The 142,198-nt window shown below is 48.6% G+C and overlaps 2 protein-coding genes across 8 annotated transcripts; one reads left to right on the top strand and one right to left on the bottom strand.

The window, feature by feature from the left end:
• The first annotated feature begins 60,892 nt into the window (after window positions 1-60,892).
• Adgre5 (adhesion G protein-coupled receptor E5) lies at window positions 60,893-125,073 on the top strand. Of its 5 annotated transcripts, XM_036188260.1 has the most exons (24): window positions 60,893-61,092; window positions 63,315-63,406; window positions 73,128-73,455; window positions 103,058-103,166; window positions 104,508-104,650; window positions 112,385-112,441; window positions 112,643-112,762; window positions 113,145-113,300; window positions 115,185-115,322; window positions 116,975-117,121; window positions 117,764-117,910; window positions 117,992-118,038; window positions 118,472-118,549; window positions 119,274-119,451; window positions 119,529-119,645; window positions 119,794-120,017; window positions 121,795-121,962; window positions 122,556-122,747; window positions 122,927-123,153; window positions 123,243-123,312; window positions 123,400-123,491; window positions 123,601-123,769; window positions 123,880-123,984; window positions 124,065-125,071. In XM_036188260.1, the coding sequence occupies exons 5-24, from the start codon at window positions 104,623-104,625 to the stop codon at window positions 124,092-124,094; spliced, it is 2,490 nt and encodes an 829-aa protein (XP_036044153.1). In that variant the 5' UTR covers window positions 60,893-61,092; window positions 63,315-63,406; window positions 73,128-73,455; window positions 103,058-103,166; window positions 104,508-104,622; the 3' UTR covers window positions 124,095-125,071. The 5 variants fall into 5 exon arrangements, with proteins under 5 accessions (XP_036044153.1, XP_036044154.1, XP_036044156.1 ...); XM_036188261.1 differs by lacking the exon at window positions 63,315-63,406; XM_036188263.1 differs by lacking the exon at window positions 115,185-115,322 and having other exon boundaries at window positions 124,065-125,070.
• Window positions 124,714-134,893, bottom strand: Ddx39a (DExD-box helicase 39A). 3 transcript variants are annotated; one of them, XM_036188268.1, is made up of 12 exons: window positions 134,738-134,893; window positions 128,380-128,591; window positions 128,108-128,235; window positions 127,308-127,400; window positions 126,805-126,988; window positions 126,387-126,447; window positions 126,047-126,165; window positions 125,586-125,717; window positions 125,396-125,505; window positions 125,176-125,320; window positions 124,938-125,085; window positions 124,714-124,850 (listed from the first exon to the last, which is right to left on the bottom strand). In XM_036188268.1, exons 6-12 carry the CDS (start codon window positions 126,397-126,399, stop codon window positions 124,834-124,836), a joined length of 684 nt encoding a protein of 227 aa, XP_036044161.1. In that variant the 5' UTR covers window positions 126,400-126,447; window positions 126,805-126,988; window positions 127,308-127,400; window positions 128,108-128,235; window positions 128,380-128,591; window positions 134,738-134,893; the 3' UTR covers window positions 124,714-124,833. The 3 variants fall into 3 exon arrangements, with proteins under 3 accessions (XP_036044161.1, XP_036044160.1, XP_036044159.1); XM_036188267.1 differs by lacking the exon at window positions 126,387-126,447; XM_036188266.1 differs by lacking the exons at window positions 126,387-126,447; window positions 134,738-134,893 and adding an exon at window positions 134,116-134,437.
• Between the last annotated feature and the right edge of the window lie 7,305 nt (window positions 134,894-142,198).

Here is a 142,198-nt window from a genome sequence, read left to right as displayed (position 1 = left end):
GTCTTATCCAGAGAGCCCCTTCTTGTACCTGTGAGTTTGGGTGTACTCAGACTTCCTCCTCTACCAGTTTCAGGGTGAGAAGTCTTATGTTGCAGTTCTTGTGATCCATTGGGAGTTGAGTTTTGGGCAGAGTGAGAGATGAGGATCTAGCTTCATTCTTCTACACTTACCCAGTGTGGCCAGCACCATTTGTTAAAGATTCGGTCTTTTAACCAATGTGTATTTTTACCATCTTTGTAAAACATCAGGTAGCCAAAATGATGGCATTACTTCAGGGGCCTCATTTCTAGTCCATTGGTCTATGTGTCTGTTTTGTGCTGGTACCACACTGTTTTTATTCTATGACTCTGTAGTATAATTGAAATCAGATACAGTGATACCTCCAGCAATAGTTTGGGGGTTTTGTTTTGTTTTGTTCAGGATTGTTTTCCGTATCACCCCCCCCCCCCTTCTTGCTGGCCTGGAACTCGCTATAAATACTAGCCTGGCCTCAAACTCATAGAGATCCACCTGCCTCTGACTCCTGGGTGCTAGGATTAAAGTCATGCACTTCCATGCCCAGCTTGTTTTTTGGTCTTTTGTGCTGCCATATAAATTTTTCTTTCTTTCTTTCTTTCTTTCTTTCTTTCTTTCTTTCTTTCTTTCTTTCTTTCTTTCTTCCTTCCTTCCTTCCTTCCTTTCTCTCTCTCTTTCTTTCTTTCCTTCTCCTCCTCCTCCTCCTCCTCCTCCTCCTCTCCCTCCTCCTCCTCCTCCTTTTTCTCCTTCTCCTTCTTTTATTTTCTTTCCAAGACAGGGTTTCTCTGTTTAATAATAGTCATGGCTATCCTGGAACTTGATTTGTAGACCAGGCTGGCCTCGAACTCACCTGGCTCTGCCTCCCGAGTGCTGGGATTACAGGCGTGCACCACCGCCGCCCGGCACATTTCTTTTTCTATGTCTGTGAAGAATGGCCCTGGAATTTTGATGAGATTAAATGGAATCTATAGATTGCTTTGGTGTGGTGTGGTAGGATGATCATTTCATTTCTCAATGCTGGTTCTTTCAGTCCATGAGTATGAGAGGCTTCCCATCTTTCCCTGTACTCCTCCATTTCCTTCTTCAATATCTTAAGGTTTTCACTGTAGAAGTCTTTCCTGTGTGTGTGTGTAATGAAGTTGTTTTTGTGATTTTTTTTCAGTATTTTTGTCTTTGATATATAGGAAAGGTATTGATTTTTCTTTGTGTGAGTTAATTTTATATCCTACCCCTTTGCTGAAAGTGTTTTATCAGCTCTAAGATTTTTTTTTTTTGGCATTTTCTTTAGGGTCTCATAAGAATGCCATCTACATTTAGGGAAACTGACTTCCTTCTTTATAGCCTTCTCTTGCAATATTGCTCCAGCTAAGGCCTGAAGCACCATATTGAACAGGACTAAAGAGTGGACACCCTTCTCCACTTAGCATGATGTAGCTGTAGATTTGTGGTATATAACCTTTATCATATGGGCCTTTCACCTCCTGCCTCTCTCCATCACTTTTATCAAGAAGGGATGTAGGATTTTGTCAATTTTTTTCTTTTTTTTACTATTAAGATGATCATGAGCTTCTTTCTAGCCCATTTATTTGATGCATTATATTTATTGATTTATTTGATGTAATCTCAAATGAAGTTTGTGAATTTAAAATTTGTATGTGTGTTGTGTGTCTGTGGGTGTTTTGCCTGCATGTATGTCTGTGCAACAAACATGTGCCAGGTGCCTGTGGAGACCAGACGAGGGCATGGGATCAACTGGAACTGGAGTTGCAGATGGCTGTAAGCCAGGATGTGGGTGCTGGGACTCAAACCTGCATCCTCTGCAAGAGTAGCCGGTGCCCTTAACCACCGAGCTGTCTCTGCAGCCCCCAGTTTGTGAATGGTTTATTGAGCATTTGTAGCTGTGTCCTCTGTGTTTTCTTTGTTGGTGGTGGTGAATTTATCTGGTTTGGGGTCAGTGCAGGGCCATCTGGCTTCTTTAGAAGGGTTCGGTTCTCCCTTCCCCTCTTCTACTTCCTGGGATAGCTGAGAGCCACTGGTTTAGTTCTTTGAGGTTCTGGTTTCTCCCAGTACTTCATCTGTTCATCAGACTTTTCCAGCTGGGAGACTATTATACTCCTTCAATCTCAGTGCTGGCTGTAGGTCTATTTAAATGATTTATTTCAGGGCTGGAGAGAAGGCTATGTGGGCAAGACGGCTCGCTGATCTTCCAAACAAACCACGTTTAATCCACAGCTCCATACTGCATGAACCACGGCTGCCTATAATTCTAGTCCCAGAGTTCTGATGTCCTCTGTGGCCGCTAGTGGTACCTTCACTCGTGTGTGTGTGTGTGTGTGTGTGTGTGTGTGTGTGTGTGTGTGTGCGCGCACATATACACATATACAACTAGAAGTAAAACAAACCTTTAAAATACTTTTTTTTTTATCTTGGTTTAATATTGGTGTCATGTGCACTTAGAAATCATAAATTGTTTCTAACTTTTCCAATTTAGTGAAATATAGGTTTTTAAAGTGTGTCCTCATGATTTTCTGAGTGTGTCCATTGTAATATCTCCTTGCTCATTTCTCTAATTTCATTACACTGGATATTCTCTTTGTTTTGGTTAATTTGGCTTAGGGTTTGTCAAGCATTTCATTGATTCTTCATCATTTTCCTGTTTAGTGACTTTGACCTCAGCCTGACCTCCAGTCCACTGTTAATGGGTTTATATGCTTCTTTCTCCAAAGCCTTCAGGGACATCATTAAGTTTTTAATTTCTCAAATTAGAACAAAAATTACATTTATTTAGTGTGTGTGTGTGTGTGTGTGTGTGTGTGTGTGTGAGAGAGAGAGAGAGAGAGAGAGAGAGAGAGAGAGAGAGAGAGAAGGGCATGAGGAAGGGGAGAGGGAGAATCCATGTCTGAGGACATTTGCAGAGCCAATTCTCTCCTTTTACCATGTGGGTCCCGAGATCCAACTCAGGTCATCAAACTTGGTGGCAAGCGCCTTTACTCACTGAACCATCTTGCCCCCCACCTCCATCATGACAGTGTCTCACTCTGTAGCCTTGGTTGGTCTGGAATTCACTATATATGAGACTACTCTAGAACTCATGGTGTCCACCTGCCTCTGCTTCCCAAGTGCTGGAGCTAAAGGTGTTCACATTTTCTGTGTAGGTGCGTAATGCTATATGCTTTCCTCCTAGAATGATGTCATGCACACTGTTACACGCTGGGTCTTTACTTCCACTCAGTTCTAGGAATTGAAATTTTTCTTCCTGTATTCTTCAGTGACTCACAGTCATGTGACTTTCTGTTGCAATGCATTGTTTCCTGTAGTTCCTCTTATTGTTGCTATCTAGCTTTGCTCCATGTGACCAGAAAGATTACAGGATGATATTTCAGTTTTCTCATAGTTTTTGAGATGCACTTTGTGTGTTAACATGTGATCAATTTTGGAGGAAGCTCTATGGGCTGCTGAGAGGAATGTGTGTTTGTATTTGTCTCATGTGTGTACTTAGGAGTGATTGTCTGCACACGGCGGCCAGAAGAGGGGGCCAGATCCCGTGAACTGGACTTAGAGGCACTTGTGAGCCACCGAGAAGGAACTGGGAACTGAAACCAGGTCCTCTGCCAGAGGAGCAAGTACTCTTAGCTGTTCAGCCATCTCTCAATGCCTGAGCCATCACCGGCCCGCCCGAGAAACTGTTTCCTAATGCTCGGGTGGAGTGCTCTGTAGGTCCACTAGACCAATGACGTCATTTAACTCCAGTGTTTCTCTATTCTTTTGTCAGGGTGACCTGTGTGTTGGTGAGAGTGGAGTGTTTAAGTCACCGGCTGTCGCCGTAGTTGATGGGTTTACATCTAGCAGTGTTTGTTTTATGAAATTGGGAACACGTGTGTTGAGTGTATGTATCTATATAGAATTGTAGCCTCCTCTTGGAACATTGCTTCATTGATGAGTATGATGTGACCTTTGTTTCTTCTGATTGTTTTTGTTTAAAGTGTATTTTATCTAGTATTTAGAATAGCTATGCCTGCTATTTCCCAGGCCCATTTTTTTTTTTTTTTTTTTTTTTTTTTTTTTTGAGCTGAGGATCGAACCCAGGGCCTTGTACTTGCTAGGCAAGCGCTCTACTACTGAGCTAAATCCCCACCCTCTACCTTTTTTTTTTTTTTTTTTTTTTTTTTTGTAATATGCTTTCCCTAAGGTGGTATCTGTCTTTGGTGGTGAGTGCATTTCTTTTTTGTTTGTTTGTTTGTTTGTTTGTTTGTTTTCGAGACAGAGTTTCTCTGTGTAGCTTTGTGCCTTTCCTGGAACTTGCTTTGGAGAGCAGGCTGGCCTTGAACTCACAGAGATCCGCCTGCCTCTGCCTCCCTAGTGCTGGGATTAAAGGCATGCGACACCACCGCTCAGCAATGTTTAGATTATTATTGAAAGATGTGCATTGATTTCTGTTATTTTATTGATTTTGTGGTATTTTCTTTTACTTTTGGTTTTTTGAGACAGGGTTTATCTGTGCAGTTTTGGTGCCTGTCCTGGAGCTTGCGCTGTAGACCAGGCTGGCCTTGAACTCACAGAGATTCTCCTGGCTCTGCCTCCCGAGTGCTGGGATTAAAGGCTTGTGGCACCATGCCCAGCTGACTTTGTGGTATTTTCTTGGGCATCTTTTTAAGTTTTTTTATTTTATTTATTTCCTTTATATATGTGGGTGTTTATCTGCATGAATATCTGTGCATCATATGCATGCCTGGTACCCACAGTGTGGCTGCCAGTCGAGTCCCTGTAACTAGGCAGTTGTGAGCTGCCATGTGTGTGCTGGGAATGGAACCTGGGTCCTCTGTAAGAGCAGAAAGTGCTCTTTGTTGTGCCCAGGGTGTGAGACCCCTAGAGAGACCCCCAGAGACACGAACTCACTGAAATGCAAAAGCAAAGTTTATTGAAGCAGTTTAAGCTGCAGCAGGGACCTAGGAGGTCTGCTTGGCTGGCAGACACCTCCAGCTTCAGTCGCTGACTCCACTGCTCCAGACGACTGTGAGCTCTGGACTTGCTAAAAGCTGATGTGGACCAGCCCAGACAACGTGATTGTTCCCTGTCTCTATGGGGTCAGACAGCCACATGCTTCTGACAAATGCCCCATTGCCCAGTCTTTGACTAGCCTTCCAGCCTTTTGGGGGCCCTGACAATGGTACCCCAATGCCAGCTCAAAGCAGTTCCAGAAGAGAATACATTGTCCCATGTTCCCTGTCCAGAATAAGGCTGAAATGCTGGGTCAAAAGGAAACTCCCTGGCATAGAGACAAGATGGCCATTATTAACTACTTTAATTTCCACCCTAATAGGCCCATATATAGTCAGTCTTGCTTCTGGTACTAACCCTCAGGCCCTGTATCCTCAACTGGCTGCTCCAATATATGAGACAGAGGCTGGGTACGATTCAGCTCATGGTATATGCCCACAGAGACAAGGGACACCTACAACCTGGCCATTAGGAACCCATGACTGGGTTCCTTTAGGCACATGAGAAGAAGGAAATGAAGAACCAAAGCACTCCCATTTCAAGCATGCCCCTCGTCCTAGCTTGAAACAGGCCTGAGTTTCAAAATTCTCAGAGCTGCTGACATAGGTCCCAGGACAAAGTCAGGATGTTTGAAGAACCATCTGGTAGCAACTGATTAACCACAGAATGCTCCAATGCCAGAGGTAGTCTATAAAGTTTGACAAACAACCAGTTAAAACTACAAAGTAAGATAACACAGAAATTCTGAAAAGCCCCTGAAACTTGAGCCAATCAGAATTGTACCTGTACTGGCACCCCTAAATGATGTAACTTTATGCTTTTTGCCTTTAAAACCTGAGCTTGCAGAGGGGTGGGCACCTCCTCCAGCCTCTACTGTGTTGGATGGTTTGACCAGGTCCCTGCCGCAGCATGAACTGCTCCAATAAACCTTGCTTTTGCATTTCAGTGAGGTGAGTTTGGGTCTCTGGTGGTCTCTCACACAACACTCTTAACCACCGAGCCATCTCTAGCCCTCTGCTCTGAAAAGTTTAGAATATTTCCCATTGGCCCTGCCTCACATCCTGACTTTCTGTCCACAAGGTGTTCTGTTGGCTCCTGGAAGCTTTCAGTTGGCTGATGGGGTTCTGTGTGTCCAGCATTCTCTTACTTCCCTTCACCAGGTCTATCTCTTTATTGAATTCCGATGCCATACTTGGACTATGTCCTTCCTTATCTCGCTCTGCTCTTTGTTTTCGTTCTCTTGCTTTGCATGAAGGTTTTTGTGTTGTCTGAACATAGTTGCAATTATCCTTTTGAAGTCTTCATCTGGAAATTCTTGTAAATCCCTTTTATGGGATCACGGTTTGGGGAGACACAAACCACAGTTGTGGTTCTTGCTCATTAGCAGGTAGCTTGTTCCTTGAGTTTCTCTTTATTTTTACTGTTTACTCAAGTGTTGGGGGCACCTATGGAGCCAGGTGCTGTAAAGCTGGCCCCAAGGGAAGGTATAGAGGGTGGAACCCAAGTTGTTTACAAAAAATGTGATTGGAGTTTCAGGTCAAGAAAGATGATGTCAGTACATGATTCCCTTGTGGGCAACACTGTAAATACTGTAGGCTAGGCGCATGATTGGGTAACCTTCAAGCTGATTGGCCCAACAGAACATTTACACACACGCACCCCAACCTTGTTTTCTTTATGCTTTAAAAGAGCTTGCTGTTTTTAAATAAATGAGTCCTTGCCTGACTTGGCTCTCCGCTGCATCTGATTGTCCCTTGGGGAAAAAGGGAGGCTGGGGACAGGTGAGTGGCTCACTTACCTCCCCTCGGTTCCGGGTCTCCCTTCTTGGGGGCCCTAAGTTCCCGGTGGGGAAGGAGCCACACTCAAGTGTCTTTTCAGTGGCACACTCACCACGTTCAGGAGAGGACGGAGTCAGACTGAAGTATACTTTTCCTTGGTTGGATGGTTGTCTGTCCCCCTTCCTCTAAGGGTCTGGCACTGACCTGGGTCAGCTCAGGCTCCCCTGGGCCCACATTTCTGCTGCCACTTGTGGAACTCCTTGTGTGTCTGAGGCCTTTGTCCTGGTCAGATTCAGTGCCCATCCTAGGTCCACAGCTTTCACTGCTCCCAAACTGACATTGTTTTTGTTTTTTGTTGTTTTTGTTTTTGTTTTTGTTTTTTTTTTGAGACAGGGTTTCTCTGTAGCTTTGGAGCCTGTCCTGGAACTTGCTTTGTAGACCAGGCTGGCCTCGAACTCACGGAGATCCACCTGCCTCTGCCTCCCTTTAGAATGCTGGGATTACAGGCGTGTGCCGCCACCGCCCGGCTGTTTGTTGTTGTTGTTGGTGGTTTTCAAGACAGGGTTCTCTGTGTAGTTTTGTCCTGGAACTCGGTCTCCTTCTTCCAGTCTTCCTGTGTTTGTCTTCCTTTCCTTCTCCACACTGCCTGGCTTCTTTCTCCACACTGCCTGGCTTCTTACTACGCTTCCCCCATCTGTGAGAAGATTCTGCAGCAACTACAGTCTCCTCTGGTCTCATGTGACCTGAGATAAGACACTAGAAATCCAATTTGTAGCAGTTTGCTTCATTTGTGAGGTCTTTGGTGTCTTCCTTTCTCCCCACTGACACCCGCTTAGCAAACCGGGGAGGTGGGGGAGACAAGGGACTGGATGATGCTGCCCATTTAGTATTCAGAGCAGGTTGGTACAAAGTTCTAAAAGATACTGGCCCAGGCTGCTAGCTTTGGGGGCAGGTGCTGGCTGGAAGGTGGGCATGAACCCGAGTGGCAGAGGTGTCTGTGCTGGGGAGGGCAGGATGCAGAGCCTGGGGATGCACAGACAGACTCAGAGGAAGAAGCTGTGGAGCCAGGGTTCACCCAGAGGTTCAGGCTGCTACAGAACCTTAACTGCCTTTTCTGCACCCTCACCTTCTTCCTGGTGCCTCCCACTGGCTGAATCTAACCTCAAACTAGTGGGCCAGTGTGGGGCGTTTCCCCACCAACCCCACAGCTCCCCAGATTTTTCTTGAGTGTGAGCAGCAGGAAATATTAGAGAGAAGGATTTAGATTGTGGAGATGAACAGATAGAAAATAAAGGATAGCCTTGAGTAGGCCTGGAACCTTTTCCAACAGGCCCTGACTGTCTCTGCCCCAGGGTCTGTATAGAGATGCCAAGGGGTGGAGCAAAAGACCTCCCCCCAGCACAGGCAAGTGCAGACCATCTCAGACATCTGCACTCAGGCCCATGGCCCTAATCATCCTCTCTATGCAGACCTACTGGGAAAAGCCATGAGGAACCTGAAAACGGGCTCCCACAGGCCAGGGGCCAAATGTAGCCTGGAAGTCAGTGTCCCAGAACAGGACATCCAGTGAACCCGGGTGCAGGGGATAGTGTGACCAAGGTTCATCTTCCTTGCCCACCTTAGACTTCTAACCCCTAGACAGTTTGGGGACTGAGGGCATCACTTTCCCTAAACCAGGGTGCGTGTGTGCAATAGGTCAACATTTATTAAACACCTACTGGGTATCACACCAGGTACCTGCTGGGTGCTTTGTGTGTACTGCCTCATCACCCACAAGATCTGACAACGGAAGCTTCTCTCTTTTTATTTTCCTTCAAATTTTTTGAGATGAGAGTCCTACTGGCCTTAAACTTGAGAGTCTTCTAAGTCCCCCAAGTGCTGGGATTAGAGACTTACTTCACAGTGCCTGGTTTGGAAGTGCTTTTCTTTTGTGGGTGTATATGCAGCAAGGTCAGGATGTGTTCACAATACCCTCGCCCCATTCTGGCTGATACAACAAATGCCACCTAGAAGTGGCTTTAACATTTGTTTATTTACTTATGTATTATAGGATGGGGTGGAAGTGCCTGAGTCACTGTGTGTGTGTGGAGGTCAGAGGGCAACATTCTAGGGTCGTGTCTTGGTGAGGGTTTATTTTTTTGTTTTTTTTAAGAGATTTATTTTATTTATTATGTACACAGAAGAGGGTGCCAGATCTCATTACAGATGGTTGTGAGCCACCATGTGGGTGCTGGGAATTGAACTCAGGACCTCTAGAAGAGCAAGTCAGTGCTCTTAACCTCTGAGCCATCTCTCTGGCCCCCAAGATTTTATTTTTTTATTTTATTTGCATTGGTATTCTGCCTGTGTCTGTGTGAGGGTGTCAAATCCGATGGAACTGGAGTTACAGAGTTGTGAGCTGCTGTGTGGGTGCTGGGAATTGAACCCAGGTCCTCTGGAAGAGCAGCTCGTGCTCTTAACCACTGAGCCATCACTCCAGCCTTTAGTTGGGATTTCTATTGCTGTAATGAAACACCATGTCTAAAAAGCAAGCTAGGGGAGGAAAGGGTTTATTTGGCTTACGCTTTCATATCACTGTTCATCATTGAAGGACGTCAGGACAGGAACTCAAACAGGGCAGGAACCTGGAGGTAGGAGCTGATGCAGAGGCCATGGATGTGTGCTGCTTACTGGCTTGCTCCCTATGGCTTGCTCAGCCTGCTTTCTTATAGAACCCAGGGATGGCACCACTTACAATGGGCTTGGCTGGGCCCTCCCTCATCAATTACTAAGATAATGCCTTACAGCCAGATCTTATGGAGGCATTTTCTCAATGGAGGATCCCTCCTGTCAGGTTACTGTAGCTGTGTGCCCTGTTGACACAGACCAGCCAGCACAGGCTGCATGATCACGCCTGGTGAGCTGGAGGAGAGTGAGAGGGCTGATGTGTTGCAAAGTGTGATGGATCGAGAGGCTGGATGAAGGAATGAGCCCAGGAGAGCAGCTGCGGAGAGCATGCATGGCTCTGTGGCCAGGGTGGACCTTTGCTGCAGGTGAGGGGTTGCTGGTTCAGAAATGCTGCCCTGCCCCCCAAGGCTTTTTTCTTCTGTAGAAACCATAACCACCCTGAGCATTGAAGGCATGGGACACCAGATGGGGTTCCCAGTTTGAACTACACAGGTCCCCTGGGTAACACCAGGTCACACAAGTCCTTAATGGGAACAGCAGAAAGGTGAAGCCTGCTGAGAGCTGCAGAGGGAACCTTCCTTTCCTGCTTTGAAATTAGAGAAAGGACCGGGAACCAAGGAGTGATACAGCGTGCATACACACACACACACACACACACACACACACACACACACACACACACATATTATATGCCAGGCACAACCATCAATACACAAATCTGGACCACATTCTACATCCACAGGGGGCAGAATTCTCTCTCAGGCACCTGAAGAAATAGAGAAGGAATCTTCTGCTGAACTTTGAGGAAGGGTGTATCTTTTGCTTGTTGACCCCAGCCATGTGACACCTAACTGGAAATCTGACCTCCAGAACACTGCAATGATAGGTTGATAATGATTCAGCTCGACTCCATATGTCAAGTCTGTAAACTGGATGAAAAGCACAGCTTGTAATCCCAGCACTTAGGAGGCAGAGGCAGGTAGATCTCTGTGTTCAAGGACAGCCTGGTCCACATAGCAATTTCCAAGACAGCCAGGGCTACTTAGTGAGACTATCTTAAATGGGGAAGGGGGGCTGGAAAGATGGCCCAGTGGTTAAGAGAAGAAAACTGATTGCTTTTCTGGAGGACCTGGGTTCAATTCCAAGCATCCACATGACAGCTAACAACTGTCTGTAGCTACAGTTCCAGGGGATCTGATGTTTTCTTCTTGCCTCTGAGGACACTGCATGTAGTACACAGACATACATACAGACAAGATACCCATGCACATAAAAATAAATGAATAAATCTGTAAAAAGAAAGTTTAAAATAAGCTGCGTGTGCGATGGCAACAGGGACCTGGTGATGTTGCCAACAGGGGACCTGGGCAGGAGTGGGGTGGTTCTGAGCAGGAGGGCGTGGCCTGTGCCAGTGTTCATCAGCGCCCTCTGGCGCCAGTGGGAACACACTCCATGGCATGGATAGTGATGGAGACCAGGACACAGTACGGCATGGTCCAGGCGAACACAAAACAGAGCTGGGGAGTGAGAGGCGTGGGTACTGTGCCAGGCACACAGTCAGGTGGGTAAGATATGAACTTGAACTTTCAAGGATGTCACAAAGGACCGTAATGTAGCTCCGGTGCAGAGTCCTTGCCTAGTAATGGAGGCTCTGGGCTCCAAGCCAGCCCTGTGAATGTGGAAAAACAAAAAACAAAAACCAGACTTGTTTTTTATGCCAGCCTTGGAAACTTCTGTTTCCTCTGTTTTCTCCAGCTCATTCGAGAGTCCCCATAGCTGTCCTAGGGTGCCATTCATGCCCAGAGCCTGGCACAAAGTGGGCAAGAACTAGATCACTGAGCCACATGCTCGCACTGGAGCCTTGGTGGGTCCTGTACAACAATGTTACACTCCAACTCTTGGGCTGGTTCTTAGTTTTGGCTTTGGTAAGTGTGTGTGTGTGTGGGGGGGGGCGGAGGGGAGTGTCTGCACCCATACATGCAGAGGCCAGAGGAGGAGTTCAGGTGTTCTGATCTGGCAGTCTCCACTCTATTCCTCTGGGACAGGGTCTCTCAATGAGTCTGGAGCTGGGCTGACAGCCAGCAAACTCCATGACCCTCCCTTCTCCATCTCTGAGAAAGGCTGGGGTTATAGTATCATGATAAATTGGGGGCTATAAAAAACAAGAGCTCCAGTGGATTCCTAATGAGGTTTGAGGAGTCCACATTTCAGGGACAAGGCCTCAGTCTACATCTACCAAGGAAGCAGAGCAGGAGGATCCCTGCCGCCCAGGAGCTCAGGGGCAGCATCACCAACGTGGTGAGAGCCCATCTTATTTTTAAACGAGTCCCCTCTCCAATAACAGCACATTGTTAGTGTCCACAGTGCCCCATGGGCCTCACCTGCATTGAGTCTGTTCAAACACCATCACTTCCTCTACTGTATGTTTTAGTTAGGGTTCTGTTGCTGTGAATAGACACCATGACCACGACAACTCCTATAAAGGAAAACATTTCATTGGTGCTGGCCTACAGTTTATCGTGGTGGGAAGCATGGTGCACGTAGGCAGACACGGTGTTAGGGAAGGGTCAGGAGTTCTACATCTGGATCCTCAGGCTGCAGGAAGAGAGCGGCCTGCTTGAGCTTCTGAAACCCCAAGCCCACCCCCAGTGACACACCTCCTCCAGTGAGGACACACCTCCTCCAACAAGGCCACACCTCCTCCAACAAGGCCACACCTACTCCAACAAGGCCACACCTCCTCCAACAAGGCCACACCTACTCCAACAAGGCCACACCTACTCCAACAAGGCCACACCTCCTCCAGTGAGGACACACCTCCTCCAACAAGGACACACCTCCTCCAACAAGGCCACACCTCCTCCAACAAGGCCACACCTCCTCCAGTGAGGACACACCTCCTCCAACAAGGCCACACCTCCTCCAACAAGGCCACACCTACTCCCACAAGGCCACACCTACTCCCACAAGGCCACACCTACTCCCACAAGGCCACACCTACTCCCACAAGGCCACACCTCCTCATAGTGCCACTCCCAACGAGCCTAAGAGGGCCACTTTCGTTCAAAGTACCACACTCCACATGGGTTTGGGGGGCTGTTTGTCAGTCTGCCCTCTGGAGTGCCAACCCAGGACAGGGTTTACTCACTGCCCATCACAACTCCTGTGATATTAAGATTCAGGAAATATTTGTGGAGTGAGTAAGGGGTTGGATTCCACCTGATCCCTCCCTCTCGGATCCTGTAATGGGGAGTGTGGCACAGGGCAAGAGCAGACACCTACCTAGTCCAGTTGTGTGTATGTGTAAGAGTTCACACAACAGGAAACGGATTGCCATAAAGTGTGGAGCAGATGTGGTGTTGCACAGCGGGCCACTGAGACAAAAAGGTCACCCCAGCCACAGCGATCCCCAAATCAATTTTGTGTACGGCTGGCCTATGTGAGCCACACCCACTGTGGAGCACAGAGGACAGCCTCAGGCATGAGTCCTGTTGGGGCGGGCTCTTGTTCACTGCTGCGCATGCCAGGCTGGCTGGAGTCTCTGCACTGCGCCCACCACCTGGTCTCAGGAGCCCTGGGGCTTCAGACACACACACTGACTGCCACGTCTGGCTTCCGGCGGATGGAGATGGGAACTCAGGTCCTCTCACTTGTGCAGCAAGCACTTCACCCACAAAGCCATCTCCCCAGCTCATCCAATAATAATAGTAAGAATAATAATAAAGAACGAAGCCTGCAGTGGCCGGGGAGACGACCCAGTGAGGAAGGAGCTGCTGGGCAAGCATGAAGGCCTGGGCTCAGATCTTGAGCACCTCCAGGAAGAGCTCCAGGCAGGGTGTGCCTGTAATCCCAGCTCTGGGGAGCAAACAGGAGGGTCTCTAGGGCTCACTGGTCAGCCAGTCCTAGCCATGTAGTGAGCTCTAGATCCAGTGAGAAACTCTGCCCTTTTAAAAGATGAAAAAATAGGGTTGGGGATTTAGCTCAGTGGTAGAGCACTTGCCTAGCAAGCACAAGGCCCTGGGTTCGATCCTCAGCTCAAAAAAAAAAAAAAAAAGATGAAAAAATAAATTAAACAGTGATAGAGGAAGACACCTGTCATGTGACACTGTTCCTGGGAAGTTGTGAAGATGTGAACAGTAGATGGGGAGCAGAAAATGACAGACCGAAGCACAATGTCACCCAAGTTGAACTTGGTGACCCAACGTCTTTTACTGGGGCTATTTACGGGAGCAGGGATGACTCACAGACACATCACCCAGGCAGACCCAGTACGGGACAGCTCATGGGAGCTCTAGTTATCTCAGAAGGTTGGAGGACCTTTTCCAGCTGCTCTGAGCCCCTCTGGGCAGCTCAGCGTGTCTGCGGGGCTCTCTGCAGTTCTTACACTTTGTGCATGCTTGCGGGAGGGATACCCTAGTGGATCCGGGCAGTTTGGGAGACTTCCTGAAGGTGGTACCCTTGCTGAGCTTAAGGAGCTTCCCTGCAGGATGGGATATCTCACCTCTTCTAACATCCTACATCTTGGGGAGCTGGAGAGATGGCTGTGTTAAGAGCACTTGCTATTATAATTGCAGAATGTGGTGATATTTTGTTTGTACTCTAACAAATAAAATTTGCCTGAAGACCAGAGGACAGAGCCAACCACTAGATTAAACATAGAGGCCAGACAGTGCTGGCACACATCTTTAATCCCAGCACTAGGAAGGTTGAGACAGGAAGTGCTGTGGCTGGGCAGAGAAAGGAACATGAGGCAGGAGAAGACAGGAGTTTGTCACCCTTTCAGCCAATGGCTCAGGGGCATTCAGTCTGAGGATTCATGGAGACAGGATCACCTCTTTCAGGCTGAGGAGTTGGTGAGGTGAGAAGTGGCTGTGGTTTGTCTCTCTGATCTTTCAGCATTTATCCCAATATCTGGCTCCGGGTTTTTATTATAAGACCTTTAGGATTTGTGCTAGAGCAGAGGACCTGGGTTCTGTTCCCAGCACCTATATGGTGGCTAAGAAATGTCTGTAACTCGTTTCTGGGGGATCTTATGCCCTCTTCTGGCCTCTGAGGGAACTCCATGAATATGATGCATGCATAGGATGCATAGAATAAAAATAAATGAAACTTTCTAACAAAAAGAAATGCCCTGTGTCTCAATGATCTTCCTGAAAGATAGAATGCTTTCCCTCAGAGGAAAGTGCTATGCAGCAAACACAGTGTCAGCCTCTGGCCTGCACACGTGCACACACTCACACGCTACATTTTTTAATGTGTTAGCACAACCTGGGGGTTGGTTCATTCCATCCACCATGTGTGGATTACTGGAATCAAACTCAGGTCATCCGTCTTGGCCACACACACCCTGACCTACTGAGCCACCTCACCAGTGTACACAAACATAACAATAAGATAAAATAAATGGAGATCCGTTGGGGGCACCGAGGACATCCACCATGCTGTAATGATGGCCTCTGTCTAATCTGGAGCTTGTTCCTCTTCCTGGAAGGAGCCCTATCTATCTGTAGCCCTTCCTTATCTCTTAGCAGGGGTCCCCTGTGTTGCACCTCATTTTTGTCTCTGCAGGTTGCCTGATCCTTGCATCCCATGCACCATGGGATCATGCCCTGTGCCCTTTGGCCTTGGCTGCTGAAGGTTCATCCCTGTCATGGATTGGGAATGCTTCATCCCATTTCGTGGCTGAATAATATTCCCTTGTTTGCCGGTCACTTCAGTGTACCTGTCCTCTGATGGTGGCCTCACCTTTTCTGTATAGATCTGTAAAAGACGTCCCTTGCTCTGGGCAGACACTGGGTGTGGCCGGGGAACAGATGAAATCACTGTTTGCACAGAAGTGCTGTGAGCTGTCCGCATGACTGTCCTTGGCAGTCTGTCTTAGGGAGCCGTCGCCTAAGTTCAGGGTGCTGGAAATTTGCAAAGACCAACTCCAATGGGAATATATGTCCCCTGGCTCATGCTCCCCAGCCAAGGAGTGAGCCCCTTCCTTCTACCCCTCAGAGCCTCCTGGGCCCCTTTGCATGTCCCCACCATGGGGAACCATCTCCCAGCCCTCCTCCTCTCTCTGGCACAGTAACTGTTTTTATTTCTCCTTCTTATTAAATCTCCACTTTCGCAAACAGCAACCCTGCCATCCCTCCCCCTTCGGAGCAGCTCGGATCTGCTTGTGCTTTATGAACAGATTTTTACAAAGAAGAACGAAAAGCAGAACCCTCCGCTGCCCCCACCGCACATGTTCCCACCTTCTTCAGTGCTCTAGGCTGAAGATGCACACTAGGCCTTTAACTCTGCCCTTGGCACAGGTTGGTGCGTTGAGCCTGGCATTCAATCAGAGAAGCTCTGGGGAACTGGAGAACAAGACTGGGCCTCCAGGGGCCAGGGACCCGGCAGGAACAGACCCGGGCCATACCCCAGCAAGGAACTGGTTCTGAAGCAGAATTGGAAGGTTAAGAAGGAGGAGAAAGATGGAGGATGTGGTCAGGATGGTAGACTGCTGATCAGGCATTCCCCAAGTCCTAGGTGTGATCTCCAGCACGGAAAAAGCTGGGGATGTTGGCGCAAGCCTTAATCACAACACTGGTGAGGCTGGACGATCAGGAGTTCAAGGTCATTCTTGGCTGCGTAATAAGTTCAAGATCAGCCTGGGTTACTTGAGAGTTTATCTCAAAAAACCGAAGAAGTGATATGAGTCATTGAGATGGCTTATGTATAAGGGCACTCATGACCAAGCCCGACAGACTCATAGGATGAAAGGAGAAAACTGTATCTGTGAATTGTTCTCTGGCTTGCATATGGATGCTATGACATAGGCTGGCAAGCATGCATACATGCGCGCGTGCGCACACACACACACACACACACACACACACACACACACACTAAACAAACAAATAAATATTAAAATTAAAAAAAAAAAAAAGCCGGGCGGTGGTGGTGCACGCCTTTAATCCCAGTACTCAGGAGGCAGAGCTAGGAGGATCTCTGTGAGTTCAAGGCCAGTCGAGATCCAGGACAGGCACCAAAACTACACAGAGAAACCCTGTCTTGAAAAACAAAACAAAACAAAAAAAGTAAAAACTTTTAAAGGTAAGTGATGGTTGGAGGTCCTGCAACATGCCCTCCCCAACTACACTTGGCACAGAGGCTTGGAGCAGATTGAACCTCCATAGTGGGCTTGTATGTGGGACTCCCACCTCACCCTGGGCCTGCTGGGCCTCTTTCCCTTCTGCATGGCTGACAGGCTCATGAAAAGGCTCCTGGACTCTACCTCTTTTAGGTCAACCAGGAGACTGGAGTTCCAGGAGTGCCCCAGAGAGTGGAGAGCAGGATGTTGGGCACCTCCTCCCCAAATTTGCAGTCACCATAGCAACAAAGGTCCCAGATGCACTTTATTTCCTAGGGATACAGGATGAAGGGGACAACCTCCTTCACTGGTGTGCTCAGGTCACCTTTAACCCACAGAAGGCCTGGCTGCCCATCTGGGTAGTACATTAGGATGTATGTTTACCCTCGTGGGACAAAGGCAGGAAGTACCTAGCTTTGGGTTTTGCTTTTATAAGCACCTGACTAACAGAATTTGCAGCCATTCTCTGGGAGTCCCAGGTATGGACCTGGCCAGTGTCCATTGTCCTGGCCGGCATTTAATAAAGCTGGCTTCAAATTTGGCTCAAAAACTGTGGTAGTGGTCTCATTCTTGCCCATGGGATTAGCAGATGACCATTGGGCAGGGCCTCCTACATCAGTCACTAATTAAGATAATGCCCTACAGACTTGCCTGCAGTCTGACCTTATGGAGGCATTTTCTCAGTTAGGTTCCCTTCTCTCGATGACGCTAGCCTGCGTCAAGCTCACATTAAATTAGCCATCACAGTGCCTGCAGAGGTCAGTGGGTGTGGCTCCGTCCACATTTACCTGGGTCCTGGGTCTCAGGGTTTTGGGAATTGAACTTGGTTTGACAGATTTGTTGGGCAAGTTAAAGTGCTTCCACTGGCTGAGCCAACTTGCTGGCCCAGCAAGTGACAGCCTGGATGGGAACCTCAAGCCACGCTGCCTATTTGTTCTCAGGAGCTGGGTCTTTGTCACGTGACCAAGCCCACACTAACCTACGGGAATGAAGGACATGGAGCAGAACGCTGCCTAGGCTACCCCACAGCCACCAGAGTCCCACATGTGAGAAAGAGTCTGGCAGAGGGAGAGGGAGTCTCCCACGTTCACACTACACACCAAGAGCCGTAGACTTTGGAGCATAATTAATGCTAATTATCCGGAGCCACTGGAAGTCCATGTTGCTTGTCAGGCTGTAGATAATTGATCTCTGCAGGGATGGGTAGCTTTGCAGCTTCCAGGGCAGGTCTGGGTGCTTTCTCAAACTTCGCCCCATTTCTCTGCCCTCAGTATGTCTCTCCTACATGGCTCCGCCGCCGCCGCCGCCTCCCTCCTGAAGCCAAACCAGCTCCCTGGCTGGTGTACATTTTTCAGGCTCCATCCTACTCCAGGGCCTTTGCACCTGCAAGTCTGAGCTCTAAAGTGAGATCTTAAAAAAACAAAACAAAACAGAATCAAAACCCAAAGGCCCATCTTCAATGGATCCTGTCACTATTTGTGGAGACACCTGTTTGTCTTTATCAGTTGGATTTGGGGTCCCAAGAACATGACCACACAATCCAAAGTATTTTGGCAAGGCAAACATTTTTACTTCTGCAGAAGGGTACATAGCCAAATCAAGCAGGCAAGCCTACCCAGGGGTCCTGCTGGGTTTTTCTTCCTAACACAAAGGGGTCCTGACCTGTGTGGCCGGAGTGTGGCCTCACACCTTTTCACAGGTGGCTCACAATGCTGCAGCTGATAAGCACAGTACAATTTTTGAGAACAGGACTCATCCTTGAGCACATGTTCCGATTTCAAGAAGAACTAACTGGAGGAGTCTGGAGTTCTCTCAAGCGGCTTCTTTGCAATTAAAAAATTTGTTTATGTGTATGCCTGGCATGTATGTATGTGTGCCACAGATGTGCCGGCTTCTTGGAGGCCAGAAGAAGCATTGGATTCTCCTGGCACTGGGGTTACAGGCCACTGTGAGCTGCCATGTGGGAGCTGGGAATTGATTCTAAGTCCTCTGGAAAGAGCAGCCAGTGTTCTTAATCATGGAATCATCTCATCAACTCCTGCAATTTCTTTAAAACAGAGTTTTGTCTTATTTAACCATTTGATAGAAAAGACATTTTGTCAACATTTCCCACAGTGGGAAACGCTACAGCCTTCCTCTGTAGAGCTGTTGGGTACCCCAAATATCACTAAACACATCTGAACTCAGGAGATAGAGCCCAGTGGAAACAGACAGACTGACAGACAGAGACAGACAGATAGACAAGCATTGTTCAGGGCAAAGAAATTTTCCTGAGATGAGAAGTGCCCATACTGTCTCTGATGCTCTGGTGGAGAGCCCCGATGGTGTGTTCCCAATTCACTGTCCATCTTCACCCCCTGGCCCTCCATGGACAGAACAGGGGGTGTGGCAGAAACAGACATCAACTGTTTAAGGGGCTGGCACCACTTTCCTTTGAAAGAATGTTCAAATTCAGGCGTTTCTCTTATTATCTTCTGCTGAAGGAAAAAATTAATAACACAGCACAGTATAAAATACTAAATTAAAGGCATTTTGGAACCAGCAATTATTTCATAAGCTTCTCCTTTATTGCCACGCTAATGTGCCTAATTGCTGTCTTAATGAGGACATTAATTTCTGGCTAATGTGATGTTATTATAGAAATTGCAGTCAATCTCTTAAAAGGGGGGAAAGTGCTAGAAAGCTGTCCCGAGGGGCAAGGGATCTGGTCACCCCAAGGCTGAGGTGCAAAAGAGAGAGGCAGAGATGGCGTGGGAACCCAGGCACAATGGAGCTGCTGGGGCAATGGGAACAGAAGAGGGGGTCTGTGCTGGGAGTAGGCAGCCCAGGAACACCACTGAGAGCCAGCTGCTGCCATGCTGGGGACCCAGAAACACAAAACTGAACAGAAGAAAGTGTGAGAGCAGCTGTGACGCCTGAGCGTGGCGCCCACTGCTTCCGGGGCGTGACTGTAGCACTGGTAATCATGATGTTTGCATTGTTTGCACATTCTAGGTGGAGAAACAGAGGCACAGAGAGGTTAAATAACTTACCCCAAATCACGTGGGAAATGTATGGTGAAGATGGGATTAGAGCCGCCCATCAGGTGTAACTACAGAGCTCACTGGCGGACCATATGTGGAATTCCGAGTTCCATTCCCAGAATGAATGAATGGATGGATGATTGGATGAATAAACAAACAAACAAACAAATAAATAAATAAAGTCCAAAACACAAAGATGTCTGAAACACAGCCTGAGGTACTTCTCCGTGCTAGCCCCTCACACAGGATGCCAAACGGCTTTATCTTGGGAGGAGAAAGAAGTGAAGTCACAGATGTGCACTCCCTGACCTGAAAGGGAGGATCAAAGACATCTTTAGGTTTGAGCTAGAGATGGACTGCACCCCTGTCTGAATAGGAATCCACTGCAGGCCACATACCATAGAGGCCATCAACGGGAGGTGACTGGGGTCACAGCAGTCCCAGAGGGGGATTCTAGGCAGGAGCTCTGTCACTGAGCCATGCCCTAGCCCTTCATGGGAGACTCTAGGCAAGGGCTCTACTAGTGAGCCACACCGCAGCCCCTCACTGGTGGTGGAGATGGAAGGCACAGCTAGGTAGTGACAGTGGGCTTGTTATAGTTTCTCAGCTGCTATGATAAAACATTGACCAAAACCAACTCACGGCTGGACAGTGGTGCATGCCTTTAATCCCAGCACTCGAGAGGCAGAGCCAGGCGGATCTCCGTGAGTTCAAGGCCAGCCTGGTCTACAGAGCAAGCTCCAGGACAGGCACCAAAACTACACAGAGAAACCCTGTCTCGTCTTTGCTGTTTCTCTGTCTGCTCTCTGGTCACCATGAGAGAAACAGCTTCTCACCATCCATTTCCACTGTCCACGCCGTTCCACTTTACCTCAGGCCTAGAGCACAGAACTGTGTCGCCAGCCTCAGGTGAGTCATGAGCTCATATAGCGCCTTCCCACTTTAACTCACTTCTGTCCGTGTCCTGTAACAGTGAGAGATGGCTAACGCAGGTATCATGGGTGGGGTGCCTGGCACCTGACAGTCTTGCTGACAGAAACTGCCAAGGGTGGATGTTATTCCCTGCTCTCTGATGGATAAAGCCTCTCTGTAGCTCAAAGGGAGACATTTCAGGATGTAACTGTGTGCCAGGGTGAAAACCACTGGGGACTCCAAAGACCCTGAGCAGCCGTGCCTCTGGGGGACCTCAGTGTTCCCAGCTATAGAAAGCAGGCACAATGGGTCATAGAGTGTGCCAATCTGAAAATTCTGCTCCACAGAACTGGGTTTTCCATAAAGACAGAGCTAGGACAAGCATACCTGTTTTCAACTGGCAATCAGATTATATGCATATAATACTCGTGGCAAACAAAATAGAAATGGAAAGGGTCTTTTACCTTTCCTTTGCTTGAGACAGGGTCTGATGCCCAGGCTGTACTCAAACCCATATATAGCTGAGGATGACTGTTGACTCTCCTCCCTTCGTCTCCTAAGTGCTGGGGTCATAGGCATGTGCCACTCTGTCTAGTTTGTGTGGTGTTGGGAATGCAATCCAGGACTTCTGGCACACTAGGTGTACCAGCTAGTTGTTGTGTTAGCTTGACATAGGCTAGGCTCATTTGGGGAGAGGGAACCTCAATTGAGAAAATGCATCCATCAGGATTGGACAAGCCTGGAGTGTTTTCTCTTTATTAATGATTGATGTGAGAAGGCCCAGCCCAAGGGTGGCTCCGGGTATATAAGAAAGCAAACAGAGGGAGTCCCTGGGAACAAGCCAGGAAGCAGTGTTCCTCCATGGTCTTTGATTCAGTTCCTGTCTCCAGGTTCCTGCCTTGATTCCTGCCCTGACTCCCCTTCATGATGGACCTGGATCAGGATGTGTAAGCCAAGTGAGCCTTTCCTCCTTATCCTCCCCAAGTTCCTTTGCGTTTTTGTTTTGGTTTTTCCAGACAGGGTTTCTCTGTGTAGCTTTGCGCCTTTCCTGGAACTCACTCTGTAGACCAGGCTGGCCTCGAACTCACAGAGATCCACCTGCCTCTGCCTCCCAAGTGCCGGGATTAAAGGCGTGCGCCACTACCACCTGGCCCCAAGTTGCTTTTGATAAAGATGTTTTATCACAGCAATAGAAAGCCGACTCAGAGACTGGAGTGAGAGAGGTACACTGCTCTACAGACCTGACCATGCTGTTTTGGGGAGGATTGTGGAAGGACTTTGGAACTTTGGGCTAAAAAAGCCATTGAGTGCTCAGAGCCTAACAGGCTGTTGTGGGGGCTTTGAAGTCGCTGCTGAGAGCAGGTGAGGCGAAGTATGGCTGTGAAGTTACACAGAAGCAGAGATTCCATCAGGGCTGTTCGGGTGCTACTGAGTGGTAATTAAGAAGAGATCATTTACCTCAGCATCAATGAGGTAAAAATCTCTGGGAGGTGTTTCCTGGTGGTCAGCACATAACCTGTGGCCCAGAGTGGGGCCAAGACTGTATGTATCTCATGCTGGCAACTGACACTGGTAATGTGAAAAGTCTCTCATGTAGTACTGTGTTTGAAGACATGAGGGGTCACAGACAGCAGCTGATGCTTGGTTCCGTGAGAGGCAATTGGTTAGAGGCAGCCTCAGTAGCAGTGGAACTCCAGGACTGAAGGGGTCATGGAGAGAGACCAAGGCTGAGCACCATGTGGCAGACTCAGAGTCTCTGAAAAGAGCCCAGGAGAGACCACTGTTGAAGGTGCAGCCCAGGTGCAGTAGAGACACCAGCATTTTGGAGATGCCAGGACCATAGGACAACCTCTAAGTACAGGTGCAGGTGTAGAGTGTATGTGGCCTGAGCTTATGAGCTGTATGTGCTGTGGATGGTAGAACCAGGAGAGTGCCATTGCCAAGGCCTTTTGGATCTCAGAAGACTGGGAATGGGTCCCAGACGCCAAGTATCGAGCTCTATACAGTGCTAGATTTTTGCTTTGCTTTGCTTTGAATGTGACTGTACCCTGATTTCCCCCTCTAAGCATAAAGTATTTAATACTTTTTTTTTTTATTTTACAGGAACCTACAGTTATAAGACCTTGAATATTTTAGAGAAACTTTGAACTTTTTAAGAGACTCTGAACTTTTCAAGAGTCTGAAGAGGGGCTTTGAATTTGCAAGAGACTTTGGATGTTTTAGAGAGACTGAACTTTTAAAGTGTTTGAATTTTTAAAGAGTGGGATTTTTTTTTTTTTTTTTGAGACAGGGTTTCTTCATGTAGTTTTGGTGCCTGTCCTGGATCTTGCTGTGTAGACCAGGCTGGCCTCAAACTCACAGAGATCTGCCTGGCTCTGCCTCCTGAGTGCAGGAATTAAAGGTGTGCACCACTGCCGCCCGTCAAGAGTGGGGATTTTGAAAGTTGGGATGTTTTATGCTGTGATACTGATATTAATACAAGATATTGGAGATAAACAAAAAAGGAAAGGTTATGGTTAACAGTAATGTGTCAACTTGACAGAGGCTAGAGTCATTTGGGAAGACAGGACCGTAACTGAGAAAATGCCCCACCAGATTGGCCTGTGGGAAAACTTAAGGAATATTTTCCTGATTCATGATTGGCATAGGTGGGTCTATCTCACTAGGAGCAGGTGCCACTTCTGGGCTGGTGGTCCTGGGTTGTATAAAGAAGCAGGCTGAGCACGCCATGGAGAATGCCCTTCTATGGCCTCTGAATCTGTTCCTGCCTTGAGTTCTTGTCCTGACTTCCTTAGATGATGAACTAAAAGCTATAAAATGAAATAAACCCTTTCCTTCCCAAGTTGCTTTTGGCCATGGTAAATACTCTATCAGCCAAACTACAAGCCCATCATCAACTTAACCACATCCCTACACCTGCATTTTATCTTGAGACACAGGGTCATTCTGTACCCTAGGCTAGTCTTAAACTCAAGTTTTTGCCTTAGCTTCCTCCATGCTGGGATGACAGGTGTAACCACTGCATCTGACCGCCCCCCAAAATGCACTTCATATACTAAAACCATGAAAGTCCAAGTTGAGCCCAGCCTAACTTACCACTGATCAACATGCCTCTATTAGCCCATAGCTGGGCATAAACACCTCATGCTGTTAGTAACTTCTCAGTTGCCGTGATAAAACAAAATGACCAAGGCAACTTATAAAAGAAAGTGTTTAATTTGGGGGCTCACAGTTCCAGAGGGTTAGGGTCCATGACCATCATGGTGGGGAGCGTGGCAGCAGGCAGGCGTGGTGCTGGAGCAGTAGCTGAGGGCTTACATTTTGAGTCACAGCTACAAGGCAGAGAGAGCTGAGTGGAAATATGGGTTTCTGAAACCTCAAAATCCACATTCAGGGACTCACCTCCTCCAACAAGCCCACATCTCCTAATCCTTCCTGAACAGTTCCAACTGGGGACCAAGTATTTGAACATATGATACTATAGGAGCCTTTCCCACTTAAACATCCAGACACAAAGTCTCTTCATGCTGAAATGCTGAGTACCTCACGTTGTGCAGTGAGCGTGAGAAACTCGACAGCTGGTTAAGTTCGTTCTCGTACCACAGTCAGGTTGAAGTAGCATCACTGTAAGGTGGGAACCATCTGCTTTGGATATTGTAGGGAATGGGCCACACAATGCTGGAGGCTTGATAAAGTGCTCTGCAGAGTTGACCCAAGGAGCAGTGGTTGCAGCTCGTCTTCAGAGGTGGTTAGGCAGCCCTTCCTGCAGGGGGATCCATCTTGTTCTGTTAAGATCTCAACCAACTGGGTGGATTTCATCTGCTTCATTCACAGTGCTTAATTTCAGGGCCCAGGAAAGGGCTCAGTGGGTGGGCTGCTCACTGTGTAAGCATGAGTAAGGGAGGTGGGGACAGGACAATCCAGAGAAACCCTTGGGCCAGCTAGCCTAGCCTTAACGACAAAGACATCCTGTCTGAAACAAGGCAGAAGGCAAAACCAACAAGTGAGATTTTCCTCTGACCTCCAAAAGAATGCCATGACATGTGCATGCCTACACTCAGAGACACAAAGGCATACACACACACGCACGCACACACGCACGCACACGCACACGCACACACACACACACACACACACACAGACAGACAGACAGACAGATAGACAGACAGACAGATAGAGCACCAGTTCCCAATTCCAACATTAATCTTACCCATTAAAAAGAGCTCTACAGAAACATCCTGGGAGATGTTTCACCAAGAATCTAGACACAAGGTCCAACAAAGTGGACACATCAGCTGTTTTGTGTGCATGTGTAGACAGATGTGTGTATGGGGGCTTCTGCCTGAGTGCATGATCATGGGGCTGTGTACATGCCTGTGTGTGGTCGCACATACACATGGAGACCAGAGATCAATGCTGGGGTTTTCTCTTCTCATTCCCCAGCTTGTTCTTTGAGACAGGGTCTCTCGCTGAACCTTGAACTTGTTGAGTGACTTGACTGACTGCCCAAGAGCTCCAGGGGTCCTCCTGCCTCTCTCTGTCTACCCAGTGCTAGGATCACAGAGCTTGGTTTTTATGTGAGTGCTGGGGATTTGAACTCAAGCAATCATGTTGGTTTAATGAGCACAATACCCACTGAGCCATCTCCTCAGACCTTAACCTTCCTTGGCTCAGCCCCAAACTCCATTTTCCATTCCCTGTGACCTTTGGTCTGGTGCTCTGCATAGGAATCCTGGGCCCACCTCTGGGGTCCTCCACACTTCTGGGTCTCCCCACTTTGAGGCTGTGCTTTTTCTTAAGGCAGAGGCTTGCCATGTAGTACAGCTGACCCTCAAACCCACTGTCACCCTGCTTCAACTCCCTGAATGCTTGACTCACAGCACCACCATTCTTGGTCTTAATGCAGGACATTAAGGCCGAGAGTTTTGAGTTGACACTTACTGGAAAGGTCATGTTAGCATTTTTGGGGGTCAGTACCCCAGTGCTCACCATCAGAACTACAGTTTGCTCAAGGAGTCTGCTGGATGGATACTACCCCTGCCTCCCCGTCCCTCCTCAGCCTGGACTTCTGCAGTCACCTGACAAAGTAGTTATATGCTTCTTGCATGTAACTTGCTCCTCTCCTTGGGTCTGCTGTCGGGGGAGCCCATGTTCTAAAGGATCCCCTTTGAACCTGTCAATCCCACCAGGCGAGAATAAGACCACTACCATAGTGTTTGAGCCAAATTTGAAGCAAGCTTTATAAACACCAGCCAAGACAATGGACACTGACCAGGTTCATACCCAGGACTCCCAGAGAATGGCCACAAATTACATCAGCCCAGTGCTTATAAAGGCAAATCCTCAAGGCTACATACTTCCTGCCTATGTCCAAAGGGGGTAGGCATACATCCTGATGTACTCACTGTCTGTTTACACACCTGCTGCCTATGTGTGATCAGTCACATCCTGTGCAGTTGGAGCAACCAATCATGTTTACTGAAGTGAAAACATGTGGCTTGTTTACATGAACAACAGCCCCCACATTCCGGGAAGTCATCTGTTCTTGGGTAAGTGGGGCTTACAGATCAGAGGCATTTTTGTTTTATAGCTCTCTTAAGTGTAGTAATTAAAACTTAAAACATAACTTTAGCCCGTGCAGAACTCCCTGCCCCCGCTTCTACAGCAGCCAGGTAGGAGAGGGTGGGAATCCCTGCTTAGAGGGCAAGAGACGTTCATGATAAAACGCAGAAAATTTGACCCTCACGGGGCAAGACTAGTTCACAGCGTCAGTCTTCACTCCTCCCTCACCATACAGCCCTGCAGAGCCGGAGCCAACAGCACTCACCCTGCACACTGACATCTGTGGAAAGTCTTGGTTCTTCCTTTCACAAGCAGAACAGCTGCACACAAGTCCACGCTTGCTGCTTTCTAGTTAATTATATCCTCCAACACTGCACAGACCCCCACATCCAGGCCTACCCACTCTAACTCAGGGAGTCAGGACATGGAAAGTGAGCCTTAGTGGGCAGAAGTTGCCCACAACCCACTCTGGGTTGGTGAGATGTCACCCCACTACAGTCCCTGGCTTTTCTTTAGCTTAGGAACCAGATGGACCTTAAATGACCAGCTCTGTTTAACAAGGACAGATAGAGCATGGTGGCTCGGATCTGTTATTCTGGCTCTTGGAGGGCTGAAGCAAATGGATTTTGAGTTTTAAGTCACCTTGGGCTACATAGTGAGACCCTGTCATGTGTGTGTGGTGGGAGGGAGTTGTCTGTGTGTGCGTTGATTGTGTATCTGTGTTGTATGTATATGTATGTGTTGTATGTGTCTGGGAAGACATGGGATGTGCATATGTATGTGAGTGCATGTGGAATGTGGAGGCTAGAAGTGGACACCCAGTACCTTTTTCTATTATTTTCCACCTTATGTTTTGAGACAATGTCTCTCATTTGTCCTGCTAGCTGGCCAATGAGCTTTGGGGATCCTCCATCTCAGCCTCCTGATTCCAGGGTCACTGACCTGTGTTACCATTCCCAGCTTTTATGTGGGTACTGAGGAACCAAACTCAGGTCCCTATGATATGCTACCTTATGACAAACTACCACCCACTGAGCCATCTCCCCATTTCAATGACAAACTGAAGTTCCACTTCACTGAAGTTCACCCCAGGGGGCCTGAAGAGTTTAAGGGATTACTTACAGGGCATGGCTGAGGGGTTCTGTGTGGGAGTCTGTGGAGAACAGCTCCGACCTGCTCCCACCTTTCAAAGGGTTCTTGGGTGGAGAAGAGTGGGGAAATGATAGACAGATAGAAGGAGACAATAAGAAAGAGAAAGACACAGGATAGCTTTGGGATGGCCTTGGGTTTATACCCAGTCACTGCTAGGTGTTTATTGGAAAGGGCTTTTTATACAAATGCCAAGGGAGAGGCAAAAGACCTCCTCCTTGCAAGATCAAAGCACACTGCACAGCCAAGTGTAGACGCTTCAAAATACCTGGTAACCACACCTGTGGTCATATCATTATCATTAGGCAGCCCTGCTGGGTAAAGCAAGTCCAGATTCTCTGACCCTGAGTAAGTTCTCACTAAAAAGCCTCTGCGAGTCTCCACAGCTCCCGCTTCTTAATAACATAAAGGGCCCCCTCAGACCCCTTAGACAGACTGTGCATATCTTAGGTTGCCTTCTTCCACCAGACAGTCTTACCTGTCTTTGAGATGCACTTTCCACCAAGTGTACTCTGTCTAAGATTGACAGCTAGCAAGAAGGACATACCCATCTCTGACTACCAGCCTCTGGCAGGGGAGGGTGCAGAGCTTAACTCTATGCATCTCTGAAGCTCCTTTTCCACTAAGAGCTTGCAAATAGCTGGGATAATTATAGCAATACTCCTGCTCCTTATGGCTGCTATGCCCCCTAGTAAAGGAGTAGAGGATGATAAGGATGGAGTGGCTTTTTTGAATGGGTCTAAGATGAGTACAGCAGTCTTAGCTGCACCAAGCCCATTTTTAAATCAGTAAACCGATGCAACCACCTCAAATCTAAGGACTCCTTAGCATCACCATTAACAATAACAGGTTAACATTATAATTCTAGCATGAACTATACTATACACAAACAATTACAATTCTCACAAACTTACATCCAAAATCAAACTCTTAATAGAACTATTTACATTTCATAAACTTTAGCAAACATCAAAAAGACATTTCTTAATAGAACTTTCTGCATTTCTTACTAACAAAACACAGAGTACATTAATACAGGCTAACATCCATTCAAGAAAATATATATTTTTTAATTAAAGAGATTGAGTGTGGGGGACCTACCCATTTCTTTGTGGGAGGCTCACTCTCACTCTTCTCCCAGGGCACTCTGGAGGAGGGAGGAGGGAGGAATATTTAGATAGAAAGGTAGAGGAAAGAAAAACAGATAGAAACGTGGTATAGCCTCAGGAGGGCCTGGATCATTATCCACTGGCCCCTTCTGTCTCTTCTAAAGGGCTTTTTATACACATGCCAAGGGGTGGAGCAAAAGACCTCCCCCTAGCACAGCCAAGTGCAGACCTTTTCCAATCACCTGGTAACCACACACATGGTCAAGCAATCCTCTAATGCGGCCCTGCTGGGCAAACCAAACTCAGATCTCACCAGGAAACTTTTGTGGGCCTCCACAACTGAGGAAGACTAACTCCCCCTTTTCGTTATATTTTTTAAAGCTGCATTTTGATCCTGGATAGAAAAACCTAAACTTCTCCATTTCTACACACAACAGTTCCACAAACAGTTCTTGAGTTACCAGTTAATAAAGTTGTAGGTGAAGTCAAAATTGTCCTGTTGCATTTGAACCACTCCTGTCCATCCCATTTCTGCAGTCTGAAAAGTTCAAAAAGTCAGTTCTTATACCAGTCTTAAAGTTCCACTGAAAGCTTTATGATACCAGTCTTAAAGTTCCAAATATGAAGAAACCCACAACCAAAAACTTATTGCAGTTCCCTTGCATGCAACAACTCAGTCCAAACAAGAGTCTCTGAAACTTCACCCAGTTGCAGCAGCATTTTATAGTAGCCTTCCCCTACGCAATTTTGCCCCAGAGCAAAGGAGGCTGTCACAGCAACTGAGCAGCTGCAGAGCTCTTTGAAAATGACAGCCAGCAAACAGACTCTGTCCATTCAGCTTTTACTGTCCCAGTTCTTAAATACCAAGTAGCAGGAAAACCCTTGTCCTAAACTCCTCCTCAGCAGTCTGTCTGTGCCTTCCCTGTCGCTGGCCCATCCATGTAGGACCCCTGAGTCCTGAGGCCCCAAGGACTCTCTCATACCTTGAACTATTCAGCTCAGGTTGCTGCCCAGCTTCTGTGAGCTACGGCTCTCAGTCAGCACCTCAGGTCTGGGAGGAAACCCAGCCTCGGCCAGTCATGGCCACTGCACCTCAGCTCTGTTACCTGCTTTGCCAGTGACCTTGCATCCTCTGTGTGCTGCCTTCCTTGCATGGCTGAATGCCACCCCTAGGGCAGCTCCATGGCTCTGGCCACACCTTGTTGCTGGGAGCCCAGGCTGGCCTGGGTTCCAGAGTGTCCCACCCAGGCATTCTGTCAGCCAGTGGTTTCCCCTAGGTCCACAGCACCACCTCCACTGCTGTTCCTCCCTGGAGGGATGCTGCCCCATCTCTACAGGGACCCTGGTGTCCCCAGAATACACTCAAACTCAGGGGCACCTGATCCTTGGCCCTCCTGGTGTATGCCCCATGGACATTTTTCTCTGGAGGCTTTGTCCCTTATGCAGTCCACAAAGCCCTGCATGCTCGCCCTCCAGTTACCCACTGACAGACCCGCTGCAGTCGCTGGGGTCCAAGCCCTCTGCTGCACTGTCCCAGCCACGGCTGCTGCCTGCCGTTAGCCCCTCCCTTGGCATCTCTGCTCTGCTCCTCACTGCGGCTTCTTCTCAGCAGAAAACTCACAGACCCTCGCTGTTTGCACTGTCTCTCAGCATCTGCCACCTGCGACACGACCAAGCCCCATGGGTCTCAGCCGCCGATACCCGGCTGGGGCAGCTGCCGCTGCTGCTGCTTTCTGAAGCTGGCAGTCTCTGAAGCATCTACTCTTTCTCAGACTGCTAAGTCTGCAGTGGCTGCTTTGTGTGTCCCAGGTCCCACTCAGGAAAACCTAACTCTTCTCTAAGTGAAGTCTTCGCCATAGGCCTATACCTAAAGCCTGTCTTTCTCAAACTTCACCAAAACTTTTTACAACTTTAAACCTAACTTAGTAGATAGATAGATGTAGAGAAACAGGGACACAGAGAGAGACTTGCTGCGGCCTCACTTAAACTACTTGTTTCACATTTATAATTTTACTCCCAAATAATAGAATATCACTGCACTCCACTTAGTTCTGAGCATGCCCCCTTATCCTGTGGTGTTCCTTCTCTTTTATCCTCTGTACTTAAGCCCCACATTCTGGTGCCATATGTGGGAGTCTGTGGGAGTCCAGCTCTGACCTGCTCCCACCTTTTGAGGGGTTCTTGGGTGGAGGAGAAAGAAATGAAAAAACAATAGACAAATAGAAGGAGATGATAAGAAAGACAGAGATACAGGATAGTTTCGGGAGGTTTGTATTCTTGGGTTTATATCCAGCTGCTGCTAGCCATTTATTCAAAAGGGTTTTTATAAAAATGCCAAAGGAGAGGCAAAAGACTTCCCCCTTGCAAGATCAAAGCACTCCATACAGTGTGGTTGATATATTGTGCACCCTAATAAACTTACCTGGGGTCAGAGAACAGAACAGCCACTATATTAAACATAGAGTTTAGGCAGTGGTAGCACATGCCTTTAATCCTAGCATTTGGGAGGCAGAGATGCATCTGGATCTCTGTGAGTTCAAGGCCACACTAGAAACAGAGCCAGGCATGGTGGCACACACCTTTAATCCTAGCACTTGAGATCTCACGTCTTTGCTTGGGAAAGACACATGCCTTTAATCCCAGGCAGTAATTTTATGGCAGGACACAGAAAGGTGTATAAGGTGTAAGGAAACAGGAACTTGGGCTGACAATTTCCTAGAAGGCTTTTAGCAACAGTTCAGCTGAGATCCATTCAGATGAGGACTCAGAAACTTTCAGTCTGAGGATTTGTGGAAACAGGATCAGATGAGGAGTTGGTGAGGTGAGGTAGCTGTGGCTTGCTCTGCTTCTCTGATCTTTCAGAATTCACCCCATATCTGGCTCTATTTTTTTTTTAATTTTTATTAATAAGACCATTTAGAAATTCGTGTTGCAGTACAGCCAAGTGTAGACCCTTCAAGACCTGTGGTCAAATCATCCCCTTATGCAGCTCTGCTGGGTAAAGCAAGCCCAGATTCTCTGACCCTGAGTAAGTTCTCACTAGGAAGGTTCTGTGGGTCTCCACAATTCTGACAGGAGTGTGGTGACCTGAAGCCACACTGGAAAGTCTTCCCTCAGTATGGACAGTGGCTTCCCCACAGTGCCACCCGCTCTCTCCAGTCTTCCCGCCTTTATGTTTTAGCTCCTCCCCAAGACCTCAAGGCCAAGTGTCAGGAGGGCAGAACCACACACAGCCGGCTGGGAGGAGGGTCTGGGTACTCAGCGAGGGTCCAGTGACCCTGCCCACACCCTCCTCTTATGAAGAAACATCAGTAGTTAACAGGTCCAGCTGTGATGATCTTTTTAAATTTTAGATTTATTTATTTTGTTTGTGTAAAGTTCTTTGCCTGTATGTATGCATGCATGTATGTGCAACAAAAGTATGTCTGGGCCCTAAGGAGGTCAGAAGAGGACACCAGATTCCCTGGAACTGAAGTTCCAGATGGTTGTGAGTTGCTATGTGCGTGCTGGGAACCGAACCTGGGACCTCTTCGAGAACAACTGTTGAGCCATCCCTCCAGCCCCTGTGACGGTCCTTCTAAAACAGAAAGGATTAATCATGTGAAGAGAGCCGTTCTTTGGCTTAGAGGACAGTGCTTAATAACCTTAGTAACAGAAGCTGAAGCCAGCTCTACACATTGGCTAATGTAACCAGGGTGTGTGCTGTTCAGCTGTAAGGCTTTGCATGTTCCAAGGTTACAGAGAACACAAGATAGTCTGTGCAGTCCAGAGAATGAGATACTACAGTCATGCCTCTGTGACATCCAGGAGAACTCAGCCAAGGACACCCTGCTAAGAAAGACTTTGAGCACTTCCATGGGCCACTCATTGTCTATATGGCATAGGACCCCTCTTTCAGAAACCTGTAAGGAGGAGCCACACTGCCTCACAAGGCTGCCATGTTGTCTTTCTTCGATGTTAAGAACTCACCTAGTTGTGGTAATCAACAGCCTGGGACACATCCGCCCTGGTGTGGGGGAGGACTAATAAATGTAGATGTTTTTGAAGATTTATTGTAAGTATGTGTATCTGTATTATGTATGTGCACACAAGTGCAGGTGCCCTCAGAGGTCGGAAGCATATGCTGAAGCTGGAGTTGTAGGCAGTTGTGAGCCTCCAGGCATGGTGCTGGGAGCTGAACCTCAGAACTTCTGCAAGAGCTGTTTGTTCTCTTGATCACTGAGCCGTCTCTCCGGTCCTTCTAGCAAATATATTCCAAAGGACAGTTTCCTCATTTTCTCTCTTGAACCCTAAATCTGGTACTTTATGAAATGAAGGAAGGGAGGCAGGGAGGGAGGAAGGGAGGGAGGGAATTCCAAGAAGAATCCTTAATTCTCCCCAACTAGCTTGTCCATGTCTCCATTCAGGTTTGCTGAGGATGTTGAGCTTACCACACTGATGTGTCGTGGGGACCTGGCTGGCTCATGGTGCTTTTATGTGGCAGCTTAGAGTGGCAATTGTGTCCTGTGTCCTTAAGGAGCTGTGACACTTCTACTCAGTTTACAAGCTGGTATCTGTGGTGAATGCAAAGGCTGGGACCCTCTGTGTGGTCCCCAGGATCCCCTGTGTGTTCTCTCTGGGCATCTCACAGGGGGATCAGGCCTCTGAATCTGGTAAAAGGTGATCAGCTCTGAGTGTGGCAGGCTGGAGATCCTGAGGGTGAGCCCACCTGCCCTGAGGGATCTGGGTAAGAGACCCAGCTGGCTCACAGACTACGGGCTCATGGCAAGGCACCGCCTCCTCCTTGTTCTCCTCTGGCATTTTCTGGAGTTACTTCCACAGTAAACTCTTTATCCTGGACTCTGTGATATGGCCATGATCTGAGAAGTTCCCCAAAACTCACATATTTCAGGCTTGGTTCTCCAGATAGTCACACTCAGAGCCTGACATTACAAAGGGGACAAGATCACAGGACTCTGCCCTAACCTGGGGACTCATCTGCTGACAGAGTCACCATTCCCTGGGTTCATCAGAAGTGGGGACTTACGAAGTAGGGCTGGTCACAGCCACTGTGACACCCTGCTTTGCTTTAGGCTCCAAGCAAAGGGACCAGGTGATCACGGACCAAATCTCTGGAGACTGAGCCACAAACGAGCCTCTGTTCCTCCTCAGTTGTTTCTTCTGGCATTTTGTCTCAGGCTGATACTGAGGGATGAGATTAAGAAGTGTGGTGGAGCCAGGCGGTGGTGGCACACGCCTGTAATCCCAGCACTCGGGAGGCAGAGGCAGGTGGATCTCTGTGAGTTCAAGGCCAGCCTGGGCTACCAAGTGAGTTCTAGGAAAGGCGCAAAGCTACACAGAGAAACCCTGTCTCGAAAAACCAAAAAAAAAAAAAAAAAAAAAAAAGAAAGAAAGAAAGAAGAAGCAGCTTAGAACAAGGAATTTGCTCTACACTGGGGATAAGAGGACATAGTTCTTGCTCTCAGAGACCTTGCATCCTTGCATGCAGGGAGCAGACATCATAAATAAAGAAACAAACCTGGTGCACACTCGCTCCTCCATTGATGAGATATTTGTCCCCGTCTAACGTGGAACGAAAATTGCCATCGTACTATTTTGTTGGAGTGCTAGGATGGAACCCTGGCCTGTGAGCATGCCAGGCCAGGATCCTGCCTCCAGCCCCCCACTGGAGGCTCTGGGCAGCGGCTCTAGCACTGAGCCATGTCTCGGCCCTTTACTGGAGGACTCTAGGTGAGTGGTGCTCCCCTGAACTGATTCTTAATCCACAGCTCTGGGCAGTGCAGAGATGGTCTGTGAGAATCAACCTGTGGCCACAGCCAGCATGGGCATGGGGGAAGCCCCTAATTCTCCCAGTTCTGAGAGCACCTTGGCTGTAAAAACAGGATTCCTGTGAGATTACAACTGACCTGCCTTGGAAAAGACTGTTGTTCCAGCCTGTCTCATCTTGGGTGAACAATTTCAGTAGGAAGAGACAATAGGTCTACAGGAAGCCCCTACGGCTGCAACAACATCCTCATTCCAAAGCTCCTCACCCCGCCCCTCTGAAGGGTCCTGGCCAGCTTTCCTCTTGCAGACCTCTCCATTTCTCTTGGGAGAGAGGCTGCCCCTCGCTGTGTTAATAAAGTGTGTTAACAAACAGTCTAGTCTGTTGAAGGTCAGGCTCTGGTCCCTCTTGGCCTTCTGTCTTTCAATGTTGTCTCAGAAATATAACCTCTCTCCAAGGGCAAGCAGCTTCTCTCTCCAGCACAGGTGCTCCCCACACCCTGCAGCTTCTCTCCCCTGTGTGTGTGTGTTGTGTGTGTGTGTGTGTGTGTGTGTGTGTGTGTGTGTGTGTGTAGTAAGAGACACAGATAAATGTGAAGATGCAGATTGATGGAAGTGATACCTGATCCTTAGGCTCAAGGTGAAGGGCATAGAAGCCAGGAACAGAAAAGGCTGACTCAGCTGACAGCAGGCAGGCTACTGTGTCCTCTGGGAGAGTGACAGGCAGTGAGGACAAGACTTTGAGGGTCAAAGAGAAAGTCAGTGTCCACCCAGGTCCCCTGGAGCCCACCCAAGAGGGGTCAGGACACAACTATCAGTGAGCTAGTTCCTGGGGTGTTCCATGTTAGTAACAAATGACCATATGCAGGGTGGAGAGGTAGCCCAGCAGTTAAGAGCACTGGCTGCTCTTCCAGAAGATCCGAGTTGAGTTCCAAGAACTCACATGGTGGCTCACAACCTTCTGGAACTCCAGTTCCAGGGGATCTGATGCTCTCTCTGGCCTCCAAGGGCACCAGGCATGCATGTACTGCACAAACATACATATAGGCAAAACACTCATACTCACCAAAATTAAAATAAAATAAAATAAAAAAACACTTTTCAAAAGAGACCACATGCATGGTGCCTTAAAGTGACAGGAATACATTCTCTCTGTTCCAGAAGACAGGGATTTGAAAATAAGTGCCAATCCTCTCCCCACTGCCGGTGTCCTCAAGTAGTCCTTGGCTGGTGCTCACATCACTCCAATGGCTGCATCTTAGTCAGGTTTCTATTGCTTTGGCAAAACACCATGACCAAAAGCAACCAGGTCAGAGTCCATCATGAGGGAAGTCAGGCAGGGACTTGGATTCAGGGGCTGATGGTGCAGGAGCCATGGAGGAACACTGTTCCTGGCTTGCTCACCATGGTCTGCTTGCCTGCCTTCTTTTACCATGCAGGCCCAGCAGCCCACGGGTGGCACCACATCACAACAGGCTGGGTCCTCCCCCATCAACCATTAATCAAGAAAATGCCCCACAGGCTCACCTACAGAGGCGTTTTTCTCAATTCATGTTTCCTCTTCCCAGACATGTCTAGATTTGACAAAAACCAACCAGTCTGTGTTCTAATGTCTGTGTTAGGTAGTGGAAGCTGGTCCTGAACTTCAAAAATCCTCCTGTCTCAGCCTCCTGAGAGCCAGGATCACAGGTATCACGTCTCACTTCTTCTTTACCTTATAAAAGCACCAGTCATCAGAGTCTTCTGGGAATGAGGTGTAAACACATTCACACACACACCCCAATTCTCACTTTAAAGGGAATAAGGGATAGTTTATTCTGGAGCAATTCTGAGTAACCATGGCTGAGGAACACAGATTTAGGTCACCCCAAATTCCATGTTCCATGTGGAAACAGTTTCCTGAAGTTTTACAGAGAGCAAGTCATACATCAAGGTTTAAAACACACTAGTGGTGTAGGCAGGAGAGATGCTCAGTGATTAAGAGCACTGGCTGCTCTTCCAGAGGTCCCAGGTTGAAGTTTCAGTACCCACATGGTTACTCACAGCTGTAACTCCAATTCACAGGATCTGGCACACTCTTCTCAACTCCACAGACACCAGGCAGACATACATGGTGCACAGATAAACATGCAGGCAAACACTTATACACAGAAGATAATAACTTCTAAAATAGAATACATTGATGGATACATCAGAAAGGTAGATACATCAAGATGGGGGAAGCCTTTCTATAGGCCCAAGATGCTATCTGAGGCCATTCTTAGATTTGGGTTGGTGGAAGATAAGGATCTGCTAAGTTAATAGGTTTGAAAAGGTTTCCGTTAGTCACAGATGTTAGTTCCCATACAGGGATGGGCAGGACTTGTTCCTGGGCTAACGCTAGCCCAAGATAAGGTAATTGGTCTCTGGGCTGCAGCATCCTGACTCTCCACATCACTTTCGATCAATCAGTCCCTGCAGACACAGCTTTCCAGGAATTCTCATGGAAGGACGGGTTGAGACAGGGTCTCACTCTGCCGCCAGCTGTCTGGAACTATGTAGGACAGATTGCCTTGAATTTGTGGCAATCCTCCAGCCTCAGGCGTGAAAGTATTGGTAATTACAGTGGTTTTATAATTCAAGGAAAACTTGAATTTCTGATTTCTCTGCCTCTGCCTCCTTAGAGCTAGGTCTGCAGGTGTGTACCACCACACCTGGTGCTGTGGTGTTTTATTTCTTTAAATATTTTGCTTTAAGAATCTTTATTTCTGAGGCTAAAAAGATGGCTCAGTAGTTAGGAGCACTCATTGCTCTAACAGAGGACCTGATTCAATTCCCAGTCCCTACCTGGGGGCCTCACAACAGCCTGTCACTCCAGATCCCACATGGTGCATATGTGTGTGTGTGTATACATATGTGTGTGTATGTGTGTATACCTATGTGTGTATACATATATTCAAGCACTCACACATGCATATAAAATTAAAATAATAAATTTTTCTTAAAAGATTTTTTGTTGAAGTGTGTGTATCTGTGTGTATGAACAGCACATGTGTAGAAGTTAGAGACAACTTGGGGAATTGGTATGGTCACCATGCTTGGTGACAATTGTCTTTACCTGCTGAGTCACCTGCTCTGTCTCTTTTAGTGGGGGGGGGGGGTTGAAGACAGGATTTCTCTGTGTAGCTCTGGCTGTCCTGGAACTCGATTTGTAGACCAGTCTGGCCTCAAACTCAGAGGTCCTCCTGCCTCTGCCTCCTGAGTGCTGGGATTAAAGGTGTGCACCACCACCACCCAGTTTTGTTCTGTCTTTTTAAAAAATAACTTATTAATAGGTTTTTAAAAACTTTTTTATTATTTTATGTGTATGAGTGTTTTGCTCACATGTATGTCTGTGAACCACCTGTGTGCCTGGTGCCCATCAAGGTCAGGAAGGGACATTAGACCCCCTGGGACTGTAGCTACACTAGTTGTGAGCACCATGTGGGTGCTGGAAATCAAACCCAGGTCCTCTGCAAGAGCAACAAGTGCTCTGAACCACTGAGCCATCCCACCAGCCCCTCCACTTTCTAATGTACTTGTAGTTTCACTATGTACTCTGGGCTGGCCCCAGACTTCTGCCTCAGCGCCCTGGTAACTGGAGCTCAGGGGCTCTCAAGGACTGCCCTTTATGGACGGACCTCCATCTTACAGGGGGTTCAATTCAAGCCACCCCACTTAGTTCCCAACAGCAGATCTGGGTTCCTTCTGGGAACTTTATCTCCACGTTGTGGGTCCCACTTTTTAAAAAAGATTTATTTATTTATTTATTTATTTGTTTGTTTGTTTATTATGCATACAGTGTTCTGTCTGCACATATCCCTGTAGGCCAGAAGAGGGCACCAGATCTCATTACAGATGGTTGTGAGCCACCATATGGTTGCCGGGAATTGAACTCAGGACCCTTAGAAGAACAAGCAGTGCTCTTAACTGCTGAGCCATCTCTCCAGCCTGTGGGTCCCACTTCTAAAGCACAAGATTCAGCCATAGCCAGCCAGGAAACCCCAGCCCTCAAGTACTCCCTTCAGCCTGAGTCACCCTCGGTCATACAGTGTACCCACTAGGGAGGACCAGGGGTCCAACACCCTTGCCACCCCAGGGAGGCTCCTGGAAAATAGCTAATTACTCCTCACACCCAGAGCCAGGCCATAGCCAGATCAGACTGGCGGTCCTGGTGCAGCTTGGGCGCCATCACACACCAATGCCAATAGAGCTTTAATCCCACGGCTATGTTTTGATTAGAGAGCTGATGTCTTGTGTGTGACCTCAGAGACCTCATTATTTTCCAAACTCAAATAAATACTGTGTTTAGAGAGATGGAGGGGTAGTGGGGTGGGTGGAGAGAAGGAGACCAGCAACTTTGTCTACAGAAAGAATCCAGACCACGATGAGATTTTCAGTAAGACCCAGCACCTTCCACCCATGCCCACTTCAGCCCACTTTACCCTACCCCATCCAGCCACAGCCCACCGGTGCCCACCCCAGCCCAATAGTACTAGCTCTACCCAAACCCACCCCACCCACACCAGGCCAGCCCTAGCCCAGCCTACAAGCAGATGTTCAGGCTTGAAGGAGAGTTAGGGTGGGAAGGTGGAGGCAGGATCCATGAGGGGGCTGATCCTGGATTTACTCAAGAATCTTGATGTCTGGAAGCTTTGGGGAAAGTGTACTCAGTCAGGTGCAGGACTGTGGCCCTAGCTGATTTCAGGGAGACTTTGAGAAAAATCTAGAATGTCTTTTTACTTTTTTTTTTTTTTCTCTACATAGCCCTGGAATTCTCTCTGTAGACCAGGCTGGCCTTGAACTCCGCATGCCCTACCACTGCCTGGCTTTTTTCGTTTTTTTGTTTGTTTGTTTTAAATACAGCTGCTAGTTTATTTATTTGTGTTGGTGAGTAGCCCATACACACCATAACACACATGTGGAGGTCAAAAGGCAATTTGCAGAAGTTAAACCTCTGCCTCCATCCTGTGGGTTTGGGGATTAAACTCAGGCTATTGGTTGGCCTTGGCAGCAGGAACTTTTACCCAATGAGCCATCTTGTTTCCCCAAGATCTAGAATTTCTTTCTTGTTTGTTTGCTTGTTTGCTTGTTTTCTGAGACAGGGTTTCTCTGTGTAGCCTTGGCTGTCCTGGAACTCACTTTGTAGACCAGGCTGGCCTAGAACTCACAGAGATCTACCTGCCCCTGCCTCTAGAGCTGGGATTAAAGGCATGTGGAATTTCTTTCTTTCTTTCTTTCTTTCTTTCTTTCTTTCTTTCTTTCTTTCTTTCTTTCTTTCTTTCTTTCTTTCTTTCTTTCTTTCTTTCTTTCAAGCTGAGGATAGAACCCATGGCCTTGCACTTGCTAGACAAGCGCTCTACCACTGAGCTAAATCCCCAACCCTCTTTCTTTCTTTCTTTCTTTCTTTCTTTCTTTCTATAATATATTTATTTTTATTTTATGTGCATTGATGTTTTTCCTGCATGCGTATCTGTGTGAGGGTGTCAGATCCTGGAGTTACAGACAGTGGTGAGCTGCCATGTGGTTGCTGGGAATTGAACCTAGATCCTCTAGAAGAGCAGCTGGTGCTCTTATCGGCTGAGCCATCACTACAAGCAAATATCTGTTCACCACAGGTAGGAAACCAAGGACAGACAAAAGAAAAGATTCCATCCCAGTTTAACTCTGTGAACCAGTGTTTATCTGGGTTGCTTCCAAGAGCTTGGACAGATCAAAGGGAACTGCATCATCAAAGTGCTGCAGCCCTGGAGTTCTCTGCGTGAGTGGCCATGCTACAGCCTGCATATCTGGAAATTCTCCTCTAGTGTCTCCTGTAAAGAAGGTTCAGATGAGCAGATGGGGAAACTGAGGCACACTGTGCCAGTCTAGACTGGGGGATATTGCTGCTTTTCCTGTCAACGTGAACTTGGTACCATTTACCTGTGGAGGTGTTTGTGGGGTTCTTGAATGGTCCAGGCTAAAAAGCCCTTTGAGTGGCCTAGGCTCTGGAGTTAGGGTTTATGGATCAGAGCATACATTCAGGGTTCCTGAGAGGGTGGGGATCCTTGAGCTGTTGCTCCCAAGTATCACTAGAACAGGATCAAACACTCTCCAAAGCAGACAGAGTCCACTCTAGACTGTATTGAGTTAGCAGGGGAGAAATGAGTGTGATGTCGAGAAGATTCTGGAAAGAAAGAAAGAAAGAAAGAAAAAGAAAAGAAAGAAAGAAAGAAAGAAAGAAAGGCCTGGAAATGGGGGCTGGGAAGATTGCTCAGCCTCTCAGGTGCTCGCTAGGCAGCGATGAAGACCTGAACTTCGACCCTCAAAACCCAAGTAAAACAGGCCGAATGTGTGGTGTGCACATGTAATCCCAGGGCTGGAGAGGCAGAGACAGATGGTCCCTGGGGCTCCATGTTTGGCCTCTCTTAGCTGGTGAGGCCTGGGAGAGACCCTGACTCAAAAACCAAGGTAGGGAACTGCCACATGAACAGACATTTGCATGCCCACCTGCACACATACAGGTGCACTTCACATACATGTATAAAATAATTGTTCAAGAGCCAGACACTGTGGTCCACAAAAACTCATACAAAATTCAGTGAGTGGAACAGACACAGGGCAGGGCCAGGGCCTCAGAGAGCTGGGAAAATAGAGAGAGCAAGCAAAAAGAATGTAGTGTCTGGTAGGGGAGGAGCAGGAAATGGGAACTGGGGAAGGGTTACATGTGACCGACCAGGCTTTCACAGCCCCTCTGTCTAAAACGCTATTCCACCTCCCTCCACCCTGCCATCATGTGATTTTTGATTTGAGGTTTGTTTAAGGCAGGGTCTCCTATAGCCCTGGCTGACCTTAAACTTGCTATGTAGCTGATGATAACCTTGAACTCCTGATCTCCCCGTCTCTACCTCCAGAGTGCTGGGATTATGGGTGTGTGCCCCATACTCAACCCCTCCCCACAGACAAGGTTTCTCTGTGTAGCCCAAGTTGTCCTGGAACTCACTCTGTAGACCAAGCTGGCCTCTAACTCACAGAGATTTGCCTGCCTCTGCTTCTCCAGTGCTGGGATTAAAGGCGTATGCCACCACCGCCCGGCTGTACCACCATACGCTTTAAAAAAAAAAAAAAACAACTTTTATTGATTCTTTGTGGATTCCACATTGTGCATCCAGATCCCACCCGTCTCCTGGTCCCTTCACATTGGACTTATGCTCTTGCAACCTCCTCCCCCAAACATAACCAAATCTAAAGGATAAACCATAGTTAGTTCTGTTATTTCTCTGTTTAGTTTCTGTCCAAATAAAATAAGATTCTACACATGAAAAAGATAATTTTTTTTTCCAGATCTGAGGACTGAACCCAGGGCCTTGCACTTGCTAGACAAGTGCTCTACCACTGAGCTAAACCCCCAACCCTGAAAGAGATAATATTGAAAAAATAAAAAATAAACCAAAAGCCAAACCAAGCAAAACAGAAACAAAAACAAAAACAGAGAGAGAAGAATCTTGTCATGGAGGCTGTGGCAAGGCCCATTGAGTCACACAGCTTACCCTCTAGTCCATTCACCTTTACTTGCAAATTCATCTGGCTCAAAGCCTCTAGTTTCTGCTACACCACACACCGATAATGGGCTCTCGTTAGGGCTCCTCATAGATATCCTGCTGTTGTCCCGTGTTGTGGAGATCCTGCCATTTTGTATCTGTAGGTTCCTCCCCTTTGCCTGCTCCAACAGTTCCTAGATGGGGTGGGCCAACTCATAGCCCTGGTTCTGGGCCTGGGTGGTAGCTGGGTTAGTCAGCCTGCCAGCTTTTCCTCATCGTCAAATCACCTGGGGAGCACACTAGAGCTGACCCTGTTGTGTCGGGGGGGGGGGGGGTGACCACAGGTGAGCCAGGAGAGCTGACCCTCCCTCACTCCCTCCTACAGCAGTGGGGTGTAGTGGATAGCCATCCCAGCATTGGCCTGGAAATTCCAACCCCCATTGAGGCTTCGGTAATGGTCACGCCCACAAGGCGGGGCTGAGGGAGGAAGCTGAAGACCCAGGATCGAGAGGAGGTCTCTCTCTCTTGGTTCCGGGACCCTGGACGCTGGAGGTAGACTGAGCAGAGTTCTCCAGAGAACACCGCTGGACTGCGCCATACCTTTGCCAGACCCTACAACCTATCCCTTCATTTGTAAGTTACCCCACAAAATAAACCTCCCTTTTAACTACGTGGAGTGGCCTTAATAATTTCACCAATAGTGGGGAGCAAGGGAGAAGATGGCCCTGCACCTCACCTGAGCCAAACTTTAGAGCTGGCTCTGGCGGTGTGAGTGTGGATGACCTGAGCCTGAGGTCCTGGGAAGGAGAACTGGCCTTGCCCCATGTTGCAGGCTGCAGTGGGTGAGCTGGCCAAGACAGCGCTGGAGAGTCCTTACTCACTGCCAGTACGAACTCCCAGTTAGGAAAAGACATGCACAGGAGATCCACAGTCGTGCCTCCAGCATGCCACTGATGCAGCCTTGAACCATCCCAAACTCAGGGCCTTGATGGAATAAATAGGAGCAAGGGGGCACCCAGAAGGCACAGACCTTCCCTATATTTGGGGAGATTTCTCCCCAAACTCACAAACACACTCTAAGGTGCAAATCACAGACTTTTCCCAGGTGCTTCTCAGTCCAGTCAAGTTGACAACCGAGATTAACCATCAATCACATTTCTTTCAAAGTGGATTGTCTTGGGTATTTTGTTACAACAACAGAAAGCTGAGGGTCATGACACTTCTGCTACTTGGAACTGGGTCATCCTTTGCTCCGGAGTCTTGTCCCAAGCATTGTCCGGTCTTACAGAAGCACCCTTTGCCCTTTGGAAGCTGTTTGTTTATTTTTGATGTTTTGAAACTAGGTCTCATGTCCTTGAACTCCTGACTCTGCTGCTTCCACCTCTCAGTGCTGAGATCACAGATGTCACTAGTTTCTGTGAATCTACATATAAAGTCACCTGTGGGCTGGAGAGCTAGATCTGAGGTTGGAAACACTGAATGCTCTTTCAGAGGACCCAGGTTCAATGTTAAGAACCCATGTATTTCCCAACACATACCATCTGTAATGACACTTTTCTGGCCTCTGTGGATGACATGGTACTCAAGCACATGTCCAGGCAAATCATACACATGAAATAAAATCAATAAAAATAAATATTTTAGCTGAGTGGTGGCGCATGCCTTTAATCTGAGGACTCAGGAGGCAGAGGCAAGAGGATCTGAGTTCGAGGCCAGCCTGGTCTGCAGAGTTCCAGGACAGCCAGTGCTACACAGAGAAACTCTGTCTGAAAAAAAAAAACAAAAAACATCACCTAAGGAATTAACACACTTGCCCCCAAAGTTTCTGAGAGGAGGCAGAGTCGTCCCTTTGAAACAGTTCTAGCTGAGTCTGCCCAAGGTTCAGCTCAGAGTAAGAACAGTGATGATGTGTGCGGATTCTCTGGAGAAACAGAACCAGTGTGCGTGCCTGCGTGTGCATGAGTGTGTGTTGTGTGTGCACTTGTGTCTGTGTGCGTGCGTGCGCGTGCACGTGTGTGCGTGTGAGTGCACTGTGGTGTGTGTGCTTGTGTCTGTGTGTGTGTGTGTGTATGTGTGTGTGTGTGCACATGGGGGTGGCAGAGACAGAGCACAATCATGAAGAATTGCCTTGACTGATCATGAGGCGCAAACACCCCGCTGTCGAATCCTCTGGAAGCCGTGAGACCCACGTGGGTTTTCCTTGGGACCCACGAGACACGATGTGGTGACGGGATCCCAGTGTGAGGTCTGGAGGTGTGAGATGGGGCCTCTGCTTGCATGGCTCTGACACCTGTCGCGCACACACGTGAGGAAGACCCAGCCCAGCAGCACCACAAAAACGGGGGTGGTACAGCCTGCCAGAGGGGAAGCCTAGTTAGAGGAAGTGAGCTCCAGACATTGCCATGTTTAAAATTTCCTGTGACCTTTATCTGTACGTTGCGGGTTTGCACGCGCGGCATGTATGGCCTGTGTATGCCACAGAACACAACCGTCAGAGGTCAGGCTCGGCTTCTATCACATGGGTCCTGGGATTTAACACAGTTATTAGGATTAGAGCGAAAACCGTGAACCACCGAGCCACACTGCTGGCCCAGGTGCAGGGTTGTAACCGTGACACACTGCACCACCATAGACTCAATCATGATACGTGCACTGCACCACCATAGACTCTAAATGTGATACACTGCACCACCCAGGGACCATCATGATACATGCACTGCACCGTCCTAGACACCCACTGTGATACGCGCACTGCACCACCATAGGTTCCAACCATGAAACAGTGCACCATCATAGGCTTGAGTAACAAGGCCAAATGACCTTGAACGTAACCAGCACAATCCTTCCTCTGCCCTTCGTACAGCTCAGGTTCTCAAGAGGTCATGCTGTGTCCATCCAGATAACAATGTGTGTTGACTTTCTATGACATCTGTGAGACCTTCTGAACCTTCCCTGTCAAAGGCTAATCACATCTGGAAACACCATGCCAGAAACTCTGGAAATAGGGGTGGGGCTGTAGCTTAGTGGAATGCTTGTCGGATACTCAAGAAGCTTTGGGTTCCATTCAGAGATAAACTTGGTGTGGTATAGCACTTGTGCATGCACATACACACACACACACACACACACACACACACACACACACACACTCACTCAGGGAGGTGGAGGCCAGAGGATTCAAAAGCCAGGCCCAGAAAATGAAAACAAATGAACAAAACCTCACACGAAAAGCCAGATCAGTGGTGCACATCTGCAATAGCAACATCCCTAGGGCAAGATGAGACGTGGAGACCAGAGACTCACCTGGAAGGAAACTCCTGGCCTGCTGGCCTGGAGTGCACAGCAGAGCAGCAGAACAGGACACTGCTTAACAAGGAGGGAGGTGGAAAACAGCTTCTGAGGACGGTCTCCTGACCACACAGGACATGGCGTGCATACACCTGCACACACACATACACCTCACGTACATGAACGTCTTTGAACCTGGTCTTAAAACAACAGACATGAGTTCTTTTATAGTCCTGAACATCAAAAGTCTAAAACCACAGTGTCCCTAGCCCCCCATGAAGATCTGGGGATTGTCGTTCAAGCTTTTTCCAGATTCCAGCTCTTTGACTTGAGGCGGCCTTCAAGGCCTTCCCCTGTGTCCAGGTTTTTCTTCTTTCTGCCTTCTGTGAGAGGACATTTGTCATTTTATTTAGGGCTATAGAGTTAATCCAGAATGACCTCATCCTGAGATCTCTGCTGAAATTACATCTGCAAAGATCTTTCTACGAATAATATTCCATTCGCAGGCTACAGGGTTGGGCTTGGTTATATATTTATTGATTTTAATTTTTTGCACAAGATCGCATGTATCCCAGGCTGACCTCAACTGTACTATGTAGCCACTGAACTTCTAACCTTTTGCCTGCTTTGCTCTGCTAGGATGACAGGCATGTGCCTCCCCAATCTGTTTATGTGGTGCTGGGGATAGACCCCATGCATACTGGGCAAGAAGCCTACCACCCAGTCATGTCCTCAGCCCTAGACATGCATACCTTCCTAACTCACTGACTAGACCTTGTTCCAGATGCCACCACACCTCTGTGCCTCTTGGGACAGCACATGGTAAATCTTCAGTAACTGGAAACTACTGTTTCCTTCCCCTGGAGATTTTCTAGCAAGCAGGTTTGCAAGGCTCAGACACAATGTCTGAGTCCCTGTATAAGAGCTCAGGGTCCTGGTTGGTATCACAGAACTGCCATCAGAAAGAGCAAAGGTGACCAGGTGTGGTGACACTGCCTTTTTTTTTCTTCTTTTGTTTTTGCTTTTTCGAGACAGGGTTTTCCTGTGTAGCTTTGTGCCTTTCCTGGATCTCACCCTGTAGACCAGGCTGGCCTCAAACTCACAGAGATCCAACTGGCTCTGCCTCCGGAGTGCTGGGATTAAAGGCGTGTGCCACCACCGCCTGGTGACACTTGCCTTTTAATCTCAGCACTTGGGAGGCAGAAGCAGGAAGATCTCTGTGGGTTCAAGGCCAGGTTGGTCTACAGAGTGAACTCCAGGACAGCTAGGGCTAAACAGTGAGACCCTGTCTGGAAAAAAGAAAGAAAGAAAGAAAGAAAGAAAGAAAGAAAGAAAGAAAGAAAGAAAGAAAGAAAGAAAGAAAGAAAGAAAGAAAGAAAGAAAAAGAAAGAGAAAAAAAGATGCTTATTGGGGTGTGGCAGAGTCTGCCTCCCACATGCTGGCATTGAATATGTATACCCCAAGATCGGCAGAATCCTTCCCTAAGGTCTGTGCTGTGGAGGAAGCTGTGTTGTTATTGTTTTGAAAGAGGGTCTTCTGTGTAGCCCAGGCTGGCCTTGAACTCACAGAGAACTCACTCCCCTGCTTCTGCCTCCCAAGCACTGAGCTAGCATGTATGTGCCCCACACCTAGCTGCTAGTGTAGACTTTGTTTGTAGTGTTGGGGTAGACCCCAGGCCCTTACACACCAGGAAAGCCCTCCACCAGAACCACACCCCTGCCTTAAGACTGAGCTTTTGGACACCCTTCAGTTTGGCACACAAGTTTAGCCTCCCTGAGAGGCCTTACTTGTCCCCAAATTGTCTTATATATTTACTTGTGCACAAGAGCATACACAGGTTCATATGTGCACCTTGTAACCCAGTAGCAGGGAGTAGATGAAGACTGGATCTGAAGTCTCTTTGCCACTGTCTCCTCCCTTAACAAACATTTGTTAGGTTAATGAAATACTACCTTTTACTTGTACGAGTATGTATGTGCACTTCCTATGTGCCTGGAGCTCTCAGGGGCCTCAGATGCCCTGGAATTGGAGTTATGGATGTTTGTCAGCTACCACGTGACTGCTTAGAATCAAATCCAGGTCCCCTGAAAGAGCAGCAAGAGCGCTCAACTGCTGAGCCCTCTCTACCTTTTCTTTTCTTTTTTTTTCTTTTTTTTTTTTTTTTGGTTTTTCGAGACAGGGTTTCTCTCTGTAGTTTGGAGCCTGTCCTAGAACTCGCTTTGTAGACCAGGCTGGCCTCGAACTCACAGAGATCCACCTGTCTCTGCCTCCCGAGTGCTGGGATTACAGGCATGTGCCACCACCGCCTGGCTCTCTACCTTTTCTTGACCACTGTCTAGACCAGCAGTTCTCAACCTATGGCTTTATATGCCTTTGGGGGTTGGAGGTCACATATCATATATCCTGCATATAGATATTTACATTAGGGAAATATCATACTGGGGGCTGGAGAGATGGCTCAGTGGTTAAGAGCACTGTCTGCTGATATTAAGGAAACTGGGCTGGGAGAGGTGAGAAGGAAGAGGTCTCCATCTGACTCCCCAGAACCTTCTGGTGTATGTCTGCCTCAGTCTATTTTTCTCAGTCCCATCCTAATAGATGTCTACTTGGACCATGGTTTCTGCATGCCTCAATGTCCTCATGTGTACAATGGGCATGCTTTCAAGGGATCATGTAGGTAGCTTGCTATAAAGAGGATGCACACATGCCCAGCACACAGTACGGACTCCGTAGACTGTGGCTGGGTTAGCACTGGGTGAGAGGAAGAGAAGGCCCAGGAGCCTATGGGACCAGCCCGGGGGCAGGCTTTGCTCTACCACAGCTCTGGTGTTCCCTGGAAAGACCTTTGGGAGAAACAGAGGTGCTGACACTGTCCCCCTCCACAGACCCTGTCCTCCCCACCCCATCCACTCAAACTGCAGCCCACCCAAGAGCAGGAAGGTGCCCCGCAGGAAAGCAGCACCAAAGGGACAGCCTGCCAGGCAGGACTCCACTTCCGTCCTCATTAAACCACACCTTCTTTCTAATTTGAGTTCTGCAGCCTCTAAGCAGTCAGGGCCATTACTCCCGAGCTGCACTTCCAGCGGGCCACCTTCTTCCCACCCAGCCACGACAGGAACGCCACGCTGCTCTCCTGCTCGCTCCTCCGGGCAACCAGAGAGTCGCAACCAAACATGTATAAGTAGCCTACTAAAGGTCACTCGATGCTCCTGCTGCACGTGTCCTGCTGAGGTTTCCCCTTTCAGCAGGCTCCGTGGGCTGCTCTCCCAAACACCAGGAGCGACACTTGATCCCACAGCTTCCCACATCCAGCTCCAAGGACTGGTGCTGGCTGCTAAGATGGGCAGAAAGTTCCAGAAAGTGAATGCTCCTGCTACAAAGGTGGATCAGTTAATAGAGTGCTTGCCTGGCATATACAAAGCCCTGGATTTAATTTTCATCATTGAGTAGACTAGGGGCTAGTGATACAGTGGTACAGATCTGTAAACCCACCACCTTCAAGGTACAGCAAGAGGTCAGGAGTTCAAAGCCAGCCCCCAGCTATACAGTTTAAGACTAGCCTGGGTTACATGAGACCCTTTCTCAAAGGAAAAAAAAAAAAGAGCCACTCCTTGGCTCCATCCACCTTCCTGCACGCAGTATTACCACATGCCAGGCTGAACCACAAGACGCACAGTGGTAGCTGGAGACTCACCTTCTGGCTGTCTCCATTCCTTTCTCACTGCCTGTTAATGCACGGGTATGGCAGCAATGGCGAACCTCGGTTGTCCGTTTGAAAATCCGGGGACGGGAAACAGCAAGCGAGGAACCGTGAAGTAGTTTGAATCTAATTGGCCCCCATAACCCTATAACCCCATAATCCCATAATCTCACAGGGAGTGGCACTATTAGGAGATGTGGCTTTGTTAGAATGGGTGTGGTCTTGTTGGAGGAAGTGTGTCGCTGTGGGGGCGGGCTTTGAGGTTTCAAATACCCAATTGTGTGACAATTAACTTCCTGTTATCTGCAAGATGTAGGACACTCGGCTATTTCTCCAGCACCATGCCTGCCTGCATGCCACCCTACTCCCTGCCATGATGGACTGCACCTCTGAACTGTAAGTGAGCCCCCACAATTAAACGTTTCCTTTATGAGAGTTGCCATGGCCATGGTGTCTCTTCACAGCAATAAGAAACCCTAAGACAAACTGTGTTCATCAGATTGGCCTGTGGCCATGTCTGTGGGGCATTTTCTTGATTACTAATTGACACAGGGAGGCCCAGCCTACTGGGAGTGGTACCATACCTGGGCAGGTGGACCTGGGCTGTATAAGAAACACGTGCCATGGGCTGGAGAGATGGCTCAGAGGTTAAGAGCACTGACTGCTCTTCCAGAGGTCCTGAGTTCAATTCCCAGCAACCACATGGTGGCTCATAACCATCTATAATGAAATCTGATGCTCTCTTCTAGCATGCAGATAGAATATTGTATACATAATAAATAAATCTTTCAAACAAACAAACAAAACACGTGCCTGAGAGCACGTCAGTGAGCATCTTTCTAGTGGTTTTGCTTTAGATTTCTTTTTTGGGTTCCTGCCCTGGCTCCCCTCAGCCATGGGCTGTAATCCGTGGTCTGTAAAATGAAGTAAAGCTTTCCCCAATTGCTTTTTGGTCATGGTGTCTATCACAACCACAGAAAACCACCAAGGACAGAAATTGGTACCGTGTGTGGTGGTGTTAGCTGAGGCTGAGACAGACCTGGATGTGTTGTTCTGGGGAGAACTGTGGAAGTTTAGGGAACTTTTTTTCTGGAAAAGCCATTGGGTGCTGAGAACTTAATGAACTGTTCTGTGGGAGACTGGAAGATAAGAATTTTCAGAGAAATTCAGATGACAAAGGCCTGGCTCATAATTTCAGGGAGAGTTTGAGAGTTTCTGGAAAACTCTGAAGTCCATAGTGTGAATCATTTGAATTAAAATATGTGGAAGAAAAATCTGTGCTTTTTAGGACTATCCATGCTAGTCAGTTGTAGGGAAAATCCATCTGTTGTAAATAAAAGTCCAGCATCATAGTGTGTAAGAGTCCTGCATGGTACTGACTTAAAGACATGAAGGAGTCATGGGGAGCAGCTGAGGCTTGGCATTGTGGGTAGGTTTGGGGTCCCTATAGAGAGACCCTAGGAGGTCATTGGTGAAGGTGCAGCCTTAGTCACGGTGGTGACCACAGAAGAGTAGGATTTTAGGACCATGGGATGTCCACCAAGAACAGTGGCAGTGTGCGCTGGAGCCAGCCGGAGCCTATGAGACAAGCTGTGTGTGCTGTGGATAGCAGAGTCAGAGAAAAGGAGGGTCCAACCCCTTTGGAGTCCAGATTATTAGTGAGTCCCAGATATCCAACATTGAGTTTGTGGGGTTTCTTTCTTTCTTTCTTTCTTCCTTCCTTCCTTCCTTCCTTCCTTCCTTCCTTCCTTCCTTCCTTCCTTCCTTCCTTTCTTTTGTTGTGGTTGGTTGGTTTGGTTTGGTTTTTTGAGACAGGGTTTCTCTGTATAGTTTTGGAGCCTGTCCTGGCGCTTGCTCTGTAGACCAGGCTGGCCTCTAACTCACAGAGATCCGCCTGGCTCTGCCTCCCCAGTGCTGGGATTAAAGGTGTGCGCCACCACTGCCTGGTTACCAGCAGTGCTCTGAACGCTGAGCCATCTATCTCTCCAGCCCCAGATACTGAGTTTTTACATTATTGGATTTAGTTTTTGCTTTTATATGATAGTAACTGTGACCTGATTCTTCCTTCTTGAAATAAAGAAGCATATCACTTATTTTTTATTTTATAAGAGCCTACAGTTAAGACACTTTTTAAAGAGATACTAAACTTTTTGTTTGTTTGTTTAAATATTTATTTGTTATGTATACAGTGTTCTGCCTGCGTGTATGCCTGCAGGCCAGAAGAGGGCGCCAGATCTCATTACAGATGATTGTGAGCCACCATGTGGTTGCTGGGAATTGAACTCAGGACCTCTGGAAGAATAGCCAGTGCTCTTAACCACTGAGCCATCTCTCCAGCTCTTGTTTGTTTTTTAAGACAGGGTTTTTCTGTCCTGGATCTTACTTGTAGACCAAGCTGCTCTTAAACTCAGAGATCTGCCTGCCTCTGCCTCTCTAGCACTGGGATTAAAGGTGTGCACCTAGCTTTTTATTTTATCTATCTATCTATTTGTTGTTTTTCAAGACAGGGTTTCTCTGTGTAGCCCAGATTCTCCTGGAACTCCCTCTACAGACTGGCCTTGAACTCACAGACGATCCACTTGCCTCTGCCTCCTGAGTGTTGGGCTTAAAGGCATGCACCACCACCGCCCATCTGAGACATTAAACTTTTAAAATGTTGGAATAATTTAAGTCTGTGAGACTTTAAAGTTGAACTGTATTTTACATGTGATGTTAGCATGAGGCCTTAGGGACAGGAGAGGTTAGGATTTAACGAGGTGTTTGTGTTGACAAACACAAATTGACAAGGGTAGACTTGTGATGGCTGGTCTTGGCTACCAATTTGACAGTCCTGGAGAGAGAGAAGCCCCTCTGGGAATTGCGTCTTCCAGATTAGCCTGTGGGCATGTCTGGGGGCATTTTCTTGATTGTTCATTGATATAGGAGCCCAACCCATTGAGAATGGTGCATCCCTCAGAAGGTGCTCTGAGCTGTGTAAGAATAGCTGGATGTGAGCCTGGGGGGAAGCTAGTGAGCTGTTCCTTGTAGTTAGAGTTTTCTTGCCTGGCCCAGAGTCAAGACAAATCTCTCTCACCCGCCAGGCCCATAGACGCTCAGACCCAACCAAGTAAACACACAGAAACTTATATTGTTTACAAACTGTATGGCTGTGGCAGGCTTCTTGTTATCTACTTCTTCTATCTTAAATTAACCCATTTCTATTAATCTATAAATTGCCACATGGCTCGTGGCTTACCGGTGCCTTACATCTTCCTTCTCATGGCGGCTGGCAGTTTCTCCCTCTGTCTTCGCCTTCCACTTCCCAGAATTCTCTTCTCTGCTTGTCCCACCTATCTTCCTGCCTGGCTACTGGCCAACCAGTGTTTTATTTTAACCAATCAGAGCAACACATTTGACATACTTGAACATCCCACAGCAGTTCCTCATGGTTCCTGCTTTGCGTTTCTAACCTTGAATTCTTTCTGTGATGTGGGCTGTAACAAAACTAAACAAACCCTTTTCTCCCCAAGTTGCTTTAGATCATGGTGTTTATCACAGCAACAGAGAGCAAATGAGAAGAAGCAAGAAAGTAGGAACTGGACAGAGAACTATCAGGGTTAATTATGAGGGACTCGAGGGCTCTAGAGTGCCCAAGACAGACTTGACGCTGCTTCTCAAAACCCACATGAAAGTTACACAGGAGAACTGACCCCACAAAGCTATCTCTGACCTCCACACATGCACTGTGGCAGGTGCAATGTTCCTGATACACACACATCATAAACAAACCATGCATGTAATAATTGTGGTTGGGATGTATTGTATGAGAGAAGAATCTATTTTCAATTAAAAAATTTTAAGCACGTAAGGGGCTGGAGAGAGGACTCAGCAATTAAGAATACTGGCTGCATAGTCATGAGTTGAAGTTCAGATCCCAGCACCCACATGACAAGCCAGGTGCCCCGTGCATGCCTGTAATTCCAGTTCTAAGGAGACAGAGTCAAGGGGCTGGAGACATGGCTCAGTGGTTAGGAGCACAGACTGCTCTTGCAGAGGTCCTACTCCCAGAACCCGTATCAGGCAGTTCACAGCTGCCTGTAAGTCCAGCTCCAGGGGATCTGATGTCCGTCTGTCCTCCTCATATGTAGACATATACATATACACATAAATAAATAATAATAATAAACATGCTTTAAGAAAGACAGCATTGGAGGAATCACAGGCCTGCTAGCTGCCATTAGGGTCCAGCAGATGAAGGACATTCACAAGCTAGCCTGTGGTCATTGCCCCAGGATTGGAGGAGGAGTCCTAGGCCAGTGCCTTGCAGTGCCAGGGTGCCAAGGGCCATTATGGTGAGCCAATATATGGTGGGGTATGGGAGAGAGCAAGAGAGCTGCAGATCCAAAGAGGTAAGGGCAGTAAGAAACAAGATGATGTGAGAGGCCTTCTTGCCCCCTGGGGCCATGTTGATGTCTGGGCCTGGGCTGCTGCCAAGGGCCATGTCTGGGTCCTGTCTCAGCAGAGATCTTTGTCAATGTCTGTGGCTCCTGTTATCACCGAGTCATGGGGATCTGGGATCTGGGCCATGGTGACATTCTGGCCTCGGCTGCTACTCGGGACTATGTTTAGACCCATGATCTCTTCACAGCCAGGGTCAGAATTGATGTCCGTGGCTCCTGTTACCACCAAAGTCCATGCAGATGTCAGGAGTCTGGGCTGAAACCTGAGGGCATGTTGGTGCCTGAGGTTCGGTCAGGCTGCTGCCAGGGCCATACAGATTGGATTAGCCTGTGTTGCCACCCAAGGCCATGGTATTGTCTGGGCCTGACCCCACTGTCGAGGGCCATGTCTGGGTCTATGGATCTGCCTCAGTCAGGGTCTGTACCATGTCCATGACTCCAGCTGTCATCAAAGGCCGTGCAGATGCCAGGGGTCTGGGCTGACCCCTGAGGCCATGTTGGTGCCTGAGGGTCAGTGTGCTACTAGGGCCATATAGATTAGGGTGACCTGCACTACCACCCAGGGCCATACTGATGTCCAAGCCCAAGTCATGGGTGGGGCTGTGGCCCTACTGCAGCTAGGCTCTGTGTTGATGCTTGTGTTCCTGTTACCACCAAAGGCCCTGAGGTTACGCAGGGTCTGGGCTGCCACCAGGGGTCACGTTAGAGTCCAGGGACCACACTACTGCTGGGCCCATCCCAATGTGAGAGCCCTGCACTGCCAGGTCTCTAGTCCAGATGCAGCTGGGGTTTGTGCTGATGCCCGTTGCCCGTGTTACCACAGGGGCTCATGTGAACCATGTGTTGAACCTTGCATTAAAGTACAAAGGCCGTGCTGAGCTGGTCCCACACCTTGCTGGCATGGGGAGAGCTGACCCTGTCCCCCACTGGTCCTGCCCCTCATAGGGAAGCTGCCCTCCCCCATCACACTTGGGAACATTGGCCCCACCCCTCACCATGGACATAGGAGAGCTGGCTTCACCTCTTGACTGAGGCGCAGATCCAGGGCTTTGAGTGGGCACTCCCCAACATCTGTCCCACCTGTGACCTGCTGGGGGCACATAAAGCACTGGTCTTCTGGAGCCATAGCTGCAGGATCTCCATGACTCAACTACAGGATTTTGGAGGGGAGATTCAGTGAGGGTTCAGCATTGACGGCATACCAGAAGCCAGAGGCCTTGAAACTGACCAACAACACATTACACAATGAACTGTGTGGACGAAAGGGTGTATATTGCATGACACACAGCAGCTCCCAGCACCACCAAGACAGCTGGAGAGGCAGGAAAGATGGAGGAGTAAAGTGGGCTTTTTCTTGTTCGGTTTATTTATTTTTGGAGGGGTTGTTTGTTTTTAATTTTCTTATTTTTATTTATTTCTTTTTAAGTTTTCCTTGGGAGGAGGGACACTACAAGAGAGAAGGACAGATACAGAGGGACTGGGAAATGAGTGGGATTGGGGTGCTTGGTGTGAAATTCCCAAAGAATCAATATAAAAATATTGAAACAAAAAAAGATAAAAATCTGGCCTCCAACCGAGCTTAGAAAACAAAAGTCCCAGATCCAAGGAGAGACTTGGCCTCAAAGAAATAGGTGAAGAGTGGCAGATGAGGAGGACCCTCACCTGGGGTCTTCTAGTCTCCTTTATGGTAGACACACACATTTGTGTACTCTCACATAGACACATATATGCACACACACAAAAAGGGTTTTGGGTTTTTTTTGGGGGGGTGTTTTTTTCAAGATAGGGTTTTTCTGTGTAGCCTTAGCTGTCCTGGAACTCACTCTGTAGACCAGGCTGGCCTCGAACTCACAGAGATCTGCCTGGCTCTGCCTCCCGAGTGCTGGGATCAAAGGTGTGCACCACCACTGCCGGCAGAAATAAGTTTTTTAATTTATTGCACAAAATAGGCCAGTTGGCAGAGAGAGACTGGAAACTCTTCCTCACTTGGGCTTCATGTAACAAATAGCCAAGCTCAGGAAAATCCCTCTCTATACAGCGTGAGAGAGATGAGCGTCTGTAGGTGACCTCATGAGGTTTTGAACGCTGAAGCTGCTCCAGGCCAACTGGGTTACGTCATGAGATCCTGAAAACCTTTATCAGATAAAACATTCTCGCCGGGTGGTGGTGGCGGTGGTGGCGGCGGCGCACACCTCTAATCCCAGCATTTGGGAGGCAGAGCCAGTTGATCTTTTTGAGTTCGAGGCCAACCTGGTCTACAAAGCGAGATCCAGGACAGGCACCAAAACACCAGAGGAACCCTGTCTTGAAAAAACGAAAACAAACAAACAAAAACATTCTCTTGCCATGAACCCCACTCCTCCAAAATTTTGTGTTTGCATGTGCCAATACAGGCACATATGTGGAGAGGTCAGAGGTCGAGGTGTTGGTCCTCACCTCCCACCTTGTTTGAGACAAGTTTTTCTTCTGTTTGCCACTGGCTCACCCGGCTGCCTGTTGTTGGGTGGCTGTCCGGTAGCCAGCTGTTGAGACTGAGGATTCTCGGCCTCTGCCTGTGATGCCTGGTAGGAGCCCTGAGATTGCAGATATACAACGCCTGCCTTTGTGTGGGTACTGCGGATCTGAGCTCAGGTCCCCACACTTCATGACAAATGTATCCACTGGAGCCCCCTCCTAGCCCCCCCCACATTTGCAGCTCAATTCTAGTCCCCGCCAGCGGGTGCATGTGAACACACACACACACACACACACACACACACACACACACGTTTACACCAATATTCACTGCACTCAGCCATTCACTTGTCGGAGTTTAGGGACGTACTTTATTTCATCTTTTTCTTAAAACATTTTATTTAGCTGGGCAGTGGTGGCACATGCCTTTAATCCTAGCACTCGGGATTAAATCTCAGCAGAGCCAGGTGGATCTCTGTGAGTTCAAGGTCAGCCTGGGCTACCAAGTGAGTTCCAGGAAAGGCTCAAAACTACAGAGAGAAACCCTGTCTCGAAAAAAAAACAAAAACCAAAACCAAAAACCAAAAACCATTTTATTTATTGCTATTTTGTGTTTAGTGTTTTGCCTGTGTGTGTTTAAGCACCTGTATGCAGTGCTCATGGAGGCCAGAAGAGGGAACTGGATGCCCTGGACCTAGAATTGCCAACAGCTGTGAGATGCCACGTGGGTGCTGGGAATCGAACCTGGGTCCTATAGAAGAGCAGCCAGTGACCAGCTTCTGAGCTGTTTTTCCAGGCCCGTTTTAGCAATTCCATGAAGTCTGTTCTAGACAAAGGAAACTTTACAGATTAGGAAACTCTAGCCAGTTCCGCTGAGTTCCTGCCTCAGATCCCAGGGCTGGTAACTGACGGAACCCACTGTAACTGCTCGGCTCTCAGCCCCAGTGCCAACTTTCTTTGTCAATGTGTAACATGAAACTTCCATGATCATTTACCTTTCCCAATGACTCTACAAGGAAAGTATGAACCTCATGTAATAGATGGGGAAACTAGGCAGGGAATGAAGAATTTAGGTAAGAATTTAGGTAAGAATTTACCTAAAAGTTTGATTCTCTGTGGAGTATCAGTGACCTTTCTGGTAGGGCCTCAGGTTACATCTCTTGGCAGGCAGAAGAACGTGAAGACAAGGTCTGAACCCAGGCTTCTGAGCGTGAGTGGATCTTAAAGCTTACCCTGAGGAGTTGCCACCCAAGGGCCCTGCCTTGGCCCCAGCAGGGACCTCAGGCCCCGGAATGTCACATCCTAGGGATTCATGTCAACCTCAAGGTTCTTCAGAGCTTGGGGATCTGTCACTGGCACAGTGCTGATCCCACAGGGATTATTAATTAATGCTGATCCCACAAGGATTATTAATTAATGCTAATTGATACATTTATTCACAGATCCAACCAGCCCTTTTGGGCCTTGACTATCCACAGGAGTAAAGTACAAGAAACTTGGCATTCTGCCAAGGGCTCAGCCTCTTCACATGCCCAGGATCCTCTGCTGGGACTCACAAATGATAACGGGGCAGAGGCACGGAGAAGCCTGCCGCTGTGCAACCTCAAGAGTGGTACCAGGCTGGCTGTGGTCGTGTGTGCCTAGAATCCTGGCCCTGGGAAAGCTGAGGACTGCCAAGAGATTGAGACCAGTCTGGAGGATAAGTAGTTCAAGACCAGCCTTGAGGCTAACCTAGGCTACATGAGACCTTGTCTTTAAAAAAAGTGCAGTTCTCATTTGAAGAGAGCAAAGACATGGAAGACACAGGGCTGTGAGGACCGAGCTACCAAAGGTGCTGTGCATCCCACCCCCAGCCCCTTTCCTCTGTCATAAATAGGAACAAGAGTGCCTTGTATGTAGCAGGTTATGGGGACACCCCAGACAACATCTGGAGCACTTGTAAAATACTTGAGGGCTCAGTGGTTTAGAGCTTAACACTGCTCTTGCAGAAGACTGGAGTTCATTTCCCAGCACCCATGGGCTCACAAACCCTGTAACTCCGGTTCCAGGGGATAAGATGCCATCTCCTAGCCTCTCTGGGCACCTGCACTGATGTGCACAAACCATTGTGGTCACACACACACACACACACACAGTTTTAAAGAGCAGATTACAATTTTAAAATATTTTATTTATTTTCACTTTGTGTGTGTGAATGCACACTTGGTGCCTGCAGAAACTCTCAGATGCCCTTGAACTGACAGCTGTGAATCTTCATGTGGGGACCAGGAACCAAACCCGGGTCCTCTGCAAGGGCAGCCTGTGCTCTTAACTACTGAGCTATCTCGCAGGCCCTAAGTCTTTGTTTTTATTTGAAGGCAGCTGCGGTGGTTCAGGTCTATGATTAGCACATGGAGGGCTGAGAAAGGAGGTGGACCACAGGTACAGCCATATTGGGCTGCACGGTCAGTCCCAGGCCATCCCAGGCAACAGGGTGAGACCTGTCTCAGAACAAAATAAAATGCATTTTTTAATTGCTTTTTCATTTTTGAGACAGGCTCTTACTCTGTATCCTGGGCCAGCCTAGAATTCACTATCCTTCGATGGCTGGTCTTGGTTGTCAACCTGATTAGATCTAGAATTAACTAAAATCCAAGCAGCTGGATACCCTGGGAGGGATTTTCCTTGATTGGATCTACCCTAAATCTGGGCTGCACCCTCTGCTGGCAGCCTATATAAATGGCCTGGAAGAAGGAAGCGCTTGTTCTTTGCCTGGCCTCACCTCCCTGGCGATTTCATTCCTTCACTGACATCAGAGCTACTGCAGGAGCCTGGCACGTACTGAAGAGCAGCCGAGACATCCAGCCTTGCGGACCGAACAACTGTTGGGTATTGGACTCTCTGATGGGAGACAGCTATTGTTGCACTAGCCGGACCGCATTGGGTAAGCCATTCTAATAACCCCTTTTATATATCTATAGATTTAGTCTATCAGTTTTTTCCCCCTTAGAACAGTGGTTCTCAGCCTTCCTAATGCCATGAATACAGTTCCTTCTGTTGTGGTCATCCCTCCATCATAATTATTTCATTGCTGCTTAATAGCTGTAATGTTGTTACTGTTAAGGATCTCTTTACTTTTTTTGGTTTTTTGAGATAGGGTTTCTCTTTGTAGTTTGGTTCCCTCCCTGGATCTCACTCTGTAGACCAGGCTAGCCTCAAACTCACAGAGATCCACCTGGCTCTGCCTCCCGAGTGCTGGGATGAAAGGCGTGTGCCACCACCACCCGGCCTCTGTTATGAATCTTAATGGAAATATCTGTAATATAGGATATCTGATATATGATCCTGTGAGGGGGTTGTTTGACCCCAGTGAGGTCGCAACCTATAGTTTGAGAGCCACTGCTCTGGAGAACCCTGACTAATATACATTCTGCTCGGCGGCGACGGGGTGACAGGTGTTTGTTACTGCACCTGACTTGTGAAGTGTTTATGCAAATAGAATATTCTGCATGCGACTGGTTTATAGAAGACATTCCCTGTTTCTGGCCACTCTCTCACCACCTCTCAGAAACCTTGTACCTCTGTTCCTTTCCCGAGCACAGAAGGAGCGGGTCCAGCAGCTTCTCCCTCTGAATGGGTTTCAGGCAGGACTGCTTGACTCTAACCTGGGGAATTTACTTCTAGTCTGTCTTACCCAGCACGTGTAGAGTTGAGATATTTCTCTGGCCCTCACTGAAAACAGAAGTTTCCTCCGCATTCATGAAGACAGAGCATAAGGAGAAACAAAGACACATACTCGGGCCAAAAAAATCCGACGTAAACACTTCACAGCAGACAGACACACAGCCGGCTGCAGCCGCCCAGGTGGGCTGGGGTAGCCAGCTCACTGTGCCCAAAGAGATCTTCTGGAAGACCACAGCAAAGGGTGGGGATGCCCCTGAGCAGATACTTTTGGCATGACCTCATCTGGACATTCAAGCATTTGAGTGCACCCAACCCCAAGCTAGAAGTTCAAGAATAAACGCCCAGGGCAGATCTCTGGGGAGGCTAGTGGGTAAGCACACAGCCCAGCACTGTCCCACAGCAGGTACTTGGCCTGGACTCCAGGCAGCTTCCCAGGTGTCTCTAGTCATAAGCTTCTCTCCAAAAGCCTTCTGGGATCTCTTGCCAAATCAGGTACTTGGCTCCCATTCTTGAATCCGGGTCTGATCTTGAACCTGGTAAAGGTACAGTCCAGTTCAAAAGGTCCTGGTGTGTCTGCCCAATAGATGTTTTCTCCTTTTCCCTGGCTGTTCTTCCCCTAAGGCCTCCTTGTGCCTCAGTTCCCCCTCTGTACCCTATGGGGATGGGGTTTCAGTCTGACCTTCTGGACTCTGACCTTGGGGAAAGCGGAGCGGGGCAGCTTTGGTTCAGCAGTGGGTGAGGGGCCGTTGGATACTTTGGGAGCCAGCTGTGGTGACCAGGGATCTACTCCACGTCCTCCGAAGCGTGGGGTGAGCTCCCTCAGCAAACAGTAGCCAATGTCAAGAGGCAGGGACTCAGGAGCCTCAGAGACTGGACGCAACAGCTGGGCCAGACACCACGAGCACCGAGCCACTGCGACACCTGCACTAGAGATAATGGAACATTCGAGGCTCCTGTGTCTCCCACCAGAGTGTATCCCACCTGGAAGAGGCCGCTTATAACCTAGGTGCCACTCCCGTGCCAGGCTTTGCAAGACTTTTTGAGGGGGGAGGCCTGGGATTGAACCCAGGACCTTATTCTGCATACTCAGGAAGTGCTCTACCACTGGACCACACCCCCAGCCAGGACATGTGCTAGGTCTTCCATTCTGGTTTATGAACCTGAGCAAGTCATGTGGTTTTCCTGAGCCTCAGTTTCTCTGTACAATAGAGATTCATTCATCCCTACTGTGAATGTGCACCTTCCCTCCCCCTGTGCCAGCCGTGGCCTGTGTAAGTTTAATAGGACATCCACCTAATGAGCTTGTCCCCTCGTATTTGTATATATTTATATAATAAGCTAGGGGTTACTTAGCTAGTGTGGGGCCCGGCTAGCAGATGGGTAGAGGGCATCCTCATCTCCACCTCACACACGCTCAAAAAGCTTCCCAACCAGGTGTTGGACTCTGAAACAGGACTTAGCATCCCAACCCGTGGCTAAGAGCTCTTCCTAGGACAGCGAAGTCTGGAGGCCTCGCCCCACAAAGCACACACACCACTCACTAGTGGCTGCTACTGCTGCCGCAGCGCGGGGAGCGAGCGCCACCTGGCGGCCGCCGCGGGGAGATGCGAGCGCCGCCTGCGAAAGTGGGTCACTGCCACCTTCCTCCCCGCCCAGGGCACCCTCCCCCATCCCCCGGAGTAGTTTTAGAAACAGCTCACGTTTATGAAATTCTCCTGCAAAGGACGCTTTTCCCAGCCAGAATTTGCCCACGTATTCATGCAACAGACATTTGCTGAGCGCCACTGGGCTTGTCCTGGTCTGGGGTCACAGGCAGGGGCCGGTTAAACTGGCCAGAGCTTCCGCTGGCCTGAGGATTCAGGTTGGGGCAGGAGGACAGCTACGACCGGCCAAGGCGATTGCTGGCCCGCAGTAAGTGTCCTGAGGAGAAGGTGGGAAGGGGGATGAAGTCATGGCTCACAACTGAAGGGCCAGACCATGAATCCCAGAGGGTTCCAAGGAGGTGTGACTTGTGTGGAGGCCTGAGGAGCACAAAGCTTCCAGACACCCCATAAGGGCGTGGCTCAGTGGTCCAGCACTTACCTAGCATATGTGAAGCTCCAGGACACCACACACACACACACACTCACACACTCTCACACACACACACACTCTCACACGGATTGGTTTAAGGTTTTCCAGTTGGGTGTGGCCAGTGCAAAGGCCCTGAGGCAGAAGCACTCCCCCTCTTTTGCGCACCTCGTTTCCCTGCACCTGTGTCTGCACACCACATGCCTAGTGCCCTCAGAGGTCAGAAGATGGCGTCAGATCCCCTGGAACTGGAATTACAGGTGGTTGTGAACCACTGGGTGGGTACTGAGAACTGAACCCAGGTCCCCTGCAAGAACAATGCAAATACACACTCTTAACCACAGAGCCAACATGTAGAGTTCAGAGGACAATCTGCAGAAGTGATTCTCTCTTTCTACCATGCAGGTTCTGGGGAGAAAACTCAAGTTATCATGCTTGGCACCCAGGGCTTTGCCCACTGAGTGATCTCATGGGCAGTTTATGAATTCTTTTTTTTTTTTTTTTTTTGCTTTTTTGTTTTTTGTTTTAGCTGAGGATCAAACCCAGGCCCTTGCGCTTGCTAGGCAAGCGCTCTACCACTCAGCTAACCCCCCAACACTTTTGTTTGTTTGTTTGTTTTTGTTTTTCGAGACAGGGTTTCTCTGTGTAGCTTTGCACCTTTTCCTGGAGCTCACTTGGTAGCCCAGGCTGGCCTCGATCTCACAGAGATCCGCCTGCCTCTGCCTCCCTAGTGCTGGGATTAAAGACGTGCACCGCCACCACCGCCTAGCTAGATGTGAACTCCCTTTCTTTTTTTTTTTTTTTCTTTCTTTTTTAAAAATTTGAGCTGAGGATGGAACCCAGGGCCTTGCGCTTGCTAGGCAAATGCTCTACCACTGAGCTAAATCCCCAACCCCTCAGCTGAGGAATTCTTATAAGAGAGATCGGGGTAAGCTGGGCTATGGTGGCACAGGCCTTTAACCCCAGCACTCGGGAGGCAGAGGCAGGTGGATTTCTGAGTTCAAAGCCAGCCTGGTCTACAGAGCGGGTTCCAGGACAGCCAGGGCTGCTGCACAGAGAAACCCTAGGAGGGAGGGAACAGGAGTAGCCAGAGCTGAGAGAAAGAAGTACGGTGGCATCAAGATCTGCTTTGGACAGAAATTTGACCTTGGGAAGAATAAGCCTCACATTGAGCCAAAATCTGTGCCATGACCCAGCTTTCTACTGCCATGTCGCCTACAGAAAGGCACCCTTGGCTCACATGCATGCTGAATTCTCACTTCCTTTGGCCTTTGTCTGTAACCACAAATTTTTAAAAATGTATTAAGCTAGGTGAGGTTATGGAGGCAGGAGAACCAGTTCTGAGCCATCCTTAGCTACATAGTGAACTCTGGACTATTCTGGGTTATATGAGACCCTGTCTTTAAAAGAGGGTGGGTAGGAGCCAGGCAGTGCACACCTTTAATCCCAGCAGAGGCAGGCAGATCTCTGAATTCGAGGCCAACTTGGTCCACAGAGTGAATTCCACACAGCCAGGGATACACAAAGAAACCCTGTCTCAAAGCTAAAACAAAACAAAACAAATAAAAATAAATAAAGGGCGGCGTGCTGCCAGACAGAGTGACTCACACCAAGGCGGAGGATACTGTGGGCTCTGGGACAGCCAGGACTACATAATAAGACCCTGCCTTTAAAAAAAGGAAGGAAGGAAGGAGGGAAGGAAGGAAGGAAAAAAGAAAACACGTGGTGGGGCACACAACTCCGTTTCTAGTCCTCACATCAGGAAGCATCTTACCCCAGTCCTCAGTAACCTTGCTTGCCCTTCAAAAGATGAAAGTATTTCTTTATTATATGCTACTGCTGATTGAACCTACAGCTTCCTGTGTGTGAGGTGATCACCTTGCTGAGACCCTCAGTAGATTGCCCAGTTTGGCCTTGAACTTACTCTGTAGCTCAGGCAGACCTTGAACTGTGGTATCCCTGCTTCAGCCTCCTGAGCAGCTGTGGTGGGTGACAGGCATGTGCAATACCCTGGCTTATGTGATCTGTTAACCCCGATGAGTCAACTGTGATCTGTTGGACAGGCCTGGCTGAGTCCCCTCCTTCCTGTGAGACCCCGGCTCTGCAGCCACCTTGGTTCTAGGACCAATACCTGGCCTTCTTTCTGACACTGAGGGTGAGTACAGGCCCAAGCGTGTCCCACTTCAGACAGCCTGAGCTGCTGGGGAGGTGTCTAGTGTCCTTTATTCCCCAGCCCGAGCCTGTTACCACCCTATCTTCCCTGAGGGAGCTGGTGGATCCCCACCTTCTTTACCTCAGTGTGGGTCTGGGGTATGAAACTGCTCAGCCAGATGAAAATGTCCTCAAACCAGATGTGGTGGCACACGCCTGTATCCTCTTCACAGGAAGTGGAGGCAGGAGAATCTTGAATTCACAGTGAGACCCTGTCTAAACAACAAACAAACAAAAAAGTACCCTCCAAGTCCCTCGTGGCAGACCCCACCCGCTTAATGCCCCCCAACAATATTGTGCACCCTCAAAAGGGACCATGAGGGAAAAAAATGACTTGATTCCAGGGACACTGCTTCTTTCCACGCTCGAGGGGCTCCTGGCCAGACCGATGGCTGTACCAGCCTCCTAGGAAAGCCAGGGCTGTCCACATGCCTGCTGGTGCGCTTAGGGAGGGGCGGAGCCTCTGGGGCTTCTAATTATGGCTTCAGCAGCACAGACTTAATTACTGCCTTGCGAAGGGTTAATTACTCCTAATCGGTTGGGAATCAGGCAATTTCCTCGCCTCTTGAGAACCAAAATATTTTCCCTTCTCAAAGCCACCCCCACCCCCCCCACCACCACTTTGGTAAAAAGCAGATTCAGGGACACAGGTTCTGGTCTGGAGCAAATCTTTGAGAGGTGACCAAGAGCTGTGTAGGTGACTCCAGTTCCTTGGGCTCTGGGAGACTCCTGTCCCACCCCAGGCGACTGTGGGGCTGGCGAGGCTGAAGCTGATGACTCTAAGCCTGGGGGTCCCCAGGCCTCAGTTTCCCCATCTGTAGAAGTGCTGACAGCTGCCTGGGTGGCCTTGTAGGTGAGGGTGAGTAAGTTGACACCCTCCCTTGGTGTGGGCTGGACTAAGGACCACGGAGTGGAGAGGAGGGGGCAGATGGGATGAAGCCCACAGACGGTTAGGAAGACTGGGGAGGGGAAGGAGAGTTAGCTCAGGGTGGGAAAACGGCTGCATGGCCCTTCAGGAGGGAACGGACACACATCTGATTGAGTCCTGAGCCCAAGGGGCTGGAGAGAAGTTGGTCTCAGAACTAGGGTGGGGCACTGTTTGCTAGAGAAATTAAATGTAGTTCCCTGTCACCTGTGTGGAAGAAGGTTCTTTCTAAGATGTGGGGAAGACTGGAGGAGAGAGGGACTTGGATAATAACTAACGGCAGCCTAGAATTGGCCGTCACCTTCCTCAGGCTGGTCTGTCTCCCACCGTCTTTCAGTCTGTGCCTGGAGTGTTTCTGAGGTTTCCACTGTTACTTTTTGCAGTGACCTGTGGGGAGCTGCCCCGGCAGGTGCCTGAGCCTGCTCCACCCAGCCTGGCTCACCTGAGTGGGGCCTCCTTGTGGTACTGATGACTCTGCTCTCCACACTGTGGAGCTGGGCTGCGAAGGGGAAGCTGGGGCATCAGGCCCGACCTCTGAGGCTCTGAGTAGGCCTTGCTGACAGCTGGCTTGTTGCAGCCAAAGCAGCAGGCAGGCTGTATGGGAGAGGCAGGGGTGCCACTGATGGGTGGGCGGATAAGGACCCTCTAGGCTGGATCCCAGCCCTGAAGGGGTTGGCCAACTTCCTGTTTACAGAGATGCCAGTGGCCAAGTATTCGCTGTTCCTCCCTGCTCTGGCCCTGTGAGAAAGTGCTGGCCAGATCAGTGGTGGGAGCCAAGAGAGCTTTAGAGCTGGGTACTGCTTGCTGTTCTCAGGACCCAAACTGAGCCAGACAGTCTGGCTTCCACCCCCAGGACTGTGTGTGTGTGTGTGTGTGTGTGTGTGTGTGTGTGTGTGTGTGTGCATGCACATGTGCTGGTGTGACTGCATGTGTGAGTGTGTGTGTGAGTGTGGAGGTCATAGGTTAATTTCAGGTGTCATGCCTCAGGAGCCATCACCTTGTCTTTTGAGACAGGTTCACTCACTGCCAGCAAGCCCCAGGGTTCCTCCTGGCTCACCCTCAGCCCTGGGGTTACAACAAACACATGCACATCCTGCACTTTACTTGGTGGGGATTGAACTCAGATCCTCACGCTTGCAAGACAAACACCTTGTCCTACTGGGCCATCTTCTCTGGCCCAATACTATTAACATTTTAGCACTTTGATTTATCTTTTTTGAGACGGAGCCTCGCTCTGTTGGTCTCCCTCCGGCCTCGGGCTCTCAAGTGCTGGCATGTGTGAAACTGGTTTTTGTTTGGTTTTGGGTCAAAGGCAGTCAAAAGCCTGCGGTCCTACCACCTTCCCCTTTGTGCTGATTGGCCGCTTAACATCAAACTCTGAAGTCTAGCTTCCTCCAATGGGAAGAGACACAATCACCACCTATGTGAGGGCTGGAAGACAGAAGCAATTGTGCTCAGTGTGTTTGCCGGCCCATTTTGAGTCTGGTGTGCGCCAAATGACCCTCATTGTTGGTGTGTTGGTTCGTGGGACACCAAGATTAATATTTTTCCCAGTAATTTGGGTGTTCTCCAGGATTCATATTCACCCAGGATAGTGTTATGACCCCCTCCACTGGGGAGACAGGCCCCACCACTCCCCAGAATGACACTCTTTTGGATCAATAAGGATCCCAGGGCAAACAATTCTCAGCAGCTTGAAGAGGGCCCAAGGAAATGTCACTCAGGCAGGTGACTCCTGTGTACAAGGCCAGTGCAGATGTGCTGGTCACGATTCTGTCAACTTGATGTAAGCCTGGGAAGAGGGAACCTTATTTGAGACTATGCCTCCATCAGATTGGCCTGGAGGCTAGTCTGGGGGCATTTTCTTCATTAATGTGGGAAGGCCACAGTGTGGAGAGAAGAGACCACAGCACCACCAGTGGACTTTGGACACCCTTCCCCATTCCGATCCTGCTCCTTTTGTGAGTTACAGTGTGTATGCAGGAGCTGAGGAGGTGAAATGGGATTCAGATAATGCCATTTGACATTCACAGTTACTATGTGTAACCCCTTTTCTTGGGGCTGAGACCATGAATTCTGCCTGTTTCTTTGCTTTGCTTTTTTGCGGGTGGGGTGGAGTGAGGGGTTTACCTGCCCTAGGCCATGTGTACAGTCTCCTCATGGACCCATGCTAACCTAACTCAATGCTTTTTTTTCTGTTACCATGAGCCCTGATTGGATCAGCAGATACCCTAGAACTTTCCGCACCATGGCCATCCAGTCACACGTTCCAATCTTCTCCTCCCGGTTTCTTCCTCCCTCCCTCCCTCCTTTCTTTCTTTCTTTCTTTCTTTCTTTCTTTCTTTCTTTCTTTCTTTCTTTTTTTCTTTCCTTCTTTATATTTTGATCTTCACCCTCCTGATGCCTAATGGGAGCAAAGAAATGAGACCCAGAGAAGAACACAGCGTAGGCTTTATTGCCAAGGGGTGAAGTCAGTGTGTGCATTTTCAGACCAGACTGAGGAGGCAACTCCAGTCCTCTGTGACATCCTCTTATTTTCAGTTTTTTGTTTTGTTTTGACACATTGTTACATGACGTATTTACTGGTTTCTAGAGGGGTTTGAGAGCTTTTCCAGCCGTGTGTCTCCAACACTAAAAGCATCAAAAGGAGCAGACACTGAGACGTCTAGACTTGGGAAGCTCACATGATTTGCAGCATCCCAGGGAGAACTTGGGAAAGCACAGATCCCAACTGGGCCCAGAGAAGAGCCGTCCAGGTGTGGGCAAGCTGCTGCCAGTGGGTGCCTACCCCGGCTGGAGACACCGGCCATGCCGGGTCTTCATGCCTGCTCTAGCTGTCCATTGTCTCTAAGCCTGCTTTCCTCTAACCAACACAGAGCATCCTTTCCCTTCTCCAGACTCCTTCACTCCATGCTTGTCTGCTTCTGTTTGTACTCCACGGAGCCCTGGGCACCAGAGCTTTTACATTCCAGTTACTCTTCTGTGGACAGACTAGGGAAAAGAGCAGGACCACCACCTGCCCTTAGCTGAGTCCTTCAGGATCCTGTAAACACCGTATGTGTGGGGTTTTGTGGTGATTTGCTGCTTCTGTCTGCTTCTCACATGCCTTCCAAACCGTAAGTGCCGCTATGGCAGATCCCTCTGTGTACTCTCTGAAGACTCTGAAGACTGTGTTCTCTACAAGGTCTGCTTGGGAACTTGAAAGCCCTATAGTTTAACAGCATGCACACCATTATTATATTAGCCTGTGCATGTAGTTTGGACTCAGCTTGCTTCTATTAAAGTGGTGCTGCACAGCACTGTCTTGATCCAAACAGCTGCCATTGGCACGGCTTCTTTGCCTGCTTACAAGAGGTCTTCACAGCTGGACCTGTTGGTTACTGATGCTCCTTCATAGAAGCAGGGCGTGGGCAGGGTCACTGGACCCTCACTGAGCACCCAGCCCCTCCTCCCAGCCGGCTGTGTGAGGTTCTGCCCTGCTGGCACTTGGCCTCAAGGTCTCATGGGGGAGCTGGAGTATAAGAGAGGGAGAATATTAGGGTGAGTGGCCGTCATCCACTCTGGGTGCAGACTTCCCAGTAGGGCTGCTTTGGGGACACCACGGTCCTGTCAGTAACCCCTCAGCCATGCTTTCTTAGTAAGCTCTCTGGTTTTCGAAGGGCGAACTTCCGTGAAATCAAACTTTTGTTTGTCGCTGGGACTTTATGAAGAGGGTAGATGTTGCTTACTCTGTCCCTTGGGGGGTGGGGAGTCTCACAACACCCGGTGAGTTTGTTATTATGCCTCATGATACTAAAAGACAACCCCCCCCCCCCAAACTAAAAAGCTTCTGTAGCTATGAAGGTAAGTGAAGGCAGGTCAAAGATGAGGCTTAGAGTTGATGATATCGAATTCTCTTAAGTCGCCGGCGGGTGGTGGTGGCGCACGCCTTTAATCCCAGCACTCAGAGCCAGGCGGATCTCTATGAGTTCGAGGCTACACAGAGAAACCCTGTCTCGGAAAAAAAAAAAAAAAAAAAAAAAATCGAATTTTCTTAAGTCAAAGCTCAATACGTTGATGTTAAACCTCTGCTTACATCGATGGAACTTAAAAGGCTTCAGGTTTTCACTCAAGTTTTACCTAAATATTACACAGTAGTCAAAAGGACCACTGGGTGGCTGACTCTGGGTGTTCTGTATCCCATGCTTGGAGGCTATATTAATGTGATCAGACGGATTAAAGGGGAGAATATGTTCAACTAGACCCCAGGGAATTGTGAGGCGTCCCAAAATGTCCTGTAACTGTTGGGCGTCAGCTGTTCTCTTGTTCAGGGAGGCCTCGGAGACTCACCCAGCAGACTCTAAACCCTGTCCTGTCTATAAAGAAGAGAGTCTGTACAGCGGGAAACTTTCCTGCACACCTCGAGTAAAGCCAGAGCCAAGCAAGGCCTTTGACAAACCCTCACACAGACGGAACAACTGGAAAGGATAAAGGGCCAGGGGCTCCTCTCAAGCCCAGGAGACCCCTGAGGGTCAGAGACTCAAGTGGCCTTGATAGTTAGAAGAGAAAAGGTTCATTTTGCTCATGCATGCAGTCTTAACTCCCAGCAGGAAAATATAGCCAAAGACCAATGATTGGTGTTTCCTCAACAATCCAAGGGGTTGTGCTTGCCATATGTTAGACTTAACTCCACATAGGGTGTGGTTTAGACAACTATTTCTCACTAATGATTTTCTTCCTGGTGAGAAAAATGCTGCCCAGATTTAAGACCTCAGACCTTGGCTCACTTCAGAACCTGTCTGCAGCCAAGAGAAACAGAGCCACTATTATTTTAACCTAAAACACAAATGATAGCGAAATATCTCTTCTCTCTATCCAGAAGCTGTATGGGAGGGACCCCACATTGATTCTAGCCACTGGAATGGCTGTCAAAAGAGCAGCTTTAGAGCCAAACACAGACAAGGAGCTGCAGTGGATGGAGGCCTTGGGAGCCCACCAGGAGACCTAATGGACTTGGATTTTGACATCTCAAAAGGCCTCTGTTCTGACTCCGGGTGCCTTGTCCTGCTAATCACCTTGTCTTCACTTCCCCAGTCAAAGGTCTCCTTTCCTTCGACACCTGGCAGTTACACAAAGGAAACTACCGTGCATTCGGGGGTCTTTTTTATAGACCTACTAGAGGGGAGCCCTGACTGCTGTGCCTCATGACCCCATTCAGCTGGAGGAAGCCAGATCAGTGTTGGCCCCTTCTTCGGCTTGCAGCTATCTCTTCAGAAAGCCGGAGAGGACACAAACCGTAGGAGGAGATGAGGGCAGTCAGCCTATGTTCTCTCAAGCCTTGCCTCTCCTTTGTGCTGAGGAGTCAATCCTGTCAGATTGTCGAGTTCAGCTCCCACTAATGGGATGAGGCACAGTCACCACCTTCATTAGGAAGGCAGGTGCCATTTTGCTGAGTGTGTGGCCCAGCCTAGCTTCAGATTGTGGTGCAACTTTTTGTAAAAAGATAGCCTGCCAAATTGAATACAGATTGATCATGTGTTCCTTTGTGTGATACCTGAATTATTTTTTCCTAACATGGGGTTCCAGGCATAGGTTACTATGTCCAGATTGTCTTCCTTCCTTCCTTCCTTCCTTCCTTCCTTCCTTCCTTCCTTCCTTCCTTCCTTCCTCCTCCTCTTTTTTGTTTTGTTTTGTTTTTGGTTTTTTTTGAGCTGAGGATCCAACCCAGGGCCTTGCGCTTGCTAGGCAAGCGCTCTACCACTGAGCTAAATCCCCAACCTTTTTTTTTTTTTTTTGAGAGGTTTCTCTGTGTAACAGCCCTGGCTGTCCCTACTCACTCTGTAGACCAGGCTGGCCTCCTATTCACAGAGATCCACCTGCCTCTGCCTCCCAAGTGCTGGGATCAAAGACGTGCACCAGCACAGGGCTTCAGTTTGTTTTCTTATTGCACTAATGATGGAGCCCTGTCCCTTGTGTGCATGCTAAGCAAGTGCTCCATTGTGCACCCTCAGCCCTTTAACTGTAGGCTTCTACTGGGCAAATTACATGGTACATTAATTGTGCCTCAACAAAGCAATTAAAGTGTCGCCATAGGAAAACCACAGGGCTGGCCCTTCAGCTCATTGAGCTAACAAATACCCAGAGACTCTGTTCTAAAGGGGCTTGGGGACACACTGGGGACAAGACAGATACAATCCCACTCTCTATGTGGCCAGATGGCATCTATACTTGTCACCCCAGCACCAGATAGGTAGAGGCAGGATGAGTCAGTTGGAGGCCAGCCTGGGCTACATGGCCAAACCCTATCTCAAAACAACATAAAGGGAGGCTGGGGGATGGCCAGTTGCTGAAATGCTTGCTCTGCAAGCATGAATTCCTGAGTTTGGTCCCAGAACCGTGTAGATCACCTGTGGTCTCAGCGCTGGGGTGTGTGTCAGGGTCGGGGCTGGGGTGGAGACCTGAGGGTCCTGGAGGCTCACTCAACAGCTAAGTTCTTGGTCCCATAAAAGACTGTCTCAAAATAAGTAAGACAGAGAGCTGTTGAGGAAGACACTTGACATGGACCTGTGGGCTCTACACACACATCTCACACACACACACACACACACACACACACACATACACAAAGCTGGGAGTGTTGGTTCTTGCCTCTAATGACTGCAGAGTAAGAACCTACCTTAAAAAAAAAAAAAGAAAGAAAAAAGAAACCCCCTTCCACAAGCAACAGGAAACAAGATTAAGAAAGGCGATAATGACAGTCATGTTAAGAAAGAGGAAACAGGGAAGGGTGGAGTTCTGTGTTTGTTTTTCCATTTGAGATAGGGTCTCTGGTATCCCAGGCTGGCCTCAAACCAGATGTACAGCCGAGGCTGGCCTGGAGTGAACTCACACTCCTCCCTCCACCTCTTGAGTGCTGACTCTCCAGGACTTCAGAGCAGTTTTAAGCAGGGGTATGTGGGGCAGGCCAGTGAGCCTCCAGGACCCTCAGGTCTCCACCCTAGCCCCGACCCTGACACACACCCTAGCGCTGAGACCACAGGTGAGCCACGCAGCGTTTTACACGGTTCTGGGACCAAACTCAGGAACTCATGCAGAGCAAGCATTTCAGCAACTGGCCATCCCCCAGCCTCCCTTTATGTTGTTGTTTTGAGATAGGGTTTGGCCATGTAGCCCAGGCTGGCCTCCAACTGACTCATCCTGCCTCTACCTATCTGGTACTGGGGTGACAAGTATAGATGTCATCTGGCCACATAGAGAGTGGGATTGTATCTGTCTTGTCCCCAGTGTGTCCCCAGGCCTCTTTAGAACAGGGTCTCTGGAGGGGATGCCAGGCAAAGGGATATACAGAAGTATGCAGGGGACAGAAAGAAGCCAGAGGGGCTGGAGGAAGAGGGAACTCAGAGGTGATGGGACACACTCTGACTTGGCACTGAGTAGGAGCCATGGAGGATTCTGGAGCTGGAGAGGGATCTGGCCAGAAAGAACAGTTAAGCAGAAGGGAGAAGCCTGCCGAATGCAGAGCTTTCAGGGCACAGAATGGGGCTGGACCAGGTGGAGGAGATGGGAGCAGGTAGGTTGTGGGCAGACTTTGAAATTGAGACCTCCAGCTTTCCTGGTGTGCTGCAGAGGGACCCAGAGAACTCCAAGCACTTGAACGTGAGGTTCTGAACCAAATGAGGTTCGGGGAGAGAGGTGTCCCCATGTTGTGGTGGGCAGCGGGTATGCGGCCCCAGAGAAGCTGCTCAGATGGTCATCTTTCCCACCTCTCTGTCCACAGCAGCTCCCCTGGGATCCAGTCCAGGGGCTTCTAATCCTTTTGTCCTGAACTCAAAGGGCACAAGCTCCCCCTCACCCACACAGCCAGGGCCAGCCAAGCCTTATGTGGAAATGTTTGGATGCCAAGGAAGGAAGGAGGTGGGGCTTTCCCCGGGCTTGTGAACTGCCGCCTGGCCCCAGCAGCTCAGCTCCCCCAGCTCTCCCTCACACTTCCTCTCCAGTCTAGATTTATAGAGTTCCAGCTCCTCTCCATCTCTGCCCCTGCTCCTCTGATCCTCCCTATGACCACATAGGGGTGGTTCTCATAGCCCTACACAGCTTTGGTATGACTGTGTGTGGCTCGCACCCTATGAGGTGTTATGTTCTCCCAGGCTCTCACATCCTCAAGCCTTTAAGCTTCTTCTTCTTTCCCATCTAAACATCCTCCATCCCTCCTCCCTCCAGAAAAGACTCATCCATTGTCTTATTTTTTTCCTGAGCACAGCCCTAAGGCTACTAAAAAAAAAAATAAATAAATAAAAATAAAAAATAAAAAAATAAAAAAAAAATAAAAAAAAATTTAAAAACCTGGAAGATAAATTTTGTAAAGACCTTACCAGGTAAAGATAAAACCAGCTGTGATTGCCCCTCAAATCTGGAAAAAGCAAGTGTTCCCATTTTGCAGATTGGAAGATTGAGTCACAGAGTGTGTTGCTCACCAAGGCCACACAGCTACAAACCAGTAGACAAGGACCAACCCCAGCCACACAGTTCCACCACCTCAAAGGAAAGACAGCTGAGGCCTCCAGAGCCCCCAGCAGGAGAGACAGGAAATGGGAAGTGACTAAAAAGGCCCAGGAAGGGGTTGGAGAGATGGTTTAGTTGTTAAGAGCACTGGCTGCTCTTCCAGAGAACCTGAGTTCAATTCCCAGCATGCACATGGCAGCTCACAACCACCTGTAACTCCAGTTCCAGGGGTCTTAATGCCTTCTTCTCGCCTTCAAAGGTACTTGGCTGAATGTGATACCCAGACATACACACGGACACATAAAATAAAACAAGACAATATTTTTGTTGGAGGAAGAAGAGGGAAAAGGAGAGCGAACTCAGCAGCCACGCACACAGCAGCAGTGGCACAGCAGCCCCGAGAATCACCGCTGCACGGCAGAGGGGCCCTGCCCATGGAGCATCTGCCACTCCAGCACCGAGTTCAGTCTCCAGAACGTGTAGAAAGCCGTGTGCAGTGGTGCACACCTGTAACAGCACTGCTGGGGAGGTGCAGGAGAACTCCGGGAACCCTCAAGCCAGCCCGCCTAGCAAATCTCAAGCTCCAGGTTCCGTGAGAAACCCTGCCTCAAAAAATAATGTGGGGACAGGGTGGTGTGGGCGGCGGTGGCGGCGCATGCCTTTAATCCCAGCACTGGGAGGCAGAGGCAGGCGGATCTCTGTGAGTTCGAGGCCAGCCTGGTCCCCAAAGCGAGTTCCAGGGAAGGTGCAAAGCTACAGAGAAACCCTGCCTCGGAAAAACCAATACTACTACTACTAATGATGATGTGGGTAGGCACAGTGCCATACAACCCTAATCCCAGCACTCAGAAGGCAAAAGGGGGTGGATCTCTATGAGTGCCAGGCTGGTCTACATAAGTGAGACTCTGCCTCAAAAACTAATTAGTTCAGGGGATCTGTGACCTCCACAGTCAAGAAAGTAAAGGTCTGTCTGAAGGGAGCAAGAAGCAGTTCAGTTCAACACGACTAAGTTACAGATGTTAGTTCAAACTTCGGGAGTCTGACCCCTAGCTTTTTATTTTAAGCATATGTAAGCACAGCATAATCTGGTGAAGATTTCCTGGTGATAATTAACTCAACCCCATGTGCACAATAAAGCTTAAGATGTGACTACATGGGAACTCTTTGTAGCCAGGTGGTGGTGATGCACAGCTTTAATCCCAGCACTCAGGAGGCAGAGGCAGGTGGATTTCTGTGAGTTCAAGGCTAGCCTGGTCGACAGAGTGAGTTCCAGGACAGCCAGGGCTACACAGAGAAACCCTGTCTTGAAAAACCAAAATCAAAATTCAAACTCTTTGCAAAGTACATGTGCCATTTTCCATAAAGATGGGGTCTGTAGATTGACTACATGTGACACCTTCCTTAGAGATAGGTTCTTATAGATGGACAAACTCACGATAAGGGGCTGGGAAGCATCCAGTATAGCCACACAGATAATGCAGAGATCACCAGGCTAGTAATCATGTCCGTCCCTTTGAAGAGACAAATCCGTTTATCATTCTTAGTTCCTCTGGTGCCCATCTGTGAGCACTTATCTGAGGGCCTCCGGGCCTTGATGTTTAGCTGGGTACAGCTGTGTACAGTGGCGCACGCCTTTAGTCCCAGCACTTGGGGGTGCATAGTGACATGGAAAGACTCATCTCAAAATAAATAAATAAAATAAAATGTGGGTAGTGATGGAGGAATACACCTCTGGCCTTCACACGCATGTGTACATGCACACCACTACACATACACACACACACACACACACACACACACACACACACACAGAGAGAGAGAGAGAGAGAGAGAGAACTCAGACAAGGTGCTGTACCCATCCTTACAATGTATGTTGAAGTTGAACAGGAAGGAATTTAGTGTCTGTCTAAAGGGACCTTCAGATGCAGCTTTGTCCTCCACTAACACCTACATTGCAGACTAGTGTGAGGTGTACATCTGGGAACAGATAACAAGTGCAAAGGCCTTGAGGTACGACTGAGCATCCCAGAGAAAAGCAAGGTCAAGGGAACCAGCCAGGGTAAGGGGAGGAGGGAAGCTCAGTAGCTAAAGCCACATTAGAGGCCTTCGGGACCAGGTGACAGAGGAGTCCACAAGGCACGCCCACACACCCCCACACACTCACAATCCCCCCACACACACACACACACTTGAGGCCTGGAGATCTGGGCTGCTGGTGGAGCTGTGCACCAGGAAGAGACGATGAAGGCGATGGCAGAGGCGGCCAGGCTCCTGCCTGTGCTGGCTTAGGTGTCTCCGTTCTCATGGGCATCTGTAGCAGAGGTTTGGTCCTTCGGGAGCGGGCGCTGAAGTAATAAGAACTTTAAAAGATGTAAATTGGTGGGGCTGGGGAAATGGTGCCTGCTTGAGGACCAGAGTTCAATCCGAGGCACCTACATAAAAAGCTGGACAGGTGGGGCTGTAGTGGTGGCTCAGAGGTTAAACATGTGCTGCTGTGGCAGAGGACCTAGGTTCTGTTCCCAGCACCTACTCGGCAGCTCACGACCATGCTTGACTCTGGTTCCCAAGGGTCCAATGCCCTATTCTGACCTCCAAGGGCACCAGGTACACACATAGTTTACATATATACATGCAGGCAAAGCATCCATACACATAAATAAGTCTTTAAAAGGAAGGTTGGGCATCTGGGGAGATGGCTCAGAGAAGAGCTGTGTGCTGTTCCAGACGACCATGCTCTGCATGGCTTCAGGGACTGACCTGAAAGGGCAACAAGGGAACAAAGGACAGTCACACAGACACACAGACCTGTGCCGAGGAAAGCTGTGATTGGCGGTCTGTGTTTGTTCTGAAGGAGGATGCTAACCACTCAGCAACACAATCCAGAAACTCACCGTGTTTGCTCTGTATATCTGAGTTGGGGAGGCAGGTTTAGCCTCTGCAGCTGGAAGAGGTGGGCTGGCTATCTCAGTAGGAGGTCTCTGTAAAGGAGCAGCACCTGGCAGCAGTCCTCTGGAGGAAGCTGTGGTTGACAGTGTTTATACACTGTGGGAATCACTCCTAAACACTGTGCTTGGACCAGAGGAAGGCTTTGCCTTCACCCGGTACAGGCTCTGCCGCTCCCATGAGTCTGAGGCACTGGGGCCCTAGACATGTCCACACCCATGTCAACAACCCATATTCATTCAGGATTTTATCTGCTGCTTACACATTGACTCAGGGTTTCCTCTGCTTCCCACAGTTCCCAGCACCCATGTGAGTTGGCACACAGCTGACTGCCACTCCAGCTAGAGGGGAGCCCATGTCCTCTGGCCTCTTGGGGACCTGTATTCATTTGCACATACCACGTACAGGAACATGCACATCCACGTAATGTAAAATGATTTTTAAAAATCTTTAAAATATAAATTAAGGAGCTGGGCATGGAGTTCATGTTTGCAACCCTAGCTAGCTCTGGTACAGTGGACACGACAGGACCCCCGGGGCTCGCTTGCAGCTCAGTGAGCTTCAGGACAATGAGAAATCTGTCTCAAGCAACAAGGTGAACCACTCTGGAGGAATAACAGCTAAGATTGACCTCTCATGCACGGGTGTGCAAACGTTTATGTGCACTCACAGCCGTATCCACATTAATACATATAGACACACATCAAGAGAGAGTGAGGGAGATAATTTGTTGGCGGATATTTTAGGTCATCTAAACCCTGGCAAGAGCTGCAGGACCCAGTCTCCCTCTGGCATCTTGCCCTGTTTCAGCACATAAGGTACTCGTCAGATCTGACCCAGGTCTAGCACCATGCCTCGGCCCTGAATCCTCAGCTGTGTGTTACAGCTCTGGCTGTTCTGGAACTTGCTCTGTAGACCAGGCTGGCCATGAACTCAGAGATCCATCTGCCTCTGCCTCCCTCTGGAACTACAGGCGTGTGCCACTACTGCCCAGCAAATACCCTCTTCTTTATAAAAACTCTAAGTGTCAGACATTTAGTAATAATAAAAAGCATGGATGACTATAATTCCCTCCGACTCCCACATCCTAGCATGTACCACTGTGATTCCCTCTCCTGGGGTTAGATTGAACTTGGTGACTTGTCTGTGTGTTGGGGTGAGTGCATGCATGTTTGTGTGGGAGTTACACATATGTATATAAGTGTGGAAAGGCCAGAGGGCAGCCTGACTTGTCATTCCTTAGGGCCATCCACCTTGTTTTCTGAGACAGAATTTGTCACTGAACCTGGAGCTGGCTAAGCAGGTTAGGCTGACTCACCTGGAAGCATAGGGAACCTGCTTCCCTCCACGCCACGGCACCGGGATTACAAGTGTACCCCACCATACCTGCCCTTTTCATGGGTTCTGGGGCAGAACACAGGTACTTGTACTTGAACCACAAGCTGGTTAGCAGCTGTGCCATCTTCCCAGCCTGCAATTCGACTCTGACAATGAAATGTGACCCTGATGAGTCTGGCTATAAAAGGTTGACATTTCTTCTTGTTTTCTTTCTTTTCTTTTCTTTTCTTTTTTTTTTTCCTTTTTTAAAGATTTATTTATTTATTATGTACACAACATTCTGCCTCCATGTATGGCTGCACACCAGGAGAGGGCATCAGGTGTCATTACAGATGGTTGTGAGCCACCATGTGGTTGCTGGGAATTGAACTCAGGACCTCCTGAAGAACAGCCAGTGCCTTTAACATCTGAGCCATCTCTCCAGCCCCCCCTTTTTTTTCTAATTTGTATAGGGTAGGAAGTAGTGCAGTAGCAGAGTGTTTATCTAGCATTTGGGAGGCCTGGGGCTCAATCCCCAGCACCTCCACCACAACATACATTGTAAAAACAAATAAAAACTAAGGAATTGTGTATGAGTATACATACCTGTAGGGACATGTGCACACACATCCAACACACACACACACACACACACACACACACACACACACACACACAGACACAGAGAATGCCTAAAAATTAAAATTAAAAAAATAATTAAAAATAATAAAAACAAAAAATAAATAAGAAAATAAACAAAATCATTTTTAAGCTAAGAAAAGGAGCTGCTGAGGCTGGAGATGGCTTGGCAGTGAAGAATGTCTGCAGCTGTTACAAAGAGCGAAGCTGGGTACCTAACACCCACATCAGGTGACTCATAACCACCTGTTAACTCCACGTCCAGAGATCTGATGCCCTCTTCTGGTCTCCAAGGGCACGTACACTCACAGACACCTACACACACACACACACACACACACACACACACACACACACACACAGACTTAAAAAGAAAAATATATTTTGAAAGAAAAAGAGAGCTGGGTGGTGGTGCACGCCTTTAATCCCAGCACTTGGGAGGCAGAGGCAAGCAGATCTCTGTGAGTTCGAGGCCAGCCTGGGCTACAGAGTGAGTTCCAGAATAGGCTCCAAAGCTACACAGAGAAACCCTGTCTCAAAAAAACTGAAAAAAGAAAAAAGAAAAAGAGAGGGGCTGGGCATGTGTCTCAGCTGGTAGAGTTCCTGCCTAGTATGAACTAGACTATGGGTTCCATCACCATAGCTATGGTAGCATCTGCTTGTAATCTAACCACTCAGGAGGTGGAAGCAGGATTGGGAGTACAGGGTCATCCTCGGCTACACAGCCAGTGTGAGGTGAGTCTGACACACATGAGATCCTGTGGCTTAAAAATAAAAATAAAAAAAATAAAAAGATGGGTTTGGAAGCCAAGTGGCAGTGGTTGCACATGCCTTTAATCCCAGCACTCAGGAGGCAGAGGCAGAGGGATCTCTGTGAGTTGGAGGGCAGCCTGGGCTACAGAGTGAGTTCCAGGTCAGCCAGGGCTACCCAGAGAATCCTGTCTTGAAAGACCAAAAAAAAAAAAAAAAAAAAAAAAGTCATTATCTGGAGTGATAGTCTGTGGTTTGGTGACACCCCTCCATATTGACTTTTTCTTTATTTTGCCAAAGCCTGAATATGCTACAATCACTGAATTATCTGAGCCCCTCACTGAGGGGTCTAGGCAGAGGTTCTACCCCTGAGCCACACTCCACCCTCCAATTGAAATCTAATCTTGATTACTAGTAAGGACAGGACCAGGTGGGTCCTACAATCTAGTTGTGCAGGTTGTCACAGATCTTTGTGAGATCCTGTGACTCTGGTTAGGTCTCCTGCAGGTTCCTATCTCTCATGTGATGAGCTACACTGTCTCAGGACTCTGCCACCCAAGGTGGCTCCCCTGACCTTGGACTCTAACCATGACCTAATAAAAACTTTCTTTAGAACTCATGAAGTCTGTGGTGTTGTGTTATCAGCACAGAAAACACACCATGGCAGAGCAGCATCATATGCTGCTATGGGCCTCTGGGCTGACTGAAGTAGCTTCCCAGAGAACACAGAGGCCTTCATCCTGAGGCAAGGGGCTGGCTCTTCATCACTGCTGGGATTGTTGTGTGACACTACACCTGATTCTCAGGCCTGGTAGTTCCCTGCTAGCTCTGGTTAGCAGCCTCCTAAGTGGAATACATAAGCCTTGTGTTGGGGAGAGACCAGAAGGAAGCAATGTAAAGACCTAATCTTGCCATTGGTCTCAGGCTCTCACGTGACTCCACACAGCCCCATTGTTGAGCCTGACTTTATTTCAAATAGTGAAAGTTTAATTATCTTTTTTTTCATTAATTTTGAGTTTTATGAAATATGGCTCATCCAGTAAAGGTGTTTCCAAATCAGCAATGACCTGAGTTCAATCCCTGGACCTGTATGCTGGAGGGGGAGCCATTCCTACCTCAGCCATGCCCTCCCCCCAATAATGAATATAATTTAATAGTTTTAAATGCCGTTAAGATAGCGATCCTCGGACTTGCCTGTGCTTCTCTCTGTGTGTGCGTCATCAGCTATGGAGATCAGCAGGCAACTGGGGTGTTGTTCCTCAGATGCTGTCCACCTTAGGGTTTTTTGATTTTGTTTTCCTCTTTTCCTTCTCTCTCTTTCTCTCTCTCTCTCTCTCTCTCTCTCTCTCTCTCTCTCTCCCTCTCTCTTCCTCTCTCTCTCCCTTCTTAAGGATTTATTTATTGGGCTTGATAGCTCATATTTTTTTTTAAGCTGAGGATCGAACCCAGGGCCTTGTGCTTGATAGGCAAGCGCTCTACCACTGAGCTAAATCCCCAGCCCTAATAGCTTATATCTTTAATCCCAGCACCTGTAAAGCACTGGCAAGCAGAGCTCTGTGAGTTGTAGGTCAGCCAGGCCTACAGTCAGAGACTATCTCCAAACAAGATTGTATTTTTATGCTATGTGTATGTGTGAGTACCTGCATGTATGTCTGTGACCACTTGTATGCCTGGTTTCTGTGAAGGCCAGAAGAGGGTATTGGATTCCCTGAACCTGGAGTTACAGGCAGCTGTGAGCTGCCAGGTAGATGCTGGGAACTGCCCAGGTCCTCCAGAACAGCAGCCTGTGCTCTTGACCATTGAGCTGCCTCTTCAGCTCCACCTTGTTCTTTGAGAAGGGGTCTTAAATTTGGCAGCTGGACAGACCAGGGAGCCCCAGGGACTTGGCTGTTCTGCCCCTGCAGTGACAGTCAGCCTTTCTTTTACAACCCAAAAGGGGAGTGGTAAAGGAGGAGGTCAACTGAGAGCCAAAATCAGAAGAAGGGAATTTATTGCTCAAACTACATTCCTAGAGGTGGTTAGGTAACTGCTAGGAGTCTATAATGTTAGTATAAATACCACTAAGGCTGGATAAAAAAGGAGGGTCTGAGCTTAATTTATTTTAATTCAGGAGACCATTTGTCCATGGGTACTTGATAGGTATTTTTAGGTACCGTTTATGTTATGAGTTCTTGGAAGCATATATAGCATACAAGAAAATCATTGCAGGAATTGGCTAATATATATACAAAAGCTAAAATATCACCAAGACTTCTTAAGCCATGGCTTGACCTTCAGAAAAGTCCTTGACCTTCCTAGTGTAGTAGCAGCCTTTGTAACTGGATTCCATACCTTTTCCTGAGGCTTGCCGCAAGGCAGGGCCCCACTGGTGCAGCTGTGAGGATCGTCCTCATGCATGCTGAGTGGAGACTTTCCGGTGTGGCTGCTTTTGCATACCCACATTTTTGCCAGTAACCCCTCACTCTTGCTTAATATGAAAGCCCAGTAAGTCACTGGTTTCCCAGGGTGAACGCTGATGAAAGTGAGCTTTGGTTTGTCATTGGGACCATACTTCGAGGCTAAACTAATGTGGTCAGAGGCATTAGAAGGGAGAATATTTTCCCCCTTGCCATCCATGATCAGTGAGGTCCCAGACACTGTGGGCCAGCTCTCAGCGTTCTATAACTCTGGAAAGTCCCCGTTCTTTGTGCAGGGAGGCCATGGAGACACACCCAGTGACTGTGACCAGTGTTGGGCCTACAGAGAAGAGGAACACCGAGGACAGATGTTCTCAGTGCTTCCACAGAAGCCACAGTCAAGCAAGGCTCTGACTGAGCCTCATGGCGATGGGACAACTGGTAAAGACCAGGCCAGAGGAACCAGCGGTTCCTCCCACTACCAAGTGACCCCTGAGGACTAGATCTCCAAGTGGCCTGACAGCACTGAAAGAAAGTGATCATTTTGGCCAACTGCATGGTCTTAGACAGTAAGCAGGAAAGTGCAACCAGAGACTAAGGATTGTCCAGAGTCCAAGGGCTCACACTCCCAGAGATTAGACAGGAGTCTATATGAGATGCCATTTAGACAACTCTGTCTTGCTAAATGTTGTCTTCTCCTTCTCCTTCCCCTTCTCCTCCTCCTCCTCTTCCTCCTCCTCCTCCTCCTCCTCCTCCTCCTCCTCCTCCTTCTCCTCCTCCTCCTTCTCCTCCTCCTCCTCCTTCTCCTCCTCCTCCTCCTCCTCCTCCTCCTTCTCCTCCTCCTCCTCCTTCTCCTCCTCCTCCTCCTTCTCCTCCTCCTTCTCTTTCTCCCTCTTATTTTTTTGGTTGTTTATTTTTGAGACAGGGTTTCTCTGTGTAGTTTTGGTGCCTGTCTTGGATCTTACTCTGTAGACCAGGCTGGCCTTGAACTCACAGAGATCTGCCTGCCTCTGCCTCCTGAGTGCTAGAATTGAAGATGTGTGACACCATCACCCAACTTTGTTTGCTTCTTAAAAAAAAAAAAAAAAGGCTGCCTTCAGACTTGGTTCACTGTAAAGAATGGACCTGGAAATAGGTGCAATATTGATGGTTAAATACCTCTTCTTTCCTGTCTAGGAGCTGTCTGGGAAGGGCGTTGTGCTGACTTTTACCTGATGCAACAGCTATCAAAGGGCATGGGAGCAGACTGGGGTTCTGCAGACCAACCCTAGAGTCCAAAGACAGACAAGGGACCCAGTGGACAGAGCCTCTCTGAGCCATCAGAGGATGCCAATGGACTTTGACTAGGATTTTCTTTTCTCTTTCCCTCTTTCTTTTTGTTTGTTGTTGTTGTTGGTGGTGGTGGTGGTTTTTTTGAGACAGGGTTTCTCTGTGTAGCTCTGGCTGTCCTGGAACTCACTCTGTAGACCAGGCTCTCTTGCCTCTGCCTCCTAAGTACTGGGACTAAAGGCATGCGCCACCACTGCCCGGCTGACTAGGACATTTTAAAATTGTATGTCCTGGCTTCTGGTTCTCCACCTAGGATCTGTAACGCTAACAACTGTTGTTTCTATTTCTACTCGGGTCTCCTTCCAGACACCAGGCAAGCACTTCCTTTCCTCCCTAAATCTGACAATTGGGGTCTTTTAGATAGGTCCCCAAACTGTCACACCCAACACCCCAAATGCAGCTGGAAGAAGCCAGATCATCCATCACCCCAACCCCATAATGCCATTTAGGGTTACCTCTTCAGGGGAGGGGAGGAGTAAGAACAGGAGGTAGAAGCCGCCCTGGCAGTTTAGGGGTAAAGACTGCAGAGAAGAGAAAGCAATTTCCTTATTGACTGGAAGCCAGAAATGCCCTTGGGACACTTGGCAGCTTCATCCTTGCCAGAGGCCAAAGTGTGTGGGGAGCTCTGGGCTCTGATCTGGCTCTAGATGACTCTGAGGTTAGCTCTTCAGGGAAATAGAATGTTAAAGTCGCAATGGGCGCCTGTTAAGGAGAAACTGGTAAAGAATCTCTGGCCTGGGTCATGAGAATAGAATCTCTGGCCTGGGTCAGACTTAACAGTCCATTGGGGCCAGCTCAACCTGCTGCCAAGAAACCAAGCCTCTGGAGGCAGGCTCCCCCTAAACCATGCAAAGAGAGTAGATGAAATAATTCATTTCTTGTACTAGGCCTAACTCAGGCTTATTGACTCCACTATTACTAAACATATATTTCCCCCTTACCCCATGATAGGAAGGAGAGGAGGGATTTGTAAGAAAGATCAAATATGAGTCTTTTCTATCAAATACTATAAGACTTGTGTTTAGGAAAAGGAATTCAAATCTTTATATACCACACACACACACTGTTATGCCCAGATTGCAGGGATTCCCCCAAAGACCACCACAGAGATCCAATCTTGAATGTAAAAGCAAAGAGCCTTTATTTTCAAGCTCTGAGCTTGGTCTGTCTGTCTGATGTAAGGGTGGGTGTTACTTATTTGTAGGCATTGTTTACTGGGCTCGAGAAAACACGAGGTACAACAGAACCCACTATAAGAGTTTTTATTAGGGAAAAGAAACAGTGGAGGAGGGTAGGCCTACTGAAAAGAAAGTGGGGGGAGGGGTGGTAGGGTGGATGGGGTGAGAGAGAGAGAGAATGTGGAGAGAGGGTAGAGCCTGCCCTCGGGCATGGGTGTATGTAGCTACGCCACACGTGTGCAGAGATTACATGACCACGCTGCGTGCAGAATGCGTGACCACACTGCACATGGATTGCGTAGGATGTAAGGCCCTGGAGTGACAAAGCATTTTGCCTGACTGCTGACAGTGAATTTGAGGTCATGTGGCTGGGCAGTGACTAAGGAATAATAACACCAGGCACATGTGTGGTTCATAGACATACATGTAAACCAAAAATCCATACACATAAAATAAATCTAAAAAGAATACATATATAGTCAGGTATAGTCATGTATGCCTGTCAAGGGTAAAGTGTGTTTGAGAACAGCCTGAACTACATTGTGAGGCCCTGTCTCTAAAAACCAAGAACGGACAGAGAGACAGACAGACAGACAGACGACAGCATCAGAAATGGCAGTAAGTAAGCAGGAAGGTGCTGCTGAGGGTCCCAGTGAGGGAGGGGCCTCAGCAGACAACTGAACAATTTAGGGAGGTGGGAGAGGGCCTGCAGGTGAGGGGACCGGCCCTGGGAGTGCCCTGGGGCCTCAGGGGAGGAACACCTCAGTGCAGCTCCGGGCCAGCTCCAAGCTGGGCTTCCTGTTAACAGCAGCTTTGCCATCCTTAAGGCCTGGCTGGTACTGACAGTGCCATCAGCAAAGATTAGAATCTAGCCAGCCAACCTTGGGAATGCCGCCTTTAATCCCAGGACTCCTGAGCAGAAGCAGAAGGAACACTGTGTTTGAGGCCAGCCTGGTCTACTACATAAGGAGTTCCAGCCAAGACTACAGAGTAAGACTCCATCTCAAATACAAAGGGGCTAGGGAATGGCTCAGTGGTTAAACAGCTCTTATGGAGGACCTGAGTTCAAGCCCCAGCACCCACATCAGGCAGCTCACAACTGTCTGCACCCAGCTCTCAGAGAACCAACATCTCTGGTCTCTGCAGGAACCTGCACCCACATGCACATACCCCCACACTGTGTGTGTGTCATTGAAAATAAGTGGGGTAGAGAGGTGATGCATGCTTTTAGTCCCAGCACTAGGGAAGCAGAGGTGGGTGGATCTCTGAGTTTGAGGCCAGCCTGGTCTACAGAGTGAGCAATAATAAATAAATAGATAAATCTTAAAAAAAACAAACAAACAAACAAACAAAAAAAAAACAACAACAACAAAAAAAAACCCTAGGACATATCATACTGTATGTGAGGAGGATGTAGGAGAAAATGCAGGCATGCCCCAGCGCCCAGCCTACTTGGCACCCTGCACTTCTAAATTTAGAGTCAGAACACTGAATTCTGAAGTAGTCTGTGGACCATTCTGCACTCTCCATGTCTCCTGTAATGTGCTTGCTCACAGAGACCCTGGTGGTGTGAACTGTCCAATCAGTGATAATGTGCTAACCAATCACAGTTGACAGGCTTCCACTATGTAAGTGGTTGCTCGTGTTCAGACACTGATCCCTGAAACCGTGTCTGGAGAAGTTTATCTCAGTGCCCATAACAGACCCACAGGCATCTTGGTCTTGGGGGTGGGGTGGGGTGACCTGGTAATGAGGGCAGGGGTGTGGTAAAGAAACTGTCTATATGTCTGCTCCATGATATGGTTAAGGTTTTTATTTTGAGAGAGAGAGAGAGAGAGAGAGAGAGAGAGAGAGAGAGAGAGAGAGGCTGCCTGAGGCATCTGGCAGATTGAACTTGGCCAGGACTAGAGAAGAGAGGAGAACAGTAGGTGGTGATTGTGAGGGTTATTCTTCGTTCTCAACTTGACATCTGAAATGAACTAAACCCTCAAAATGGAGTGGTACACTTGTGAGGAATTTTTGCTTAATTTTAAGTGGGAAGATCCACTTCTAACCTGGATCTTTTGAGGTGGGAAAACCTCTAGTCTGGTCCACACCTTCTGGAAGCCTGTATAAGGACATGGAAGAAGGAAGCTTTTGCTCTTTGCCTGCTGGCTTTCACCTTGCTAGCAAGTCCATTCCTTCACTGACATTAGAGCCTACTTCTTCAGGACTCCAGCATATACTGAAGACCACTGAGACATCCAGCCTCATGGACTGAACAACTACCAAATGCTGTGTATCACATATATGTATATGTGTGTGTGTGAGACAGATTCATTCTCTATGTTCTGTTCCTCTAGGGAACCCTGACTAAGGCAATGAGAGAAAGATATAAAGCATAGCAAGGGATTATAGGAGAGGGAACAGGGAGGGAGAGTAGCTGGATTCCATAAGGATGGGTTGGGGGTCCCCTGAGCTGTAGGAAGTTAAGTAGGGGAGAAGGGGAGAAGGTCTAGGATGGTCGTAGACTTTGAAATGTGTAACAGGTACTTGTGATGCTGAAGGAGCCTGGAGGCCAGCATGTGCTTTGATATGCTGATAGGTGCCACCGGTAGCCGGTTATATGTCCCATTTTGCCAGAGGTAAGGGAAAGGACTCCTTTTTGGTAGATAGGAACTGGTTTCACAAGTTCCCAAGGAACTCTGGCTTTTACCTAATCACCAGAAACTCTCCTATAGTCAAGCTTGAGTTCATTTCTGCATATTTGGACAGCCTGAGACCTAGCACATAGTAATATCTCCTCCCTGTGAATGTGGTGTGTGTGTGTGTGTGTGTGTGTGTGTGTGTGTGTGTGTGTGTGTGTGTTCTATCAATGGTAATTATCCCCAAGGACTCAGATTTCCCGAGTCTTCCTCTTCCTCTTTCACAGATTAATCACAGCAGATTGTAAAGCCCTGCCCCTACCAATAGGATGAGAGGCAGTCACCACCCACGGCAGGAGCAGAAGACAGAAGCCATCTTCACTAACTGCTCTTTTTTTTTTTTTTTTTTTTTTTTTTTTTAGACAGGGTTTCTCTGTGTAGCTTTGAGCCTTTCCTGGAACTCGCTTTGGAGACCAGGCTGGCCTCAAACTCACAAAGATCCGCCTGGCTTTGCCTCCCAAGTGTTGGGATTAAAGGCGTGTGCCCCCAACGCCTGGCTGACTAACTGTTCTTGCAGGCCTGGTCTAACCCTTTTTTTCCAGAAAGAATTGCCTTGCCAAGCTATTTTGACTTTGTTTGTGTGCTCCTTTGTGGACACTAAGATTATTCTTTATTTCCAGTATCACTTAAAATTTAACTCAAATGCCAGGTGGTATTGGTGCATGCCTTAAATCCCAGCACTTGGGACACAGAAACAGGTGTATCTCTAAGTTGGAGGCCAGCCTGGTCTATAGAGTGAGTTCTGGGACAACCAGGGTTACACAGAGAAATCCTGCCTAAAAACAAAACAAAAAACAACAACAACAACAAAAACAAACATAAAACAACAACCAAAAAAAGATTTACTTCAAAGGGGCCTGAGTTAAAGTCCCTGCACCCACATGGCAGTTCACAACAGTCTGTAACTCCGGTTCCATAGGATGATGCCCTCTTTTGGCCTCCATGAGTACTGCATGCATGATACACAATCATACATAGGCAAAACACCCACACACTCTTACCCCCATATCTTTGCTTGCTGCCTCTCTGCAGTGTCTGCCCTACAGGGTTCTGGTGGGATGGGGTGGCCCATATACTGTCCTTACATAAAGCACCAGCATGTACACAGTGGTGATATACTCACTGGCTGCTCAGCGATCAAGTGTGTAAAGGAGAGAAATGGGTGCATGTCTCAGGATTGTGGAAAGAACTGGGAGATGATGTATGGCTACACTGGCCAGTAGGATGAGCAAACAGGTCTTGACCTGATAAGCATTTTTTGGGATGTTCTTTTCTTTCTTTCTCTTCCTCCCCACCCCACACTTTCTTTGAGAGACAATGTTGTTGTTTTCTTATTCTTTGTCTCTTTGGGGGCCCTCCATCTAGCTCCCAAATAAATCACACAGAGGCTTATTCTTATTTATAAATGCCTGGCCTTAGCTTGGCTTGTTTCTTGCCAGCTTTTCTTAACTTTAAATTATCTGTCTTTTGCCTCTGGGCTTTTCTTTTTCTATTCCTGTATACCTTTCTTTGTTTTTTTACACTGTGGCTTGCTGTGTGGCTGGGTGGCTGGCCCCTGAAATCCTCCTCCTTTTCTGACTACTTCTTCTTTCCTCCCAGATTTTTCCTTCTATATATTCTCTCTGTTTGCCACCTACCAATCTCTTGCCTTGCTATTGGTCTTTCAGTTCTTTATTAGACCATCCAGTGTTTTAGACAGGCAAAGTATCATCACAGAGTTAAACAAATGCAACATAAACAAAAGTAACACACCTTAAAATAATATTCTACTACATCCCCCCCCCCTTTTTGGCTTTTTGAGACAGAGTTTCTCTGTGTAGCTTTGTGCCTTTCTTGGATCTTGCTTTGTAGCCCAGGCTGGCCTCGAACTCACAGAGATCCTCATGCCTCTGCCTCTCAAGTGCTGGGATTAAAGGTGTGCACCACCATTACCCAGCATCCCCTTTTATCTAAATAAAAATGAAAGGTTTTAACTTTCACATAATAAAACTACATACACAAAAAAACAGTTATCAAGTAAGAATTACATTAAAATATTCTGTCCATTTGTAGTTAGCATATTCAGAGAAAATAATGCATTATCTATCTTATCTTAGTGAATCCAAAATTTTACACCTAATTTTCCTTCTATCATAACTAAGGAAAACTACAATTTATCAACTCCATCAAAGACCCAGAAGGATGTAATATTTATCTAACAATAGAGATATTGATATTTGGCTGCCAGGACAGTCACCCAAAGTTCCTCTACAACACTTGGGCATCCATCTTCAGCCTACAGGCCCAGAATATCTGGCAGACTTCTCAGTGAAGCAGGAAACTTGAAGGACTGTCCTGCCCTGTATTGGCAAAGTTCATCAGTCACTTTCCTCTGTGTCCTGCAGAATATCTGGCAGTTTCTTCTGTGAAGCAGGAACCCTGAAGGACCATCCCACCTTGTTTTGGCAATGTTCAGCAGTCACTTTCCTGTGAGTCCTGCATGTCCAGTTTATACAACATATTGTAAATCAGTCAAGGCAAGAGCAGCTTCTTGTCCAAATGGCTAGCCTTGCCACATTGAAAGCAAACTCTATAAGGAGTTTCTTTGATGCCCATCATCTCTGAAGTAAATTGGTGCTGCCAGGAGCAGATGTGTCTCCTTGTCATGAAAAACCCTAAGTTAACAAAATATTTTAAATGCCATATTCTGTAGGTCTTTGAAAGGTTTGAAAACCATTTATATGTTGAAAATATACCTATGTAACCTAGAAAACATATGTGATTACAGGTTTAATTATAATATATTAACTGCCAACCTCATTTCTTATACATTGCATTTTAAATGAACCGCATAAGCACAATATCCCAAATAAAAGTAGAAACATACATACACTGTAACAAAATTAACTTTAAATTTGTATCAATATACCAAAATTCATGCCAATACAAAATATCTGAGATTAATTGTTGTTGTTTTTTATTCTATATTCCCTTAAATGATAACAAACATCCATAACCCAACAAATAACCAAAGACCACCCACACCCCCAACTCTTGGGAATGTGAGTGAGGTTTTCTTCATACTACTTCCTGCTGTCTGTGGGTAAAGCATCTTTAGGGTCCCTGAGAAAATTTTGAGACAATTTCCAAATCCTGAGAAGACCAGCAGTAACCTTTGCTGATAGATATCACCTGTCAAGTTTCAGGAGGTCTCACCTGATCAAACCTGATCCATATTAACCCTGAAGGAATCCACAGCCTTCATCTCTGTGGGAACAAAACTCCAAAGCATTTTTGATTTCCATTTGACAAATATATATTTTTTACTTCATTTTTAAAGTTAAGATAGCTATAACGTATCTAGGTGGGTTTAGCAGTCCAGTTCACAATCCCATATGTCCTAGCAGCTGTCTTTTGGTCTTCATCATTAAAAAAAAAAAAAAATTCAAAATCAACACAATAACATACAGGATCCAGACTCTCTGTGTGTTTCCCTCTTATGTGGCTTTTTCTTTCACTCTCTCTTTAAGGGCTTTATTTTATAAACTATTCATTTTTTTCTATAACAATACCCTTTTTCTTTTCTTAAGCCTATGCACATTGTTAAACACACTGTAACCTGTTTAAAGTTTATTCCACCTGGACCTCTTTTACTACAAATCTCTAGGTTTTTTTTTTTAACCACACAAGCAAACTTAAAACTGCTAACCTACACCTGGATCCTCTGTCAGTGGCTCTTGGCTGGCTCTGCCTGCTTCTTGGTCATGAAAGCCAGGCCTAAAACCCACAGCTTGGTCAGAGGTAGGTAACCAAGAACTGCAATCCTAGAGTTCTAGAATGCTGATGCTTGTGCTGTGGCAAGCATTTTCACTTAGTTTTTGGTTCCTACTTAATGTACTAGCTGCTCAAGGGTTCACTGTCAGGCAGAAAGTGTCCAGCAGAAACTCTTAACGTATATATATATATATATATTGGTTTTTTCAAGACAAGGTTTCCCTGTGTAGCTTTGCACCTTTCCTGGAACTCACTTGGTAGCCCAGGCTGGCCTCGAACTCACAGAGATCCGCCTGCCTCTGCCTCCTGAGTGCTGGGATTACAGGCATGCGCCACCACCGCCTGGCTTAGCCATATTTTTTTAAATCTTTTTCTGGCACTATGGAAATTGAGCCCCATGTTGGGCGCCAAAATGTTTGTTTTAACTCTTTGTCTTTTTGTGGGGCCAGCCACCCAGCTACACAACAGCCACATAATAAGAAACAATATAGGAATAGAAAAGGAAAAGCCTGGAGGAAAAAGATAGATGGGATGATTTTAAGTTAAGAAAAGCTGGCTAGCAACAAGCCAACCTAAGGCCAGACATTTATAATTAAGAATAAGCCTCTGTGTGTGATTTATTTGGGAGCTGGGTGTCAGGCACCCAAAGAGACAAAGAGTAAGAAAACAACAAGAGAATTTCACTATGTAGCACTAGCTGGCCTGAACTCACAGATATCTGTGTTCTTTCCACTCCGGAGTGCTGAAGTTAAAGGCAAATGGCACCTTGCTATTGGTGAAATTATTAAGGCCACTCCACGTAGTTAAAAGGGAGGTTTATTTTGTGGGGTAACTTACAAATGAAGGGATAGGTTGCAGGGTCTGGGAAAGGTATGGCGAAGTCCAGCGGTGTTCTCTGGAGAACTCTGCTCGGTCTACCTCCAGCGTCCAGGGTCCCAGAACCAAGAGAGACCTCTCCTCTCATCCTGGGTCTTCAGTGTCCTCCCTCAGCCCCGCCTTGTGGGCATGACCATTACCGAAGCCTCAATGGGGGTTGGAACTTCCAGGCCAAGGCTGGGATGGCTACCCACTACACCTTGCTAAGTCTTTTTGTTACTGTTGTTGAAACAGGCTCCCATGTAGTCGTAGCTGGCCTTGAACTCATTACATAGTTGAGGTAGACTGACCTCTTGATTCTCCTGCCTCTGAGTGAGGCCTGATGGAGCTTTCTGGCAGCCTTCTCACAGCCTGCAGGCTAAGCTTTGAGAGTGGACCAGGGGAGAGCTGATAACTGTGAGTGTAGCAGCAAGCCAGGGCGGTGGAGCAGGATTTTTAATTCTAGCACTCTGGAGGCATAGGCAGGCAGATCTGGAGTAGTAGTTTTTCTTTGGGCCACCAACCATCTCCCAAATAGAGACACAGAGATTTATCATTAATTATGAATGCTCGGCCTTAGCTCAGGGTTGTCCCACTGGCTCTTTTAACTTAATTTAACCTGTTTCTATTCATCTATGTTTTGTCTCAGGACTTTTTACCTTTCTTTCATTCTATATGTTCTGCTTTCCTGCTTCCTCTGTGTCTGGCTAGCTGGCTGGCCCCTGGTGTCTCCCAGTTGTCTCTTTTTTCTTTCCTCCTTGAGCCTAAATTCTCCTCCTACTTACTCTCGCTGCCCAGAAGTCCTGCCTTGCTATTGGCTGTTCAGCTTTTTATTAGACCAGTCAGGTGCCTCAGGTGGCAAACCATCTTTTCACAGTTAAACAAATATTCTGCAACACAGATCTCTGAGTTTGAGGCCAGTCTGGTCTACAAGGTTAGTTCCAGAACAGCCAGAGCTACACAGAGAAAGCCTGTCTCAAAAAACCTCTAGGTGGGTGTGAGCCTGATGGTGCAGGGGACTGAACTTTAGTCCTCTGAGCAGCACTGAGCATTCTTAACTGCTGAGCCCTCTCTCCATGCCAGACTGTGAACTTCTAGTGGGGCTGAGGTCCTCCTCCTCCTAAGTCTGACCACTCCTTTCTAGTTGGCCCTATTCTTCCCCGTATTGGCATGTCCACATTAACTGGCTGGCACCCTGCAGACCTAGGATACGGTAAAATTCACAGAGGAGAAAAAGAAGATCAACTTAAAACTGGCTGAGAATACACTAGCTGAAGGTGGAAGTCCCTGAGCTGAAGACTTAACCCCTGGCAGGGAGTTCCTTCAAGCCAGCCTTCAGGACTCAACAGACACCATGCTTCAGCTAAGGATGAGAGCTCACCCAAAGTACTTGCCAGTCTCCAGATGTGAAGACCCACAACTCCAGGAAGCTTAGGGTGCTCAGGAGCACTCTCCACCGCCAAGACTTCAACCTGTCTTCATTTCAAACCTGCATGGCAGTCTGTTCTAAGTGCTTTTCAGCCCATTTTAAGTTGCTAATCCTGAACTGGCAATACAATTCCCTTTGTTTGCACTCTTTCCTGTGGCCCTCCATTCCTGGAGAAGGGTGGGGCGAGAGCCCAGTTGGAGACAGGAGATGGTCTCCACTGACCCCTTCACCTGCACATCTTGAGAGCTGGGATAATCGGTATTCTGCAGGAGGCCTGGATCTTTACTTCTTTAATGACTGAATATATTCAGCTACAGAATGGACCTTGTGCTGATTGACACTTGGGTTGTCTCCATTGTGGGCTTCTGTGAACTGTGTGCCTCTGAGTACACAGATCGGGAGTCCCTGCTGTCAGTTATTGGATTTAGAAAAGAACTTTTACATTTATTTATTGTTTGTGGGTTTGCAGGTGTATAGGCCATAGTGCTGATGTCCAAGGAGCCCAGGGAGAGCTCCTAGGAGTGAGGTCCCTCCTTCCACCACGTGGCTCCTGGGGATCTGAGGTCCCCAGGCTTGGTGGCATCCTACTGAGTCATCTCACCAGCCCCATTGTTTTAAAATATGTTTCCATCCCCAGCCCCTCAGGAGGATTCTAGGCAGGTGTTCTATACTGCACCCTACCCTCTGCTTTCAGTTGTGTCTAGTGTATGCCACTGAGTGAAACGGAGGTCTCATTGGGTATCCTGTGTGTGTGTGTGTGTGTGTGTGTGTGTGTGTGTTGTAGATTATTATTTTAACTGGGCAAAGATGTGTTACATTTGTTTATAATGTGGAATTTTACTTCAGCTGTGTAAGGATGTGTTACATTTGTTTATGCTGCATTTGTTTAACGATGTAAGGACGTGTGTTTAATTATGTAAAGATATGTTGCTTAGCCAGGCGGCAGTCTTTAATCCCAGCACTCAGGAGGCAGAGCTAGGTGGATCTCTGTGAGTTCGAGGCCAGCCTGGTCTACAGAGTGAGATCCAGGACAGGCACCAAAACTACACAGAGAAACCCTGTCTCAAAAAACAAACAAACAAAAAGATATATTGCATATGTTTCACCTTGCCTGCTTGGGCACTTGATTGGTCTAATAAAGAGTTGAATGGCCAATTGCTAGGCAGAGAAAGAATAGGTAGGGCTGCCAGGCAGAAAGAATAAATAGGAGAAATCTAGACCCAGAAAGGAAGAGAAGAATGAGAGAAGGAGGAGGAGAGAATGAGGGACACACCCAGGGCAAAAAGCCTGGCAGGGGGCTGGAGAGATGGCTCAGAGGTTAAGAGCACTGGCTGCTCCTCCAGAGGTCCTGAGTTCAATTCCCAGCAACCACATGGTGGCTCACAACCATCTGTAATGAGATCTGGTGCCCCCTTCTGTATACATAATAAGTAAATAAATCTTAAAAAAAAAAAAAAAAAAAAAAAGCCAGGCAGAAGCCAGACAGACGGACACAGAGAAGCAGTGAAAGTAAGATTATAAATCAGTAAAGAAGCCAGGCGTTGGTGACACACCCAGCACGTGAGAGGCAGAGCCTGGGGGATCTCTGTGAGTTCAAGGCCAGCCCGGATAGGCACCAAAACTAAACAGAAAAATCTTGTCTTGAAAAACAAACAAACAAAAACAAAAAAGCAGTAAAGAAGGTAATAAGCCCTGAGGCAAAGGATAGATCAGGTTAATTTACATTAAAAGAGCTAGCTAGAGGCTGGGCATTTGTAACAAAGAATACTATGTCTCTGTGTCTTGACTGGGAGCTGGGTGGTGGCCCAAAAGTGGCAAGGTCTGACTGTGTATGATCATTGTGACCTCAAAGTTATGATCCTCCTGCCTCAGCCTCCTGGTTGCTGGGTTTGCTGGTGTGTGCTGCACATGGCTGACACCTCTTTAGGATCTGACACTCGGTCCTCAAGGCTGCATGCAGACACCCATGCAGATGGGGAGATGACTGTATTTTCATTGGTCCCTGCCTCTTTCTGGAATGGTTGTGACCGCTAGTACTTTCTGTACCGTGAAAAGGGCCAAGGAAAAACACCCTCTGACCCTGACTTGATCTCACCAAGGCTTGAAATCCCACCAATCCCTGAGTTTGCCCCAGAGTCAGGCTGCAGAATTCTACCAATCCTTGAGCACAGAATCCCATCAATCCCTGAGTTGCCCCAGAATCAGACTACAAAAACCCACCAATCACAAGCCACCCTGGAAAGCTCTGTTCCCCCCCCCCCACCCCAACAATATAAACTTTGTATGTATCCTGCTCAGTTTGCTGCTGTTTCTTACAAGAGGCAGCTGCCCTCCTGGACCTTTCCTCTCAATAAAGCTTTTCAGTGAGGTGTGTTGTGCACTGTGACCCTTTCATGGAAATGAGCCCAGCTGTAATAACAGTTTTCCCAGGAGCAGAACTGTAACACTTTTGCTGGGGAAGCTTTCCCCAAGTGGAACAGAGTTGTTACATATCATAAGACCTGAGCAGAGCCATAACACTTCTCTGGGGCTGTAACAACGTCGCTGGGGAAACCCTCCGCTGCCCCTCGAGCAGAGCTGTAAGCTGCTACCTTACAGTGACTGTGGTGTTCCTCGGCTCCCGACTGCCAGGATCCCTTTCCATCTGAGCTGCAATGCTTACATTTTCCCCTTTCCCAGTGCCCAGAAAACACCACACAGCGGAGTCCCAGGGAGGAAGCTGAAGGCTGGGAGAGATGACCTTGGAGTCTACCATAATAAACCCCTTCTTCCCTAGCTCTAGGACACCCCTAAAGAGGCTTGATTCTCACCCTGACTTTTCACAGGTGTCCAGAAGCTCCTGTAGAATGATGAAGGGGCAGGGAGGGGTCTGTAAGTTGCAGAAACACCGCCAAGTGCCACCTGGTACCCCAGCAAGGCTGCAGAGCTCCAAGTCACCTGTGCCCAGGCCCTCTCCCATCCCTGGCTGTTGCAGCCAGCTGGCCCAGGCCCTCCTTCTCTCCCGTCCTTGTGGGCTCCTTCTCTTTTCTTTTAATTTCAAAACAGGATTCCACTCTAACCCAGCATGGCCTTGAACTCATTGTGTAGCTCAGGCTAGCTTTTAACTCAAAGTGGTCCTCCTTCCTCCCACTGAGCCCCTCCAGTGCTGTGATCAAAGGTGGTGTACCCATCCTACCCCACTCAGCTCTTGCTTCTTCTTTTGAAAAAATGGGGCAAGTGAGATGGATGGGTAAAGGCACTGGCTGCCAGGCCCAGTAACCAAAGCTAAAGGCTTGAATTGGAACACACTGAAAGAAGAGAACAAATCCCATGCCACAAGTCTCCTCTAGCTTCCACACGCTGCCAAGACATATGTGCACCCACAAACACACACATACCCACACAAAATAATTGTTTTTTCAAGATTCACCTTATAAACCAGGTTAGCCTTGACCTTAGAGGTCTGCCAGCCTCTGCCTCCCAGGACTGGAATAAAGGTGTGCTATCACACCTGGTGGAAAAAAAACAGGTTTTGTGGTTTTGATTTTTTTCTTGTTGTTGTTTGTTTGGTTTGGGTTTTTGGTTTTTCAAGACATGGTTCTCTGTGTAGCCCTGGCTGTCCTGGATCTCACTCTGTAGCCCAGGCTGGCCCCAAACTCACAGAGATCCATCTGCCTCTGCCTCCTGAGTGCTGGGATTAAAGGTGTGCGCCACCACTGCCCGGCTTATTAATTTATTTCACTGGGTTGTGTGTGTGTGTGTGTGTGTGTGTGTGTGTGTGTGTAATTTTGAGGTAAGTTCTCACGATGTAGCCCCATAAGCCAGTCTGCCTTGAAATCCCCAGAAATCACAGCACTCGGCAGGCAGATCTCTGTCTTTAAAAAACAAAACAAAACAAAACAAAACAGAACAACCCAGAACCAGGATTTTTTTTTTTTTCGAGACAGAGTTTCTCTGTGTAGCTTTGAGCCTTTCCTGGAACTCGCTTTGGAGACCAGGCTGGCCTCGAACTCACAGAGATCCCCTGCCTCTGCCTCCCAAGTGCTGGGATTACAGGCATGTGCCACCACCGCCCAGTCAGAACCAGGATTTTAGACATGCTCCATTTATACCTGGCTCTTGTTTCTGTTTTGTGGTCCTATGTGTACAACCCACAGCCTTTCACATGATCGGAAAGCACTTTCGACTGAGCTACATCTCCAGCCCCTCAGCTCCCCCCCCCCCCCCCGCAGAGCTGAGGACCGAACTCAGGGCCTTGCACTTGCTAGGCAAGCGCTCTACCACTGAGCTAAATCCCCAACCCCAGCCCCTCGGCTTCTATGGTAAATAAATGGAATATATAATAGAGGCCCAGATATCTTGTTGCCTGCTCTTTTTCACAGCTGTATAGTGTTCCAGTGGCTTTCCACAGTACTTCACATTAAAATCTCAGTGGTGCTCATAAGACTGCCTTTAACAGTCACTCCCAAGGCCAGATAGTAGCTCTGGGTTACTACCCATACTTAGCCCAAGTGAGGCTCTGGGCTCCTCACCCAGCACAGAAGGAAGAGGAGGAGGAGGAGGAGGAGGAGGAGGAGGAGGAGGAGGAGGAGGAGGAGAAATTCCTTGATTTCCCCATTAAGCACCTCAGTACTGAATTCTCCCACCCTGCCCCAAATCTTGGTGATCGATGATCATCTGGATGGGGTGCAGCTGGCTGTGAAGAACCTCCTCTGCAGGGCTTCCTGTGGGACTATGTGGCAGCAGCTGCTTATATTTCGTCTATTTATAGCTCCTGTCACCAGTGAGCTAAGACCCATGGGAAAGGGGAAGTGTGTTGCTAGGTGCTGTGCTTGTTTGGGGTTTGGGGATGCCCCTGCAGCTTCCTGAAGCCTTCATTTCTTAGAAGCTAGGAACACTCAAGTCACAGTTCTGCCCTTTCTCAAGCTGGCCCACAGCAGGGAGAGGAGGTGGGTGGGTGCGGGACCCAGAACACTAATGGGTGTACACCCCCAAACTAGTTTGTGACAATGCTCTCCTCTCCTCTCCCCTCCTCCCCTCCCCTCTGCTCCACTTCCTTGCTCACTGACCTATCACCTCTCTCATAGGCTTTCACTACATTCGCCTGGCCAGCCTTGAACTCAGGATCTTCCTGCCTCAGCCTTACAAGTTCTGAGTAGGATTAACAGGCCTCCCCGCCCTCCCCCTACACACACACTCCAGTTTTCATCTCTGCCGCTGCACATCGCAGCACCAACATCTGTCCCCCAGGGGTGGGAAGCCCCGCGGCTCCAGGCTCAGGGCACTGTGAGGCCGGGTGACCTTAGGGACAGTGACAAGTCAGGTGGCAGGTGTGCTTCCCTTCACCCTGCTTCAGGGCCCGGGCTCCAAATAGCCTAACTTCTATATTTAGGCGCTGCCGCAGCACTGTCAGTGACTATAAATATGGTCGCTGCGCTGACTGCCGACACACAGACCGGCTGGGATTCATTAGCACAGGGTGAGGAGTAGATCGCGGAGGCCGGGAGTCTGCAGCTGTGGGGCGCCAGACTGGGGAAGCCGGGTGCTGGGGACTGGAGGAGGAAGAGCAGGCTTCCCGCCCTCTTCCCTCTCCCGTGGGGCTTCCTGGCTAGGCGACGACAGCTGTCCCGGCTCACAATTGCGGGGCCGCCCTGCTGGAGCCCAGTGCCCGCTCATCCGCGAGTAGCTGCCCGGCCTCTTCCTCTGCCATTGTCTCCAGCCGGTGGCATCCTGTTATGTCCCCTCCGACCAGGATCCTAGCCGACCCCTGCCCTGCCTGGGCTCAGGCCTACGCCGGTGGGACATCGAGGTCCCAGTCTGTTTACCACACCCCAAAGGCAGCTGCTAGTCTTTGCATTGTTGCCCACGCTGCAGGGTCACTCCCTCAGGATCCCCGTGGGCGCCTGGAGAAGCTCCACTCACAGATGGGGGAAACTGAGGCTCAAAGAAAGCACATCAGTCCCCCAAAGGGCAGAGCTTTGCTTAGACCCTCAGATACCGGGTAGATTGGAGTGCTTTGTGCTGCCAAGCAATTCCTTATACTCCGGTGTACTTCCGTCCGTCTCCCCCCCCCCCCCCCCCGTCCCCCCCAAGTGGAAACCATACTGCCTGGAGCTATTGGGAGAGTGAGCGAGTTCTAGGGTCGAATCCCTGTGAAAGGCTACAAATAGCAATGGCTGCTATCTAGATTCGGCAAGAACTCTGAGTTCTGGGTTCTACCTCCAAGACTGTAGAAAAAGTGGGGTGCACAGTAGATAGCAAGTATCTGTTGCAGCTGAAGTAAGAATAATTATAATATGACAGTGAGGCTAGATGGCTCAGTAGTTGAGAGTGCTGGCGCACGCCTATAATCCTAGCACTCAGGAGGCCGAGGTGAGTGGATTTCTGTGAGTTTGAGGCTAGCCTGGTCTACAAAGCGAGTTCCAGGACAACCAAGGCTACGCAGAGAAACCCCATCTTGAAAACAAAACAAAACAAAAACCCAGTGTTGGCTGCTCTTGAAGTAGAAGACATGAGTTCAGACCTCAGCATCCATCAGCTCCAAGAACCTAGCGCTCTCTTCTGGCCTCCTTAAGCACCTGCATGCACATGCACATACACACAGACATACACATAAATAAAAAAATTCCAAATTAAAACAAAATTTTACTAAGAACAAAAAAAAGGTAGATGCACTGGATGGTGGTGATGCACATGCTTAATCCCAGCACTTGAGAGACAGAGGGCAGGCGAGTTTCTGTGAGTTCCAGACCAGCCTGGTCCACTAAGTGAGTTCCAGGACAGCCAGGGCTGTCTAAAGAAACCCTGTTTAAACAACAACAAGAAAACAAAATGAACAAACAAAAACCTTAAAACAAACAAACAAAAAAAGATAGGAGCCGGAGAGATGGCTCAGCTGCTCTTCCAGAGAACCTGGGTTCAATTCCCAGCACCTTCATGGTGGCTCACAATCTACTGTAACTCCAGTTCCAGGAGATCTGACGCCCTCTTCTGTGGGCATCAGCTTCATAATGGTGTGTATATAAATGCTGGCAAAACATCCGTACACATAAACATTAATTTAAAAAAAAAGTATGAGCCAGGCATGCTAATCCCAGCACTCTGGGGGCTGACACAGGAGGTTCATGGGTTCAAGGCCAGCTTGGGCTACAAGGCCAGATTTCAACAACAACAACAAAAAAAAGTCAAAAGTCCTGCCTGAGGTCTAACAGCTGAGAGGATAGAGGGTCAGACATAAGAACAATATAAGCAGACAGACTTTCTGGTGGATAGAGGGTAATATTGTGGAGAATAGAGAAAACACCAGAGCGTGGGAGTGGGCAGAGCCAGGCAGCTCTCAAGGCTGGCTCAGCCAGCCAGTGTAGTCTGGTGGCTAAGTTCCAGGTTCAGTGAGAGACCCTGTCCCAGAAAATAACATAGAAAGGGATCGAGAAAGACATGAGACACCAACTTCTGCAAGACGCCAGCACATACATACACATGCACTCATGTACACACATACATGCACACCCATGTGCACATGCATATACATGCACCCATGTACCCATACACACACCAAAAGAAAAATAAAGAGAAAATAAAACAAAAGGGAAGAGAAAAGAAAAAAGAGAGTATCTAGGAAGAGCTTCGGGTCTACAAGGGAGTTCTGGGGTGGACATGTGGTTTAGATGAGGGTGTGGAGGTCTGGGGTGGACTTGTGGTTTAGATGAGGGTGTGGAGGTCTGGGGTGGACTTGTGGTTTAGATGAGGGTGTGGAGGTCTGGGGTGGACTTGTGGTTTAGATGAGGATGTGGAGGTACCAGTGATGTTCAAGCCCAAACCGAAGAGCAGGGAGGGCCTTCAGAGGTTACCTTCAGTGAGCACTTCAGTCAGAATCATCCCCTGGTGTAAAGACCCTGAGACCATGAGAGCTTGTTTGGAGGTTCTAGCAGGGGAGCACAGCTACTCGTATACCCTTGACATACAGGTGGTGGTGCACACCTGTAATCCCAGCACTCAGGAACTGTGAGTTCGAGGCCAGCCTGGGCTACCGAGTGAGTTCCAGGAAAGGTGCAAAGCTACACAGAGAAACCCTGTTTCAAAAAAACAAACAAACAAACAAATGACCCTGAGACCAGTCCCTACCAGGGTCGAGGGACTTGGGTCAGTAGTGAGCCTGGCATACTCCGACCCTGGGGTTTTTCCCTGGTACTGAGAAAAATGCCCAAAACAAACCAACACAAGCCAAGTGCTCAGTAAAGTGCTAAATAAACCCTGTAAGGCCCGTAACAACAACAACATGATTAAAACCTCACCAGGCAGGGTGATGTGCAACTTTAATCCCAGCACCCAAGAGAAAGAGGCAGGCAAATTCTCTCTGAGTTTGAGGCCAGTCTGGTCTACATAGTGAGTTCCAGGACAGCCAGATTGTGTCTTGACTTGGGTGTGCACTGGGGAGAGACTGGGGGATTGGGGACAAAGCAATGAATCAGCACAGGGCATGAAAAGTGGAGCCATGGACCTGCAGACAGGTCAGATTTGGGGTGGCAGAGGAGGGGACATCATAGAGCCATCAGCCTGAAGCTTTTCCCCACCCTGTCCCTCAAAACATTGAAATGGTTTTTTTTGTTTGTTTGTTTAAGATTTTATTTGTTTATTATGTATACAGTGTTATGCCTGCATGTATGTGTACACACCAGAAGAAGGCACCAGATCTCATTATAGATGGTTGTGAGCCACCACGTGGTTGCTGGGAATTGAACTCAAGACCTCTGGAAGACCAGCCAGTGCCCTTAACCTCTGAGCCATCTCTCCAGCCTGAAATCCGTTTTTTTTTGTTTTGTTTTGTTTTGTTTTGTTTTGTTTTGTTTTGTTTTGTTTAGTTTTTAAAGGTTTATTTTTATTTTGTGTATATGCATGTTCGCCTGCATGTATGTATGTATGTATGTATGTATGTATGTATGTATGTATGCATGTATGTATGTAGTGCCTAGGGAGGTCAGAAGAAGTCATGGATCCCCTGGAACTGGAGTTTAAGATGGTTGTGAACCGCTGTAAGGGTGCTAGCCCTCCGGAAGAGCAGCAAGTGCTCTTAACTGCTGGCCTCTGACCAGCCTTTGTCTTGTTTTGAGGCCCAGTCCATCTGTAGCCCTGGTTGGCCCAGGATTCACAGTAATCCTCTTGCCTTTGCCTCCTGATGTTGGATGACTCCCATGGGCCACCACACACGGCTTTTTCTTAGTCTAGTTTTTGTCATTTTGAGCCAGAGTCTCATGTAGTCCTGGCTAACCTTGAATTTGCTGCATGCTTTAATTGGGGTTCTCTGAAGTAACAGAGCTGACAGAATGAATATTTATATGGGATGTGAGAGAGTGGCTGCAGGCTGTGGTCCAGCTAGTCCGACAATGGCTGTCTCCTGACAGCCCAAGGATCCAGTAGCTGCTCAGTCCATGAGGCTGGATGTCTCAGCTGGTCTTCAGCATGTGTCAGAATCCCGAAGAAGTCGGTCTAATGTCAGTGAAGGAACAAAGTTGTCCTCAATGGCTGTGAGGACAAGCAGGCAAAGAGCAAGAGCTTCCTTCTTCTCCCAAGCCCTTTGTGTGGGCTGCCACCAGAAGGTGAGGCCAGATTTAAGGTGGATCTCCCCACCTCAGATGATCTGGATTTAAGGTGGGCCTTCCTCTCTCAAATGATCTAATCAACCAAAAAAAAAAAAAAAAAAAAACAGCGAACTTTCCCGGGTGTGCCAGTTGTCCAGTATTTTAGTTTAAATGTGTTTGTCTTGACTTCCTAACCCTCCTGTCCCCACTTTCCTGGTGCTGGGATGATAGGAGTGAGCCCCCAGGCTTGGTTCAACCTCATTCAACAGACAGGAAAGCCAAGTCCTAGGGATACTCTGCCTGCCAGCCTGTGGGGACAGTGGACCCTGAGGTCCCACCATTTGGAGAGAAAAAAGTCCCAGTTCCACTGGAGATTTGGGCTGGCCCTTTCTGTCCCTCCTCTCTACCGTCCTTTGCTCAAACCCCAAGGGACTGAGCTGAACTAAAGTTGGGTATTTCTCACAGCAGCTTTCCCAATGCGGCCACCGGCCACTGTGAATTACTCTGCACCACACTTTTTCTTTCTTTCTTTTTTTTTTTGGTTTTTCAAGACAGGGTGTCTCTGTGAAGCTTTGTGCCTTTCCTGGAACTCACTCTGTAGACCAGGCTGGCCTCAAACTCACAGAGATCCGCCTGGCTCTGCCTCCCCAGTGCTGGGATTAAAGGCGTGCGCCACCACGGCCTGGCTGCACCACACATTTTCTTTTCTCTTTCTTTCTCTCTCTCTCTCTCTCTCTCTCTCTCTCTCTCTCTTTCTTTTTAATTCACACACCAAGGCTTAAAGAGAAATTTCTATCATTCTTGGTCGTAGTCTTCTTTCCACAGACCTCAGGTTTAATGGTCTCTTCACTAACTGAAATATGGAAAAATGGGCCTAGTGGAAGGACAGGAGGAAGGACAGACCGGAATGGAATTGTAAATACTTTTTAACCCCTTCTAAACACAGGTAGAAAGGTACAGGCGTATGACAATCAATGCCTTGTACCTGGTGCATTTAAAATACCATTATAATTAATAAGGTGAAACTAAAGATTTAAGTTTAATTTTTAAATTTAAAACCTGTGTAAGAAGCTGACTTCTTCCAAATAAAACAGTGTGTGTGTGTGTGTGTATGTGTGTGTAACTGTGTAACAGTGCACTAGTGTATGCCATGACTGTGGGGACCAGAAGAGGGCCTCAGATCCCCTGGGACTGGAGTTGCAGGCGCTGTTAGCTGCTATGGGAATGCTGGGAATTGAACCCTGACCTGGGGAGAGCAGCCAGTGCTCATTCACCTGTGTTCTTTACCTGTGAGTCATCTCTCTGGCCCTAACAGCACACATTTTCTACAGCTTCCTGTATGTTTTTTTTTCTCACCAGGATAGCAAACTCCAGCAGTCCTCTCGCCTTGCCCTCCTGAGGGTCACCAGGAGGTTGTGTGCCATCCCAGTCAGTGGCATTCACCGCTGGGCTCCTGGAATTTATTAAGGTAAAAAGAAGGCCTGAAGCTCCTGGTGGTTTATGTTCTTGGCTCCAGCAGACTCCAGCCTTGAGGCAAGAAAATCAGGAGTTCAAGGCCATCCTAGGCTACATAAAGTTCAAAGCCAGCCTGGGCTACCTGAGACCCTGTTTCAGAGAAAAAAGGAAAAAAAAAAAAATCAATGATGTTTTGGAAAATCACTAGATGTGTCTGAGAATGTAGTTTATGTGGTAGAGTGCTTGCCCAGCATGCACAAAACCCTGGGTTTGACGCCCCCACCACCACCACATAAAAAGAAATGATAGTTACATGAATTATTCAAACAGGAAGCCAGTGTACGTTATATGATTCTCTGTAGATTGTGGCAAGGTCAGCGTGTGTAACCAAAAAGCCCTGCAGTGGTTAGAGACGTCAAGTCCCTCTTCCTCTATTTATTCTAAGTTCTTATTACGTTTAACTTGTTGATTGACTTATTTAGTGCTTGTGCTTGTGAAGGTCAGAGGACGATTTTCAGGAGCTGATTCTTTCTTTCCACCATGTAAGTCCTGGGTATCGAAGTCAGGTCGGTAGGTTTGGGGGCAAATGCCTTTACCCACCGAGCCATCTTGGTAGTACTCCATTTTTTATTTCTTATTGTTTTAATTTTGGAGATAGGTTCTCAGTGCATAGCCCTGGCTGACCTGAAACTCTTAGGTGGCCAAGGATGGCCTCGGGGTTAGCCTCTGCTTCCCAGAGTGCCGGGATCATGACAGGAGTGCAGGACCATGCCACACCCTTTTTTCTTTGTGAGACAAGGTGTCCTGTAGTTCTGGCAGGCTTCAAATGCGACCTAACGAGGAGGGATGACTTTGAACTCCTGATCAGCGCGGGGGCGTTACAGGCTGGCGCTCCTTCGCCGGTTCGTGGCGTCACTGAAGCTAGACAGGGCCTGGAGCCTGTTAAGCCAGCACCACACTCACTGAGCCACAGCTCCAAACCTGACTTTTCTCCTTCCCGGCCTGGCATCCCAGAAGGGCCCTCGGCGCTTCTCTGATTCTTATTTGGCCTCGGGCTTCTCTGAGCCTCGGTTTCCCTCCTGGAAAAGAAGCGGGGAAATCCTGCTAGTGGGACTGGGGGTCGCTCAGGAGCCCAGGGCGTCGCTCGGGTAGGAACTCCACCCAGAACTTTTCGACGTGACTGGGTCCCTGTCCCCGACACCTCGCCGGCGCCGCCCAGCTCGGCTGCGGGCCGCCTGTCCACGGGGAGGGGGGTGGCTGGGACGCGCGCGCGCGCTGGGTCGCGTTTGTTCCAGGCGCGGGCGCGCGCCGCGCCCTGGGGCTGTTTCCCCGGCACTTTCCTGTTACTTTCCAGCGGGGAGGACAGTTCCGGGGAGGGCCCTGCCCACGCCCGGTGCATAAAGGCCCAGCCCAGCCGGCCGCCACCGCCCGCCGCCAGCCCAGACGCCGTCCGCCCGTTACGCGCCACCATGAGCTCCCACCGCTGCCTCCTGATCGGTGAGACCTCGGGGTTGCGCGGGGCCGGGAGGGAGCTCGCGGGACGTGGCCTGCCGGGGCAGGGACAGGCCAAGCCCGCGCACCTGTGCGCCCCAGAACGCTCTCAGGGGTGCTGGGCCCTAATGGGCTTGCCTGCTGCCCATTTGGAGACTAAGAGAGGGAAACTGAGGCATGGGGGCATGTAAAGAGAGTGGCAAAACCGGCATGGTGACGCACGGCCATAGGGAGGCTGAGGCAGGAGGGTCACCAGTTCCAAGTAAGCCTAGGCTACACAGGAAGACCCTGTCTCTGTCTCAAAAGGACAAAAGAAAAAAAAAAAAATGCAGGCTGCGGGTTGGAGAGATGGCGCAGAGGTTAAGAGCATTAAGAGAGGACCTGGTTGGTTCCCAGCACCCACAAGGTGGCTCATGAGGGGCTGTAACTCCAGGGGACCCAACACCCTTTCCAGGCTCCAGGCACACATGTAGTGCACATACATGCAGGCAAAACACACATACAGCAGTAAAATAAAAATAAATAGGTGGCAACCCCCAGTATGTCCCTGTTGTCTCAGTGCCAGGAACAGAGACCCTCCTTGAGACCTGCCTAGGACTGAGCTGCTGGCTGAAGGGATCTTGCCAGGCTGTGAGTTTGAACTTGGCCTTTGTGGTGACTTTCCCGCCCCACCCTGGGTGCCTCCAACCACTATCTGACTGCTAAGTTACCTAAGTAACTTGATAACAAACAATGAAGAAATGGAACTTGGGGTGCAAGCTGGGGTTACCCTAACCACAATGACTGGCCTGTGTGCCAGCAACAGGTGGCAAGTGGCAGGCAGCTCGGTGGCCTGTGGGCTCTGGAGCTAGGAACTTGAGTCCCATTGGGGCACAGTTGGTGCCAGACAGCTGCAGAGGCCTGCCCTGCTGTCACTGGGCTGGGCCACGGTGACCTTGGCCTGCACTTTCCTCCTCTGTAAAATGGAACAAGACCAGCTGCATTTTACCATGCTCTTCCAAGGACCAAGAGTTTGTACATAAACTTTCTGGTTCACAATTAACTGAACACATCGTGTGGTGTCCATGTCTGCAAACACAGTACCCTGGTAGTAGAGGCAGGAGGACCAGAAGTTCAGGGTCATTCTCAGCTGCATATGGGGTATTAGGCCACTTGAGACCTTGTCTCTGAAAGCAACCAACCAGCCTAGCTGGTGTCTTTAATCCCAGCCCTAGAAAAGGAGGCGGAAAGATCTTGTGAGTTGGAGGTCAGCCTGGTCTACAAGGCAAGTTCCAGGCCAGCCAGGACTACACTGTCAAAATACCACACACACACACACACACACACACACACACACACACACACACACAGAGAGAGAGAGAGAGAGAGAGAGAGAGAGAGAGAGAGAGAGAGAGAGGAGAGCGCGAGTGAGCATGCACACAGAGAATTAAGTGGACACTTCTATCATTGTGATTATTATTTTTCTGGGTGAGATGCTGGGGGGGTCTTTGGCAGGAAGTACAAATGCTGCCCTACCCCCACTCCTGGATTTCCTAAGCCGAGTCCGGTGGCTCCAGTCTGAATCTGGGAATTTGAACCAGATGTGTCTGGGAGCAGAAGGGAGCAGCTGTGCTCCTGTTTGGGTAACTTCCAAGTCTCCAGATGTAGGCAGCCTGGGCAGTGTCTCCAGGGTGGTGGGGTAGAGCCCAGCTCAGCCCACAGTGAGGGAACAAGGAGCCCACCCCTGCCTAGGTGACTGCTACTCGGGTCTGCCTTCCCTTCCCCAGCCTGGCCCAATCACTAATCTTTTTCCAAGCTCCGAGTCTCATTTTGTCTTGGTGGAGATTGGACATGACCCCAGCCTCTTGATGCTGTTGAGTCTTTTCTGGTTTCTTTGGAGACAAGATTTCATGGTAGTTAAGGATGACCTTGAACTTCTGATCCTTTTGCTTCCTCTTCTGAGGGTGGAGATTACAGACTTGTGCAATTAGGCCTGACTTCATTTTGAGCTGTTTGTTTTGTTTTTGAGGCAGGGTCTGGCACAGTAGCTATGTAGCTCCAACCGGCTTTGAATTTGTGATAATCCCTCTACATCTGATTTGTTGTTGTGGTTGTGATGGGGCCTTGCTATGTATCCTTGGCTGGCCTGGAGCTCCCTAAGTACAGCAGGCTGGCCTCCAGCAGAGTTCCACCTGCCTCTGCCTCACTAGAGCTGGGGCCTGAAAGTGTGCATCGCCACGCCCACTCTGCCGTGGTTCTCAGTCTTAAAGAAGTTACTTAAGGGGATGGAAAAATGTCTCAGTGGTTAAGAGTACTTGCTGTTCTTCCAGAAAGTGGGGGTTCAGTTCCCTGCCACCACGCGGTGGCTCACAACCATCTGTAACTCCAATTCTAGGAGACCCAATGCCCTCTTCTGACCTCCCTAGGCACCAGGCAACATACATGCAGACAAAACATCCATACACATAAAAATTAATATTCTTTTACAAAAGTTACTTGAGGGCTGTGAAGAGGACTCTGTCAGTAAATGTCCTGTGTGAAGGACGCACACTTATAATCTCCATGTTGTAGCAGGGAGACTGACAGATCCCTGAGTCTTGCTGGCTGGCTAGCCTAGCCTGCTTGATGAGCACAGGTTCTTTGAGACCCTGTCTCAAAATCTAGGGGGAAAGGCACCCAGGCTGGTCACACAGAGAGACACATACTGGTATTATACTTCAGGAACTGTGAATTGCTCCAGGGCCTATCCTGGAGAGAAGATCATTTTGTGGTCTGTCCCACAAAGAGGAACTGGGTTCTGATGGGGTGGGGGCTGGGGGTGTCCAACCCTATAGTTCAAGAGGAGGAAAAAAGAGGAATTCTAGTTTGAGGGGGATAGCTGCCTGGCTGGGGTGCTCCAGCCTCAGGGAACCCAGTCAGACAAACACTGAGACCCTCTTAGAGACACCGTCTCCCGGCAACTCTGCTCATAGTGGCTGACCCCAGGATCCCCCTAAGAACCTGGCATGCAGCCAGCCCAGTGGTGGGTGAATCACCCAGGAAGTGACTCAACCCATCCCCCCCCAGCCCTTCACCCTAGGGCTCTCTCTAGGACTCCTGTTAAGACCCTCTTCTTGCTGCTGAATTCTCCACATTGGGAGCAACTCTGTCCCCTAGGCTCTCCCCAGGGCCCTTGCTTCTCAGACATCTCCCTCCCTGCTTTCTGTCTGCACTCCCTCTCCCCTCTTCTGAGAGGGAAACAGGACTTCACACCTGCTAGGCCCCCACCTTCACACATACTACACCCCAATCTTTCTTTTGGTTTTTATTTTGAGACAGGCTCTTGTGCCTGTGGTCTGTAGCCCAGGCTAGGGACATTAGTCCTCTTGCCTTAGCATCCCAAGCAGTTGGCATTACAGGGCACTCAGCTTCCAGACTTCCTCTTTCTCTTTTGAGATTTATTTATTTTGTTGTTTTTTGTTTTGTTTTTTTTGTTTTTTTTGTTTTTTGTTTTTTGAGACAGGGTTTCTCTGTGTAGCTTTGCGCCTTTCCTGGATCTCACTCTGTAGCCCAGGCTGGCTTCGAACTCACAGAGAGCCGCCTGCCTCTGCCTCCCGAGTGCTGGGATTAAAGGCGTGCACCACCAACACCTGGCTAGAGATTTATTTATTTTGTGTACATGATTGTTTTGCTTGCCTGTATGTGTGTGCATTATGTGAATGCCTAGTAGCCTTGGAGACCAAAAGAGGGCACTGACATCCCTGGAACTGGAATTACTGTTGTGAGCCACCACGTGGGTGCTGGGAACTGAACCCGGGTCCACTGGAAGTTAAGAGCCCGTGCTCTTAACTGCTGAGCCATCTTCCCAGCTGCCAATTCTTTTTTTTTTTTTTTCTCCTGTGACAGGATTTCACAGCCCTAGCTGTCCTGGAACTCGCTTTGTAGAGCAGGCTGGTCTTGAGCTCACAGAGATCTGCCTCCTGACTGCTGGGATTACAGGTGTGCGCCACCACTGCCCTGCCCAATTGTTTTGTTTTATTTGTTTGTTTTTTTAATTTTCATTTTATGGAGCTGGAGAGATGGATCAGTGGTTGAGAGCACTGGCTGCTCTTCTAAAGGACCTGGGTTCAATTCCCAGCACCCACATGGCAGCTCACAAGTGTCTGTAACTCCAGTTCCAAGGGATCTGACACCCTCACAGAGACTTACAATAAATTATTCTTTAAATATTTTTTCGTTTTATTTTTGTGTGGGTGGATATGTGCATGTGGGCATGTGTGTGTGCTCACACACCTTGACACACATATAGAGGGCTGTTCTCTCCTCCCACCAGGTGGGTCCCAGCTATTAACTTAGAAGTCAGATGTGAGACACGGCAGCAAGTGCCTTTATCCCAGCTCTCTTCCTCCTCCTCCTCTCCCTCCTGCGCCCCCCTCCTCCACACCCTTTTCTTTTTTTTGGTCCTGGGATGGAACCTAGGGCCTCGCTTCAGTCAGGTTCCACCAAGTTACCCAGGCTGTCCCTGGATTTTGTGTCCCTTTTAACTTAAGAGCCTCCTGCCTCATCCTCTGGTCAGTCACGGGATTGCACACTCCTTGCCTTCCAGCCCTGATTCGCTTCTCTTTCCCTGCTTCCCACTTCCTGCCATCATTGTTTTTCCTTCTGCCCCTGCTTTCTTGGATGTCCGTCTCTAGCGAATGCTGTTACTTAAGGCTTTAAGTCCTGCCTCAGAGTGATGCCTGTCAACAGCAGCAGGTACCAGGGCTGTGTTCAGCAGTCACCCCCCTCCACCAGCCCGTGTGGTTGACAGTGGGGAGCTGTGTGTGATGGTGGAGTGTCAGAGCTTGAATGGGATCTGGAAGACATAGTCCAAGCTGTCATTCTTTCCTAAAGAATGACAAGGGTCTGGCCTGGTGGCACAGGCCTGACCCAGCTCCTCAGGTCACTGAGGCAGGAGGATTTCAAGTACAAGCCCAGCCTGAACAACTTAGGACTAAAGTATAAAGAGGGGCTGGGAATGAGGTCCAGTGGGACAGTACTTGCCTGGCATGCAAAGGCCTTGGGATTCTATCCCAGCATTGTGAGAGAACACAATACAAAACATGACAGATCCAATAAGGTGGAGGCTAGAGGGTCAGGAGTTGAAGGTCATCCTTCGCTACATAGCCAGTTTCAGGCCAGCCTGGGCTGCATGACAAACCTCTAACAAACCTGAGGTGGGCAAGATGACTCAGCCAAGTAAAGGAGGCTGCTGTATGTAAGCCGGATGACCTAAATTTAGTTCCAGGGACTCCTTGTAGTGAAAAGAGAAACAACCTCCACATAGGTGTGGTGGCAAACACACATACACACACACACACATACACACACACACACACACACACACACACACACACACACACACACACACACACACACACCCACACACATACACACACACACACACACACACACACACACCCCACACACAGCTAAATGTAAATGTGCTTGTTAGTTTTTTGTCAACTTGACTCAAGCTATAGAGTCATTTGGGAAGAGGGAACCTCAGTTGAGAAAATCCTACAAGTTGGCCTGTAGTCGAGTCTGTGGAATATTTTCTTGATTAATGATTGATGTGGGAAGGGCCAGCCTGCCCCCCTTTTTATTGAGACAAGGTCTCTCTATAGCTCCGGGTGTACTGGAACTCACTCTGTAGACCAGGCTGGCCTCCTACTCACAGCTTTGTTACTGTCTCATGCAGTTTCCCTGTCTATGGTGATGGAAGTGATGACGGCCTCCTTTTGTGGGGACAAACCTTACGTAGCTAAGGAATTAACCTTTTTTTAATTTGTGAGACATAGTTGCTCTATATAGCTCTGGACTATATACTGGACTGCGTAGACCAGGCTGACCTTGTACTCAAGAAATCTGCCTGCCTCTGAGTGCTTGAATTAAAGGCATGTGCCACAGCCCCCAGCTTGACATTGTCTTTTACACTCTATCTTAGTTTGGTTTCTATGTTGTGATAAAGCAACTCCTGGGCAGGTGATCCTGGGTTAAATAAAAGAGCAAGCTGAGCAAGCTGTGAGGAGCAAGCCAGTGAGTAGTGTTCCTCTGTAAATGGACTCTTCTGTCCTGCCAGTCAGTTCTGTCCCACCAGCCCGCTCCCCAAATAACCACACAGAGATTTAATATTAATTATAAATGAATGGCTGATAGCTTAGGCTTGTTACTAACTAGCTCTTACAACTTAAATTAACTCATATTTCTTATCTAAGTTCTAAGATGTGGCTCTTGACTTGTTATCTCATTTTCTACATGTCCTACTTCCTGTGTCTGGCTCTCTCGACTCCTAAGAGTCCTTCTCTTCTTCTTCGAGCTCTCCTTTTTTCTGCAAGTCCTGTCTAACCTCTGTCTGTTCAGCTATTGGCCAGTCAGCTTCTGTATTATCCCAATCACAGTGACATATATTCACATGGTCTCTGCTTCAGTCCCTGGCTCCAGTCTCCTGCCTTGACTCACCCTGAGAAGAGTCTGTAACCTGTAAGCAAATAAACCCTTTCCTACACAGCTTGCTTTTGATCATGTTGTTTTATCACAGCATAATGACCAAACTAAGACAAAGATTTAAGTATAAAAGACAATGTTAAGCTGGGGGCTGTGGCACACGCCTTTAATCCTAGTACTTGGAGGCAGAGGCAGGTGGATTTCTGTGTGTCCAAGGCTAGCCTGGACTATGTAGTGAGTTCCAGAGCTACATAGATTGACTGTGTCTCACACACACACAAAAATGTTAATTCCTTAGCCACGTAGGGTTTGTCCTTACAAAGGGAGGCTACCATCACCTCCATCACCACAGAAAGGGAAACTGAGGGAGACGGTAATGCAGCTAAAGTCTAACATCCAAAAGCTGCCTGTGGGTTCCTTTTTCTACCCCACAGGCCTGGAGAGCCAAGAGCCCAGCGACCTGTGTGCAGACCTGTCTGGTGCCCAGATCCTGGATAGACCACTGTGGGTACCACCCCTCTACCTGAGTTTTGTGGTTTTTCTCTTTGTTTTGTTCTTAGGGCAGAATCTCAACGTATAACTTAGGCTAGTTTCAGACCGCACCTGGGAACTCTCGTGTGGCTTTCTGTGTGCTTTGCTGGTTTTGATTTTTATACTTTGTTGTTTTAGAGATTGAACCCACGTAGCCTAGGTTGGTCTTAACCTTGCCAGGTAGCCTAGGATGACCTCCAACTTCTGATTCTCCTGTACCTGCTCCCAAATACTGGGATTATAGGCATGTACCCCATGCTTTACTTTGTGAAATTTGTTGTTGCTGTCTGCTTGTTTGTTTAGTTTTTTTAAGGTTTGTTTATGTGTTTTATGTATATGGATGTTTTGTCTGCATGTACATCTGCATACCAGAAGAGGGCATCAAGATTCCATTACAGATTTTTTGTGAACTGCCACACGGGTGTTGGGAATTGAACTCATGACCTGGAAGAGCAGCCAGTGCTCCTAACTGCTGAACCATCTCCCCAGCCCTGGTTGATTTTTTTTTTTTTTTTTTGAGATGGGGTCTCGGTATGCATTGTAGCCCAGGGTTGGCCTTGAGCTCCTAATTCTCCTGCCTCAACATTCTGAGTGATTGAATTATAAGTAAGTCCCATTAGTCCTGGGAACTGGGGCTTGATATCTTGAGTACTAACTACAGAATCTCAGCCTGGGCAGGGTCAGCACCCACTGCCCACAGATGCATTGCTTTGGCCTGCTACCTCTGCTCTGGGATCCAGCTGACCATCCTCTGCTTTGTTACAGTGGCAGTGGTGTGCATCCTGCTGAGCCTGTCAGGAGCTCAAACCGAGAAGGATCGGAGTAAGTCCATTGCACACGAGGGCTCCACGGCCGGGGCTGGGGGCACGGGATCCCACTGCCAACCACAAGCCTCAGGAGGAGAATGGGCAGCTGCTGGGGACGATAAGGGAGGGCCTACTCACACCTTTCTAAGATTCTGTTCTGGGTGCCCCCCTCCACTGGGCCTCCTTTACTTTCTTACCAAAGTGTCTGTCCCCACAGACTGTCCCCCCTGGAAGTGCCCCCAGCACTCAGAATGTGTCGATCAGAGAAGCTGTCGATGCAAAACGGGCTTCTCAAGTGTCGAAGAGCTCATCACTGAAGCCACTGGGAGCTGTGACGGTACAAGGCTTGGGGATGGGCACATTGAGAGATGACAAGGTGTGGTCTGGGGCCAGGGGTCTCAGCTTCATCAAATACAGAAAAAGAAATCAAAATGGGGAGGCAAGACGTGAACAAGTAGAACGTCCTGAGAACTTGGCTTTAGGACTGGGGACTGGGAGGCTGGCTTTCCATTCCACCCCCCAGGGGACTGAAAGGAGCTGGCCTGCTTGCAGCCTTCAGGAGTAGCTAGCTCAAGCTATAGCCCAACCTTGTGAGCACAGCCCATAATTTCCCTCAGATGCTGACACCGCAGTCCTAGGCTGTCGTCAGGTGGATGTGGGAGTTCCTCAAGAGAACTCTCAGATTTCGGGAGCTAACCCTCATGCCTGTTGTGTTGTAGACATCAATGAGTGCTTGCAGCGCAGCAATGTGATCTGTGGGCAGTTCGCCACGTGCCATAACTCACCGGGAAGCTACAACTGTACATGCAACCAGGGATACCGGCTCCTTTCTGGGAAAACGCACTTTGCTAACAAGAGCGAGAACACATGTCGAGGTAAAAGCTTGGCAATGCATCCGCCTCATCCACATCAGCTTCACGCTCACCAGCATAATTACTACAGCAGCCACAAGGCAGGGTCCTGATGTTGGTTCTGCCCCTGTGGTTTGCTCTGGGTCTTGTGTCACAGCCACAAGCTTAGAGATGTAGGGAGGAGGGGACATTTGGGGACACCCCCCCCCCCCCGGCCGGCTGGCCGGCCTCATCCTGATGATACCTGTGTATGACTCAAAAAGCCCAGTTTAATTGAGTACTGTGGATCCAACACTCTGGAGTTTGAGGCTAGAATATGAGTCAAGGCATGAATATGTAGTGAGTTCCAGGACAGCCAGAACTATGTAGAAAAACACTGTCAAAAAAAAAAAAAAGCCAGGCCTCTGCCCTTTAATCTTAGCACTCTGGGAAGCAAGCAGATGTCTATGAGTTCAAGGCCAGCCTGGTTTACAGAGGGAGTTTCAGGACAGCCAGGGCTACACAGAGAAACTCTGTATCGAAAAACCAAACAAACCAAACAAACAAAAAGAATTCCCCATGCTTCTTTCCCCTGTGTCTTCTGTCTGTCCTAAAAAGGGGTTTGCTCTGTATTTATTAAACAGCACAGAAAACATAGCATGGGAAAGGAATGAGGGATTGATTCTCTACAGAAATCTTTAACAGAATTTTACAAGGGAAAATTTTATTTACCCAGAACAGCAAATATAATGGCAAGCAGACATTGCCAGCCTGTATCCACATGTTGTTTACAGCATTTATGGTGGATATGTGTTGTATAAAGTTGTTTCCAACCTATTGGTTGTTTTCAGTAAATGATTACCACATACTCACACACAAAGACACACATACATTACTCTGGGGTCAGGAGCATGGGAGAATACATAAGATTAAAGCTGTGCATTAGCTTAGGCTGTAAAGCTGATTACATGGGCAATCCAAGGCACGTAAGGTTGGTAACGTTCTCTTAAACACAGGTTAAACAGGATGACAGTAGGTTAAATACATACTCTTTTTTTTTTTTTTTTTTGCTTTGTTTTGTTTTTTCGAGACAGGGTTTCTCTGTGTAGCTTTTGTGCCTTTCTTGGAACTCACTGGGTAGACCAGGCTGGCCTCGAACTCACAGAGATCCACCTGGCTCTACCTCCCGAGTGCCGGAACTAAAGGCATGTGCCACCACCGCCCGGCTAAGTACATACTCTTAAGTGATATCAAGGCAGATTATTAACTTGATGGCAAAGATCTGGAAAAAGTTCATTCTCTTTGAGTGCAAGAGATATTTTCAAAGCCAAGTGTGTGGTACTTGCCTTTAATCCCAGCACTTGGGAGGCAGAGGCAGGTCTTTGTGAGTTTAAGGCCAGCCTGGTCTACAGAGTGAGTTCCACAACAGCAGAGCCACATAATGAGACCCTGTTTCAAAGAGAAGGATGAGAGAGAGAGAGAGAGAGAAAGAGAGAGAGAGAGAGAGAGAGGAGGGAGAAGAGAGAGAAGAGAGAGAGAAATGGATTTTCAGAAAAATGTGTCACTCTCTGAAGTGGATCCAAGGAAGGTGACAGAAAGCATCCCGATGCCCTGGCTGAGCCATCACTTAGCACTCCAGACTCCTGCCTGTAACCCTTAGAGGACAGGCCCACCTGGATCACAGGAGCCCTTGGGCCACATCCTCTGCTCCTTCTCTACTACTTGGTTCTGGAAGTTCAGAAGTTCCTTCTGCTCATCTGCATCTCATTTTCATAAGTCAGCATCCTTCTGCCCATCTACATTTCATTTGTATAAGCCAACATCCATCTGCCCATCTGCATCTCATTTGCATAAGCCAAAAGGATGGCATTCCGAATACTCTGCCTCTACCACAAGCACGTTCTACTGCAGTGTCTGCCCTCTTCCCAGCACCAGTGGACACTGGGGTGACACCTGCCCCCTCTAGGAGCCATACAGTTACTGCTGCGCCTGGAAACCTCCCTAAGCAGCCTGCTACAGTACACCCATCGACACAGCCTGGAGACCCAGGAGAAAAGACACCCAAGGGTAGGCTGCATTCTCTGCCATTGCTCCTGCTGGAAGACCACACTTGGTACCTGGACCCCCTTTTTGGTCAGCCTCGTCCATTGCTCCACCCAATCACCATTCTGACCATCCCCAGGAATTCCGGTTCCTTGAAGACAGCATAGAATGGTGTGGCCAGATTGGGCAGGGTGACATCAAACCTCCCCCCCCCCCTCAGAGAATTGAAGGTGAGCACTGTTCAAGGAAGGTGTCATGGAGGACAGTACCCCAGAACCCGCTCTCACCTGATGTGTCTACTGCAGCTGCCAGGTCAGGCAATTCAGGGCAAGGAGACAGGGTTACACTCAGTGCACCCCCAGGGTAGCGACCATGACAGGAGATAGGACAGAAATACCTATTACTCTTACTCCCATGGACACAGCTCCCTTTCTGGGCACTGTGATATTGAAGGGCTGGCTTCAATAGAATACCTGTTTTTACCCTCCATAACTTCAGTCAAGTGATGCCTGGCTGCACATCAGCTTGTCACCGCACAGGCTGGCTCCCTCTGTGCGGCACCCTGGCCCATCTGGTGTTACCCCTTCTATTGAGCTCCTTTCTAGAGGGGGTAGCTCGAGAGTAAGTCTCAATCCTTCTCCGTTGAACAGAAGTCTGGGGAGTGAATGAGGTGGCGTGGTCCTGAAGGTCCCTGGAATCCCACATAAAACTCTCTGAGGGAACGATACCTTGTAAGAATGGAGACAGGCTGCCATGGGGAATACGGAGTCACCCCTGCACCAGCTCCTAAGGGTCATATGTGGCCTTTGCCCCAAATCTTCAGGCCAGGATACTGATAGCTGCCACACCCCTACTTCTTTTCACATCTGGACAACAGAGTCAGAGCTACCACGGACCTTATGTGATGCCTTCATATGAATTAGAAGGGGGTCTGCCCACAAGGAGGAAACTGGAACGTTCCAGATGCTTCTGTGTTATGAACCTAGACAACCCTGAGCCGGAGGCTTCAACTTCAAGCACACAATTCTCTCTGCTTCCTTTCATGAGGTAGATGAGGGTCGGAACCCCAGAGTCTGTAGGAACGCCAGCGTCATTTACACCAATACCCAAGGTAGCTATGCGTGCTGGTGTACTGACCTTAAGCCCGGGCTGAGGCCCCAAAGGTATGCCAGGTACACACCCCCAGAAGCAGCTGCAGGACTAGACAGTAGCTGGAAGGAGGCAAGGCGGGTCTGTAGCTTGAAGAGGGGAGCTCTGCAGGGTCCCAGAGCTCCAGAAAGGTGAAGACCCTCCTGAGGATTTAGCTCCCAGCAATATTTCTATTGGCCCCAGGGTGTTCAGAGCCCATAGCTCTGTGGAGCTCCCAGAGTTTGGCTCTTCCTCATCTGTGAGAACAGTATCAATCCTGTTCTGAGAAGGGTTAGAAAGCAACAAGAGGCCTTGGTCAACAAGTCCACCCCCCTGACTCAATCTGCTTCCTGGTTTTACCTCTGGTAAACTGGGTCCCCCGATCCTCACTGGGCCTGTCCTGCAGCGGCCACCATGATGTGCTCTGCAGGAAGGGTTGAAGGTCACCAGGTAACCACTGAATTTGAGACAGTGAGAAGATGGGAAAGTGGGTACAGTGCATGAAGGTATGAGTGGGGGCAGGGATGACTGTTTGGTTTTATTCCCAGATGTGAATGAATGCACCTCCGGGCAAAACCACTGCCACCAATCCACCCATTGCATCAACAAGTTGGGCAGTTATTCTTGCGTCTGTCGCGAAGGCTGGAAACCTGTTCTCGGATCCCCCAATGGCCCAATCAACACAGTGTGTGAAGGTCTGGGTGCCACCTCCCTAAAGACCCAAAGTCTTGTTTAAGATTTATTTTAGCCAGGTGTGGTGACACACCTTGAATCCCAGCACTTGGAAGGCAGGCAGAAGCAGGCAGATCTCTGAGTTCCAGGGCCACATATAAAGACCCTTAAAATGTATGTGTCTTAAGTGTATATATGTATACCACGTGGTGCAGGTGCCCAAGGAAGTCAGAGGAGGCTGTCAGATCCCCTGGAACTGGAGTTCTAGGTGGTTGTGAGCCACCTGGTGTGGATACTGAACCGAAAGGTTAACTCTGAGCCATCTCTTCAGTCCCCACGTTTACTCAAGGGAATGAAAGGAGGCTCTGTTGGGCCAGGCCTTAATCTCCTGAGGTTGAATTTGAAAAACTGTGGGGCCCAGGAAAAGAGCTGGAATACCAAGGGGTATCCCAGGGAGAACCCGGATGGCCTTCAATTACTAAAAAGTCCATAGTTCAGTTTTCATGTGTACATTTGCCTTAGGCCTCTGCTTATTCCCTAACCCATCATGTACCACTCACTGAGGCCACTAGGGATCAGTTCCTCAGGCCAGAGACTGTGGCAGTACCAAGGAAGGGACTGGGACCAGACAGGAAAGCACCTAACCCCTTTTTTTGTGTCTCCAGATGTGGATGAGTGCAGCTCTGGGCAACATCAGTGTCACAGCTCCACCGTCTGCGTCAACACCCTCGGTTCCTACAAGTGCCGCTGCCACTTAGGTTGGAAGCCAACCTCTGGGTCCCTCAATGGTCCAAAGAACACCACCTGCCAAGGTACCTGACCCTAGTCACCCAGCACCTCCATGCCCTGCAAATGCACTCTGAGATTACTGAACCACAGTTCTGTCCCCACAGAACTGCCCTTCCCTACCTGGACACTGCCGCTCACAGCCCAGAGCCAGGTGAGTAGCCAGTAGGGACCAAGAGGTCGGATCCCTTCACAGTCTGTCCATCCCTTCAGCTGTGCTGCTGCCCACCCATGACTCACGGCTGGGGGATGTCTTTCTGTATGCTGTGAATATGTATTGCTCTGATTGGTTGATAAACAAAGCTGCATTGGCCTATGGCAAGGCAGCTTAGAGGCAGGCGGGAAATCCAAGCATATATATAAGAAGAAAGGAGAGTCTGGGGAGACACCAGCCTGCGGCCCAAGGAGCAACATGCCAGCAGACTGGTAATACCACAGCCAGGAGGCAACGTATAGATTAATAGGAATGTGTCAAGTTATAAGAGCTAAGCCTGCCATAGGCCATACAATTATAAGTGGCTGAGGGACCGTGGGGCCAGGCAGGACCTGAGAAACTTATGGCTACAGTTCACCATTTCCCTTCCCAGAGTCTCTCCCAATTCTCTGTTGAAGTCCAGAATTTGCTCAGAGACTTCAATCCAGCCACAGCCAACTACACCATCCAGGTGAGGGGGAATTCTGGGGACCCCAGTGCAGTAGGGCACAAGCCACAGGCCTCGGTGTGGACTGACAGTGTTCCGTCCATTCAAGCAGTACTTCTGGTGTGAGGCACAGGGGTCTGACATGTGCAGCCATGTGTGTGGCTATGACACAGGGTTGCAATGGCAATGACCGAAGCAGTTAAGACTGGAGTTAAGCAGAGTGTGCTGCCCTGTGCCGTATGGAGCCTCAACAAGTATCTTGAGTTCCTGAGCTACACAGCAAGACCCTATCAAAAACAGCAAACAGCACAACATCAAAACACCCTGAGCTCAACCCCTAGCAGTGAATTAACAAGATGTGGTGGTATATGACATGCCTGTCACCCCAGAAGGTAGAGGCAGGAAGATCAAAAGCTCATGGTCACAAACAAGTAATTTACAGATTATAGGGCTGGGGTGTGGCTCCATGGTAGAGCACCAGCCTAGAGTACCCCAGTGAGGGGCTGGGGGCGTGACTCCACAGAGCCTTGGTGGTCACTTCCTCTGGTGTACGTGTACTGTTGTGACATGCAGGTCATAAACCTCATCTGTTTTCTGGCTACTGTGTAAGTCTTAATGCATCCCTCCAGCAGGTTCCCCCCGGCAGCCAGCGTGGCTTTCCAGTGTCTGCTCATGGGAAGGGTGGTGGTCGGGGTCCTTCAGTTTCTGTGGTTCAAATCCTCAACAGCTCTGTCACTCATCACCTTAGAAACTCATTGAGGCCATGGATAAGCTCCTGGAAGGCCCCATGGATAAAGAGAATCTAACCGCCACTGACCGCCACCAAGTGGCCACTCAGTTGCTCAAGAATATGGAGCAAAGCATTCGGACCCTGGCCCAGTTCTTACCCAAAGGCTCCTTCACTTACACATCCCCTTCCAACACTGGTAAGGACCTCTCCTGCCGCACCCCGGTACCACCCTGCCCTGGTTCCCCCAGTCACCCACTCTCCCTGTCTCTTCAGAACTGTCTCTGATGATCAAGGAGCAAGACAGCAAAGATGTTACCACAGTGTACCACAGCCAAGGTTGGATGAAACTGGACTGGGCTGTGACAGCTGGATCCAAAAGCTCAGAAAATGGTAGGGGTCCAGGGAAGGCACCTTCTGGGCAAGCCAGGGTGAGGTCTGGGATGTGGGACAGGCAGACACCAGCCCCTTAGGAGAACCTTGACAGACTTGTCCTCACTGGGAGGGAGGACAGCAGACAAGCCTGCACGTCTGCCCCCAGGCTACTCCTTGGCCGGCATCCTGTCCATTCCAAACATGCAGAAGCTGCTGGCTAATGCCTCCATGAACCTGAACCAGAGTCGGGATATACTGGAGGAACACTTCGAAAGCCAGGTTCTAGGTGTTTCACTCACGCTCCTCTCAAACATCACTTCCATTTTTCTGACCAACACGGACACTGGGAAGCTCGCCTCGAACGTCACATTCAACTTCTCCTTCCATCCTGTGAGTCCTTGAAGGGAGGGGTAGGGAGGGGAAGCCCTGCTGCTCACTCCCTAACTGCAGTCAAGGTGGCCCTTCTGGACCCACATGTAGGAGAGAACCAGCCCCCAAAAGTGTCCTGACTCCTTCCCTCCAACACACACATACAAAACAAATAAATATAATAAAAAACACTAAAAACACATAAAAATTTAAAAATTGCAGCTGGGTGTGGTGACACATGCCTTTAATTCTAGCACTTGGGAGGGTCTCTGAATGAGGCCAGCCTGGTCTGCAGAGAGAGTTTCAGGACAGAGCTCTAGAGAGACCCTGTCTCAAAAAGTAAACAAAGCATGGACTAGGTCTTGTGGCCTAGGTGTTTTATTCCCAGCTGCTGGGGAGCTGGAGATTAAAGGTCCAAGGCCTCCCTGGCTAGAATGAATTTAAGGTCAACCTGGGCAAGGCCTTGGCTTCAAACTCGGTGGGACGGTACTTGGTTGGCTTTAGCCCCTGGTACTGCTGAATTGAATGAATGAATGAATGAATGAACAAAAACCAGCAGGCAAAGTTAGTAGTTGACTCAGTGGTAATGTTTGCCTGTCATGGTAAGGTCCATTGATCCTCAGCGCCATAAAACGTTAAAGACATTTATAGTCTGAGCCTACAAGATGGTTCATGGAGCAGGCAAAGGTGCTTTTTCACCAAGCCTCATTTTAATTCCTGACCTGAGTTGGACCTCCAAGCCCTACATTGTAGGAGAAAACAACCCAGTTCTCATGATTTACCCTCTGCCTTCCATATGGACTCTATAGCCCAAGTGCAACCCCATCAATGTAATCTCAAAAAGGATTTTACGTGTATGGGTGTCTTGCCTGCATGTATGTCAGTGCGCCACATGTACACCTGGTCCCATGGAGGCCAGAAGAGGGCATTAGATTCTCTGGAACTGGAGTTTAGACAGTTGTGAGCCACCATGTGGGTCCTGGAAATTGAACCTGGGTCCTCTGGAAGAACAACCAGTGTTCTCATGATCCACCTATGTCTGCTGTGAGTAGATTAAAGGTGTGTGTCACAGGCCAGGCGGTGGTGGCACACTCCCAGTACTCAGGAGGCAGAGACAGGTGGATCTCTGAGTTTGAGGCCAGCCTGGTCTACAGAGTGAGTTCCAGGACAGCCAGGGCTACACAGAGATACCCTGTCTTGAAAAACAAAACAAAAAGTGTCACATCTGGCTACAAATATGTTAACTTTAAAAGTTAAAAAAAAATTTAGTCTAGGCTGGTGATCTAGCTCAGTTGGTAGAGTATTTGTCTAGCATACATGAAGCCCTGGGTTCAAAGATTAAAGTACCACATAAAATGTAATTCAAACACTCAGGAGGCAGAAGCAGGAAGATAAAAGTCAGCATCATCCTCAGCCACATAGTGAGTTTGAGGGCCACCTGGAATGTTTGAGACTCTCTTCAAATTATAAATAGACAGATAGCATGGGGACCTTGCAGTACATCAATAAATCTGGTTGTTTTTTTTTTGTTTTGTTTTTGTTTTTTTTTTTTGTTGTTGTTGTTTTTAAACTACAACCTGTAAGCAACCATTTCCCACTGATTCTTTTCATTTCTTTGGCATTTATTACCTGTTAACTGCTTGTGATTTGCTTCAATTCACAGCAATTCCTGCCATTACTGGCTCCCCAATGCTCTCTTCACAGAGTAGATGTTAATTATGCGACCAAAAGCAAGGTCCTCTGCTTACCCCAGACCCTAAGTGTGCTTCAGACACCCTCATCACCTGTCTGCCCGTAGGTGTTAATAAGGCCACGTGAAGAGCTGATATGTGCCTTCTGGGACACTGGTGACTATGGGAGTGGGCGCTGGGCCACCAACGGCTGTTCAATAAGTGTCACCACTGGTCTCTGCCACTGCAACCACCTGACCAGCTTTGCCATCCTGATGGCCCAGTACCATGTAAAGGTAAATGGTAAGCCCTGAAACCACAGGTAGCCAGGCCTGCCTGGGCAGGACTGTAGGCCCCACTCAAGGGTGTACCCACTGGTTGTTCAAGTAGGTCCCTTTGGATAGTCCCATGCCCTGCTTCTCAGTTCCTCCGCTGGAGTCCTCTGCGACCCGGTAGCTGATGGATGCAGGCCTCTGCCTGAGCCCTGCACAAATGTGAAGTACTGGAAAATGCACCAGCTTGGGTCAGTGAGTAAACGTGCCTACAGGCAGCCAGCGCTAATGACCTGAGTTTCATTTCCAAAGAACATATACAGTGGCAGGCAGATGCTTCACGCCATACACACAAATACATAAATGTGATTTTTAAAAAGAGCCCTGTGTAGAATATCCCAGAAAGTATAGCTTTCTGTACATGGCCAAAACCTGGGCCTCATGGTTAGCTAGAATTATTAGCCAGGCAGAATTGGCCCTGAGGTCCAAGACAGGCATGTGGAATCTCTGACTTCTCATAGGAGCTAAGGTAGGAGTTTTGAGTGTATGGGAAGAGGAGCATCCTGCCCCCTGGAGAGGTGTAAAGGAACACCACTCATCCTGAACTCCTCCCCTAGGACTGGAGACTGGAGTTGATCACCAAAGTGGGGCTGTCGATTTCCCTCGTTTGCCTGCTGCTGTGTATCGTGACCTTCCTCCTGGTGAAGCCCATCCAGAGCTCTCGAACCATGGTGCACCTGCACCTGTGCATCTGCCTTTTCCTGGGCTCTGTCATATTTCTGGTGGGCGTGGAGAATGAAGGGGGCCTGGTATGTTCCTGTCCTGACCTCACTTGGAGTCAAGACCTACGAGTAGGCTAGCCTGGTCTGTCCCGGGGCTCAGTGTGGAAGGCACCCCATAAGGTTCTGCTTGAGCCCAGCTGCTAGGGGTGTTGGCTTTGTAGCCATTGGTCCTGCCCTGCACTGACAGCCCAACCCTCCACCCACAGGTGAGCACACGCTGCCAAATGGTAGCAGTGCTGCTACATTACTTATTCCTGGCTGCCTTCTGCTGGATGGCCCTGGAAGGCGTAGAGCTCTATTTCCTTGTGGTGCGTGTGTTCCAGGGCCAAGGCCTGAGTACACTGTGGCGCTGCCTGGTCGGCTATGGGGTGCCCCTCCTCATCGTGGCCATCTCAGCAGCTGCCAGAATGAACGGATATGGGCACCCAACATAGTGAGTCCGTGATGTCGAGTTTAAGGCTGGAGTGGAGTGCTTGGGACCTGGTGTGCAGGGTCACTGAGAAGGCACTTTCTTCTCCCCAGCTGCTGGTTGAACTATAGGATAGATGGCTTTCTCTGGAGCTTTGTGGGACCCCTGGCCTTCATCATTTTTGTAAGTACTCTCTGGGTACCGGAGGCCCGAGCACCAAGACTACTAACTACTGCAGCCCTCTAACCCACGATCCTAATCCCTACCCAGTGTAACTCTGCCATTTTCGTGATCACTGTCTGGAAGCTCACAACCAAGTTTTCTGAAATCAACCCAAACATGAAGAAATTAAGGAAGGCCAGGTGAGAGAGGGGCAGCGTGGAAGGCTGGCACAGCCAGATTGAGGAGGGATAGGGCCTGAGCAACGGGGTTGGGAGAGCTGGAGACAGACTCAAACTGCCCACTCCCCAGGGTGCTGACCATCACAGCCATCGCCCAGCTCCTGGTGCTGGGCTGTACCTGGGTCTTTGGCCTGCTCCTCTTTGACCCCGACAGTACATGGCTGTCCTACATCTTCACCCTGCTCAACTGCCTGCAGGGCCTCTTCCTCTATGTGATGCTCTGCCTGCTCAACAAGAAGGTAGGCAGACAGGTGGCTGGGGAAGAGCCGGGGGTGGAGGGAGTGAGGCCAGGCCCGATTCCCAAGCCCAGCTCCTTTCTTCCCTCTCAATTGGTACCTTGGGCTCACAGGTGAGGGAAGAGTACCGGAAGTGGGCCTGCATGGTTGCTGGTAACAAGTACTCCGAGTTCAGCTCTTCCACAACAGGCACTGGCAACAGCCAGAGTCAAACTCGGGTAAGGGGCAGGCCTGGGGCAGGCGGGCGGGGAAGACATGTCTGGGAGCTCAGCCTCAACAAAGGCTCCTTCCTCTGCAGGCTCTCAGGCCCTCGGAATCAGGAATGTGAAGGCCAGTTCCAGCCAGGTCAGCAGCACACACTCAAGGCTGTGTGTCACGCTTCTGCCTTCTGTTCCTGCTAACTTCCCTGCTTTGCCCCCATTTCTGATAGAGAAGGGATGGACACCTGGCAGAGTTCCACAACAGCGTGAAGGGGCCACTGGACCTGCTTCTGGTTGCCTCTTTGCCCCATCACAGCTAATGCCTACCACAGGAACAGGAGGCAGCCAGCATGGACCTGCAGCCACTGCCCTGGGACACGAAGCAGGCAGTCCTAGGGACAGAGTGCAGGTCCCTTAACCTGGGCTCTTTGCAACTACCTTTGGCACATAAGAGGTCAGGGTATTGGGTTCAAGTTCCTTAAGCTAAGACTGATGCTATGTCAGCCATTGATTCTGCCTGCTGTTGCGGCTCACGGTACAGAGACCCAGCTGACCCACTTCCAGGGCAGAAGGATCTCACAGGTAGAAAGGTTATATATATGTTTTATAATCTTTTTAAAACTTATCAATGTTGACACATAAAATTAAATATACTGATGAAAAAAAGGTGGAATGCTTATTGGTGGCTTGACCTCTGAGTCCATGAAATGCTGACCAAGAGAAGAAAGAAGGATCTGGAGCCAGGCATCCACAATAAAAGTTTATTCTTACACAGCTACAGCTTTGAAACAATAAAAAGATACACCCATTTGTCGTGTGGGGAGAGGATCTGAAGCAGCAGGTGGGTTGGCTGCACACACATAATAGTTATCGGCTCTGTTCGACTGTGAAGACAAGAAGAGTGAGGCAGTGAGGAGGAGGGCCTTTGCTCGGGAAGCCCAGCTGTGCCCAGGCTGGCCCCAGGCACTCACTGTACGTGGAGATATCAATCTCTTCTGGAAGCTCTGCCACATTCACTTCAAAGCGGTCCTGAACATCATTGAGGACTTTGGCATCGTTCTCATCGGATACAAAAGTGACTGCCAGGCCTTTGGTACCAAAGCGACCAGCACGAGCTACCTGCAGGAAGATGGGGTCAGCAGACAGGCACCTCTCAGGATCTGAGGAGGGGTGTAGCTCTGACCCACCCACCCTGGGAGGGGCACTCACTCGGTGAAGGTAGGTGTCTGAGTCCTCTGGCATGTCATAGTTGAAGACGATGTTGACTCGCTCAATGTCCATCCCTCTGCCAAACAAGTTGGTAGCCACCAGGATGCGCCGCTGGAAGTCCTTGAACTGCTGGTAGCGGGACAGGCTGGGGAGACAAACACAGGCATCAAACACAGGTCCTAGGGCATCCTTGGCCATGGTGGACACTTCATGCACTCACCGCTCCTCCTGGGGCATGCCTCGGTGAATAGCAATGGCTGGGAAGTTCTGTTCCACTAGGAGCTGGGCCAGGGCCATGCAACGCTGCACAGACTTGACAAAGATCACCACCTGAAGGAGGGCAATGCAGTTAGGCCCATGGAGAATCACCCACAGGCCCAGATCTTGGTGTGGGCAAGTGGAAGTATCACCTGGTTAAACTCTAGGACATCAAGGAGGTCGAAGAGCTTCCGGTTCTTCTCACTGTCTTTGAGCTTGATGTAGTACTGCTGTAGCCCGTGTAGGGTGAGCTTCGTCTCGTCGTCCACAAACACCTCCATGGGCTATGTGGGAAGGGAAGCAGGAAGGGGGCGAGCGGGGCTCACTTCTGGGTGTCTCATATGCCCGGAACCTTCCAGGGAGCGGCTCCTCTGTAGTGATGATTCCCAGAGGGCCTGTTGCACCCAACCTCAGTAAACAATTCTCTCCCAATGGCTGGACGTAAGCTCTGCTCTGGCTCAGGTGTGGACCACACTCAGCTCCCAGTTTGACAAGCCAGGGGAAGTAAGGCTGTGCTGGCCTCCCAGTATCCTCCAGGCCATGGACCAAAGCTGCTGTGCTGAGGTGCTGGCCACGGTGGGCAGGCAGCCAGCTGGGGCATCACCCTACTCACATCCTGCATGAACTTCCTGCAGACGGGCCGGATCTCCTTGCTCAGAGTGGCACTGAACATCATGCATTGCTTCTCATGGGGTGTCAGGCGAAAGATTTCTTGCACATCCCGGCGCATGTCTGGATGGGATGCCAACATGCAGCAAGCCTGAGTGTCTTGTCTGAATGAGCAGACCCACACCAGAGAGGAACCAGCCCTCCCCAACCTGGGACAGAGAACACTGGCACTATGGCCACAGTGGAGCGGGCCCAGGGATGTCCCCACTGCCTGATGGGCTGGGCTCGGATGGGCGGGCGGGCGTGCAGGAGCGCAGGCGTGGGAGGAGCCGCGGTCCACTTACTCGCTGCCAGCATGGAGCGGCCCTGCCAGTGCGCCTTGAGCCATGCTTCGGGAAAGGGAGCCTGAGGCAGAGACAGCCACTGGCGTGAGAGCTGCAGCTGCTTCCCAGGACACATGCCCATCTCTCCCAGCCCCTGATGGGTGGCAGGAGCCACCCCACTCCTCCAGACTCCCTGGGTGTGCCTACATGTCCTAAAGGGATGCAGCTCATGGGGCCTATGGTCCCACTCAACTTGGGCTCAGAAGCAGCACATACTCTGTCAACATTAGAACTCTCCCTTAGGCTTCTCCCAGGAGCCCTGAGTTCTGGCCACCCATGTGACCCACTATGAGAGCCACTACCTGCCCCCTACATCAGGCCCCTACAAAATTGCTGTGACTGAGTGGGGAACTGGCTAGGCAGGCAATGGGATGCTCACCCAGCTGCTCCAGCATCTTGTCACATTCGTCCAGCACAAAGTGCTTCACGTTCCTCAGGTTGAGGCTCCTGCTCCGTACGAGTGCCAGGATCCGGCCTGGGGTCCCCACCACAACATGGGGACAGTTCTTCTTCAACACATCTTCATCCTTCTTAATGGAGAGGCCCCCAAAGAACACAGATACCTATGGGGACAGAAAGCAAGCTGTTTCTATTTGTCTGGGAGCAGTGATCTTCTGGGCACAGGCCTTACCCATCCCGAGGGCATCTGGAACACCAGCCCCACTCCCTTAGAACCCAGGCAAGCCTTAAGAGCAGGGGCAAGCCTGAGTGAGAGGCTAGCTCTGATTAAGAGGCAGCTGGGACCAGCACAAGCCTGTGGGGACTGGGCATAATTCATGAGGCTTTTAAGAAACAAACTACCACTAACCTCAAGCTTGATAAATGCTGCTTGGGCTGGAGCTGAGGCCAGCATGTCCTAACATAGCACCCCAGGAAGCTTACCTTGACACTGGGCATGTACTTAGAGAAGCGCTCATACTCCTTGCTGATCTGGAAGGCCAGCTCCCTCGTGTGGCACATGACCAGTACTGATACCTATAGAGTAGTCAAGAAACATCTTTCCCCAATCCACACCTACCCACCCCACACACAGTGTACCTATTACTATAGCTCCTTCCACACAAGCCACTTGAAGGTCCAAATATCTCCACCTTCTCCGCAAATCTATCCTCCTCAAACTCTCTCATGGCTACCAAAGCCTGTATCTCAAGAGGCCAGGGACAGAAAATGGCAGCCAAGACCCTAAACAGACGGGTCACCCCAGGCTGCCATGTCTTCTCGCCCACCCACAGCTTGGGCCATGCCCTGAAAGACAAGCACCCACCCACCCAAGGAGACAAACCACAGCCACACTCCAGTCCACCACACCATGGCTTTTTTTATAAACAGGGTCTTCCTATGGCCTGGAACTCTCAATCCTGCCTCAGCTTCCTACACTGGAACTCAAGGATAACTTTTTTTTTTTTTTTTTTTAAGCTGAGGATCGAACCCAGGGTCTTGTGCTTGCTAGGCAAGTGCTCTACCACTGAGCTAAATCCCCAACCCAAGGATAACTCTTAAGACACCAGAATTGTTCTATTAACAGTGGTGTTAGAACACCTGCATAACAAATAAGCAGTCAGTGTAGTTTCAATTCCCAGCTTAAAACCAAAAGCCCACAAAGAGACTATGGAAGCAGTTCCATGATCTCCAAGGCTGCACTGCTACATGGGACCCCAGACCAGAAAGGAACCCACATCTACCTGGCCATTGATGGGCTCAATCTGCTGCAGGGTGGCCAGCACAAACACAGCTGTCTTGCCCATCCCAGACTTGGCCTGGCATAGGACATCCATACCCAGAATGGCCTGAGGAATACACTCATGCTGGACTGAGGAAGAAAAAAGTATGAGTAAGAGACTGGATACTGCCTCCCTGCACACTCACTCCTCTGCCAGCCAGCCATCTTGCATAGGGGCTGTTGATATAACCCATGGGGTGGGTATGGTTGGGGGATGACGCCAGGGTAGCATACCCTCTGAAGGATGCTCAAAGCCACAGTCAACTATGGCTCTCAGGAGCTCCGGCTTCAGCAGAAAGTCCCGGAAACCAGAACTGTGAATGGAGACATAAGATCCTTTGACATCTTTCTTCTGGGGAGCTGGAGTGCTCTCCTGGGGTGCTTGGGGCTCTTCATCTTCATCATAATCCAAAAGCTCATTTTCCACATCCTGTTCTGCCATGGCACTGAGAACAGAAGACAGGAAGGCAGGTCAGGAAGCGGGCTGGCAGGGGCAAACCCTGGAAGCAGGCAGAGCTCAGTGGTGCACCTGCACAACACCTCCCACTTCATCCACTGTCCCTTATCACTGTCCCTCAGCAACCTCCCTCTCCCCCGCACACACCACACCCTCCCATCCATCCCATGCCATCCTAAGGCCTTCAGTGAAACACCAACCCCATATTATAGCTGGATGAAGCTCGCTGCTCGAACACTTACCTAGCAGGTTCTCTTCAACACCACAGATGAGTAAGTGACAGCAATCACACTGCTTAGCCTCATTACTTCCCCTGATCAGATCTAAAGATGCCCTGTTCCTAAGTCTCTGCATACACATTTGTTTTGTTTTGTTTTTGAAACAGGATCTCACTATATCACCCTGTCTGCCTGAGACTTGCTATGTAAACTAGTCTGGCTTGAAGTCAGATCTACCTGCCTCTGCCTCCCAAGTGTGGGATTACAGGTGTGTGCCACCTAATTTTTGTTTGTTTGTTTGCTTTTAATACAGTGTCGGGGTGTGTGTATCCTTGACAAGCATTCCATCAATTGAGGAAAATCCCCAATCTTTGTGAGGGTTTTTGTTTATTTTTAAAAAGACTTGAGGGGTTGGGGATTTAGGTCAGTGGTAGCAAGCACAAGGCCCTGGGTTTGGTCCTCAGCTCTGAAACAAAGACAAAAACAAACAAACAAAAAGACTTGAATAGGGCTGGAGAGATGGCTCAGAGGTTAAGGGCACTGATTGCTTTTCCAGAGGTCGTGAGTTCAATCCCCAGCAACCACATAGTGAGTGGATCACAGACATCTATGAGATCTGATGCCCTCTTCTGGTATGCAGGAATACATAGAGACAAACGCTATATACATAATAAATAAAATAAATATGGGGAAAAAAAGACCTTAACACATAGGCCAGTCCAGACTTGCAGTGATCCTCCTGCCTTTGCCTCACAAGTGTCTGCATTACAGGCAGACACCACCTCGCCTGGTTAATGTGCCCTCCCTGACATTCAAGTATTTTTAAGCACTTAAGAAGATTCCTCAGACCACCCTCCCCAAGGACCTCCCATCACCTGCATGAAGCAAGACCTAGGACCTGCAGTTGTGGCTGCCTTGGTGCCGAAAAAGGAACAGTGGGCAAGAGAGCAAGCAGCACCCACCCTGCCCTGGCCAGTCTCCCCTGCTGTTTGTGGTCTACCCAGGGGAATCATTAAATGCTTTTATGAAGAGTTCCCATTGGGCCAGGCAAGCAAGAACGCCAGCCAGCTGAGATGCTAAATGGGATGCTAAATGGAATTCACAGGAGACAAGCTCCCCCTCACTTCATTAATCCCTCAAACACTAAGTACAAGGCTTATCTTTTGTACTCCCTGGCCTGCTGAAACAGTTCCTGAGGTCAGATGCTAACACACCAGGACTGACTCACTTCTGGCCCTCTTATGACTTTATCCAAATTCAGTCATTTCTATGCCAGTCATAGGCTTTTTCCACCCCAGACCAATTACCAGTTGCCTTCCCATATCCTTAGAAGTTTAACTCAAAAGGCCTTAAGCAAAGCTTTGTTTCTACTCAAGGCCTGCATCTGCATCCCGATCTCAGAAACAGTTATTCCATTCTCAGAGACAGTCTTGACTGACCAGCAAATCTCACTCACCAAATCCAGTCAGGTCTACCTAGCTACTTCTCACATAGGCTACTATGCTGGCCCCAAGTTGAAGTGGCCTTTTTTTTTTTGAGCTGAGGATTGAACCCAGGGCCTTGTGCTTGCTAGGCAAGCGCTCTACCACTGAGCTAAGTCCCCAACCCTTTGTTTTGTTTGTTTGTTTTTCGAGTCAGAGTTTCTCTGTGTAGCTTTGCGCCTTTCCTGGAACTCACTCTGTTGACCAGGCTGGCCTCCAACTCAGAGATCCTCCTGCCTCTGCCTCCCAAGTGCTGGGATTAAAGGCGTGCACCACCACCGCCCAGAAGTGGCCTTTTTCTTTTTTTTTCCTTAAATTGGAACAGCTTTATGAAAAGTACTTCACCAAAGTACACAATTCAGGAATCAGCAAACATGCTGGCATCAGCACAATCATCTCTAACATACTTCACCACCTGTAAAAGAAAAAACCTGGGGGCTGGAGAGATGGCTCAGCAGTTAGGAACACTGGCTGTTCTTCCAAGAGGACACGGGTTCAATTCCCAGCACCCACATGACAGCTTACAACTGTAACTCCAGTTCCAGAGGATAACATAAAGTTAATTTTTTTTTTTTTTTAAGTCTGGGCGGTGGTGGCACACACCTGTAATTCTAGCACTCGGGAGGCAGAGGCAGGCAGATCTCTGAGTTTGAGGGCAGCCTGGTCTCCAAAGTGAGTTCCAGGACATGCACAAAGCTACACAGAGAAACCCTGTCTCGAAAAACCAAAAAAGAAAGAAGGAAAAAGAAAAAAAAAAATAAGAGAAAACCTTCTGGATGGGCTGGAAAGATTGCTCGGTGGTTAAGTGCACATGTTCTTTGGGAGAGAGGAATGGGGTTCAATTATCAGCACCCACATGCTTCCACAACCATCCACAAATCCAGTTCAGGAGACCCAATGTCTTCTAAACCTCCACAGGCATAAAGCATGCACTCAGTGAATATAAATGCATTCAGGCAAAACACAGAAGAAGAAAAAAAGCCTCTGGGCCTGAGGGTGTGGCTCAGAGATAGATGCCTAGCAAGTGAGAAACCCTGGACTTCATTCATCCCCTAAACCACAAAGTAAGACTACCTTTGTACCCTTACTTGCACCACCTAACTCCCAGAACCATTCATCTGCTTCTCCTCTCTGCAGAGGGACTAGCCTTTTCTGGGCATTTTCTATAAATAGGTTCAGACAGCATCATGTGGCCTTTTAGATTCTGACACTCATCCACAATACAACATGACCCAATGATTCATTCCCCCCCCCCCTTTTTTAAAGAGATGGTTCACTCCTTTTTATACTTTTTATAGCCAAACAGTATTCCTGCGTGTGAGCATGTCACATGGTGTCATTTGGCTAACATTTTTTTTTTGGTCTGAATTATGCCAACAGCCTTCTGTCCATGGACTCCTATCCAGTACACAACTCCTACAGCAGGCAGGAGCCCACTCCAGCTAAATAAATCACATCTGGCTTGCCACTGTACTGTTTAGAACAGGCTGGGCCCAGGCCTGGAGAAATGGCTCAGCAGTTGTCACCTAGCACCTACACATGGTGAGTCACAACTACGTGGAACTATTTCCTGGGACCCAAGGCTTTTGGCCTCTTTGGGCACCAGGCAACCCATGTGGTACACATATACACATGCAGGCAAAATAGTCACTCACAAAGTTTTATTTATTTATTTTTGAGACAGGATTTCTATGTGTAGCCCTGCCTGTCCTGGAACTCGATCTATAAACTCACAAAGGTCTTCCTCCCCCAACCCCCAAGTGTTGGGATTAAAGTTATGGGGCCGCCACCACCAAATAAAATATTTTCAAAATGTCAGGTGGTGACCCACATCCTTAATCCTAGCACTCAGGACAGAAGCAGGCAGGTGGATCTCTGAGTTCCTGGCCAGCCTGGTCTACACAGCCAGGGCTAAATAGTGAGACCCCATTTTAACAACAAAAAACCCCACACACCTTACCATTACTGCAGTTGCTGACTGCACATGGGTCATGACTTCCCCTCTCTAACAGACATTTTAGTTGGGTCTTATTCTCCAGAAGTGTACTTCCTTTTAGCATCAACTTAAAAACACTCTCCTCAGCTGAGTGTGGAGGTAGGTGGCCCACACCTTTGATTCTAGCACAGGAGACAGAGGCAGGTGGATCTCTGTGAGTTCCAGGACAGCCTGGGCTACACAGAGAAGCCCTGTCTCAAAAAACAAACAAAAGCACTCTTCTTGCCAGCCTGCTTATGTCTACAAGAGGACCTGGGTCAGAAGCAGTGGTAAATGAATGGACCTACAACTGGGTCTTAAGGCTGCAAACTGACACCAGTCCTGAGAATTCCCACTGCAGCAAAGGGACAAGTTCATTTGCCTCTCAAGAAAGATTACTACCCAAGAGGTAAAGGTACATTCCCCAGAATCCACATAGTGGAGAGAACTGACAGGTTGTCCTCTGACACAAACCCATAATATACACAAAATAAAAATGCTTTTAAAAAGTTATCAGTTACTAGGGGTTGGGGACCTTAGCTCAGTGGTAGAGCGCTTGCCTAGCAAGTGCAAGGCCCAGTGTTCGGTCCTCAGCTCTGGCAAAAAAAAAAAAAAAAAAAAAAAGTTATCAGTTACTAAAGCACCAGACCCCGGCAAATGTCTACATGGGGCTACAGCAGAGACATCTAGGACAGAAGAGCTAGGCAGGCCCAGGGCATGTGTACTTAAATTGCTAAACAATGGAGAATTACTAACTAGGCTTGGGGTTGAGTAAGTCATTAAGAATTTGCTCAAGGTGATGGTGGTGCATGCCTTTAATCCCAGCCCTTGGAGGCAGAAGCAGGCAGATCTCTGAGTTTGAGGCCAGCCTGGTCTACAGAACTGAGTTCCAGAACACAGAGAAACCCTGTCTGGAAAAACCAAAAAGAATTTGCTCAAGATGGAGTGGAAGATAAGACCAACAGCAGGGAAAACGAGTCAGGGAGAGAACAATCTGGGTGGAATACTGACTAGGGAGAGAAGATGAGATACCAAACACCTTGGCTGTAGAAGGACCAGACATCTCTGGGCTCAAACACATGAATGGCCAAGATGGTGTAGCTGGTTTTTGTTTGTTTGTTTGTTTTGTTTTTGTTTTTTCAAGACAGGGTTTCTCTGTGTAGCTTTGGAGCCTGTCCTGGAACTCGCTCTGTAGACCAGGCTGGCTTTGAACTCACAGAGATCCACCTGCCTCTGCCTCCTGAGTGCTGGGATTAAAGGCGTGGGCCACCGCTGCCCGGCTGTATCTACTTTTATTTGAGAAAAAATCTCATGCTGCCAGCCCCTCAGACTTGCTATGTAATTGGTGATCCTATCTCAACCTCCCAAGTGCTGAGTGCATATTAAAATGAACTTTAAAATTGCCTGAGGCTGGGGCAGGCAGATCTCTACGGGTTCCAGGACTGCCAGGGCCACATAGTGAGATCCTGTCTCAACAATAAAAAAACCTCAGCCATTCAAGACTGGCCAGGAGAGATAGCAAAGCAGTTAAAACGCTTGATGCTTTCAGAGGACCTGAATTAGGTTTCTCAGTTCCCAACCACCTTCCAACTCCAGCTACAGGAGGTTCGACTCCCTCTTCTGGCCTCCGCGAGCACCTGCACACATAATTCATTCACACACACGTAAACCTCGACTTCACGAGAATCTATCTTACGGCCCCTCACACCTGTACTGTTTTTAGGCAGGACGGCCAGAACGTTTGTGCTAGTGGAGGGATAAATGTGAAGCCGGCGCACGCCTTCAATCCCAGCGCTCCGCAGACAGATGCAAGTGCATTTCAGCGAGTTTGGGGCTGACCTGGTCTCCATAGTGAATTCCAGTCAGAAATCCTGTCTCAGACAAGGGATGTGATACACCAATGATCCAGGAACGAGTTGGGGTGCTACTCGGAGCGGATACCCCCAAATGCGTCAGGCCTCGGTTCCATCAGGTTACGGAAAACTAAACAAGTGAACCCAGGGACTGGCTGTCCCAAACCTAAAACTCCAACCAGGCCCCGGGAAAACCGGACAGCGTCGGCAGGTGAACGGCCGACCGGCCTTCGCGGTCTGGAGGACTCTCCTGGGAGATCGGCAGCGCAGGACCGGGGCAGGTGACTGCAGACTCGGCGAGTGCGCCCGCAGGAAGCCTGCGCCATGCCGCCGCGCCCCCAGCCCCCGCGTGAAGCAGCCCTCCGCCTCAATCCCGCCACGACATACAGGCCGGCCTCGGGGCGCCGCCATGACATCGCTCCCGGAAGCCGACGCACTAACGGCTGGCCCGCCCCCGGCGCGTGCGCACGGCAGCCCAACGGCCAGCCCGGGGTGGGTGCCTAACCGCCCCGGCGCCTCGCGCCCGCTCCTGCCGCTGCACCGCGGCGTCCCCTTCAGCCAACTCACAGCCCCGCACCGCAGCCCCACGCTCGGGAACCACCACCTACCTGCCGCCCGGTTCGCCTCCGCGAGCTGCGAGGAAAGCCGCCCGTCTGGTTGTACGTCGCGCCCCTGGACGCGAGCTGCAACGCTTCCTGCCTGGACCCCGACTCTGGATCTTGCTTACTGGGCCGTTGGCTTATCACTCAACGGGGGAGGAAGTGATGATTGGATTATAAAGACGCTGTCGTCCGGCTATTGGTGAAAGGGGCGGAAGAGGGCGTGCCTGGAGCCTGAGGTTCATTGGGCAATCAAAGAGTAGGCGTGCCCGAGTGGGGTGAGGGGCTGAGCTAAGTGTTGGCCCCGCCCCATCACGTGAGGTACGTTTAGGCCTGCGTGGATGCTGCCATATTTAGTGCTGGCAACCGCTTGTTAGTTGCCCAAGCTTGTGCCCCACCCTTTTGAAAGTGTAGTTTCCTGGCTATCTTAGAATTTCTGACTCTTGTTTGTTTGGTCGGCTTTTTGTTCTTTGTTTTTCCAGATAGGGTTTCTCTGTGTGGCCCTGGCTGTCCCGGAACTCACTTGCCCTGCTAGAGTAGGTGCTATCCAATCGGCAGGTTCTCAGAGTTTTCCTCTTTTTCTTATTCGGTGGGCTGAGGGTGGAATCAGGGCTTACTATGCTAAGCAAGCCTCTGCTGCTGAGCTAGAACCAGTTTCATTGTTTTGGTTTGGTCTTGGGGTTTGCTTTTTAGATTAATTTTTTAATTTTTGTGTATGAGCCTTTTGCCTACGTGTATTATATGTACCACATGTGTACCTGGTGCTACCAGAGGTCAGAAAATGGCATTGGATCCTCTGGAACCGGAGTTACAGGCGATTAGGAACCTGTCCACAATGGCTCTTAACCACTGAGCCAGCTCTTCAGGCCTGGTTTTGATTTTTTTTTCTATTTTATTTTATTGTTGTTGTTTGGTTGGTTTTGGTTTTTGGAGACAGGGTTTCTCTGTGTATCCCTGGCTGTCTTAGAACTCACTCACTCTGTAGACTAGGCTGGCCTCGAACTCAGATATCTGCCTGCCTCTGCCTCCCCAGCACTGGGATTAAAGGCGTGTGCCACCAATGTCTGGCTCTGGATTTGATTTTTTTTTTTTTTTTTTTTTTTTTGAGATAGGGTTTCATGTAGTCCAGGATGGCCTGAAAACCTTTAATTCTCTGAAAAGTACATAAAGGTAGAAAAAGGAGGGAATGGATCCCTGATAGTCATCCTCTGACTTCCACAGGTGTGCACAGACATCCCCAAATGAATTGATCCATGAAATGACCATGAAATTGATCAATGAAACATGTTTTGTTCCCAGGACACATTCTTGAGAGCTATCAGTGTTGTGGCTCATGCCTGTGGTACCAGCACTTGACAAGCTGAGGCAAGAGGAATTGGACTTCCAGATTAGCCTGGGCTCTGTAGTGAGACCCTTGCTCCTAAAGTGCAGTGGGTTTGAACAGATTAATAATGAACTTGGAGTCACCAATGATGCACATGTGTCACATAAGGAAAGAAATCAATTCCCCTTGTCAGTAAATCAAGAGTAAGCCCTGCTTTGAGTCCTTTACATTGCTCTCCCTGTCTGCCTGTTGTTTGGGCCTGAGTCTGTTCCTGCCTGAAGGTTGTCCTGGGAGTCTGTTCCTGCATGCGTGTCCATGACAAAGAGCTTTACTCTCTCTTTTATTGAACATTACAGAGAGCATCCCATAGGGAAGGAATAAGGGATACTTTACAGAACTCTTTAACAGAGGTTTACAAGATTTAAGTCAGTAAATCCAACTGGCCCAGGTAACAAATGTTACAAATATCATTGTTTGTCAAGCAATATCCATATATTGATTTCAACATTCATGGTGCAAATTCCTACATTTGTTCTTTCCAGCAAATGATTATCATAACCAATGTATAAACATGCATGCATTGTTTGTGGGTCAGGGGCATAGACCAGTACATAATTTGAGATTTCAGTTATGCATTAGCTTAGGTTGTAAAAATTGACATGGAAATACAAGCCAATGAGACTGAACTTTTGTTGTTGTCTTCCAGGCAGTTTAAACAGACAGGCTCAGTGCACAGTAGGATAGCAGTCTTAAGTGAACTGCAGGTGTACAAACTCTGCCCTGAAGTCTAGCAAAAGTTCTAGTCTCTTAGAATGTAAGAGATGTTTTGTTTGCTTTTTTTAAGTGCAGGGTTTCTCTGTGTAACAGCCCTGGCTGTCCTAGAATTCGCTCTGTAGACCAGGCTACCCTCAGAGATCTGACTGCTTCTACCTCCAGAGTGCTGGAATTAAAGGTGTGTACCACCATTGTCTAGGTAGAGGTTTTCATAATAATACATAAGGGGGGCACTCATAGGTGTGATTCATTTGTTAGAGTGCCTTGCTTACATGCTCAAAGCCTCTGAGTACTGCATAAACTGGGGGGCACACGCCTTTAATCCCAGCACTCAGGAGGCAGAGATTCAAGATTCTTGGAGCCAGGCAGTGGTGATGCATGCCTTTAATCCCAGCACAAATTCCCACGTTAAAAAGCTCGGCAGTGTGTGTGTCTATAACCTAGTGCTGGGGAGGCAGAAACAAGGATCCCTGGGATTCAGTGGCCAGTCAATCCAGCCATTGCAGTGCACTCCAAGCTCAATCTCAAAACAAAAGGTAGAGACTGGGTATGGTGGTAAATGCCTTTAATCCCAGCTCTCAGGAGGCAGAGGCAGGTGGGTCTGAGTTTGAGGCCAGCCTGGTCTGCAGAGCAAGTTCCAGGACAGCCAGAACTATACAGGAAAACACTGTTTTAACAAAAAAAAAAAAAAAAAAAAATCTTAGCTATATATCAAGTTTGAGGCCAGCCTGGGCAGGACCCTATCTCAAAAAACAAAAACATGTTGAGTGGGAGGAGACAGCGCTGAAGAATTGTGTGTTGATGATTCTTGGGAAGTTCAAGAACAGGGTCATTTATAGTTATGGAATCTTTGGGACAAGGCCTGTGAAGGGCACAGCAGAATTTAAGGCAGAATAGGTTGAGTAAAGACAAGAGGGTTAAAACCTGGATCTTATGGAAGAACTCTTAACCAGTGAATCATTTCTCCAGTCCCTGTTCTTGTGGTTCTCATGTAGCTGAGGATGGCCTCAAACTCACTCAGTAGCTGAGGAGGGTGAGCCAAAGTGGATGTTTTTGTTTTGTTTTGTTTTTGTTGTTTGTTTGTTTGTTTGTTTTTTGTTTGTTTGTTTGTTTGTTTTTTAAGACAGTGTTCCTCTGTAGGCCAGGCTGGCCTCAAACTCAGAGATCTGCCTGCCTCTGCCTCCCCAGCACTGGTAGTAAAGGCGTGTGCTGCCACGCCCGGCTTAAGGTGGATGATCTTGAACCCCCTGACCCTCTGCCTTCACCTGTAAGTCCTGGAATCCAGGCCTGGGCTACCATCTCTCTCTGTTTTCACCTATGTAGGTGAAGACTAAAACAAGACGCCTTCCGTTGCCTTCCGTCTGTTTTCGTCTCTGGATAGAAGCAGCTTGCCATGTCTGCCACAACACATCTCCATCTCACCTTGCAGAGGTTAGCGACACCCACGTTCATGCCCAAGTTTGTACATGGGTGCAGGACATGAAGTCGGGTCCTCACGCTTACAGAGCAAGCACTCTTACACATCAAACCATATCCTTTTTAAAAACTTGTTTGCAGCCAGGCAGTGCTGGCGCATGCCTGTAATCCCAGCACTCAGGAGGCAGAGCCAGGCAGATCTCTGTGAGTTCGAGGCCTGCCTGGTCTACAGAGTGAGTTCCAGGAAAGGCGCAAAGCTACCCTGTCTCAAAAAACAAAACAAACAAACAAAAAACCAAAAACCAAAAACAAACTTGTTTGCAAAAAGGAAAGGGTTCATTTCTTTTCAGGTTTATTTTTATTTCTGTGTCTGTATGAAGATCTCCTGGGAGCTGGGGTTATAGCCACCGAACATGGGTGCTGGGCATCAAACTGTGGTCTTTTCCAGGAATGGTCAAACTCTTAGTTGATGAGCCACCTCTCTAGTCCCTGCTTTATTTATTTTGTTTTGTTTTGCTTTGCTTGTTTGTTTTTTGAAACAAGGTTTCTCTGAATATCCCAGGCTGGCTTTGAACCAGCACCGTACTTCCAGCTTCACCTTCCCGAATGCTGGCATGACTGCCCACGCCTCTGCGCTGAGCTTGATATTTGGTTGGCAAAGAACTTTATCATTCAGCTCCACCCTGATAAGAACTGTCTATGTTTTTCCCTGACTCAGAGTCCAGTTCAAACACTATGGCAATGTCCTGGTGTGTGGCACTGGTAGATGCTGGCCTGGCACGTATGAGGCTGTGGCTTCTGTCCAGCTCTGGAAGACAGACTGCCCTAACACAGGCCACAGCCTCTCCTCTGCTGGCCTCTCTAACAGGCCAGCTTGTGCCCATAGCCACCCCCTGTCAGACACAGACCAGAGTCCAGCCTGTCCGCAATGTTCCTCTTCCCAGTCACTTGGCAGCTCTTTTTACTGTTGTTATTTATTTTTGGTGGTTCTGGGCATGGGTTCCAAGGTCTTCCACATGCCAGGCAAGTGTTTTACCATTGAGACATGTCCCCAGCTCCTCACTGGAGGACTCTAGGTAAGTGTCCTCGACTCTGGCAGTTATTGACTAAATTTCTGGTACATTCTAGACTTCATTGGAGGAGCTTGGAACTCAGTTATGAACAAGATCAATCGCTAGTGTCAGACAGGGGGACAAGGAACAATAGAGAAAATTTATTAACCCTTTGTGGGTCCCAGTGACACAGGCCTGTAATCCTGTTACTCCAGAGGCTGAAATAGGAAGCTGCCTAGTCTACATGGTGAGTTCAAGGCCAGCCTGGGCTAGGAAGCAAGACTGTCTCAAAATAAAAGGCTGGAGAACTGGCTCAGCAGTTGTGAGTGGTACTCTCGCAGAGGACATGAGTTTGGGTCGCTGTGCTCACGTCACAAACACTGTAACTCTAGCCCCAGGAGATTCGATGCCTCCTCTGGCTTTGGTGGACATCGGCATGCATGTACACAATATGCATGTATACATAAATAAATAATTCTAAAAATCTTTTTCCCCACAAAGTCCTCATTATCTGAATGCTGGGAGAATACAGAATGGTTCTCAGATTTTTGTTGTTTGTTTTGTTTTGTTTTTTCTCTAGAGACAATGTTTCTCTGTGTAACCACTCTGGTTGTTCTGAAACTGGATCTGTAGACCAGGCTGGCCTCGAACTCACAGAGATCCACCTGCTTCTGCCTCCCGAGAGCTGGGATTAAAGGCGTGCGCCACCGCTGGCCTTTCTATGTTATGTTTGTTTGTTTTGAGACAGGGTTTCTCAGTGTAGCCCAGGCTGTCCTAGAACTCACTCTGTAGCCAGCTGGCTCAGAGAGATCCCCTGCTGCTCTCCGAGTCTGATAGATTGCACTATACTGTTGACTCATCAATTCATGACTAAAAACTCCAAAGGTCCAATCTAGACTGCTAGAGATGCTTGTCCAGACTAAAAAATTTTTAAAAGGAACGTGTAAGCCGCACTACACCTGAATCCGCGACTCGAAGCAGACAATGATTCCTGTGATCGAGCAGCACTGGTCCCAAAGCGAGTCCAGAAAGGCGCAAGCTTCACGAACCTGTCTCTAGGGAGATGAATGTTTAGCAGGTGGTACTAATCAGACGCACTGGGAGAGAAGGGCAGCGGATATTTACCAGCCTTCTATAAAGTGTAAGGACAGCAGGCTTAGGAACCGTTTCAAAAGGCAACGAGAAGAAGAAGGGAGAAGAATTTATTTTTTAAAAAAGGGCTGGATATAGCTCATGGTAGAGCACAGCAGTACTTTTCAACCTCCAGTATGAAGAGATACAACTTGCAGGCAGGGAGCTCTCAGTGTAGAGCACTAGCTGCAGCCGGGCAGTGGTGGCACACACCTTTAATTCCAGCACTGAAGGCAGAGCCAGCTGTATCTCTGTGAGTTCGAGGCCAGCCTGGGCTACAGAGTGAGATCCAGGAAAGGTGCCAAAGCTACACGGAGAAACCCTGTCTCGAAAAACAAAACCAAAACCAAACAACAACAACAAACAAACAAAACAACAACAACAAAAAGCACTGGCTGCTTTTCTAAAGGACCTAGGTTCAATTCCCAGCACCAACACTGTGGATCACAACCTTCTGTAAACACCAGGTGATCTGATGCCCTCTTCTGGCTTCTGAGGGTATCAAGAATGCATATAATACACAGACACATATGCAGGCAAAACATCCATACATGTAAACTAATTTAAAATAAAACTTTTTTATTTTTTTCAGGAGAACTGAGGTTGTAGCTGATTAGTGGAATACCTGTCCAGATGTGCAAGGCCTTGGGTTCAGTTACAAGTACCACATATAGATGTTTGTGGGCACTGGAGAGGTGGCTTGGTGGTTAAGAGCACTTGTTGCTTTTGCAGAAGATTCGAGTTTGGCTTCCAGCACCCACTTGGTGGTTCACAGCTATCAATAACTCTGTTCCAGGGGATCTGATGACCTCTTTTGACTTCTGCAGGACCAGACGTGTATGTGGTACACTGTCCCGACTGCCTGGTCCCAAATAACCACTCAGAGGCTTATATTAATTATAAATGTTTGTTCCATAGCTCAGGCTTGTTACTAGCTTACTCTTACACTTAAATTAACTCATATTTCTATTTATGCTTTGCCACATGGTGCTACCTTTATTAGCATGGCACGTTCATGTCCTGCTCCCTTTGTGGCTGGCTGGCAACTCAGCCATTCTCCTTCTCATCCTTAGTTTGGTCTCCCCGTTTATACTTCCTGCCTGGCTACTGGCCAATCAGCATTTTATCAAACCAATTCGAGTGACAAATCTTTACAGTGTACAAGAGGATTATTTCACAGCATACATGCATACAGGCAAAACACTCATGCACAGAAAATAAAATAAATATATATTATAATTTGCAGGGTAGAGTTGGGAGGGATGGGGCTTGTTCTAGGTGAAGGTGACAGAAAAGGTCTGGCTTAGGAAGTGGCATTTGAACAGAAGTGGAAACGAAGATGAAAAGGAGCAGTGTTACAGATAGAGGGAAGAGCCAGTTCAGGGTCCTAAGGTCAGAACAGGCTTGTCGTCCGAGGAGCAATGAGAGGCCCTGTGGCCAGAGTAGACTGATGGAGGAGAGAGGTAGAAGACGAGGACAGAGGAGCCAGAACTTCAGTGTTTCCCTAAGGATTCCTGGGACTCTCCCCTGTTACTCTTTATTTGTTTGTTTGTCTGCCTGTTTGTTTTTCAGGACAGGGGTTTTTTTTTTTTTTGTGTGTGTGTGTGTGTGTGTGTAACAATCCTGACTGTCCTGCAACTTTCTCTGTAGACCAGGCTGGCCTCGAACTCACAGAGATCTACCGGCCTCTGCCTTCAAGTGCTGGGATTAAAGGCTTGCACCACCACTGCCTGGCTTTTTTTTTTTTTTTTTTGAGATAAGGTCTTACTATGA

The sequence above is a fragment of the Onychomys torridus genome, chromosome 5, assembly GCF_903995425.1.
Source record: "Onychomys torridus chromosome 5, mOncTor1.1, whole genome shotgun sequence".
Lineage (NCBI taxonomy): Eukaryota > Metazoa > Chordata > Mammalia > Rodentia > Cricetidae > Onychomys > Onychomys torridus.
Note: the sequence above shows the minus strand (reverse complement) of the source record. Positions and strands in the feature narration are given on the sequence as shown.

What these genes read in the sequence shown, in the direction of transcription:
- Adgre5 (XM_036188264.1), top strand. Translation starts at nt 104,623, where the DNA reads ATGAGCTCCCACCGCTGCCTCCTGATCG. An exon ending in GAGCGAGAACACATGTCGAG is followed by an intron (nt 113,301 to 115,184) that starts GTAAAAGCTTGG and finishes CCCTCTTCCCAG; the next exon opens with CACCAGTGGACACTGGGGTG. An exon ending in TGGCCCAGTACCATGTAAAG is followed by an intron (nt 121,963 to 122,555) that starts GTAAATGGTAAG and finishes CTCCTCCCCTAG; the next exon opens with GACTGGAGACTGGAGTTGAT.
- Ddx39a (XM_036188266.1), bottom strand. An exon ending in GCAGGAAGTTCATGCAGGAT is followed by an intron (nt 125,718 to 126,046) that starts GTGAGTAGGGTG and finishes CTTCCCACATAG; the next exon opens with CCCATGGAGGTGTTTGTGGA. An exon ending in CAGACACCTACCTTCACCGA is followed by an intron (nt 125,086 to 125,175) that starts GTGAGTGCCCCT and finishes ATCTTCCTGCAG; the next exon opens with GTAGCTCGTGCTGGTCGCTT.